At 38.9% G+C, this 121,154-nt stretch overlaps 2 protein-coding genes across 3 annotated transcripts; both read right to left on the reverse strand.

Moving 5' to 3' along the window:
* Window positions 1–12,841: 12,841 nt before the first annotated feature.
* ppp1r37 (protein phosphatase 1, regulatory subunit 37) lies at window positions 12,842–72,980 on the reverse strand. Of its 2 annotated transcripts, XM_084123627.1 has the most exons (14): window positions 71,463–72,980; window positions 52,631–52,728; window positions 52,343–52,387; window positions 42,689–42,734; window positions 41,216–41,316; window positions 32,732–32,851; window positions 31,122–31,272; window positions 27,675–27,830; window positions 27,460–27,572; window positions 23,949–24,090; window positions 22,880–23,046; window positions 20,336–21,611; window positions 14,678–14,779; window positions 12,842–14,568 (listed from the first exon to the last, which is right to left on the reverse strand). In XM_084123627.1, exons 1-13 carry the CDS (start codon window positions 72,082–72,084, stop codon window positions 14,691–14,693), a joined length of 3,126 nt encoding a protein of 1,041 aa, XP_083979753.1. In that variant the 5' UTR covers window positions 72,085–72,980; the 3' UTR covers window positions 12,842–14,568; window positions 14,678–14,690. The 2 variants fall into 2 exon arrangements, with proteins under 2 accessions (XP_083979753.1, XP_083979754.1); XM_084123628.1 differs by lacking the exon at window positions 52,343–52,387 and having other exon boundaries at window positions 71,463–72,974.
* Window positions 72,981–99,703: 26,723 nt separating this feature from the next.
* Window positions 99,704–107,537, reverse strand: bmp16 (bone morphogenetic protein 16). Its single transcript, XM_084124019.1, has 3 exons — window positions 107,067–107,537; window positions 102,254–102,585; window positions 99,704–101,879 (listed from the first exon to the last, which is right to left on the reverse strand). Exons 2-3 carry the CDS (start codon window positions 102,576–102,578, stop codon window positions 100,939–100,941), a joined length of 1,266 nt encoding a protein of 421 aa, XP_083980145.1. The 5' UTR covers window positions 102,579–102,585; window positions 107,067–107,537; the 3' UTR covers window positions 99,704–100,938.
* Window positions 107,538–121,154: the final 13,617 nt, after the last annotated feature.

Raw genomic sequence — 121,154 nt, forward strand, 5'->3', positions numbered from 1 at the left:
AACGATGCCAGTAAATACAGCAAACATCATAAAACAAAAGGACCTTACACAGTGGCCTTACCTTGAGCACATTGAAATCCCTGAAATTGATGCTAACGTGGAGTTATTAATGCTTCAAAGTTGCTGGAACCATGGGAAATTGTGAATAGCCAAGGTGAGGGTCCTTTTGCTGTTAAAACCCTGTTAGGGTGGGTGGTCAATGGCTTAGGAAAGGATTGCAAAGACAACATGAATGACAATGGCTGTCATAGTGTTGCTTTAAACAGATTATCTGTGGAATCACTTCAGCTGCTATTGGAGAAGCTGTACCAAAGTGACTTCAATGAAAAAATCGCAGACGACAAAGAAGAAATGTCAAGGCAGGAGGCAAGATTCATTGAAATAATGGATCAATCTGTAAAATTAAAGGACGGACATTACAGTTTAAAGCTGCCATTCAAAGCCCAGAAGGTAACATTGCCAAACAATCGTTGTATTGCTGAACAGCGCCTCATTGGACTAAGAAGGAAAATGGAAAGAAATGAGAAGTTCCACCAAGAATACGCAAGCTTTCTTGAGAATGTCATCAGCAGTGGCTATGCAGAAATAGTACCACAGGATGAACTGCGTTGTGGAGAAGATAACCTGTTCTATATTCCTCATCATGGAGTGTATCACCCACGCAAAGGCAAGTTGCGAGTTGTCTTCGACTGCGGAGCCAAGTTTAAAGGAACATCTTTGAACGAACAGCTTCTGCAGGGACCGAACCTCACAAGTTCCTTAATAGGAGTGTTTTTACGATTCAGTTGCTTTTATGTCTGATGTGAAGTCTATGTTCTATCAAGTCAAAGTGGCTGAGGAAGACAAAGACTTTCTAATGTTCCTGTGGTAGCCTAATGGAGATCTGTGCAAGCAAGTTGAAGAGTACAGAATGACTGTACATCTCTTTGGAGCAGTGTCGTCGCCTAGTTGTGAATGTTATGCTTTAAGGAAGACTGCAGATGACAATCGGAACAGTTATTCGGACGAAGTGATTGACAAGTAGAAATTTCTACGTGGACGACTGTCTGAAAAGCTCACCATCTGTGCAGAAAGCGGTACAGATTGTCCATGACCTGGCTGACCTTTGCCAGAAAGGAGGTTTTCATCTTACACAATGGATCAGTGACAGTCGCAAAGTCCTTCAAACAATTCCTGAGAAAGAACACTCTAAAAGTGTGTGTGAACTCAATTTGGACATAGACCAACTCCTGGGAGAAAGGGCACTGGGGCTACATTGGTGTATGGAAAATGACAAATTTAACTTCCGTATGAACTGCAAAGAACGGATGCAAACACGACGAGGGATTCTATCAGTCATTAGTTCAGTGTACGATCCCTTAGGGTACCTTGCGCCAGTCCTTCTTCCAGCCAAGCACATTTTACAAGAGTTGTGCAGAATGAACTATGGCTGGGATGAAGAAATTCCACAAGCCTTAAAACAACAATGGATAAATTGGTTGACTGACCTGAAAGACATCTCAGAGTTCAGAGTGAGTAGGTGCTTGAAACCACACGACTTTGGAACACCAGTCCATGCCCAGTTGCACCACTTTGCTGATGCCAGCGACAGGGGATATGGCACGGTAACATACCTGAGGTTACAGAACAAAGCAGGTCATGTACATGTTTCCTTTCTTCTCGGAAAGGCCAGAGTAGCACCTCTTAAACCCGTAACCATTCCTCGTTTGGAATTCACTGCTGCTGTTCGGGTGGACAAGATGGTAAAATCAGAGTTACAGCTTTCTTTGCCAGGATCCTTTTTTCTGGACTGATAGTAATACAGTCTTGAAGTACATCAGCAATGAAAACAAAAGATTTCGAACATTTGTGGCCAACAGAATAGCCATCATTAGGGAAGCTTCAGATCCAGCACAGTGGCGGTATGTTCACACAAAACAAAATCCTGCAGATGACGCATCTAGAGGACTGACAGTCCATAAGCTTCTGAACAGCAACACGTGGCTATCAGGTCCAGAATTTCTGTGGAAAGCAAGAGAAACATGGTTACAGTATGAAGTAGAGTCCACAATGGAAGAGGATGATCCAGAGGTCAAACTGGAGATCTCTATTCAACTATTCAAGAGAATAATGCAACCAATCAACTCATCACATATTTCTCTGACTGGAAAAGGTTGAAGGTTGCAATGGCATGGTTACTCAAGGTCAAAAAGACTCTATTGGAGTTGAGTCAAAGAAGGAAGCAACTTGTGAAGGTTGAAATGGCTGATCTTTGTTATGTTGACAAGAAAATGTTGGAAGCCAGAAAGTCGTTGGAACGAGACAGTGTATCAACTGAGGATCTATTAGCAGCAGAAAATGCTATCCTTCAGTTCTGTCAGAGGGAAAGATTTGACAAAGAGATTTGTGCACTAAAGACAGGAAAACCCATAAAAAGCTGTAGCCCTATCTACAAGCTGAATCCTGTTCTAGAGGATGGACTGTTAAGAGGTGGAAGGACTGCAATGCCCGAAGAGAGCAAACACCCAGTCATCCTGTGTAAAGATCAGTACATCTCCATGTTAATTCTTAAAAATGTTCATGAACAGACGAGGCATGGTGGGAGAAATTACATCCTCTCCAAATTGAGAGAAAAGTTCTGGGTCACTCATGCCAATGCAGCAGCAAGGAAAATCTTGTCAAGTTGTGCTTTTTGCAAACGTCATAAAGAAAAAAAATGTGTGATCAAAAAATGGCTGATCTCCCCAAAGAAAGGATTATTCCAGACTTACCTCCATTTACTAACGTGGGAGTGGACTATTTTGGGCCCATTGAGGTAAAACATGGACGTTCCTATGTGAAACGTTATGGGGTTATCTTTACATGCATGACCAGCAGGGCAGTTCATTTAGAAGTGGCACACTCATTAGACACAGACTCTTGCATCAGTGCTATTCGTCGATTCATATGCCGAAGACAACCCGTGGCACACTTTCGCTCAGACAATGGCACAAATTTCACAGGAGCAGAGAAGAAGCTAAAAAGAGCAATTGCAGAGTTAAACAACAAATCAATTGAGAAAGCTTTAATACATGACAACATCAAGTGGACGTTCAACCCACCTACAGCTTCACATCATGGCGGTGCGGGAAAGCATGATCAGACTGGTCAGGAAGGTCTTAGTATCTGTTTTACATCTAAAGGCTTTAACTGATGAAACCTTAGTCAGAGTCTTATGCGAAGCCGAAGCAATCTTGAATGACCGACCAATTGATGGTAATGATCTAATGATTTAGAGCCACTGACACCTAACCATCTTCTTACTTTGAAAAGGAAACCAGTTTTGCCTCCAGGTCTGTTTGATCAAAAGGACCAGTACGCAAGACGAAGGTGGAAACAGGCTCAGTATCTTTCAGATTTATTCTGGAAAAGGTGGACAAAAGAGTATCTTGTTACTCTACAGGAAAGACAAAAGTGGAACAAAACCAAACGTAATCTTACGGCAGGAGATATCGTTTTGGTTGCAGATGCTACAGCACCACAAAATTCTTGGATGATTGGAAGGATTATTAAATTATTTCCAGACAAATCAGGCATAGTCAGATCTGTGCAAATCAAAACCAAAACAAACGTAATTGAAAGACCAGTGACAAAATTAAGCCTATTGGTAGAACAGTCAATGTAAAAGTGAACAAACACACCAAAGAGGGGTTTATTTGTTTGTTTATTTATTTGTTGTTTTTATTGTAAGATGTTTTTTGTTGTATTAATGTCTCCATTCATGTATACGTTTATAATTGTTATGTCTTGTAGTGCCATGAACAATTAGGGGCCGGTTGTGTTGGAGCCATTCTGTGTATTGGGATGGGTTGGCGCTGTGTTCTGCCACAAGTCTACTTAAGACAGGGGCTAATTAGTGCAGGTGTGGCACACAGCGAGGCGCATGGTTTTTGACCGTGAGGCACGGCGTGTAATCATGGAGACTGACTTGAGTTAAGTTTTATTTAAGAAATGTTTCATTTTTCGTTATGTTAATAAATGGATTGGCATATCCGACTTTAAGTTCAGACTTTTGAAAGTTGATTATTTTTACCTTATTTAATTATTTAAGCCACAAGGAAACAGCACGTCGAAAACACGCATGCAAAACAACTTAAATGTGCGCCAACACTACGTGTGCTTTAGTATTTTAGTCAACACATCAAAATAAATGTACTTCTTTAAAACACGACAAAAGATCATTAAAACCATAACTTAAAATGTACTTTAAAGTAAAACTTTTAATTTGACATTATTGCAAAGTTCACTTTTTTTAAAGTATTTAAGTGAAAGTGTATCTCTTTAAGTGCACTTAAGTGGCCTTTAATTTCATTTATATTAGATTTTAGAGCAAATGCACAAAATAACTCGCAATTGTGAGGGAAAAAAGTCAGAATCGTGAGATGAAAATTGCCTTTATTTTTTATTCCGTGGCAGAAACAAAAAAAGTGTCTTGAGGCGCCCTGGTTAAATCAAAAGTCGACTGATATCTTGATGTTCTCCTCTTCACAGTGAGAAATGTCGAGGAGTTTGTTGTAAGAAACACCAGAGATTGGACATGAATACTAAGTCTCGAAGATGCGTCTCCGTTGCCATGACCTCTATCAGGACTTCAGTGTGTAAAAATCAATGGAATGCTCTTTCTGGACACACTCCAAACGATAATAAAACACACTAAAGCAGTGAGTGAAGGTCCAGCAGGGAAAACAGCCAATGCCACTTTAATCTGTATGTGCTTAAAGCTCAGATGGAGAGACAGTAATGCCTTTACACTGGCTTAAACATGTCTGAGTATTAACACTTATATTAACGTGCACTAATAAGCCCTTGGGGTTATACACTGCTTAAAAGATCAGGAGTTCAATATGTGTGTAAATATATATATATATATTTTCTTTTTTTATTATTATTATTATTTTTTTTATGGCAGTTAAATGCATTTGTACCCCCCACATTTGCACTTGCTTTAATTTTAATTAAAAAATATATATAGCCTATATGTAAAGATTATTCTAATTAATGCACATTTAATGAGAATCAAGAATTATAGAATAATACAAAATAAAAACGCTGAGGTTTGAACTGCACTTAAAATAATGCACAAAAAATTATCTTAAAATAAATTGTAAAAAAAAATATTTATTTTGAATATAATTCAAACCTCATTGTATGTGATTTCTGTAATGGCAAATGAATGCAATATTTTTGAACAATATTTATAACATGAATATACACACTTATACTGTACACATATAGGCCTGTGCATACATACATACACACACACACACACATACATACATACAAATATACTGTGTGTGTGTATATATATATATATATATATATATATATATATATATATACAAATATATACAAATATACTGTATATATATACTATATATATATATATATATATACTGTATATATATATATATATATATATATATATATATATATATTATCCTGAAATGGGAAATGTTACATTAACCTGTTAACTGCATTTTACTTTCACTTTTAAATTACCATCAATTCACCCTTTGCGTGGAGTTTGATTGGCAGGCGATCTGACCAATCATAATCCGCCATTTTTGTCTGACAAAGTAGTCAGTTAGAGTTAGTAGATTAAAGGTCCCGTTCTTCGTGATCCCATGTTTCAAACTTTAGTTAGTGTGTAATGTTGTTGTTAGAGTATAAATAATATCTGTAAAATTATAAAGCTCAAAGTTCAATGCCAAGCGAGATATTTTATTTAACAGAAGTCGCCTACAGCGAACGGCCCGTTTGGACTACATCCCTCTACTTCCTTCTTTAATGACGTCAGTAGAACAGTTTTTTGACTAACCTCCGCCCACAGGAATGCTCCCTCAACTCTACCGAAATTCGTTTATGTACTTGCGCACTTCTTATAACTTACTGTGTTTACTCAGCTCTTACGGTGATTTTAAAATCTGAAGTAAAACTGACGCTTCATCTTTTGTGTGATGTACAATAAACTTTATTAAACTCATCAGTATATGTTTGATCATCATTCGGACAGCAGACTTGTAGGCTATTAATAAATAATGGATACATACAAGCAGACGACAAATACGTTATAATAACCGTAAACTATACTAAACTATACCTGTTCCATCTCTATACAGCACTCTGACTCTGTAGGCATTATTGTCCGACTCGAAATGAACACCGTTACTGAGAGTTTCTGATATTATCATCATTCCATGAGATGAAATTGTCCTGAGAGACTGAGCGCGAGCTCGTGAAGCTCCGCCCCCTGGGTCGTCCAGCAGCAGCTTATTTGCATTTAAAGGGCACACACTAAACCAGCCCGTTTTTCTTCGCCCCCAAAAATTACAATTTAAACATGCTGTAAAAAATGATCTGTTGGGTATTTTGAGCTGAAACTTAACATACACACTCTGGGGACATCAGAGACTTATTTTACATCTTGTGAAAAGGGGCATAATACGGGACCTTTAATGTTGGAGGATTTAAATAACGGAGTCTCTTTTTTAAAACAACATTGATGCTATAAATTAACCAAGGAAAAGATGATCGGTTCACGAGCAGCTTTAACTGAGGAAATCTGTCAGAGCCACAAAACAGTAGGCCTATTTATGGTTTAATTTTCTTTGACTGACCAAATTTGAAAGTTAAGACTTTGTTTCATATGTTAGCTGCTCCTGTCTGTCAGCGCGTTGTCAGTGTCCTCTATGTATTTTTTTGACGAAGCATGAGAAGTTTTTCTTTTGCGCGAAGAAGCCGTTCGCCGGAGATGTGTTAAAAGATAGCGGAGTGCATTCATGACCCCTTTATGTCATTCTTAAACTGTTTTACATGTACTGTAAATCTGTTTTATTTGTTTTGTCTGTTTCTGTGATTCTGTGTAACTTGTGTAGCCTAATTGTTGCCACAGGGCTCCCTTGTAAAAGAGATTTGAATATCTCAGTGGAAACATCACCTGATAAAATAAAGGATAAATAAATAAAAATAAAATTCATGATTATCAGGCTGCCGGTACAATCCTCATCCGGGCGCCGGGTCTGAGTGATCATTACTCTCTTACCTGTGTGACTTTTTAAGACCAGCCGCTTCTGCACATGACGCGGATCTGACACGCGTCCCATTTCTCACAAATCTTTACGTTTATTTAAGACTTTATTTTACTCATTTAAGACTGCTCTTATGAGGACACTCGACAAAACGGACATTCTGGCATCATTTGTGTGTTTTATGGTTCGTTCAAGCCCGAAAGAGAACTCGATACTGTCGCGCGTCTTTCTTGGTTGGTTGGTTGTGTGTGTGTGTGTGTGTGTGTGTGTGTGTGTGTCACCTACGCAGGACTTACAGCGGGTCTCTTTTGTCTTGACGCGCTTGAATGGTTTAAAAGCATTTGCATTAATAAGAGCGATCATACAACGCTAGTCAACGGGTGACAGAAAAAAAAACAACAGAAAAAAAGAAATATATATATATAATTCCACAGTGCGCAGTGGGCAAGTGATGTTGCGACTGAACAACCTGTAACACCGACTATCGTAGCAAGCCTAATAGAAATTGAATAAAAACTTTACAGTCTTCACTGCATAAATTATAATTAAATATAGATTAATCGTTCTTACAGCTACAAACGTTATTCAGTCAAGAGCAGTGAGTGATTTCCTCTTTTTCTTTTGTTCTTTTATTATAATATCAGACAGCAGCAGGTTTATTAGGCTGCTGTCACTTTAAGACCTTCAGATTTTTTCACAACCCTCGATGAGACTCGACAAATCGGCATTGTTTTACATGTGACAGTAGTTTGTGTGCACAAATCATTCACTATTCACACAGACAGGAGATTCACAGACTGGTTTAAAAGTATTTGCATGAATAAGAGCGTGGAGATATATTGCAACTCTATAACAGGGAAAACAGATACAGTGTTAATTGAGTTAAATATTTTTAACGCATAAAACAGAAGAAAAAACAATAACCGCGTGCGTTAAGGCCTATACATATTCCTTTTGATTTTATACATATTGCACCTGAGTTTGTTTTTCATAGGCTATACGCATATGAAAAATGTAATGAAGATGAATCACTTTTCAAAACTATTTTAATATGCATTTAACCTATGTAAATGATATATTTGAAAAGTGTACATTATATATATATATATATATATATTATATAAATGCCTCATTCATTCATTCATTAAAATAATGCTTGTTAAAGTTATGCAACATTGAAATACAGATCTTATTGCTCATTTATTGAATTATTTTCACAGTTAAAATGATGGAATATTGGCAAAACACAACATTATCACTCAAATGTGATTCTGTAAAATCAATAGTACCTGTTTGAGGGAGTCCTGAGAGCTTCAGAAAGTCTTCACACCAGCATGGGATGCTGTTCCCAAGTTCCCAGAGCAGTGGAGGGAGGTTTATCCCGGGAGAGAGAGAGAGATGTGTGTGTAACTGTAAGCACTATCATGTGAGGGATCCTCAGTCTGTCCGCCTCGGAGCTGATGAACTGGAAGGAAGGAGTAAAGCACTTCTGTTCTTCTCTCTCCGCAGGATTTCACCTCATTTTCTCACGGCTTGCTTTCAGAGCTTCACGACTGATACGAGGAGGGGGGGAAAAAACGTGTACGAAGGGAGTTCACATGGAAAGGCTGTGGCTAAAAAGGCTCTTTTTAACTCTCTGAATGCCTGAGGGAATCTCCACACAGCTCTGACAGAGAACACTAGGCCGAAAACTAACACGTCACATTGAGTTTGACAACTGAGAGGCTCTTTAAAGCACTAAACCAACAGCCGGACACAGTGAAAACACGGCATGAATGCGATGGACGAAGCTCTTACCTGAGCGGAAACACTCGTTTATAATCAGAGAGCTCGTGTTTGTTCCCCATTGACACACAGCACAGTCCAAACGCTCCCGATTTAACTTTAGCCTATAACACTCGGACCAGAAAACTGTCAGGTTGATCAGTAATTGTGGAGAAAGACTCCGATACTCTGATCAGATGATAATGAGTAACGGGAACAACGTACAGTTTCCCATCAACACTTTATGCTTTATTTTTGCGCCTCCTGTTCTCTTGATGAAACATGCCACATTTTAATCACTATTTTATCCATCCATCTCACTGTTGTGACTGCATTATGGTTTATGTGTTCTGCAAGCCATCCCGAGTATTTTCATAAGGATAATGTATATTTATAATGCAATAACAGGCTCAGCCTTTATCACTGTATATAATAGCCTACTATAAAATGATTTCTTTTTGATTACTATTTTACTGATTTTTTTCAAGATTTATCCATCTATCATCTATCAATCTATCCATCATCTATCTATCCATCTATCTATCTATCCATCCATCCATCCATCCATCCATCCATCCATCCATCCATCCATCCATCCATCCATCCATCCATCGGTCCATCCATCCATCCATCCATCCATCCATCCATCATCCATCCATCCATCCATCGGTTCATCCATCCATCCATCCATCATCCATCCATCCATCCATCGGTTCATCCATCCATCCATCCATCCATCCATCCATCCATCCATCATCCATCCATCCATCCATCCATCCATCCCTTCATCCATGCACATTCTACTTTAGAATTGTCCATTAATTCCTCTCAGACCTCTGGGGTCTCCCTGTGCTTATGTAAGAATCACTGAGGATTACATGGAAATTCCTTCCAAGCAGATTTATAACAATAGACCCCAAGAGTCAAATACCTTAAAAAATCCCTCCTATATGCACAGAACATCCCGAAGTACAGCACGGCCCAACGCCGTCTAGATGACTATGGGTAAAAAACGGGCACAGAATCTCATTCTAACACACTTCTGAGGATTATATCATCAGTGCTTTGATTCCCATCTCAAGTGTTTTTGTGTGATTGTTTGAGGGTTTAGCAGAAGCTTGATAATCTCAAACATATTGCTCTCCTGCGGCAGGGCTGTTTGATGGTGTGTTTGCATACATCTCAGGGTGTGTGACATACCAGACCACCCGACGGCATGCTGGGGGGGCAAACCTGTGCAAACCAACAACAGAAGCTACACGTCTCTCCTTAACACTTCATAATCACTTTCTTTAACATTAACAGTATTATATTAAATAATTCTTAACTAAATTAAGTTCATATTTTCTGCACAGATTTGGCAGCACAGAATCCCCAAGATTACAAATATGCTTTCACTTCCTTCCCAAAATAATATTTTAAGTTAACAGATGTACTGCATTGTCTTATTGTTAGTCGTGTTCACATTTCAGCAATTTACACTCCTGCATATATAACTGCTTTTGAGACTAAAACAATCATTTTAATATAATCAAGGTATTAATCAATATTTTTCCTTCTAGATATCACATGAGTTGAATGACTTCTCTAAGCTTGTGAGATTTTTGTTTCTTTAAACGTCTGTATGTTATATCTCTGAGGTGTGTAGTAACAGTGCAGGCTACAGAAATTAATTATGGACTTGTTTAAACGTGTCAAGACATGCATCTGCTCTTCTAGGGTACCCTGACCACGAGGTCACAGGGGTCACTGAAGTCTATAGAGTGACCACTTCGTAGTTAAAGTCTTTACTTCACGGTTAGATGTAAGTGTCCTCTCCTTGAGAGAAAGAACATGTTATCTTGATGTTTTGGGAGAGTCTCTTGTTTATTGTTAGAACCAGACCAAATCCAACCTTGAAGAAGCTGTGTGTGTGTGTGTGTGTGTGTATTCTTGGTTACAGGTTAAGGAACAAGTGGCATTATTGGAGATTGAATGACTTGTTTTCTTCGGCTAGAAACACAGATCTGATACCTGGCGACGTGCCTAACTTCAGGGTCTGAGTGTCAGCTTCATAATCGATGGAGATTATGCTTCAGTCTATCTGTGTATATGTGATAAATTTACTATGTTTATCTATTTCTTAGCCAATTGGAATCATTCAACCTGAAGTAATGACGTAGCGTAGACGTTGGTGAAGGGTAAAACTGCTGTGTGTGTGTGTGTGTGTGTGTGGTGTAGGGTATAACTGCGCTGATCTTTCTAACTACTAGAAACTCCTGTGTGAGTCTTGAAGCTGAACTTCTGCTGATGAAACTGCAAACTATCTTCAATTTATTATAATTCTGACTCTTGTCTTAAATTGACTGCAGTTCTAACTTTAATCAATCATATCTGGTCCTTGGGTCTTTAAAGGGGTCATCGGATGCCCATTTTCCACAAGTTGGTATGATTGTTTAGGGTCTTCGTGTAAAGTTTGTAATATACTTTGATTAAAATTCCTCAATGGTTGTGTAAAACAACACCCTTTTACCTCCTCAAAAACAGCTCTTCACAGCGACCTGTTTCGGTGCATGCCTCTTTAAATGATAATGAGCAACTGGTCGGAAATATGCTAATACAGGATAGTACCAGAGCCCGTCTACGGAGAGCCTGGCCACTCCCTATTAACTCCTATTGTACCGAATTGTGGTTGTAGTTCCACCAGAGTTCCACTGGGGGCGATCGCCCATGAGTGCAAACTGAATGGGAGTCTATGGGGCTAGACGGCTAAATGTGTCTCTTTCACCCGATTGCCGTTGAGAAATCTCAGATATGATTGTAGGTTTTGCAAGTTCAACATGGGTTATAGGTCAAAAGTTAAATGAACGAGTACTTATGTCCTTTCGATTTCTTACAGGTTGAGTTGTTGTTGCCCATAACACGCTAGCATTCTGCTAATGAACGCTGATTGGTCAGTGAAGGACTGATTACGACCAGAGATACCGCGCTTGATGGCATCGTGGCATCTGAAGCGGGACCAGAAACAAACAAAACAAAAACTCTTCTAGCACGTGTGTTTGCCTGTGTCAGCTGTGTTGTCGATGCCTCGAGAGAAAAGAAAGTGCAGAGCGCGAAAGCACCAAAGTGACTGAAGGATTGCCGTAAAGCAGTATCTCTGGTCGTAAGATGTGCATGACGTCATTGACATTTTAAAAGACTTTTTAAAGCAAATAAGTGACTCTAACAAATCTAACACCCCGCAGTGTGTAATTTCTTTGCATCTCCTTTTGAATACAACATTCAAATTACTAGACAAAAAATTATATCCTGAGAAAAGTGGATTTTGAGGGCTGTAGCGCCATAGACCTCCATTCATCCTGCACTCGTCCTGTGAGCGCCCTCATGTGGAGCCAGAGTGGAACTGCAGCCAGTTCAGAAGCCGGAAGTTCTCCCCTTATTAGACATTCTCTGGTGTAAGTATACAAATGGTATGGCTGAGGGGGAAATATGCTAATACAGGATAGTACGTCAGCGCTCATGGGCGGAGCATGAGCATTATGACATCATAGTGCTCAGAAAATCCAAACGGCTTGATTATTGAGAGTGTTTAGGCTTTTTGAGGATAAAAAAAAAAAGGAGTGAATGGATTTTTTTAATTGTGTGGTGGTTGTGTCCACTCACATTTATATGCAAACACCATATAACAGTGAATTTAGCATCCGATGACCCCTTGAACTGTAAGTTCCCTAACAGGTAAACACCTATAAGTGCAGTAACCAGTAAAACTACTTCCACTACAAACCAGTGTGTTTATGATTATAAAATAACATAACAAACCAGTTAGCAATATCAAGCCGCATGTTTTCTACAGCTGACATAACGAAAAGCGGATGATACCAGAATTCTTGCACAATCATGATTCCACCAAAAAGTGGTGTAAATATAAGGCGGATGAATAATAAATAAATAAATAATAATAAAATAATAACTCCCCCTGAAAGCAAATGTCAAGTATAACTAAAAAAATGCAATTAGTGAAGTTACTTTATGAAAACATTCGCCACACATGCTACTTTTGTCATTACATGCATTTATTTGAGAGGGAAAAGCCATACACATCTCTTTGTGTTTACCAGTACAGTTTGATTAATTTAACAGGTAATTTTAAAAATTACTAAAAATAAAGCATTACAAACATTGGGTTGGGGGCACAGAAGTGTAGATCTCAAGGTCAAAGACAATCTGAATGTAGAGGCAAAGCTTCTCTGAAGCCTGGCAGATCGAGCTCTGCTTTCACAGTCAGAGTCAACACCAACCAGACGAGAAAGAGAAAGAGAGAAACCGAAAAGCACCAACCACAGAGCCTGGAATGGTGGCGAGTACTACATTTATCGGGTCAGGCCTCGCGTCGATGTCACAAGCTTCTCGTTTGTCCTACGTTGGTGACATCTTCTGAGGTAAAGTTTAGTCTCTAGTGTCTCCAGCGGCAGTAGCTTCACACAAGTGTAGTGTTTTCTTCATGAAGTCTTGTGGTCCGACTGCCTCTTTGTAAATGGCGGCTTTCATACCCAAACACACTCTTGATTTACATAATATACTCTCGCAGAGCTCCACCCCCATTTATATAAATCAACAGAGCCCCGCCCCCTTTCCCAAACCCCAACCAATCAAAATAGGAAAAACTTTAAACTTAATATTTGCTCTTTATAGAATCTGAAAATATACACCAAAAAGGGGGAAAATCCCACAATAACAGATAAAAAAAAAGAAGAACAAAGAGGGGGAACAGGGAGAGAGAAGAAAAAAAAGAGAGAGAGAAAAAAATAATCATCACACAACAGACTCGGGTTGTTTAAAATAAATACAAACTGATTCAGCCAAGCAGAATAAAGAGCTGAGAAAGGTTTAAAGGCAAGTCCTGTCTTCGGATGAGTACGTATGGTGACACACAGGGTTACCAATGGAAGACAGAATGAGTTTATGTGTGTGTGTGTGTGTGTGTGTGAGAGAGAGAGGGAAGAGAGAGTGAAAATTGTACAATTCATTCGCCCGTTTCTTCCTTGAATCGTCTGGATCACTCAGATGATTCGCTAAAGATCAATAATTACCCAGCCGAGGCAGAAGCCGATCGCTCCTCAGGGTTCAGACGCTGAGGCTTCAGAGGTGCTGGTTGATGGTGAGATCAGACGTGGATGTTGTGGCTGATTCCTGAGCAGCAGCAGGAACGAACGGAAAGCGGATGTGTGTGTCGCTTTGGTACGAGTCTTTTTTTTTGTTGTGTGTGTGTGTTAAGGAGACAATAATAATGACAAACGCACACATACACTCGAGTGCAACGAAGCACTCGCTAAACAACTTCCACCAGCCGGACGAGATCTGAAAGCCAAAACCAATGAAAAGTCTTTGCTCAAAGTGTTCCAGCTGGTCAGTCTTTCTAATGCATTACAACCTCCAGTCCACGAGGGGGCGACGGCGAGCAGCGACGCGCCACGATCAACAGCATGAAGTGGTTGAACAGAAGAAGGTCGCCGGTTAGCGAGAAGCGTTTCTCTGCGTGTGTCTTTGGTAACTGAACACCATCGCTGGACGAACATACTGAACAACTTTACGGCAACTCACCAATCACAGATGAGGTTTTCGTAATTTGAATATAATGCCAATTTTCACAAAAGGTCGGTCATTCGAGGGAAGACGAGTTCCCTGTGTTGTTTTGAAAGTTTATGGAAAAGACACGAGAAAGACGGAAAGAGTCCAGAGGAATATGAGCCTCTTCTGATTCTCACTACACGTGTGGACCCTGGGAAGAGACAAATGCGGGTTAGCTTGACCAGACTTCCTCTTAAAGCACGTTCATGAGTTATTATTCCATGAATTCCTTCATAAACATGGGAATTTCCTTGCATTACCTGGGGTACAGCATTATGGTGCATCTCTGCTGGTGTCCAGACTGGCATCAAGGAGAAGCTCCTCTAAATCCTGCCCGCAGCTCAGCTCTGCAGTCACGCTCACTAACACACACACACACACACACACACACACACACACACACACACACACACACATTATAAAACGGTTAGTTTTCTGTTCAGTTTCAGTCTTTTCAATATAAAGTCTTCTCTACTGACTCACTCATTAAGACAGTCTTTGCCGCCACCTACTGGTGAAATAATGTAACTTCTGTTGCTGTTCACGTCAGGGACTATTTTTTCTCGTGGAAGGAAGGCTTACAGTGATTTTACTTCATGAAAGTTGCATTGATACATATTTTTTGGCTTTCATATTTGTATTGTGTGGTAACTGTTTTATAAAAGCAATAAGGTACTCAAGGCTAGAGCTGTATCGTGAATAAGTCACGAGTGAAGGGGTTTCTCCGCTTCGGGTCGTGTCTAACAACGCCCTTCAGCCGTGACTTATTCACGATACAGCGCTAGCCTTGAGTACCTTATTGCTTATGTATCATTCCCGGCATGTTCAAAATCACTATCGAGAGGATATACTGTCTTTGTGCCTTCACTACACTCGGGTTAAGTCCAGTTCACAGCTCAGTCCAATGACTAAATGGTGCAAAAGTATCAATATTTCACCACAGTTGTGAGCTTATGAGTTGCATGCAAAAAGATGAAAAACAAATGCGGCAAAGGACCCGGTAACAAAGAAGCTGCGCTACTTCCTGTTTCTGAACATTCAGATTTCACAGGCCGTTCACATATCGCGTCTTTTGCGCGCTCAAGTTCGTTCAAATGTCGGCACGCTCATAATTGAAGCGACGCGCTCGTTTTTTTCCAGGCGCAGCGAGATGAAAAAATCTCAAATCTTCCGAATGCCGCCGCAGGTCATGTGCAGTGTTTGGTAACGACGTTATTTTTTCAGTAACGGGGTAATCTAACTAATTACTTTTCCCGTCATTACAACGCCGTTAACATTACTGGACTTTAAAGTCGTTGCGTTACTACTGTATGCATTGATTGAATAAACTGTGTAATCCGAACGCACCCCTGGCTCGCACAGCTAGTGAGGAGGTGGGTTAATAACGAGTTAAGCGATTATGATTGGCTAAGGCAGAGTCATGTGTTTCATGGTAGCCAATCAGAGCCAGTGTTTTTATGCCAGCACACGCGCCACAGAGAGAGAGAGGCGCGGGCGCGATCGAAAAGGCGCAAAGTGTTTACATTTGTGTGAGTGCGTGCTTGTGTGTGTGTGTGTGTGAGGTGCGGACGCGATCGAACAGTGGAAACATAAAAACATACTCCGTAATTTTGTTTATGGATATTCAAACTGCAAAGTGTTTAAGTTACTGCTAATTAAAATTTTAAGGAAAACAAATATAACGTTATTAATCTGAAATGTAGCAAATTAATTTTCAATTAATTCAGGTACAATTACCAAACATATCTCAAGGTCTTTTTGTCTTTTTATTAATTTAATTAATGAACTAATTATATAAAACTATTGTCAGTGCACTACAAATAAACTGGTTCTATGCCTTTACTTTAATAAAACTTTTAATAAAAAGTTGAGAGCGGTTGATTTAATTTGCTAGAGTTAAATGCACTTTATATGGTGTAACTGTTTACTTTTCTTACAAAGATAATGCTTGAAGTGCAGGATAAACCTCTTGCTGTCTGTCGACATGCAATAAATATCGAAAGTTATGTACAAACACCTGCTGTTCTACTCATTTCAACTGACTTGTGAAAACTGCTAAAAAAAAAATCCAAATTCTTTGACATATAGCAACTTTTTTTTTAATCAGTAACGCAAATAGTTACTTTCCCTGGTAATGAGTTACTTTTATTTTATAGTAATTCAGTTACTAACTCAGTTACTTTTTGGAACAAGTAGTGAGTAACTATAACTAATTACTTTTTTAAAGTAACATTCCCAACACTGGTCATGTGACAAGAACCAACCAATCAGCTTCAGGCTTTCTAACTAAAAAGGTTATTAGCCTATGCCGTGTGGTTGATGTCCAGTGTTGCTGGGCAGAAATACATAATCATGTTTGGCTTGGTCCCCTCAAAGTTGCGTTGCATTTTCTCTTCAGCATAAAGGTTTAGAGACCCATCTATCACTGTTTTCCATGTTTGTATAATTAGTTCCTGGAGTAAATATATAGGCTATAATCTGTGTGTTTACATTATAGCCGTTTTAAAAATGGCGGGTGCTGGTGTTTTGCGTGCGTTCGGTCATCAGCTGGTTTAGACCCTACTCTGAAGTAGGAGTAAATGAGTTCCTCCAAATGGAGTTCCTAGAACTAAAGTCGTTCCTAGTCGGCGTGTTCGCACCGCAGGAACATACGGGTACTTTAGCCAATAGTTCTAGGAACTGTGAAAAGGTTCCTCCGGTCGGAAAGCGGCTATTGTGGAGACTCAGGGCATGGTTGCATAGCAACGACAGACGCCACGGGAAAATCGGACCGAATTCTACTATTAATAATAAAAGATAAGCTAAAGTGCATTGTAAATCTCAGTAATTTATCTTTTTTGACTCGTTCTTTTCATAAAAAATGATTTAAAGTCTGAAATATGTGAGGCTTATCTTTTTATAAAAACCTTTTTTGTCAAAACTTTATTTGAACTTGTACATGTTAGTATATAACATGCTGCAAGACACTTTTAAATGGTATTATTTTAATGTTTATGTAAACAAAAAGTGCACATTGATGCTAATTTTATTTGTTATTTGCTGGTTTTTGACATAAAACTTGGTGAATTGATTTCAATGTGTAGTATTAGTACTTTTTGAACATGATTCTGTGATAACCGTGATAATTTTTGTCACTATAATCATGAAATGAAATGTTCATGCCATTTCATCTCTAGTTATGATCAACTATGATCAGCTAATTATGTGTTTTTTTACAGTATAATATGCAAAGTACAATTTTCTATAAAAAAATTATATCTGATTCTGTTCTTTTCTCTGACACACGTTGTTGGGTGTGGAAGGTTACTAATGTGATTGCTTTATCTGTAAATTAAATTAATGCTTTTTCAATTACTGAATTCATTGAAATAAAATGAATTCTTTGATTTGAATTATTTTTTTGGCAATGCGTCGTGTAGGTCTTAAATTTCAATCTTTATGGTCTTAAAATGTCTTAAAAAGGTCTTAAATTTGACTTACTGAAACCCTGTTATACTTTAAAACGTTTTTTACATTTTAATCTGGAACTAAAACACACCCTAGATATTGTATTGTTTTACTGTTTTAAAATGTTCAGAGTTTGATATAAGAACAAAAAGTTAAAGTTAAACCTATTACAGGGTGTCTACAGATATAAACAAGTTAAATTTAAGACTTTTTAAGATCTTTTTAATGCCACTTTGAATGAAATTTAAGACCAAACCTGTGATGGAAATACACATTATATTACATGCGTATATGTAATATTTAACCCAAGTAATTGAAATAATTTAATATTCACTACTTGTTATTTGAACTAAAATCAATGTAACATTTGCAATCGTGAGAATATTCGGCAAAATAGCTCCTGTCATGTTGTTACCACATGTTATAAATAAAAAACTCAACATTTTGAATTTTTACCTCAGTATGTTTCTTTATGTTTGCCGTTATGCTCATTTGTTTTGATTTCTTCCTATAAAATCGATCACAGACACAGAGACAAGCAGCGCGAGCCTCAACAGCGTTACCAGAAAAAGCCTACATTATCATTATCAATAGCTGTTTATGTAATAAAATCTGAATCATTCTGGCGATTCGATGCTTCACTGGTTATTTGACGGACATTAGGTCCGTCAGACTGGAGAAATTTCAGCGGTAACGTGACCAGAAATATTTAAGACCTATTGAATCTGAATTTAAGACATTTTAATACTTTTTAAGGCCTTTTATTAGGAAAACTTTATTTAAGTCATTTTAAGACTTTTTAAGGACCCGCGGCCACCCTGTATTAGGAGAACAACATTTAGGTTTTGTACCGTGATAAAAGCTTCAGCAATTGTCGTGATATGAAAATTTTATGCATCACATGCCTAATTTAGACCAATGCAATGTGTAAAAATTGTAAGATGACAAGTTTATTTATATAGCGCCATTAAAAACAATGGGCTGAATGAAAATGCAAATGCACTTGCTTAAAATAGGCGGTGCTTAAAGGACAACAGAAACACAGTGAGATTGGGAGACCAACAGGCCTGAACAGCAGATTATTCATATCCATGTATTTATTGCACCATACAGTCGCCTTGGTCTGAACAGGCCTTAATAGCAAGAAAACACTGATTTTAATAAGCTGCATGCAAAAAATATACAGCATGACCAGTGATTCACAAGAAAATTACTGCTATAAGTATTTTACGTCCCATCTTCCACTGAACGAGCAATTCTGGAAAAACATGACTCACTAAATTAAGTGCATGTTATTACTTTCAGTGATGCCAGTCTCAAAAATCAAAAGCAAGTGTAAATTTACATATTTGCATTTTGCAACAGATTTTCTTTAATATATAATAAAAGAAATGCATGAAAAAATTCATGTTTTTCGTGCATATAATTGTCTGGTAATATTTTATAATAGGGGTGAGAATCCCCACGATATGATATTATTGTGATTTTAAACATTTAAGTCATAATTATAAGGAGTCATAATCTGGCAGGGAGTCAATATTAATTAATAAATATAAAAAAAATATATTATATTGAGTTTAATCAGACTGAAAAGATCGATACTTGGTGTCTGTGTATCGAAACAATATCCCCACGCAAAATATCGCAATACTTAAATGTAACGATTTTTCTCCCTCCATCCCTATTTTATAATGTCATCTAATCAACACTGAACAACTGAATAATGACTGTTTACTAGTGTATTGTTAGAGAATTGAATTCTGTTTGCATCACTGAATCATTATGTTCCTGTTTATCTCTGTAAAGCTGTATAAAGCGCTGTATAAATAAAGGTGACGACTTCACATTGAGATTGATGTGAACAGGTCTTAGGAACCAAGGAAATGTAATTTAATCAAAATAAATAAGCTACAATATTGTGTTTTATATTCAAGTCTCCATTTACTTTGTATTGTGTGAAGCTGCCTCCTTGTCATTTCTGAATAACAAAAAACCAAACAATGTCTAAAAGCTGCTATGTGACGAGGTGTACAGCAAACAAGCTAAAAAACCCAGAAAAAACGTTTTTATAAGCTGTCGACCCCAAAATACGAGCGTTCAAGGAGACAGAATTGGGTACAGGCTGGAACGAATGGGTAAATTGTGGGATCCTGACACTAAAAATACACTATGTGTGCAGTAAACATTTTGTCACTGGTAAGTAAAATATCCAAATGTCAGTTTAATATACTATATTTCTGTAAGCTAAGCTATCCTGTCGCCGATTGCGTTCCCCTTCAGTGGGCGTCAGTTAGTTCAACAGCTTATAAAAACTTATTTCTGGTATTTTTTTTAGCTTGTTTGCTGTGCTCCTCGTCACATAGCAGCTTTTAGACGTTATTTTGTTTTTTGTTATAAGTCAGAAATGACAAGGAGGCAGCTTCAGGCAATGCCAAGTCAATGGAGTAACTGGTAATCCACTGGTAACTCACCATGCTCCATAATGCAGCTGGCTGGTTTGAGTCCCTCTGCCTCGAGCAGGTGAAAGGCAAACTCCGGCTTCAGCCCATTGGGCAACACTATTCCCGTGCTCATAACCGGACAACCTTCGGCTTCTTCTTCTTCAGGAGATTCCTCTTGTGCACGACTGCCCTCCGTTTCCAGGAGTTCATGACCTCCTGTGACCTCCAGCTCTCGCAGCTCTCCAGGGTTTCGCGTCCCGTCCGGAGACGGTCCTGACTCTGATGGCTCTCTTTGGGTGGGACTCGATTCCTGCATCTGTTCAGTGTGAGAGGAGAACATCTGGTCCTCCTCACTGGTCTCTTGTGCTGTTTTTGTCTTAGCATTTACTGGCACCTCCTGCTCTAAGTGAGTCTGATCGAGTCTAACTTGGCTTTCAAACGGCGTAGCAAGTTCCTGTTGCTGAACGTCATCAGAACGAGTTGCATTCTCTCGCTCATCTGCAAGCGAGGACGCTGACGTGTTTATTACTTCGGCGGGCGCTGGTGTCGTTTCCGCATGCGATGTTAACGTACTGAGCTCAGACTCTGCTAGCTGTGTTGATTTCTGCTCAGGCGCTTGTGAAGGTGCATCTAAAGGTGCTTTTATATGGATTTGTGTGGGTGTGTCAGATGTTTGGCTCTCTACCGCCTTCTCGAGGACACATTTTGGCAATGCAGTCGCCTGTTGCTGCTCAGGAGGGCTTTCAACACGCGTTACCATAAAGATTTTGTGTCCTCTGCCAGGACTAGACACAGAGAAAAGGCGGCCAGGAGATGATGGGGCTCCGGAGGAAACACTGGCCTCGGTCACTTTAATTCCCGAAATGAGGGCTGGAGGTCCTGGTAGAGGCGGCGCCAAGGGCACGACCTTACAGGTGTTTATTGCAGGAATCGGTACTGGAGATGTGCTCTGTGTAGACGCGTTCGACGCCACCACCATCTCCTCCTCATCCTCAGTGTCTGAGTCGGAGTCGTCTTGCACTGTCGTCTCCTGATCTTTGACTTCTTGGCTCTCGGATACGTCCTCTTCATTGCCCTCCTCGGTTGAGTCTCTCTGAACAGCAGCGTTTTCTTCCTCGCTCTTCTCAGCAGACGCATCTTCCTCATCCTCCTGAGCTTGCTCCTCTGTGGCGATTTCTGGCATTGAGGCGGACTGTCTCATTTTCTGTTCTGTTTCTTCCTTCTCTTTGGCCAAGATGAAGTTCCTCTTGCAGCCGTTCTGGATGTCGGCCAGCAGGCCGCGCTGTGTCTCAATGAAACTCTTCACCTGTACCAACAGAGAGGAAAAAGCTGTAGTGCAGTTATGCAATAACAAGAGATCAATGCCATAGTTACGTCTGCTGAACACTGTGGCAGATAATTAACTAGTTAGTGGAAAAATAAAATAAGTGGCTCCAATGTAATATATATATAAACAGCAATATTTACTCTGATCTTAAAAACGAATCCAACATGAAGACTTTAATATTTCTGATTTTCATTTAAACTCATGGAAATGAAAACTAACCATATCTAATGTCGTATCTGTCTTAACGCTCTCATGCACATTGCATGTTGTGAGATAAAGGATCATGAAACTAGTCTAATTAAACTGGAAACGTAATGCCCGAAAAAAAAAACATATTGAAACTACTGTTGCGACTTATTAGCATATTAGTAGAGATGCACCGATTACAATTTTCTAGGCCGATTCCGATTTTTCATTGAGTTTGACCTGCTGATACCGATTTCATTTTTTCTAACCACTTTACAGCACACACAAATATTTATTTTCTATCTTTTCTTTAATAGAACATATAATTCTTTTTGAACAGATAATTGCTATAAAATGGAACTACATAAATTACTCCTGGTGTGCGAAATTAAGTAAATTAAAATTAAACTAAAAGAAAGCTTATACTGTATATTCTGACTAGTTTACTCATTTTTTTTATTTTTTTATAAAACACCATATAGTACTTTTACCCAAACTGAATAATAAAAACAAGTTTAAATGGGTCAATTTTCTATAAATATTATTTTATAGAACTTTTTGTGTGAAATAATACTTATTTTGTCCATCAAAAGTGTGCTTTCACTTTAATTGAGCGTGAGCAGCAGCAAAAATAGACTCAGCGCTGAAACCCGCGCTTCACTGCTGCTCACGCGGCGCTCCTGCTCGCGGTGTGAATGCACTTATTGATTAACATGCACGCCGAAAAACATACGCGCTGCTCGTGCGCCGCTCACGCTTGCTGTGTGAAACGGCCGTAATTCACGAGGTTTCCTGTTGCGTTCCGTTTGCACGTGTGATGCTGATGTTGCGCGATGTTAATCATGCGGCGCCCGGGTGCATTTGACCGGCATAAAATCGGCATATGTCAGACTAACCGGCCGGTCGCCGATCATGGCCGATCACGTGAAAATCGGCCAATTCCGGTCACCAGCCGATCAATCGGTGCATCTCTAAATATAAGTGTTGTAAAGTTGTAAATATACTCAGTCCTACTTTATATCAAGCTAAATCTTTTCCCCTCCCCTTTAACGAACCCTCACCGTCTCTTTCTTGGGCTCTCGGTCCAGGTCGAGTCGGAGCAGAGATGTGTTGACCTTGAAGGCGAGGGAGAGAGCCATGAGGCCGCCGGTCTTGATTTCGTTCTCCCGCATGTCTAGCCGGAGGAGCCTCGGACTCTCCGCGATGAACTCCGCTATAGCGACAGCTCCTATCACATGAACAAGCACACAATCATCTTCGCGCTCACACACACTCAACACAAGCTGGCCTCTATAGGGCTGCACGATACTGGGAAAAAACGTACATTGCAATATTTAGTTTTTCGATTGATTGATTGATTGATTACTTTATTATCCCCATGGGGAAATTTTGTTGCTTGCTTGTGTTTCAACATGCGTACATACAAAGAACCAACAATATACATACATAAATATAAAAAACACGAAAACACCCCAACAATAATAATAAAAAAAATAAAAAAAAATAATCATCACTGAATAAACACCAACAAACAAAAAAAATTACAAGCATAGATAAATACAATAGAGGAATAAGCAGTGCTTTATGTTTTTTTTTTAGGTAAATCTAACAGTATTCAGGTACAAAAATTGTACCTATATAAATGAAGACCTAAAATGACACGCATCAGTTTTCTTTCTCTGTTTACGACACATAACCGACTGTTTACATGAGGATTCTCACCGAGACGGGCATTTTGACTTAATTTTGCGTGCACGAGTCCGTTTAAGCTCGAGAGAGTGAGAAAGAGAACTGAATCCGGCGTTCACGTGCTGTGCGCTCGGCTCTGTGTGTGTGTGCACAGAAAACTCAACTTAAAAACACATGCAAGTGATAAACTTTCACTCTATGATGGTTAAACTTTCCAAATAATCCGCGAATCACATGCATTCTGAACCGGGGAGCATCTGGCGCATACAGATCAACTACGATCCCTATACTTGACATCGCATGTGATTATTACGGATGCGCACATCGCGATATCGATGCTAAAACGATAATATCGTGCAGCCCTACTCAAAGTCATCCATCTTAGATGAAGCAAATTCATTGTGGTCTTATGTAAGTTCACGTTGGCACTCCAGATCTTACCTTCACAGGAGAGTTTGGTGGAGGCCAGACCCAGCCTGAGGATGGACCGGTTCGCTACGAGTCCGTCTTTCAGTTTGTGCACTCCTTCGTTCCCTACTGCGTTATGGCCCAGGTTCAGTGTTTCCAAGCTCTGAGTGTACGGCTACAGCAGCAGAGCGAGAGAGATGGATCAGGAAAAGTAAAAGAAAAAGAAAAACAATTGAAGGAACTGAAAGTGGATTAAATATTCAGTGTGAACTAGGTATGTACCGGTGAGGACATCTTTACACCGATAAATAAACTTACGACAACACCGGGGTGGGAGAGGGATATTGTGTATAATTTGCGAGAATCAGGGAGCAATCAGAGAATCAGCTGCAATCAAAATGTGCGGTATTGAAATCGATTTTAAATGCACACTCGCTTTTTACATTCTCTTTCGAAATTCTGCGTATAGGGAGCGCCGGTCTGACTGCACATTTGACAAGATAATATATGTCAATAACACTCAGGATCTGTTGCGATCTGTTACCAAATCCTCCATCGTCTCGTCAGTCATCTCTCCTTGCTCTTGTCATGTGATAAGTGAAATCTGACTCCAGTTGCTCGTGCTGTTTTGAGCAGAGCAGACGCTTTCAGTTCATAATTGTAGTGTCCGTTGTTCAACTGAACTAATGATAAATGGTTATGTGGTGGATATAAACTCCGAATTCAGAGGAAAAAGTTCAAAATTGCAAGATGTAAACTCAAAATTCAGAGAAAAAGTAAAAAAAATGCGAGATGTAAACTGAGAATTATGAGAAAAAAGTTAAAATCGCAAGATTTAATAGATATAAGATATAAACTCAGAATTCCACAAAAAGTTCAAAATTGTGAGATATAAACTCCGAATTCAGAGGAAAAGTTCAAAATTGCGAGATGTAAACTGAGAATTATGAGAAAAAAGTTAAAATTGTAATATATAAACTCAGAATTCCGAAAATGTTAAAAATTGTGAGATATAAACTCAGAATTCCGTGAAAAGGTTCAGGATTCAGAGCAAAAGTTAAAAATTGTGAGATGTAAACTCACATCTGCTAGAAAAAATTCAGAATTGTGAGAAAAAGTTTTATTGCATGGCGGAAACACGCTTCCATAGGAATCTAACAGGAACTACTGTATTCTTGCAGTAAAGCGTGTGGACGTACGCTCAGACACTGTTTATAAACCACACAGCCTGTTCAGAAGGCATGCACATACTGCAGTGCATTACACACAAGGCTGTGAGAATGTGTGTGTGTCTTTAGTCCTTAATTAACAAAAAGATGCCAGGACACACGTAAACACGAGCGCTGCACGGTCAGCATCTGCCAAACAGCCACAGCTTCCACTCAATCTCCATAATGACCATCTGACTGAATGAGGACAGACCTCATCTCACCGCCATGTGTTCGCGGTGGACATGCTGTATTGTCAGTCATTTCACAAGACGGCATAAGGGGCTTTTGTTATGTCGTATATGCAATACCGGTCAAAAGTTAGTATTTTTTAAAATGTTTTTGAAAGGGGTCTTATATTCCCACCATATTTGATCTAAAGAGTAAAAACAGTCATATTTAAAATATTTAAAAATACTGTTTTCTATTTGATTATATTTTAGTAAGAGTACTTTTATTCAGCAAGGACACATTAAATGGATCAAATGTGACAGACTTTTATAAATGTTATAAAATATTACAATTATTATTTCAAACAATTACGGTTCTTTTGACTTTCTCAAAGAATCCTGAAAAATAAAATAAAATCGAAGTACATATTTGACAGTTTAAAGACCGATTGAAGTGTGAATTTTCACAGTGAAAATATCTACATTTCACAGAATGTAAGAAGTCAAAATGATGTTTAATAAGGAACAAAAGAAAACTGAGAACGGTCCTGTTGGTTGATTTTTGTAGTTTGTTCACCCAAAACATCTGTGATTACATTGTAAGTATATCTAGCTAGTAATTTTTTTTTTTTTTTTTTCGCAAAAATATTAGACCTGAAACCATTAGTCGATATTATCATAAAAAATGGTCAGGGTTTTTGTTGATGAATAGTCAGTCAAAAAATAAATCACCCTGATAAATATAATAACGGTTAGATTAGTCGATTATTAAAAAACTATAAAAAAATTAAATTAAACTAGAGATTTTCATAGTCAATTAATTGATTAATCGTTAATACAATATTACAAGTATTTTCCTATTACTAAATAATCAGCTTTTTTCCAAGCACTTATATTTAGTAGTATTAGTATTATTATATGTAGTACACAATTATATTTCAGTAATACTTGATTTTAGTGTCTTTGTTACATGTACTTACTTTAGTAAAAATTTTGGTTACACTTTATTTTAAGGTGTCTATAGGCGCGTTTCCATTACAGATTTGCGCAAAACATTTGCGATTTTTTCTAAATGTCGACAAAAAACTATTGCGAAATGACGCCGTTTCCATTAACCGATGTTATGCGACTAAAACTTCATTTTTTCCTCTCGCGATCAGTAAAATCATTCCAAAAACCATGGCAACGGATGTTGGTAGGTTCATGTACTATATCCCATCCACTGCACTAGCCATTATTATTAATCGAAGGAGACGTATGTGTGTTTTCCAATCATTAATGGTAAGGAACGACCATTATTATACTTGTGAGCGGCACATATGAGGTGTTTCTGGGTGTTTCTCCCTCAGATCTGCTTCGAGGTCTTGATTGTGGCATTTATTTGAGGTTTAGAATCCATTATTGCTGTAATTCTTTTGTCTTTTATGAATTCTTAAGAACTCTGTCTCATATTCTGTCCAATCACACCGCATCATATACGTCAGCTGACCTGTAAATGCGCAAAAACTGTTTCCATTGCAGTTTTGCAAAATATTTATTTTTCGAATTGCCTGAAAAAACACCTCATGCGAGCGTAAAAACTTTTTTGCGATAAATGGGAGTTTTTGCGAAACTGACGTGTTTCCATTGGGCGTATTTTCAATTCGCAATTTCAAATTGCGCAATTTGAAGGGTAATGGAAACGCGGCTATAGTTACAGTGCAATTATGTTTTTAAGTAGTGAGTAATATTAATTAACTACATGTACTTACTGTAGGATTAGGGTTTGGTTGAGGGTTAGTTGCATGTAATTATGCATAATGTACTGTTATTACTACGGTAAGTACATGTAACAAAGACACTAAAAGTGTTACCAAAATTTTAAATCATGCATAATTACAAATAACTAACCCTAAACCAAACCCTTTAGTAAGTAAGTGGTTGTTAATTAAGATTGCGCAGTAGTTCATTGCATAATTACACAAAAAAGGACACATCAAAACAAAAGTGTAACCTCTATTTCTTTCAGGTTCACAAAGTTTTCTCAGAAGACAATGAAAATCTGTGTTGAGCTTGGAGTGAATTTTGTGACGAAATCCCGTTTTGCTTTGTCGTGTTGCTCTTGGTGTGAATAACCCCTGAAATTGTCCATGGAAACTTTTGAGACATAATAGTGTGGATGTTTACCAGAGCGGCGGTCAGGTAGCCCATGCCATTGTGTGTGAGCTGGTTGTTCCAGAGCACCAGAGTGACCAAACCCTTCCTCTGTTCCTTGAGACCCTCACATATATACGCCAACCCTGAGGAAATACACACAAAGAGCTAAAGTGTGCTACAATTGGCTGAATGACAAGTACACAGATTTCTGAAGGAGGAGAGCAAGCGGAGACACGAGGTCAGACCTGAGTCGAGTATGTGATTGTTTCTCAGGTCCAGAATCTGGATGTTGTAGTTGAACTTCAGCAGGTTCCCCAACTGAGCCGAATCCTGCAGACCGTTCAACTTATTGTCAGCCAAATACAGCTCTCTGAGGTTCATGTTCATCTTCAGTGCCGTGGCTGCACACACACATGAAACAAGTTGCCTTTTAGTTGCTTCATTCATTTGTGGAAAATGGTTAACCCTATAAATTAGGATCAGAATCAGAAAGAGCTTAATTGCCAAGTGTGCTTGCAATGCACACACACAAGGAATTGTTCTCGCTTACAAATACATACAACACACATAATAATGCAATTTAAAAATAAAAATATGAAAAGTATAAAAACCTAGAATAGGCATATTTACAGATGTTAACATATGTACAGTCAAAACGACAACAGAACTCGTTCAGATCCTCAGCCAGATGTTGATTCCCAGCAGACTGAGGTGGCGATGTCTTTGAGGATGATCCACACTGATGCAGGATTGTTGGATGAAAACTGTTTTCCCAGCTTTTAAGAGTAGCTTCTTTTAGCCTCTCTTTCATCTGTGTTTTTCCCCCACACTTCTGTAGGCATGTTCTTTGGCTTGGCAAAGCTGTCTGAGTTTTGCAGTAAACCATGGTTGATCATTATTATCACTATGTTAAGTAAGTTCTGGTAGGAACGCACATGTTCTCACATAAACTGATGTAGTGAGTTCATCTAGATCAGTGGCTCCAGCTTCAAAAACACTCAGTTCAGTCGAGACAGGCTTGTAGATCATGCTCTGCTTCGCTGGTCCATCTCTGTACAGTCCTTACTGTAGGCTAGGGATGCACCGAATATAGATTTTTGGGGTTCGGCCGAATCCCGAATCCACTGGTTAAGATTCTGCCGAATCCGAAACCGAATCCTACTCCCATCCTCAGTCCATTAACACAGTAAACACATTACTGAAGCAAACAACGTCCACAGTAGGGGTGGCGGTAGCACTCAATGGCAGAGGGAGGAGAGACGCGAGTGCGAGTGATTAAAAATGCTCCAACTACTTTGGCAGAGTCTGACTGCTTTAGAGTAAGTGGATGAGCTCCAACGTCACCCGAATCCGCAGCCAAAAACAAATCGTCGACCCGCCCCAATAACTTTCTCTGATTTAAGTATCCGCACCCGATGGTCAAATTACAATTATTCTGTGTTGTTACGTGTGATTATAAATGGATGATCGTCACCTTCACCAGCGGATTCGGCGACGGTTGATAATACACTGATTAATGAACGCTGCTTTTAAATGAACATTTCTTTAAAAAAAAAATTATTTGACAGATTTTCCTTTTCTTAATGGCATAAACAAGCTTTACTCCCTTGAAACTTAAACTGGAATGTCACTGTTTCTGTCACTGCGACTTCCCGAACAGGTGAGCGCACACACACACACACACACACACAGGATGCAGTGCATCGTGATATCGAATTGAACTGAATCGATGACATGATAATCATAATCAAACCGAACCGTGACACCAGTGTAGGTTCACACCCCTAGTCCACAGCAGTGTATTTTTCATTTTATTTTATTTTTTTTTAAAAAGAAGAAAAAAAAATTGGCAACATTATGCCAGGATGACAAGTGGGAAAAACTATTTTGACAATTACCATAGGCTTATGTTTACCCTCTCTCAAGATCCAATCAATATCCAAAATATTAGCCTTTTAGATGTATAAGGCCCACTGTTAGTTCGGTGTAGAGCTAGCAAAGCTGGTAATGGTCGTCTGGTTAAGTTTTTAGCTGTGACTGTCCTTCCTTTGGCGTTCCTGAAGTTGCTGTATTTCTGCTGCTGTCTGTCGATTCCTTCATGCACAACTCGTATTCTTTCGGATGTTTCATACGCAAATGTTTTAACAGCTGCGATGTTGTGTATTGTTTAGGGTCCTTGCCACCACGAGACAAATCGGCATTGCAAATTGAACATGTAGCTCGACTTGAATCGTCTTGTTTTGACTGAAAGTACTGCCAAACAACACTTTCTGCTTGTGAAGCAGAATCCTGGATTCAGTGCATTCCTACCTTAGGCTCCAATGGACCAAACAATAGTCAGAGAGTCCCGAAACTGCTCTGGGAACAGTGATATGTGTCCTTTATTGTGGAGTAGCAGTGGTCCAGTATGATTCTGCCTCTGGTTGGGCATGTACTGGGCTGATTTAGGTAGTTCACGAGGTTTGCTCTGTTAAAGTCCCAGAAAATAATAACAACAGAGTCCGGGTGATTTTGCTAGACGTCTGTAATGTGTTCAGCCAGTGTTTGCAGCGCTGTGCTCACGCTTGAGGAGGGATGTCAACATTAAAACAAACAAGAAAAACTCATGCGGAAAATAAAAAGGCATTCAAAGGCCTTTAGATTATCAATGGCCAAAACTTGTACACAATCTACTACATGCCTTCTGTCATCTGACTGATAGTTCACACTCTTTTAGAAAGTCATAATTTGTATATATCCTTGATGAAGATGAAAATTTACTCGACTAAAACAACAGGTTTACTTGATTATCCGTAATTAAATTTTTTTTTTTTTTTTGAAAAATCATGACAAAATGTGAGCATCAAATAAGATACATCAGGCTTTTTCATTAATCATTTTTATTTAGAGGAACAAACTGAGCTATGTATATGGCCAAAAAGGAGGATGACATTCTGATGTAATGCTTCTAATGCAAACCAATGAGATCTTTATGACAGCATAGCAGACTACTTACAGAACATGCATATCGTCACTCTATCTGACAATGATGTCTTAGTAAGCTGATATTTAAATGCTTAGTTTTATGATCAAAGCAATTAATGCAATGCAATACAATTATGGTTGAGAAATAAACACATAAACCTTCCTCAAAAGCCTGATGATCATATTTAAAACTCACATTTTAACAAACAATATGGATAATCACATAAACCCAGGGTTCGTACAGATACTGTAAAAAGAAATTCCAGGACTTTCAAGGACTTTTCAAGCACTACTTTTTTGGTTTTCAAGGACTACAATCCGAGATCTCACTTATCAAACACTATCTTTAGTATGTTTTAAGGATTTTTAAAACTCAAAAAGGTATCCAAAATATAACTAACAACGTATTTAATAATATTAAATACAAAGTTTATAATGGCTATTATTATTCAATAAATAATATTTTATATTATAATGTTGCTGTACTTCGTATTATCAGACAGGCTACAGTGTTAATTTTGCGTGAAAATATTATATTTTTTTGTTTTTTTTGAAAAAAAGTAAAGCACTTTTTAAGTACCTCTTCATAAATATGTCTGTTTTCAAGCGTTTTCCATGACTTAAATGTCAAAAAGTCAAATTCAAGTACTTCAAGTACTTTAAGCACCTTGTACGAAACCTAAGTTGTGTCCACAGTGTTCCCGATAATTGTTTTTTGCATGCATTACCCAGCAGCATCAGCGGCCGTCCTGAGATGCCGGCATTCTCCAGGTGCAGGACCGCCAGGCTGCCGCTGATCCGCAGCGCTCGGGCCACGAACGGGGCCGAATGGTCCAACAGAGGAGTGTTACGGGCGTCCAGGTACTGCAGAGAGCTCGTCTGGAGGAGACACACAGATGGATGAAGATGAGCACACCGGCCGGAGCGGGTTAAAGGAGTAGTTCACTTTAAAATAAAAAATTATCCCATAGCCCATCCTTAAAAATATTTTGGTTTGCAGTAACAGCAAAAAAAAAAAAAAGAAAAGAAAAGGTCGGTAGGTAGGTCTATATATTTTTAGATTCAATGTAAAAAAAAAAGTAAAAAAAAAGTAAAATTTTGTTCATGGTGATTACATTACGTAGGTATGAATTTAAACAAATTTGCATATCGTGACGTCACTAGCCGTGCTTCCATTACCCTTCAAATTGCGCAAATTGAAATTGCGAATTGAAAATACGCCCAATGGAAACACGTAATTTCCGCAAAAACTCCCATTTATCGCAAAAAAGTTTTTACGCTCGCATGAGGTGGTTTTACAGGCAATTCGAAAAAGAAATGTTTTGCAAAACTGCAATGGAAACAGTTTTTGCGCATTTACAGGTCACCTGACGTAGATGATGCGGTGTGTTTGGACAGAATACGAGACAGAGTTCTTAAGAATTCATAAAAGACAAATGAATTACAGGAATAATGGATTCTAAACCTCAAATAAATGCCACAATCAAGACCTCGAAGCAGAAATGAGGGAGAAACACCCAGAAACTCCTCATATGTGCCGCTCACAAGTATAATAAGGGTCGTTCCTTACCATTAATGCTTGGAAAACACACATACATCTCCTTCAATTAATAATAATGGCTAGTGCAGTGGCTGGAATTAGTACATAAACCTCCATTTTGGAATGATTTTACTGATCGCTAGAGGAAAAAATGAAGTTTTAGTCGCATAACATCGGTTAATGGAAACGCCGTCATTTCGCAATAGTTTTTTGTCGACATTTAGAAGAAAAAAAAGAAGAAAAAAATAAATCGCAAAAGTTTTGCGCAAATCTGTAATGGAAACGCGCCTACTGACTGGGTCTTCAACCCGTGCCTTCGGATGCACCGTTGCAAACCTCATTCTGATGCAGGTTATCTAAGACCACAAACAATCTGAAATCTTTGTCAAAAAACATGTTTATTGCATTAATTCCAGCTGCATTCATATGAAGAAAAAAAAAAATGAGGCAGAATTAAGAAAAAAAGAAGCCACTAGATTTCAATGAAAGTGGATTTTCAGAGGGAAACAAATAAATTAAAATGACTTTAGAAATCACAAAATAACAGTTAATTGCATTGACATGCAATGTAATACCTATGAGAAAACATGTTAATGTGTTACAAAACTAACTTTAGCTGGACAATAACGTTATCCTAGAGCTGCTGTAAAGCCAAATCAATCTGTTACTTTAATTTCCTACTATCACTGTAAAGCTGCTTTGATAGAATCTATATTGTTAAAAGCGCTGTATAAATGAAGCTGACTTGACATCAACTGTTCCTAACAAGTGTGAAATGAGTGTCAGTCCCGGTCTCACCTTCCTCATCATGTGTGCGGCGGCCTGCCACCCGCGGGTGCCGATGTGCTTGTTGCTGGAGATGTTGAGATGAGTGGCGGATTCATAGTACTCGATCATATCGAACAAAGCTGATGCTCCCTGAGACACAGAAGAAGACACGCTCTTATTATTTTTATTTATTCTGTACAGCATTTCAGAATAAAGAGCGAATTAATTGCAGTGTGTTTTGTTTATTCAGGAGAAGGAGAATTTGAAAGGGATGTTTGCAAAACACACACACACACACACACATTCACACAACCTGAGATACCATGAAAACCACCTGGTGCTCGTGTTCAGGGACTGATGAGGGAAACATGTCTCTCACTTATAGCTACGGCATAATTAAAAACATGATTAAAACACATATCACCATGGTACATACACAAACGGTCAAAAGTTTGGAATAATTGAGATTTGATTTGTTTTGGAAATAAGTCTCTTCTGCTCACAGAACACAGCAAAATCAGTAATATTGTGAAATATTTCTACAATTTAAAACAGCTGTTTTCTATGTGAATATATTGTAAACCGACTTATTTCTGTGATCAAAGCTGAATTTCCAGCATCATTACTCCAGTCTTCAGTGTCACATGATCCTTCAGAAATCATTCTAATGATGATTTGCTGCTCAAGAAACATTTATGATTATTATCAGTGTTGAAAACAGTTTTGCTGCTTCATATATTTTGAAAGTGATACTTTTTTTTTTTTTCAGGGTTCTTTGATGAATAGAGAGTTCGAAAGAACAGCATTTATCTATTTTATGTTTTTAAATCTTACCCCAAATGTTTGAATGGTAGTGTATCACAGTTTTGATAATATCAGAAATGTTTCTTCATTTTTTATTTTTTTTTATTTTATTTATTTATTTATTTATAAAGCACAATTAAAACGTAATGTTGACCAATGTGCTGTACAGTCACACCATAAAATTACATAAATAAAATGTACTTTCAGACAAAACAATGACTAACAAACATCTGTTAAGAGCCTCTTGCCAATAGAGAGCCTAAGTCCCTCCCCTTCCGGTGGACCACCATGGGACCTTATTTCTGAAAAATATTGTGTGGTAGTCAATGGCGAGAGACAACAAATATTTTGATCTCGTTTGAATTGTGCCCTGAATTACACATATGATGTTTGTCAATTTAAAAGATACATTTTAAAGTCAAGAAAGTCGCAGTTTGATGTAAAACTGTTGAGGTAAGACTGTGAAAATACGTAATTACAGAGACTACAAACCCAAAAGGCGCACATGCGACGTCATACCTTTTCTCTCAATGAATGAAGCTAACTTTACTGAAGCTAACGTCTGTCTGTTTCTATAGTCTTACATTATAATCGTAACGTTACGCCGTCATGCTTGAGTGTTTTGTACCAGACTGCACACATACGAGCAACGGATGGCGACGTACATAGTGCAAGACGAGAGATGTAGTTCATTAAGCGATTTTCACATAAAACTAACTGTTACTCTTCTGTTTTATGACAAACTGCGACTTTCTTGACTTTCATAATTATCTTTTAAATTGACAAACATCATATGTGTAATTCAGGGCACAGTTCAGATGGAATAAAAAGATAAGTTGTCTCTCGCCATTGACTACCATACATATTTTTTCCGAAATAAGGTCCCATGAGCCGGAAGCGGAGGGGAGGGACTTAGGCTCTCCATTGACCCTTCGCAGGGAGTTTGATTGACAGGCTATCTGACCAATCATAATCCGCCATCCGCCGAATCCGCCATTTTTGTCCGACAAAGCAGTCAGGAGAGTTAGTAGATTAACGTGGAGGTTGAAAAACAGTGTGTGACGTGTTTCCGCGGTTAAAACAACATTCCTTCTGATGTTCATGTTTATTTGATGCTATAAATTAACCAGAAGGAAGAGATGATCGGTTCACGAGCAGCTTTAACTGAGCGATCTGTCACGGCACATTAAAGAGCCACAAAACGGTATTTATTGTTTAAATTTCTTTAAAAAATGACCAAATTTGAAAGTTGAGACTTTGTTTCATATCAAAAGTACCCTGGTCTGTCCTGTCTCAGTGTGTTGTCAGTGTCCTCTCTGCTCTGCGATGCGATGTGTGTTTCACTGCGAGAGAACATGGTGTGGCGTGAAAGAGGCGTGGCTTGTCGGACATAGCAACAGTAACTAAAGGCTTTGCGAACGGTTAATTAACCTACTGAATCAAACGCTAATTCTAGCAAATGTAATTTCAGGTTTCGTTTCAAATAAGCTAAAGAGGGAGCCAGTCTAAGATGTAGATGTAGATTATTCCAGCGCTCTGGAGCTGCTACAGCAAATGCCTGATCACCACTCAATCCCAATCTAATCCTCTGATTTGCTGATCCGAGAGACCTAGAAGGTTTATGTATATGAAGGAGATGCACTAAGTATGGTGGGGCCGAATTATGCAATGCTTTATATACAAAAATCGAATCATTTTAAATCAATTCTGAACTGCACAGGCAACTAATGAAGTGAAATGTTGTTAAATGCTGCTTTTTACGAGTCCCTGTTAAAGTCTGGCAGAACCAATTGAAGACGGTGTAACAGTACTTGGCTGACACCCACATACAGCGAGTTACAATAATCTAGTCATACAGAAATAAAAGCATGAATAATCCTTTCAAAATCACTGGAGGACAAGAACAGTTTAACCTTTGCTATTGATCTTAAATGGAAGAAACAAGATTTTACCACTGAATTGAAATGTCTGTCAAATTTCAAAGAAAAAAATATAATAATTTCAAGGTAACATGTCCAAATGTAATTTTACTATATGGCAACCATGAAATACATGTGTGATGATGATTATTTTATATTACAGTTATATAGATTTTAATTTCATCCTGGATAAGAGCCCAGACTGTGTCCCACATGAGGCTGTAAGAGCTGAGCATTAGCGTGCGTGTTTGTACATGTGAAAGTGTCTGTGCGTCTCCAAAGAAAATATGGTTTTGTTTCCAACATCTTTACACTAGAGATTTACACTGTCCTATAAACAGCACGAGTCGTTCACTTTTCACACAGTGACCTCAGACAAGCCGAGACAAAACGCCTGAAATACTCGCTTGATGGACACAATGCAGAGCAGAAGGAGAGAGATGTGCCGTTTACACCTGGCATTAAGATGCGTTTCGGTCGATCGGATCACAAGTAGACGAGGGATAATATATACGCATTAGGTCAGTAGGTGGAGAGTAGACGGTCTTTTGTGGATGTTTGAACACTTTCAACCACTTGAGCTTTTACACTAAGAAAGCAGTCCGGTCGATTACCTCTGAAAGTGGCCGAAAGTGCACAAGTTCAAAAAGTTTTAGACCCCTTTTACACCAAAACGCATCTTAATACCAGTTGTAAACAGGGCCAGAGAGAGAGAGAGAGAGAGAGAGATAAAGAGAGATAGAGAGAGAGAGAGAGAGAGAGAGAGAAAGAGAGAGAGAGAGAGAGAGAGAGAGAGAAAGAGAGAGAGATAAAGAGAGAGAGAGAGAGAGAGAGATAAAGAGAGAGAGAGATAAAGAGAGAGAGAGAGAGAGAGAAAGTGAGAGAGAGAAAATGAGAGGTGTGAGAGAGAGAGAGAGAGCGAGAGAGAGAGAGAGAGAGAGAGAGAGAGAGAGAGAGAGAGAAAATGAGAGGTGTGAGAGAGAGAGAGAGCGAGCGAGCGAGAGCGCATCTAATACCTATGATTGGACAGAAGAAAGAAGAGATAATACACACTGTGATGCACTAAAATCAAACAAGCAAATAAAATGACTGACAGGTGATACCTTAATAAAGACCACATAGCTACCAGTATTTTAGCTAACTTGTTAAGAGCATGTGGTAACAAAAGTTTAAAAAGCAATTCTAGACACCATTTCCAAACTTTCAACAATATGTTCAAGTATGTGTGAATGGTCCAGCAGAAAACAGCTCTGACCACTTTAAGAGAGACATCATATATTCAAACAACATTTTACAATCCAATTATTTCTAAATAATCAAGATGGCTGCGTACGCTAGTGCACGGAGTAATATACGTGGGTGTGTTAGTCTGCTTCTGTGTGTTACAGATACACTGGAAGAACAGCCTGTCACTCTCCATGACGTCCCAGTCCACGCCACCAGTCACAGCTTAAAAAACAGTATTACCACTGTGCAAGGCTGGGAAGGAGTGACTGTCCCGCTGTATTAGACACACTAGGCTTAGGAGTGAGTGCCACCCCTGTGCATTTTGTTTGCTTGGACATTTACAGAGCGTTTACACATGCGCTTGAGCACTTCAGTTATATTTTAAAGGCTCAATGGTTTGGTATTTATCAGTATTGTAGAAAAATGAATGTGTTTACATGCACGTTCTTAACCAGATTACGCTTAATCCGACAATGCACGTGATCACGTGAACGCGTTAACCCGTTTCCTCTGTCGGCTTATTGAAGTGTGCATGTGTGATATGTAACCTTATTTGTGACCCATTTGTTTTAAATTGAGATTTATACATCATCTGGAAGCTGAATAAATAAGCTTTCCATTGATGTGTGGTTTGTTAGGATTAGGATGGGACAATATTTGGCCTGAGAAACAACTATTGAAAAAATCTAAATAATGAGAAAATCTCCTTTAAAGTTGTTCATTTATGTTGGCGATTGTGCTGCATTCACTCACACAAATACATTTTTTATATATTTAAGGTAGTAAATTTACAAAATATCTTCATGGAACATGATCTTTACTTAATATCCAAATCATTTTTGGCATAAAAGAAAAATCTATAATTTTGACCCGTACAATGTTTTGTTGGCTATTGCCACAGATAAACCCGTGCGACTGGTTTTGTGATCCAGGGTCACATATATTAATAAAGTCTTGTAAACGTGGTTTACCTGCGTTATCAGGTTTTTATGTAAACCATGCAAAACAACAGGTCATTTCAATAAGCTCTTCTGTGAGTTATCAGCGTACAGGAGTGTACATGTAAATGTAAAATGTCCAGTAAATATTTAAGTAATAAGATTAATATCATAAACGTGCGATTAGTCGACTATTGGCTTAAATGAACGACTACTAGTCAACTACATAAATATTTAGTTGGGGGAAGCACAAAATAGTACTATTTTTTTAATTATCATGTTTTTTTTTAAACAATGCTCATCATCTTGCACTTCTCTGTGAGGGGAATGTGTTTGACTGAGGCACATACACACTCTCTGAAGACTGAAGCGAAACTCAGCGGCGTTTAAAGGGTTAGTTCACCCAAAAATGAAAACTCTGTCAGTAATTACTCTCCCTCATGTTGTTCAAACTCAGTCAGACTTTCGTTCATCTTCGGGACACAAATTAAGATATTTTTGATGAAATCTGAGAGCTGATCACTCCTCTATACTGCCCTACAAAGGCAAAAGACCTTAAGTCGCTAGAGTGTGGAACTGAGAAAAATGACTTTAAAGATTTTTAGTTGTCCCGTCATATTAATTATAGGTAGGACACTGGAAATCTGGCAAATAGATGTTTTAGTAATGGACATTTTATACACAAAAAAATCTTGAGCTCAAACTTGACTTTTGACCACTATTTTTAAGTTACTGTACTCTGCCTTTGTATTGTCAGCAAAAAGTGAGAAGTCATGCCAAGGCAAAAGGCAGTAACTTCCACATTATCAATATTTGGTTGCTGATCACCATTAACAAAATCATTATAGTAACACCTGTATAAAATCTAGTGATCATGGCATTTATTTTGTATGATTTACAATTATTTATAGCCATCTACTTATTGCTATCCTGGGCTTTGGTTGCATTCTGATGGCATTATTAATACATTTGACATGACAAAATACCTCCATAGATATATTAGTCCAGCATTGGCTCGACCGTGTTTAGGGCGGGGCTGAAGGCGCCGGCGAAGTTTTGGCACTCTGCCAGCTAGATGCATGAGTGTTTCAACCAGGTCCTGTACCCGAACTGAGTGAGGCGGGGCTTTATTTCTTGGTTGTATTCATCTGATACGGTAATGTGTAACGTTTTTCTGTCAACTCTGCATAATCCTTCGCGATCGATATATCGCACGTTTGTCGACGGCGGGTTCAGACCATACTAAATGTTCTGACCGCAACTGTGCAGGACAAAGCTCTGAGGACATCAGAAGTTAGAGGGACTGATAAGCGTACTATCTGGTAGGTAGCATTATTTGATAGAACACCGGCACAGTAACTTCATATTGACGCGCAGCTAAACAAAGGCAGAGCACCGTAACTCCATTTCGAGCGTTCCAAAACAAAGCCAAAGAGCGGTAACTGGTGTTACGGTGTTCTGCCTTTGTTTCTCATGGGCTTTTGGAAGTTACTGTTAAGACAATTCATTATTTTCTTGAAAAAACAACGGAATTGATTCAAGATACTTATCCACATGATAAAGGAGGTCTTGAATGTGCCAAAAATATAAATAACTAATTTTCGACCAAAAACGAAGTTACGGTCTTTTGCCTTTGCACGGCAGTATAGGCTTCTATGTAATCGATATCTGCCATCCCAGAAAAGTTAGTAAAGACATCGTTAAAATAGTCCAGGTGACTACAGTGGCTCAACCTTAAGTTTATCAAGCGACGAGAATACTTTTTGTGCTCAAAAACAAACAAAAATAATGACTTTCTTCAACTCTTCATTTTCCTCTGTGTTTCTCTGAGTGAGTTCACGTAGTGTAACAGCGCAGCGCTTCTGGGTTGTACGTCAGAACGGAGGCTCACTATTGGCCAGCATCACACGCATCACATGACCAGCGTCGACCAATAGTGAGCCTACGTTCTGACGTACAATCCAGAAGTGCTGCTGTTACACAACATGAATAAAGTTATTTTTGTTTGTTTTGATAAAACTTTGCTTGATAAACTTAAGGTTGAGCCACTGTAGTCACCTGGACTATTTTAACGATGTCTTTACTAACTTTTCTGGGATGGCAGATATCGATTACAGAGAAGCCTATAGAGGAGTGATCAGCTCTCAGATTTCATCAAAAATATCTTAATTTGTGTCCCGAAGATGAACGAAAGTCTGACTGAGTTTGAACAACATGAGGGAGAGTAATTACTGACAGAGTTTTCATTTTTGGGTGAACTAACCCTTTAAATGGTCCGAGCTCTGATGAGAAGCAGCGTATGGTGTTGTGCTCCACCCTGAACACACACACACACACACTATAAACACAACGTCTGCATACAATACACACAGAGGAGGCGGGACAGGGCTCAATGTTTCTGGAGGACCCTGAAAACAAACACAAATGTGCAGTTCATGGCTAGGGTTTAAAGGTAAGGAAGATTAGGAGCGCAGCAAAAGCTTTTAGACACAGGAGAACAACAAACATGCTGAGAGTTCACGGAGGCGCAGCCGGGGGACACACACTTCCCATGGCCAGTCAAACGGCCAACAACACTGGACTGGAGAAGGAAAACTGATCCCAGACAAGCAGTTACGGCCAATAATAATAATAATAATAATAATGCACACAAATAATATAAATAACTAATAAAATAATGCACATTTATTTATATAGTGCTTTTGACGATACACATTGTTTCAAAGCAAATTGTAAATATCTACACACAATATTAATACACTATACTGTAGTAATATAGCAATATATATAGTATATACTGTATATATATATATATATATATATATATATATATATATATATATATATATATATATATATATATTTTATCGTGCTGATTAGAATGTGTCTATATAGTACATTTAACATCTTTTATTTCACAATAGCAAATAAACAAATGAATAAATACAACAAGTCTGTCATGGGAATAAATAAATAAATAAAACCAGTTTTCCATGACACATCTCCCTTCAGTTGTGGTGTTCAGGAGTGAGTGTGTGTTTGTATATATGGAAGATGCTGAGAGATCCACCCAGCTTATGACTTATGGGAAAATTAACTCAAAGCATTAACTCAAGTTGAGTCCAGGAGCGGCCTTAAGTAACCTTTCAGAAACAGCCTGGATTTATGTCTCCAGAGCTCCTAATATCTGTGTTTATGCTGGACAAACACAATCTGTATCACACCAGACAAACGTAGCCAACACGGAAACACAACACAACCAAACACACAACACAACACAACCAAACACACAACACAACACAACCAAACACACACACACACACAACACAACCAAACACACACACACAACACAACCAAACACACACACAACACAACCAAACACACCCAACACAACCAAACACACAACACAACCGAACACACAACTGTGGCTGCTTAGCCACTAATTAGATGTGCACTGATGTGCATAGGACATGTTGATTGTGTAACAGCGCTGATAACTGAAATCAGAGCACTGCACGCCATTACAGAAGCTCAGGCCATTTTAAAGATGGAAAGAGAACAAAATGAATGACTCTGCAGTCAGAAAGCTAATCAGCATACGGCGGAAATGAGATAAAAACACTCACGTCTTCGTCCAAGTTGGTCTGCTCCAGATCTACTACTTTAAACTGCACCCGCTTGAAGATTTCCTCCAGAGATTCACATGATTTATAGTCCAGCTTTTCTCCTGCGAGAATGACAAATGATTAAAAAAAGAGATGTTACTTTCAACTTTTGCACTGATATGGTTCTTTATATATATATTTTTATATATGAAGAGTTCAGATGCAAAAGCCTCTAAAGTGCCATCTGAAATTTTCTTCTAGAATGATCATTTTTATCAAGCTCGTATATTTAAGTTCAATAATTTTACTTAAATGGCAATGCAAATTACCTAATGATTGATTGAAATTACTTAACTTAAATATACAAGCTTTATAAAAATGATCATTCTAGAAGAAAATTTCAGATGGCACTTAAAGGCTTTTGCATCTGAACTCTTCATATATAACGACACAGATCAAAGCCAAACACACGGCTAATCTCATGATTTTTCTGTAACTTTATTATTTACAGTAAACCTGAATGATTAGAGGATGAGATCAGCTCGTCTATGGACACACACCCATTAACTACACAAACTAAACAAGCATACAAACCAGTCTTAACATGTTGAACTCAACGGAGGGTGTGTGTATGTGAATGTATGAAAACATGTGACATAAAGGGTTCCCTAATCTTTTGATCAATTCATTTCCAAGAGATTCACATGACTTTTTCTAACTGTTCATAATTCATGATCTGTAACTACAAAGTATACTGGACTGATATTTCATAGATATATCATCCAAAAGTTTGGGTCCTGAAGATTTTTTTAATGATTTTCTAAAAGAAGTCTCTTCTGCTCACCAAGTTGCATTTATTTGATTAACAATATAGCAAAAACAGTAATATTGTGAAATATTATTACAGTTTAAAACCGTTGTTTTCTATGTGAATATATTGTATATTCCTGTGATCAAAGCTGGATTTCCAGCATCATTACTCCAGTCTTCAGTGTCACATGATCCTTCAGAAATCATTCTAATGATGATTTTCTGCTCAAGAAACATTTATGATTATTATCAATGTTGAAAACAGTTTTGAAAAAAATAAATAAAATAAATCAGGATTGTTTGACGAATGCAAAGTTTAAAAGAACATCATGTAATTGAAATATCAACATTTTGGAACAAAATCCTTCCTGTCACTTTTGATCAATTTATTACATCATTGCCGAATACAGTTTTGTTATATTGCATTATATTGTATAAATGCAGTAAGATTCTGAGAAATCTTATTCTTTTGAATGGTAGTGTATACAGTATATAGAGAGACTGAACATCGTTTAGCCAATTAAATATATTAAATAGGAGACAAACAAGAAAAACTCACATTCACTAAAGACATTCTCATGATTGATTACATTTATATGACTGGAAATCACAATTTAAAATTCCCTGAACGTTCAATGACCGTCCGAACACTGAACACTATGATAAAGCCCATTTTCAGCTCACCTTTGAGGTCTAGGCACTCGTTTCGCTGTGTCAGGTCTTTTAAGTCCTATGGACAAAAAAAGAAAAAGAAAGAGATTACTATTAAGAGATGAATGTTTGATTCTTATTGAATAACCAGCCAAGATCATTAATGCAACTCTAGTCAGAAAAGTGTGTGTGCAATGACAAGTGGTTTGATTAAAAAAAAAATTTAATAAAAAAAAATCCAGATGGATAGACAAGAATCAATAAACTGACTAATACACTCGAGGTCAATTGATACAGAACAAGTTTTTTTGAAAATGTAAAAATGCAGAAGGTTGTGTGTGATAGGCACGTTTATGGTTAGATTTAGTGTAAGGGGAGAGAATATACAGTTTCTACAGTATAACAACCATAACGTCTATGGAGAGTCCCCACAAAGATAGTGAACCAGACGTGTGTGTGTGTGTGTGTTCAGTAACATGTCTCGCACTGGAACTAGGGGACTAAGAGCTGAAAGTATGCCAATATAAACGTTGAATTCATACGTTTCAAGGCTGTGTAAACACTAGGACGTCTGTGCTGTGAAACACCAGGGGCCGCTGCCCTAAACCTGTTCTGTGATCAGCAATCTCTCCAAAGCATTCAGAGTCACCACCTGACATTTAACGCTGCCATGCAAACAGCATCTGACCCGGAGCTTTCTAATGTGACTTCAATGAGCCTTGTGTTTCTGCTGTTATACAAACCACCTGCGCCTGCGGTCATCTTTTCCTCAGCAATCAGAGACTCGGGTGGTGTGCACTTGTGCTGGTGAGGAGGGAAACTGTATTAAAGAGGATCTATTATGCTTTTTTTCCCCATGTTCATCTTTCTTTATTGTGTAATGTTGCTGTTTGAGCAAAGTCCCTCCAGCGGGAGTTCTTCTCTATATCAGTGTCAGTGTTTCTGAACTCCTGAAACGCCTCCATTGTAGTCTTGAGTTTCTTCCGGGAACGAACACGTCACAATATTCCTCATTTAAATAATTAATACGCAGAATAAAGGGGCGGGGCCTGGTTGAGTTAGTTAGTAGTGTGTTAAACTGGCGGTTATGGTAAGGGGCGGGGACATTTCCCAAACACACTCAAAGCGCTTGACCAATCACAACACACTGCTCCAGCCGACCAATCAGAGCACAGTGTGCTTTTCAGAAGGAGGGGCTTCATAGAGACAGGAACTAAAGTGTTACTGACAGACTGGGAAGAGAGGAGCCGCAACAATGGAGAATACGAGGAATTTTTGTAATTTTTTTATTCAAGAATGAAAACCTACTTAATAGATCCCAAAACAGTCAAGTGCATAATATGCCTTAAAAAAGAATAAAAAAATTATATATATATATATATATATATATATATATATATATATATATATATATATATATATATATATATATATATATATATATGGCCACTTGCCATCTGTGGCAAGTAAACCGTCATAAATGGAGCATTAATCTTCTTAGTATCTCTTTCTCTCTCTCTCTCGCGCGCATTTCTTTTATAGGCCTGTTTGTGAAGTCATTTTTCCAGGGGTGACTAAGCAATGAAGAGAGAGGAACACAAGCACAGACTGAGGTGGTGGAAAAACACATACGTACACACGCACTCAGTAATGACCGGCTATTTTCTGCCCTGGGGACTCCCAGTGGAAATTTACCACGATGCCCTCGGAAGGATTTAACAGAGCGATGTCCTCGGAAGGATTTAACAGAGCGATGTCCTTCTGCACAACTACAGGTTACACGTATTGCACCAAAAATGCATTACATGAAAAAAGTACACTTGCAGAGAAAAATAAAGGAATGGACGAGAAACAGATGGGAAACACAAAAGAACGGGAACGGAGAGAAAGAGGGGAGGAGAACGACAGCATGTGCTGGTTGGTGAGTGATTGTGGGTGTTAGCTGGCATCTCTGTGCAAACATCAAGCCACGATAACATGATGGCTCTCTTTCTGTCTGTTTCAGTGACTCAGCTAGAAGCAGACGGGAGAAACTGCTCACTCTCTCTCTCTATCCATCGCTCTGGTTCAGCAGGCATGCACGTGTCCTCCTGCCTCATCAAAACACACTGCAGAGTCTCACCTGAAATCTTTCATGCATTTTTGAAGTCAGCATGAAATTAAAAATCACCCTGTCTATTTTTCTCATCATGCATTCCGGTCCTTTTTGATATGCATGCCTATCGGTGAACCATTGCAGTGTGGAAAATTTAAAGTGAAAGTTACGCAACAGTGGGTTTCATCAATTTGGACCATTTTTGGGCAACCATGAGTTATACGTTTTTCTTGTATCACAGTGGTTTTTCTGTGTAAAATTTGAAATTTCAAAAAAAAAAAAATATATATAAACAAAAGGGCTAAAGGTATTAACATGGTTTTATTATCAAGGTTTATTTTTCTCCAACAACAGCCATAATTAGTTTTTCATGACCATTCATTCATTTTTTTTTTTTTTTTTTTTTCTGCAGAGGCATTAAGACTCTTGTAGTAACGTCAAATTTGAACCTTTGAAAATCATAACATTAGTAATTTCAATGCATAATTGCTTATTGTTATAGGAAGTCTGGTAGTTAAACATTAGCTGACAGAAAACAGGCACATTCCCGTTGAGCTCTAACCAAACCATTATAACGCTACATGCAAATAACCCAGAATTTGACTGGGGGTGTGTGTGTCATCAGGACAGGGAGAAATGACCGTTTGTTGACTCGGTTTGGTACTGAAAGATTTTGTATTTTCAGTCATCAGATTGTGACTTAGATTTAATCAACTGAAAACAGTGTCTGTCATCAGATTCATCTACATTGTGACTTAGATTTAATCAACTGAAAACAGTGTCAGTATAGATCAATTTCCTGTGGGAGGTCCTAACAGTTTTCCTTTGTTTGAAGCCCTTTTGTCTTCATGCATAAAGTTCAGTCACACAGACAGAACTTTGGGTTAAGATTGTTGAAGGGCGACATGCTAACATCGCTGCTGAAGGACTGCTACACTACAAACCTTCAATAAATTCTTCTCCCCACAAGAACTGGTCAAGCTTACTTATTTTATGTATTGGAGAAATCTAATACATTGGCGAGCCACCCAAACCACTGCCATGCCAAATACACCAAAATCTAACAATTTGGCGAGCCAGCCAGGAGAGACTGACAAGAAGAGAACTCACCAGCTGCAACAAGAAGTAAACGGAATAGTTTTTGAGTATCTGAAGTTCAAAAGACTGCATCTGTGGACACAATTTATTTGAATCAACTGGATCCGGTCTCAAATATCCTAATTTGGTGAGTGAAACTTATCCGCTCTCTAAAAGAACATCTTCTGAAAAGAATAATAGTAGACCAGTAAAGATTTGTAGTGTAGTCACACATACTGTGTATTGTTGAGAATTTTAGGCTTGGGCCTTTTTCATGAGTCTGTAGGAACCTTTTAAATGATTTAGTTAATTCTCCTGAAATTGTAGGAGCTATTGAAATAAAGTATAAGTTTGGTCCTTTCTCTGGAGTCTGTAGGAATTGTTAAAGAAACAATTTAGTCCGTTCGTCCAGAAATGGCAGAAACTGTATAGGGTTTGGTCTTTTATTTGGGCCTTTTTCATGAGTCTGTAGGAACCTTTTAAATGATTTAGTTAATTCTCCTGAAACTGTAGGAGCTATAGAAATAAGTTTTATAGCTTGGCCCTGTTCTCTTGAGTCTCTAAGAATCATTTAAGAAAGAGGTTTGGTCCGTTCTCATGAGACTGTAGGAGCCATTGAAATAAAGTATAAGTTTGGTCCTTTCTCTGGAGTCTGTAGGAATTGTTAAAGAAACAATTTAGTCCGTTCGTCCAGAAATTGTAGAAACTGTATAAGGTTTGGGACTGATGTTGCTGCAAGAATTGGATTGGGAATTCTTGACTGGGTGCTAATTCAGTAGCCAATATAAGATTAAAATGTTTGGGACTGATGTTGCTGCAAAAATTGGTAATTCTTGACTGGGTGCTAATTCAGTAACCAATATTTTAGTTTTGAATTAAACATTCTAATTGTGTTAGAAACTAGAAGTTTACTTGCCTTCTGATGAAAGATGCAGAAAGATCTAAAGTATATTGTCTAAGGGACAAATTTGAACCAAGGTAATTCAGCCTTCTGAGTTAGGACTCAGAAAGAACTGAACAAGTCTTATCAGTCGGGAGTATTTCAGAAATGAAACAAGGAAACTTAGTATGAAAGTGAATGCTTTGTTTTGGATGTAGGATTGAAAACTAAGCTGAGTTAGTAAATTAATGATTTGTCTGTGTAACTGAAATGGTCAGTTCTCACACTGCCGAGAATTTAAATCCGAATAAGCACCTTAAACGGCTCTAACACCTTTTGTTTTGTTTCCACACCTCTGACAGCACTTATCCTGTACTTGCCATGGCTGAGTCTACACTAAAAAATGGTAATGGCCCTGCACTGAGGCCAACAACAGAAAGACATGGAACAGAACCTCCAAATGTTACCATTGATCAGATGATGGACAATCTGAATGCATATTTGGGCAAAAGGCTGGGACTAAGGAAGTGCCATGCTGACATGTGCCAGAGAAGCACCAAGCACTCAGAGAGTGGACTATGGGCCTTGCCGGACATTAAAAGGGCTTATGGAAAGATGCAGCGCTTAAGGACAAACACCAACAGAGATGGCTTGTTTGTGATTTTGGTAAAACAAATTCTACAGCATCGACAGAAGTGTGAGATTGACAAATCACAGCGTGAGTACAATGCAGAGAAAGCAAAGGTTCGAGCACTGGCTGAACAATTGCAGAATGAGAAGGAGGACAAAGAAAGACTCTTGAATGATAATGACAAGCTGTTAAAGTTGCTTTCTGGACAACAAAATCCCATAAAATCTAGCAGCAAGATAGAGAAAGAGTCACTCTACCCATTTAAAGACCTCAAGAAGATTGAGGATCAACAACGTCGTTATCTGCTAGGGGAAAGTGACTACAGCTCGACTGGGAGCCCTGATGACAGTGATGTTGAACCTGAGACACATGTTCATGTCCCCAAGAAGAACAAAAAGATTAGACTTGCTCCTTTAATTGTCAAGAACAGAAGGACTGAAATTGAAGTTGACAATGAGGAGGAGTATGAGGAGGAAGGCGAAAGACGAACCCGCATCGTAAAAAAAAACTATTAAGAAATATGTTCCACATAGAACATACCAAACAACTTCTCCAGAGCAAGTTGACAAATGGTCAAAAGAATTGCCAGACGTGTACAAGCAACCAAGGAAAGCTTGGCAATTTCTTCAATGCTTACAAAAAATCTACAATTTACATCCAGTAGATGGTGTGATGATTGTTAATGTGAACTTAAGGGACAATGACCAAAAGAGGCTAACTGAAAGTGTTGAAAACAAGGTAGGCGAGTCTCAAGAAAACATTGAGGCTGGATGGGAAGCTCTACGCACATTCTTGTTTGAACTGAAACCAGCAGAGGTTAATTGGGCTAGAATTACCTCATGCATGCAGAAGACTGGAGAAAGTGTTGCATAGTTTGAAGAACGCTTCACACAAATTTGGTTGGAACATGCTGGTTTAAATGACAGCGAGGATCTTGACAAGAACACTAGCATGCCTCTGAAAACTGCTTTTGTAAATGGACTGAAACCTGAAGTTTCAAAAGCCCTCAAAATCCAATAAGACGACTGGGACAGTGTTGGAACCAGGGTGGGAATTATACCGCGGCCACGGCCGCCGTTGCCCTACACTTTGGCCTTCATGCCCCGTGAAAAAAAAATCATCGTACGGCCACAGTGGCCTGTGTGCCCTGGCCCTGTCCAAGTTCCACCCAAGTAGTCTCTGAACTTCAATTAGTTTGTGGATTCGCGCAGGTGCAGTGTCATAATCACATCGATGATCTCACGCATCAAAACAGCAGTGCAAGAATCATGTAACGTCAGCACCAACAGAAGAACGACACTCTGTTGTCGACACTGGTGCATAGATATATACACTAGATTTCGCCTTGGCTACGGCTGTCGTTCATGAACTGCCGTGGCCAAGGCGAAATCTATATGTCTATCTATGCACCAGTCTGCCAAACGTCACACAGCAGGAAGCGTGTGGAAAACTATTTTTTTTAATAGTTCGAAGTTACTATAAGATTTAATGTTATTACCTTGACAAACTATAACTTGCATCATTAAAAAGATATAAGACTCACGTTTCAGTATTTGACCACTATTGTATTCTGAGAAATTTATATTGACAGTTATGTCTTAATTTGTGTCAGGAGTTATGAAATGCAAAAATGAGTCGATACCTTTAATATGAATTATGAGCGTCAGACGCTCCCATTCATAAAAAAACTCCTGTGCTGTCGTCATGAAAGCGATTCACAAAACAACGTCCCTCACGGCTTTTAGCTCAAAAGTGTGCAGATTTGGAGAAATATTGATATATTCTCAGTTTACATCAGATTTCTATTGACAGGAATAATATTTTATTGAATTTATAGCCAAATGCGTCGATGTAATCATTATGAGCGCTGTATACTGATGTGCTGTGTTTTCAATTCATACCAGCAGCCTGAGGGCGCTCTACTGAACATTATAGTCCATATTTGAAACACATGAAGAAGAGCGTTCCACAATGCAGGAAATTATTAATTTATTGGCATTTGTGTTGTTTCTGAATGCTTTTATTGGCATCTGTGTTGTTTCTGAATGCTTTTATTGGCATTTGTGGTGTTTCTGAATGCTTTTATTGGCATTTATGTTGTTTCTATTGTTGTGTGAGGGTGTATATCTTCTGGATGTAATGGCGCTCTCTCTCTCTCTCATTAAAAAATGTTTTTTTTATTGAAAAAGTCATAATCCATGTCTTATTCCAAATTAGGATGTTATGCTATCAATCTGAATGGGAAAACCATCGAATTGTATGATGGCCTTTGTGCCCTGTCATATGGCCTTGGTGCCCCTAAAAAAAAAAAAAAGGTGGAGGCCAAATGGCCTTGCCCCTAAAATTACATAATTCCCACCCTGGTTGGAACATCTTCTAATCAGATTGTTGAGTGGTCAGCAAAGATTGAAAGAACACATGAAGTCAAACTCAGAGCATTGCGATCGAAGACAATGTCATACAACAACAGCACAATGTGGAATCAGCATAAAGAAAATGAAGATAATTGACAGTCAAAAACTCAAGGAAGATGCAGGTATTGCAACGAAGAAGGACATTGGGTTCGTGATTGCAAGCTGAGTTTAAAACATCAAAGCGATGACGAGGACAACCTGTTGAGGAGGTTATACAGCGGCATTAAGACAACTTCAGCAAGTTTTGCCATGTAAACTGATTCAAAATGAAGCATCCAGAAAACAAATGCAATCAGTAACGGAAGTTAAAACAAAACTGCATAATGACAAACAATGCAGTAAGGATGACCACATGGAAATTGGACTATGCCCTTTTGAACATGTCACAGGCCGGCCCATGTCCAATGAAAACCTAACATCTGACAGCCTTGCCCAAACTGATGAAAGACTCAGCCTGGTAGGACACAATGCCAAGAATCAATTTTCACCATTAGAATCCAAGAGGGAAAGCCTTCATGATCTCATGGTAACTGATGAAGCAGTTAAGGTGCAGAGAAAAGATGAGTGGACCGACGTGAGCCAATGGGATTTGAAACATCTGCCTAGAGACGAGGGATAGACGGCAGTAGTGTTTATCAGAGCCCAGATATGGCGGGACTAGGGTTTTTAGGCTCTAGCTTGTCGCCTGAGGACGAACACATAAACCTACAGCCACTGATAAACACAGTAGTGTCCTGCCAATATTAAATAGGGACAGTTTTTCAGGCAGTTATGAACTATGTGTTTAAAATATTTTCCTTGGCAAAGATACGTTTCCCTTTTCTCTTTTGTGTGATTGCAAGTGTTCCAGCGTTCCAGAGGATGAGCAAAGACATCCAACGTTTAGACTGCACTGGCCACCTAGATGAAAACTCATGAATATACACAGAACACAACACTATCTGCCATTTCCAAAAGATCACAACTCCAAAATAAAAGCTTCCAGAGGATTCAAGCATTCAAGAGGATGCAAAGTTTCACCATGAACTCTTATACTGTAATTTTAAGAAGGAACCTGCATACAGCATGTGTACATGATATCTATTTGTTTTATGTTCTTTATTTTTCTTTTTTTATGTGATCAAATATGATCAGATGAGGGATTGAAAGATTTTGTATTTTCAGTCATCAGATTGTGACTTAGATTTAATCAACTGAAAACAGTGTCAGTATAGATCCATCTCCTGTGGGAGGTCCTAACAGTTTTCCTTTGTTTGTAGCCCTTTTGTCTTCATGTATAAAGTTCAGTCACACAGACAGAACTTTGGGTTAAGATTGTTGAAGGGCGACATGCTAACATCGCTGCTGAAGGACTGCTACACTACAAACCTTCAATAAATTCTTCTCCCCACAAGAACTGGTCAAGCTTACTTATTTTATGTATTGGAGAAATCTAATACATTGGCGAGCCACCCAAACGACTGCTCGGCCAAATACACCAAAATCTAACAGTACGTTTACAACGCTGTGCCTGTAAGAGGCTTTCAGTAAGCGAGCTGCAGCCAGAGGGAGTCAGGAGGCATGTGACTGGGCCGATGCCAGAGGTCAGTGAGGTTACATGTTTGTGATCAGAGTACAAATGTAATCCAGCGCAACGGGCCAACTTGGGAAACAACAGAGATCATTAATGTGCACGATCAAGCTTCCCTTTCTTCAGTGGTGTAATTTATGGGGAGTTTGGGCAAAAATGCAACCCAAATTCAAGATAAGGGGTCAAAAAACGCATAATAAAAATTAATGTATGAATGAATGTAAATTCATTACAAGTCATGATGTGAAAATGAAAAGTGTCAATTGCAGCATTTCATCTAAATCTGCTCACGTTGCATCAAAGACTTCTTTTAGCTATTTATTTATTTTTTGCAGTGTTGAGCATTATAACCAATCACACGTTTCTGTTCAGTGTATGAATGCAATGTCCAATCAGAGGTGTTTAGATTAGTCACCAGCAATTGAGAAATCAGCTGAAAGTTTTGTTCAGTGCACGACACACTCACTGAGTTCTGCACTCTTCGAACTCTCTCATCATAAACAACAAAGTGCAGATACGATGTAAACGAGATTAATTTTGAAGTGAAGACAGCTTCAGTGACTTTAACAGGAGCTGTTGCGAGAGTGCATAACTCTGTGACCTTGCACTAGACTAAAGTCACGGACTTTGCATGCTTTCCATGCTTTCTGTATACAAGTTATACTTTTTCTTTATGATACTATAATGTTATGTCTTGATTTTCTAATGCATTAAAAATCTATAAATTAATTCATAGTTCTAAACTTTTGTCTGAGTAGCCAACAAGAATGACAAGCCACTTCCCCACACATATTTTTTTTATGTATTCTATTAATCAACATTAACAATCATTATTACAACATCAAGAGCAATATTCTGCAATAATGATTTGTCATAATATTACAGTTCTGCCCTGTAATGAATTCGTGTTTTTTTAAAATCATTTATATACTTTATGTAGGCTATCATTGTGCAATTGTTGTGTAAATACATGTATGCCACCTTTGATCAGCATTAAACAGTCTGTGTAAATAAACATACCATGTCAGATGCAGCTTCTGTTCCACCTTTGCAGTATAAAGATGTCTTTTGTTCATGTTGATAAAATTGGTAACAATCAATAGTATTCTGACTGAGTAAAGTAACTGGTTGAATAAATTTAAGTATTTGACATAAAAACAACACAGATACAGATAATATGTTATGTTAATCAAATATTGCAAAGCAAATATTGCCTCTTAATGGAAAAAAGTTACTTTCTGACCCAGGTGTGAATACAATGCTTTATGACTTTGAAGAGGACTTGAAAGAATCTGTATCTGTATCTACCTGTATCTGTTTGAGCACTTTGGGGATTGGTTTGCAGTTGAGCTTCTGGCATGCTTGTCTGTAGGCATTCAGAATCTCCTCCACCGTCACATTCTGGGCTGCAGAGACAAAACCACACAGAGACAAGGTCAAAGGTCACGTACAGTGTATGCAACAGATCATCATTCTTATCAAATGGAAAAATAAATAAAACAGATGAAACTATTTCTTCACAGCATTAAATTAAAGCCTGAATCCAGCTCAGTAGGTCCTGTAACGGAGCACATGTGTAGCGTCTGGACGAGAAGGAGAGCGAGAGAGCAGGGCTGCTCAATTATGGCAAAAATCATAATCATGATATTTTTTGTCAATATTGAAATCACGATTATTGGTGGGTGATATGATCAAAGTCTTAATTCATTATATGAGCCATTTTAAATGTAAGTGAGTGAAATTTCAAAATTATCGATACTTCAGCAAAAACTAATACTAGGTAAATGAATGCAAGTAAAAAGTCCTCAAAGCAGTTACAGAAGACAATAGCAGTAACATAAGAACAAACTAATAAAAAAAAAGGCAAAATACAACAAAACAAAAATACTAATTAAATAAACAGTGGTTTTAGGTTTTTCAGGAAGATGTACTAACAGTGGTATTCAGATAAGTAAAAGCCTACAATAGAAATTGAATAAAGGATAACACATATTTTAGGGTTCAATTCTCACTATGAACTAGTTGCTTATTAGCTAAGGTATTGGCTGTTTATTTGTACTTATAAAGCACATATTAATGCCTTATTAATGCCTTATTAATGCCTTATTCTACCTTAATCTTAACCTTAATCCCTTAATATTATCCAATACCTAAACTTAAATTTAAAAAAAAATACCTTACTAACTATTAATAAGCAATAAATAAGGAGTTTATTGAGGCAAAAGTCATGGTTAATAGTGACTATGTATTCCCCACACTAAAGTGTTACCGAATAAGTAATCCAATGTAAAATAACACTGCTGTTCTGTATACATTAAATATAGACTAATCCTTATTTAAAACTACAAAAGATATTCATTCAAGAGCAGTGAGTGATTTTATCTTTGTCTTTTCTTGTTTGATTAACATTAATGTTGGCTGCGGTCACTTTAAGAGCTGCATGGATCCAATATACTGTTACACGCGCGTTTCAAATACACTTACTCAAATGTTTACATTTACTTAAGACATGACCGACCGTGTTGACGTCTGCTTCGGGGCTTATTGCGCTTTTAATAACACTATTTAATATCAAGCACGTCCCGCAGTTTAGCAACAGTGGACTGCATTTTAAATCACTCACTTGTTCGACTGATTTGGATGTTAAGTTTGACCTTGGGAGGAAAGAAAGCCCACCGCTGTGAAGGAAAGGAAAGTGCGCGGGATGCAATTTACCTTGATTATCTGGTTTTCATTATCGTTAGAAGCCAAGCTGAAATCAAAATACGATTAACCTAATCGCACAGTCCTACGAGAGAGCAAACGGATCTGTTCTCACTGAGTCTGGGAGGAGATCAGTGAGTGTACACTGTGATTCTTGAGCGCTCTCAGTAGGGCCTTTGTGTAACACACACACACACACACACACTCACACACTCAAAGAATCAAGCGTTCTAGACCTTCTAAGCGCTGTCTACAGTCATATGACTTCATACATTCATACTTATTGTTTTGAGGTGACACATTTGTACAGTTTGCAAGATGGTTTAAGCTCAAATATCAGGGCCCTACAGTGTGAACATGCGCTTGCATTTGCCCTGCGGTGAGACTACAGTGTTATTTGTGTTATGCAAATACATTAACCATAACATAAAAGTAGGCGACTGAAATCTTAAAGCAAAGGAAGCACCAAAACCTATTACATAACAACTGTTTTGGCACAAAAAAACTTTAACATTATAGGGAGATAATATATCAGAGAAAAGAATAAAAAAAAAAGCTTAACATAACCCACTTAATATATATAAAAAAACATATATATATTTTTTTAAAGTCATTTAAAGACAAGACTCAAAGTTTATCTATTTCGGGTCATAATTAGGAGACAATGAACGTCCATATGCTTGTGTGACGCACGAAAACAACACGAGAGTTAGTGAATGCAGAATTTACATTTTTGGATGAACTAACCGTTTACAGTTTGGGAATCGTCAATTTGACGCTTTCTTGCATTAGAACTGTGATTGACAGCACTGATCACATGCTTAAAATATCGCAATAGTATCGTATAGTGAGCTCAGTATTGCGATTTGTATCGAACAATGCAGCAGCGCATTAGTTTGCGTGTACAATAAGCTGTTTAAAGCAGAACTTTTTTAACTTAATAAAACTGTCTAGAAATCATTTGGATGGTTAAACAACCTGTTCTGGTGATATTGGTGACTTTCCCCGCTCCCCCCAGCGTTCCCAGGCGGAAAACTAACCTTGCAACTTGGGGACTGCCGTCCCGGCAAGATAGAAATTGGAAGTCTCGTGGTTGATGTATTACCAGATTACCCACCTCGGTAGACAATAAATATACAAGAAATATACGCCCCACAGCTGTAGGGGGAGCTCGTGGGGAAAACACGCGACAACAAAAGGGAAAATCAGCGAAGAAGTGACTATAGAGTTCGCTAGAGTTGCCAAGTTCTGCTTTAAAAACGTGCATTCACCCGATAAATTTTCACATTGAGATGGTATAATCAAACACACTGTATCTTGTGGAGCGCACTCAGAGTATGCATTTTCTTGCCACTTTTTGGAAACGGAGCGTAAAAGTGGACTTGATTTCTTATCCCGTTGCGCCCTCTATAGGCCATGATAAGAGACTAGTCGATGTCAAGCTTAAGCGTCATGGCAGAACATTAAAGTCGACTAGACGACTAGTCTGTGACCAAAGAGAGACAAAAGGTAAAATTCTGGTTTATTTTCACCCTGTTGATTACCACATACACATATTGACAGCATACATCTGTGTGTATAAATGAATGGTAAACATGTTTACAGTAAACACAATCACAACGCAAGCTTTGCAGGACTGAAGGTTCAAGAGGAAAAGTCAATCTTGTGTTTCTGTTCAAGCATTCTTCTGTGATTTTACTTAATTTCTTTACTACAAACGACCCCTAGATTGAGGGACAATGACCTCTATTTCATGACACAGTGTTTTCCAACCTCATTTGAAAGTTCAAACTATGGAAACTGGATCTGGAGAATGGTGGGTAGGGACGATGTCCAGAGATCAACTGTTGTGTGCTTGGATTGATCGCTCAGATTGACAGGTCTTGATTTACTATGTGACATAAAACAGGAGCGCACAGCTGAAACAGTGCTGGAAGATCAGCACTCATTAACCAGGATCTTGTTACTTATTCTATGCATTAATATTTTATGCTTTGTGGTGTTTACACATGTAAGTAGGTCTTATGTTCAGTAAAACACTCTTGACACAATTTTTGATTGCTTTGCTATAGTGTTTCTGTTGTCTTTTTGCACACACAAACGTGTAAACACCCCAGAGCACCAGTGACCATGTGATGATGTGCTGGTTGATGACTCTAATGATAATTACCCGTTTGGATGCAGTCTTTCAACGCTTGCTTTCATCCAATAAGCTGCAGACTAATCATGACCAGTCACTTTACATGGGCTATAAATAAAAATGAATACATGAACGAATGAGACGATTCAGCTAAGAGTGCATCGTGTGTCTTTCATCTTCTCCTCTAATTAAACTAAAGTCTGCTCTAAAAGATTTCCAATGGCTCATTCTCCATGAGCGGAGCTCAGGAACGTCTTCTGGAGTCTCGGCAATACTTCTGTAATCCAGTCTCTCCAGTTTTTAATAAGCAACACCAAACCAATGCTCAATAATTACAACAAAAACTGCAATGTCATCAGGACAAAACAGTTAGGCCCTATTTACACTGCATGGTTCAAGTGACCCAATTCCGATTTTTTCCTCTCACGTGGCACAGATCGGATATGACCGGTGAACGTGTAAGCAGGAAAAAAACGCATGGATTCCGATTTTCTCAGATCGGATTCAGGCCTCATTCATATGTGGTAATAAATCGGATATGAATCGGATACGTGCATTTGCGTGTGCCATGTAAGCAGACAAATCGGATATTCCCCAGTAAATGCGAGTTGTACGTCATTAAAAAAGTGACGTCAACTCAGGTGGACACCACCAACTGAGAACACATGACTTCTTATAGGCGCGATTGAGGTCGAAGGCTCAAAACAGTGGAGTATTTTTTTTCTACGCCTTACGAGAGCAATGTTTTGCTGACCTTTGAAAATAGTACGGAAAGCAAAACACTGCATAATTAGATGCGCGGATGAGCTCCAACGTCACCCGAATCCGCAGCCAAAAACAAATCATCCACCCGCACCAATAATGTTCTTTGATTTAAGTATCCGCACCCGATGGTCAAAGTTATTATTCGTATGTGTTGTTACGCGTGAGGATAAATGGATGATCATCACCTTCAACAGCGGACTCGGCGACGGTTAATCATGCGCGCATCTATACAATGAATGAGCGCTGCTTTTAAATGAACATTTCTTTAAAACAAAATTTATTTGACAGAATTTCATTTTCGTAATGGCATAAACAGGCTTTACTCCCTTGAAACTTTTATGCTCATATTTTAGAGAATGTAATATTTTCGTTAATAATTATTTATCTATCCACCCGCGACCCACCCGAAATGAATCAAGTTATTTTTATTAGCCTACTCGACCCGCCCGATCCGCGGATTGTCTGCAGAGCCCCGCGGATATAACCGCGATCTGCGCATCACTATAATCATTTTGTCTGCTTCTGCATCCATTGCATATCGAGCTGTTTTACTTCATTTTCCGGGTCAGAACATGGTAGTTTCGGCAGTGTATGTAAATGCAAATATCGGATACGGGTCATTTTTAAAAGATGATGTAAGCGGGTCGTCAAAAAAAATCGGATATAGTCAGCAAATCGGAATTGGGCATCAAGACCTGCAGTGTAAATGCAGCCTTAGTCACATTACAAACGTTTTTGGTTAATTGAAAGATTGGTAACACTTTACAATAAGGTTCATTAGTTAATGCATTAAATAACAATGAGCAAAAATGTGTTACAGTATTTATTAATCTTTGTTAATGTCAGGGGTTACACTTTATGTTAAGGTGTCTTTGTTACAGTGTAATTATATATTTAAGTACTGAGTAATATTAATTACAACTACATGTACTTACTATAGGGTTAGGGTAGGACTAGGGTTTGGTTTAGGGTTAATTGCATGTAATTATGCATAATTTACTGTTATTACTATGGTAAGTACATGTAACATATGTAACAAGGACATGATACGCAAATAAAGCTGTTCTTTGTTTGTTCATGTTAGTTCACAGTGCATTAACTAATGTTAACAAATACAACCTTTGATTTTAATAACATTAGTAAATGTTGAAATTAATATTATCTAAGATTAATAAATACTGAAGAAGTATCGTTCATTCTTTGTTCATGTTAACTAAGATAGTTAACTAATGAACCTTTATTGTAAAGTGTTACCGAAAGATTTTCATCTCAACATGGTTAGAATAGTAATTGTTAACCCACACATTTGCAGTAACAGTGTGTCATTAACAGCCGAAATCTGCCAAAGATTAGGGGCAAGTTTACCGTTACCAAACTTCTGACTTCTGCCACAAAGAAAGTCTCACTCTTAGACGTTTTGCAGATATTTGACGACAGATGGCATCTCAGGTTATTAGATTTTGAATACTGAAATTGTGCATTTCATGTAGCACTAACCACATCTGAATAATGAACACTGGATTCACCAAAATTCATGCTCACGGCCCAAGCATTCGCTCTACTCATGTCCCGCTCACGCTCACCGGAAAAGCAAAGTCTGTTAAAATAATGTGCCGACATGAAGTTTCTCTGTAGTAGACTTGTTTCTGTATGCAATAGCCTAGGGCTGCCCTCGACTAAGGATTTTTCAAGTTGACTAGTAGTCGTTCATTTCAGGCATTAGTCGACTTTGCACATTTATATTAATTTAATTACTTTAATATATACTGGGGGGCAGAATATGCCTATTCCGCGCTCATGCACACGCATAAAGCTTAACGCAAAGCACAAGCAAAAGTAGCCTAATGATTATGAACATGTCTGAAAAATTAGCAGGGAGACATTTTAGGCTAATTATTTTTTATAGTAAAGAGTTGCCATGTCGCAAGAATGAATTTCTACTCATTTCCTTGTTATTCAGAAAAAAGTACAATATATTGCACTATGGGAATTAAAAGGGCAGGCCTTAAGGTAGCCAATGATCTGCTGTTTTTAAGTCACATGACATTTGAATGTCCCTCCAGAAATCTCTTTCCCACTGTCACCCTCACGCTCTATGAACCTCATTTCTAAACATCTCTTCTCAAGGGGGATTTTTTTTGCAGCGTCTTTGGTAAGTAAATTACATATTTGTATTCACAAATCAACTTTCTCTAACATAGTTTTACTGTAAATTGAGAAAATATCAATGTTTCCATATGGCAACGCTGTACCATAATGGAATTGCAGTAATGCATTTCCCCAATACAGTTTCCCCTTTACAGTTTGGTAGATGTTACTCTTGTATGACGTAAAATCATGGAGTATTTTAAGTTTAAAACATGCAAGCGATTGTGTCTGTGCCTCCATGTCGTGCAGTAAAGCTGCCTTCCACACGCCACACCAACACTTATATGCTCCTAATAACAGCGCACATTTATCTAGGTTAACGTTAGAGCAAGCACATGTAAAGCTGCTACTAACATGTTTCAAATGATAAGCCATGTTTGAGGTTGATGGATGATAGGCGAACGTTTGGATTTCTTGCCCAACACACTGGAATTACCATCAGGACCCGCCATTAACGATCTGACCCTCATGGACTGCGTGACTTTTTCTGCGACGAACCAACTAATAAAATCTTGGTCGACTAACTTTCAGTCAACTATTAGGACTATTGTAAAGTGCAATACTGCAGGACTATACTTTGTGAAAATTGGTCAAAAAATAAATCTGTTAAATCTGATTCTGTTGCATAATATAATATATTGATTTTTTATATATTTGAATATATTTTATGGCCAAATTTAGTGTGATCCTTTAAATAAAAGTGTGGTTATTTTATTTTATTGGCCTGTATTTTTTTTAATTCATATTCAATAAAATTACTGAATTCAATTAAAAAGTCTAATATTAATACAAAAAAATAAAATAATATTCAATAAGAAATTCATTATTTAAAAAAAAGAGAAAAAAAAGAAGAAAAAGTTTCCATTTCCAGCCACGTGCAACCAGAATTTTCGGTTTCAGCCCAGAATTTTCATTTCGGTGCATCCCTATTAATAAGGATTAATCTACATTTAATTTGTAATTTATGCAGGGAAGACTGAGAAGGGCTGAGTGAGTCTGAGAAGGGCAATAAACGTGCTCCGTGTACTCTGTGAACAGCATGTCCTTGGAAAAGCATTAGCTTGGAAAGTGCGTACTAAATCTCAGCATGGGTAAATGTTCCCAGATAGAAAAAGCATTCCAACTGCACACAGATAAATGCCATTTCATTTCACGTGTTGACTACATGACAGCTGACTCCTCCAGTAGTTTCACAGAAGGCAGAGCAGCAAATGGCATTAGAGTATTAGATGAAATGACTTAGTCATCGTCATGAAGTGTCTTTAAAGAGGAGGAAAGCATGCATGTTTTTCAAGTGCAGCCTTCGTCTTTTCACCAAATTTGCACAGCTATTTGGACACGGCATCTGGGTAGATTTCATAACCTTAAAAAACATCCAAACGTGATTGTGGGTGTGTGTGTGTGTGTGTGTGTGTGTGTGTGTGTTGTTTACCACTTCCAGATTCCAAGTAACACAGACCTGCACAGTGGCAAGATTTCAACATGGCATTTGAAAATGTTGCGGTGATACAGATTAACCACAACACTAAAGCATCCCAGTATCTCCGTTCCTGATGGTACATCCACTACGTATATATAGATTATGGCATCACGAGAGTGGGGTGAATTAATGAAGAACTGTCTATCAGCAAACAGTCTTTGGGGAAACCTGTGGTTTGCATTCCTCTGAATGGCGTCTTTCCAACAGGGCCGTTGGAGAACACTTACTGGAGTGTGTTGCTGAGCAGGCCAGACGTGTAAATTAAAGACTGCTTCTTCAGATTAAAACTCATTACACTTAGATCAATGCACAGAGACTGGTACTGCAGCACACAGGCCTTACTTCAGATATTTGAAGAATGTTGGTAAATAAAGTTTGTGTGTTTTTGATGAATGATGCCAATGGCTGATACAAAGCTGATTTAATTTAAATATAGTAAATAACAAGCTGTATTGAAATTTACATCTGAAAGATACGCGTCAACTGACTTCATGCATCTACTCAAATTCATCTTGCCATGAGTCGGTTAAATAGCCCTAAAATGCAAGTAGGGCTCCACCACAGACTGTAAAAAAAGATGTGACTTCCATTGGTGAAAACTGAAGCCGCCAAAGTCCTAATATGGCGCTGACATCTTGCGCAGATTTGGGACCAGCCAACGGGGGGGACACTTTTCAGGACTTGTGCGGCACGCTCGGGCTCCACACTGCGACCAAATGGGCGACAAGAGGTCGCACTGGTGTGACCACCACGTTGTCCAACTGATAAGAGCTGCAACTTCTGTTACATATGAGAAACATCAAACGAAAGGTGAAACGAAACTGCGCTATTCGTTTGAGCTGTGGTGCGCGGACCGTTTAGCGCAGCGCGAGCTCGGAACAGGTTTACTCATGGGGAGGGTCCGAAATTAACACCCGCCAAGTGCCAAATGCGGGTAGATTTTCCGTTTGGCGAGTAAATCTCAAAAGGCTATCCGCCACACTGGTGGGTGAATGTTCATGCCAAAATATGAAATATTCTGCCTCTTAACGCTCTCATCTGTTGAAGGCGCTGAGGAAAAAGGATGTGTGAAGCTCCCGCCACTGGAAGAAGCGGTCGCCGCCCATTTGTGTCCTCCCTGCTGCTAGCAATTGGAGAGCAAAGGCCGCGCACCCATCTAAGCCGTGCAGAACGTCTTCAGCACTCGCGGATCGTGCATACTTCGCCGCTGGCCAGGCTGCTTCTGCTTTACACACCATGGCCGTTCTTTTCTCGAGAAAAGGAGTTTTCCCATAGCGTTTGCAACACAATACTCGTTCCCTTATCTCTCTCGGAACCGAGGTTACGCAAGTAACCGAGTACGCTCTGCCTTCCCTTCCACATGAGTCGGGTAACATAACTGACAAAAAAAAATTTTATTTCACCCCAATGATAGTAATATTTCATATATTTCTCTCATTTTGATCAATATATAGATTTTTTTTTATTATAGGCTACATTTCAAATTTTGCTCTGGACAATTTTTTATGTTTGTATTCAACATAACACCTTATTATCTCAATTAAATGTACTGAAATGAATGTACATGTGACAAAAAAAGGCTGTTTATTATTTTGGCCGGCTTGGCTGGTGGATTTTTTCATCTACCAGTCCCCGTGGCAGGTGAGCCAAAAAGTTAATTTCGGACCCTGCTCATGGGCCAATCTCAATCACGCGACACTGTTATTACACAGCGCTGGGAGATCCAGTGAGAAAGTGTTTGAATTCACCGCAGAATTAATAATATCTCAGCGAGATCTAATTGGAAGCATTCAAATTCGGCGCAGAATTCTGTTATAAACCACACGTGTCAGATCAAACAGCGCTGACGTCGTGGCAGAGCCTGAGAGGAGGACAGATCACTGTATTGTGCAGCCCTAACTCCTAGAGTAACTTCAGTAAACTGATGTAATGCAAAACATTACATCAAGTACACCAGTGACAGATAAAACAATATGAACTCTAAAGCAGAGTTTCCGCTAAAAAAAAATGGTGCCGGTCAAAGTGACCGGCAGAGGTTTCGTTTTCCGGACATTTTGATGATATGCCGGTCAAATATCGCCTCTTAATTAGTTAAGTTGAGGAAAACTGGAGGCAGGCTATGTAACTTAAAAAATGACAATCAGGCCGAATGCAACATGTTTATTAGCCTAACTTTCAAATAGACGGGAAAACACATTTTCTACTATGGTTCGTTTCTTCATTCGGATCTATTTGCGATCCATTCCATTCTAAATAAACAACGCACTTCGTCCTTGTTTCATTATTCATTAAGATAATAATTCATAAATGCACGCATAATTATCAGTGAACTTGATAAATGTTGCAGATATCATATGTTTTACATGCATGCACAAACAAATGCCTTTCAACTTATGTGTGCATATAATAATAATTCAGAATAAAATGAATGTGCAGCAATTTGTCCAAATAGAGAGAGTCTAGGTATCTACGTGTTGTAGCCATTAAATAAGCTTATTTAGTTTCATATTTGTTAAAATATTATAATGTTATTTTTTAATTTATGTTGATTATTAAAAGTGAACCGCACGAGTAAGATAGGATGTGCAATATCGAGAGACATGGAGCGGGTCAGCCATGATTTTGACCACTTAATTAAGTTTTGTTTTGTAGAAAGACTTTTTTGAAGTGAATTTCATTTTGTATAAATTGTATCTTAATTTGAATAATTTTTTTATCAACCAATTGCCTGGATTTAATAAATAAGAATATTTATTAATATTCAAATAATTCAAATATAGTAGACTAGAGATGCGCGGATGGGCTATTATTTCATCCGCAACCGCATCACAAAACTCATCATCTGTCCGCCATCCATCCGCACCAATGTTTTTGACCAATTTTCAAAACCGCACCCGCCCGCCATCCGCTGATTGCTGTATACATAATATTTTTCATTTGATTGGTTCAACCGCCCGCCACCCGCCCGAATTGAATTAAAATATTATTTTTCGTCACGTCATCCGCCCGATCCGCGGTTTATCTGCGGAGTCCGCGGCTGTAACCGCCAACCGCACATCTCTATAGTAGACGATAGGCCTAATCATGCAGGCGCCCGCGCGGTCACTTGCATTGCTCGTGAACTGGAGCGCATCTCATCCTAATTTAACGAAACTCAGCGTAGGCCTCACAGACATGAAATATATCTTAAGAAAGCTTGAAATGTCTTTTTAACAATTTAAAACGAAAAGAAATAGGCTACTCTCTGATTATGTAGCCTAATCCATGATGTGCATTTCTCTCTATAGGCGCGTTCACTACGGAGATGGCGATCATCAACTTCATCTTTACAGCTGTTGTTGCTGTTAATAAACTAAAAATAATAGGCCTATAATTTTATTAAACAATAAATTAAATGAAATTGTAATTGTATTAAAAAAGCAACAAAAAAATCCTGTTTAAGTTTTTATTTTTTATTTTTTTTATCTAATTACGCATTAAATTCAGGTAGGCTACTGAATCGCTGTCCTCAGTGCCCAGAAAAGCGCTGAAACGGAGATGAAGGGGAACCCGTTTTTATTTATTTTTTGGCTTATTTTAACTGCCCCATCCAGTTTTCTGGAGGCCCACCTACAATCAAAATCCTGGCGCCGCTAGTGCTTCGCAGCGTCTGATATCAAGAAATAACAGACCGCATTCCACATTGGAATTCAACCAAGCCATGTAATAATGTTTAATAACTTTCAAACAGTAGAGCCTGTTCCTTTATAACATAGCCAAAGGTCTGTGTATTTTTGCTTTATACATTTTTTTAGGCTTATTCTCAAATTCAGATTGTGTTAGGGGGGCGGGATTATTAGGCAATTTTAATCGGACAATTTGACCGGAGAGATTTAATTTTGTCGGACATTTCATTTTTTTTCCGGACAACGGAAACCCTGCTCTAAAGTTAGGGAACATTTCATAGCACAATTCAAAAAAGGCAGTAAAACTAAATTCTTTGCAAATCTCTTTAAACCCCACCACACTATCCAATCCATTCAAACGCATACTTGCACATACTTGCAAGTCCACCGTTGATGTAAAAGCAGCAAACATTAGAGAACCGGAAGAGCTTGTAAATTGTAAAGGCGTTCTGAATACACTGCGCCCCTTTTTCTTTCTGAGCTGATGTGTCGATCACTTGGAAATATGATCCGTTTCAACAATACGGTTCAACAAAATCAGTATATTTACACCAAACCCTATGGTTTTGAAGGTCATTGACAGGAATGTTAAATGAAGACAAAAAACACTCAGAACACAAAAAGCTTGTCCTGGAGCAAGCCGTTAAAGCTAACCACAGAATATCAGTTGCCAGTGTAAATGACACTTTCCTGTGAAATACATCCCTGAAATTCTCAGGAATAGTCTACTTCCCTGTCCTGAAGCTTCTGAATGTTAAAGGTACAATATGTACGAATTGTGTATCAAAATATCCAAAAACCACTTGCACATTTATTTCTAATTGATTGAATATTAAGTAAAATGAATAAATATAAATTATATATTTTGGCTTTATCTCGGCCGCCCCCGCTCTCTAATTTATCAGCAATCAAAAAAACAATATTGGTCAACCACTAATCAAGACAGCACACCACACAAGTTTATAGAAGTGAATCGTTCTGGTAGAAAGATAATTAGGTCTCAGTTTATACAGATTCTTTGAGTGCTCAAACTTCTCACTGTAAAGTACAGCAAGTGCTGGTCTTCCTCAGAGCGAAGATAATGACAGCTCCTTTAAACTCTGATAAAGATGATATGTAAACAAAAGCTAAATGTTGGCAATTAACGTGAGGTGCTGTCAGCAGACAGAATCAGGCCCCTCGGGGGATGAGACAGAAACACTCGCACACTTGAGCAAGACTGCATGCGGTCCTCCTTTCCCATCAGACAAGCCTAGACATCAGCAAGTTCACTTCCTCTGAGCAGAAGGCCTGAGGCCAAACGTAGCACAAAAGCTAGTTTTGGTAATGCATTTCTTCAACTATGGGCACTTTTGGCCCTGTAGATACACTCATTTGTAGGGCTGGGAGGAAAAAAAATGGAAAAAATGTTGTTTTTTTCGATTCTAAAATCAATTTTTTTATTCCAGAATCAATTTTAACTCAAATTCAATTGCTTTATTTTTGTCCTTGCTTGTCAATGAGGTTGACAGAAGAGGTTAACAGAAGTTAGACACTTTCGCTCCAACAGACGATGAAATGTGTCGTTTTATAAAACGGATAGTTCCGGTCCTTGATTCTGATTGGTTGAGCCGCGTTCGAAGCCGTTGTAAATTACTCAACAAACACACACACCTGTGACCGCATTACACTAGTGTTACTGAGCAACTGCGCGTTTGTGATGCTGTGTTGCCGCATGTGTTGCTTAGCAACCTCTTTGGAACTACATTGCTTGGCGGAGGAATAAATGTGTTATAACGTTATATTTTTTGTTGCTGGTGTTTATTTTATGAATAAAATAAATATTAAAATTTATATTTTTATGGAGTAACCGTTTTATAAAAGCAATAAGCCCCTTGAAGCCGTGTTTTAGGCACTCCGCTCCGAGTTGTGCCTAACAACGGCCCTCAGCTGTTCTAAGTTCACTGTAAAACACGGCTTCGCAGGGATTATTGCTTTAATCTATGAGTGTTATAGTGACGTAATATCCCAAGTGGACGCGTGGAAGAGATGTGAGACTGAAAGCACTGAAAGCCCTCGCTATTATTTTTTTTAATAAAAAATAAAAACGCAATACATATCGTATCGGCACCCGAGTATCGTGATAGTATGGAATCGGGAGATCGGTGTATCGTCCCAGCTCTACTAATTTGTCCAATAAAGTCCAACAGTGGTCGGTTTCCTCGCACATCACATGTCTCATATTTCAACTCAAGCATGCTCTCCTCTGACACACTTATGTCCTTGATAAACAAGAACAAAAACTTTTGCAAGACCTTTAATAGGAGCAAAACTGTTAATTTTGACAAATTATGGAACTGAGAGACAGCTGACACTTGCCACAATAATGAAGGCATGGGAAAAAGTTCCCAAGATCTTTATATAAAGTGACTTTAATAACAAAAAAGAACCCCTTAACATTAAAGCTGTTTCTTGAAAAGTTCTAGAACTTTAATAAAGCTCCAATGTTTCAGACTCAGCATAAAGTTGCTCCCACAGTTGAAATACCACAGACCAAATGAGATTGTGTCATAAACAACAATCTCCTCCGTAAGCCTCCCAATAACTCACAGACCAACAACGCGTACAAAATGAAAGCAATCTTCTATTCCACCTATAGCTCTTTGAACTCATTGCTATTGCCCTAAAGTTGCAGTGACAACTAAAGTCAGACTTTTATAATCAGGAAGGCCAATGGGTTGGGTTGGTAAAAGGATGTGATATTTTCATACTCATGATGAGGAAATGCTTTAATTCTTTGGCTTGATCAGCCACCTTTTCTTTGTTTGGAAAGAGCAAATTAGTCTGATTAGCCTGTTAGGTGCCCTGAAATGATAAAGCATCATACTAATAACACAATAACACCAGTAAATCTAGATAAAAGCAAAAAAAAAAAAAATAAAAAAAAAACTTTGAAATGGAGCAAACCAAGCAAAAATAAATAAAAATGGTTCATTAAAATTAAGAGGCTAAAGCTCCGGTTCAAACTTGACCAAAGTATTCTTGCAAGTAAACATCATTGAAAAACTGAGTGATATTTTATGGCATGAGTCAGAAGTGCACGAGGGCCGGAGCTGTGGCTCTCAGGGACGCCACGGGTCAGTCACATCTGAGCGATACGGTCAAAAATAGATCTTCACACCACCTCATTCCAGCGGACCTCAAAGTCATTCACACAGCAGTGCCACGGTGTGTGTGTGTGTGTGTGTGTCGAGAGAGAGAGAGAGAGAAACACACCCACGCCCGTTCCCTCTAGCTGAGATACATCAACAAGGACCTGAATGAAACCATCAGCAGCATTTAAAAGGGTCAAATCTCCCTCAGGACAAGATTAGATTCAAAAAGCTAACATCTTTAGATGTTATCTATTATTTCACATAAAATGAAATGGATTGTAATAAAATAAAATGAAGAAAGTGATAAAATAAAAATAAATTAAACAGTAGAAACTCAAAATGGGTGCAGCGGTTGCAGGTTTGTCACATGGCAAGTTTTTAGACCGGGATCCTGAATAATGATCGATCAGACGGCCAGACATGAGTGATATCCGCCCTTTAAGTTAATTATTATTACTCAGGACTTAAATATATAATTACACTGTAACAATGACACCTTAAAATAAAGTGTAACCAAACATATTGTCACATTAATTCCAACTAAATGAACGCAATGAAATCTTGTGACAATGACAAAAATAAATTTGCAATGAGCTGGAAATTATAAAACTACAACAACATAATCATCCATGAGTTCATAAACATACAGAAGTGTTGCATCTGATGCACAAAAAAATACTGAGCCGTATAGTTTAACATTCTCACGGATACTTCCAAAACTACCAATTATTTCTGCAATTTTGACAAATCCTCATCTATGTTAGGAAGGTTACAAATCAGCATAAATGCAACAATACATATTTAAGTTTGCACAACTAATCAAATGTTTGGGGTCAGTAAAATATAGATATTATTATTACAAAATATTTCCATTTCAGATGGTTTCTACAAAAAAAGTGCATTTTACTGTATTTTACTATAAGTAAATGCAGGCTTAGAAAGAACAAAAGACAAATATATATATATATATATATATATATATATATATAAATCTTACAAACCCCCAACTTTTGACCGGTAGAGTAAAAATTTTGTTATAACTGATTTTCTTTTTATCAGAAATTTTATTATAAACATGCCTAAAATTTGTTAAAGTCATCCTGTGGTCAATAATTGTATCCATTAAAACTCATCTTTGATCACCAAAATTACATATTTAAACGTTTTTTTCCTCTTTTTCCTTCATGCCTTTGAATAGCTTGAATGTAACAGTCTTGCCTCATTTATTATACGCGGTTCTATGAATATGCAAATAAGTTTGAGGTTCACTGCAGTTTTAAGGAGAAAAATACTCAGCAATGGTGTCGACTTATGAATTTACACATGATGTGTCTGAAAGCATATTAAAAACACCACATAGACATATAAACAACATTAAAAGCTTGATTTTTACCACAGGGGGACTTTAAGTCATTATTGTAAACACACAAAAAAGAGAACAAACAGCTTTGGTTTCAACTGAAGTCAATGATAGGAGACACACAAACACTAGAGTGACCAGAAAGTCTGGGTCAGAGGAAAGGGTGTAAAAAACCAAGCTACAAAAGTGGGAAGTTCAACTCAGAATATAAGGAAACTATAGAGTGTACAGTACAGTCACGTGACTTAAACTACTTCCTCATGCCTAAATAACAAAGAGAACAATGTGTGACTGTGAAATAAGACCTGCAAACACCTGTGATATAAAAGCTAGCGTAAGATCAGCTTTAATGCGATCAGGGTTCACTCACATGAGAATTAAACAAACTATAGTTACTCCACTATTTGCAAGGACAGCGACCAAGTACACTGTGCTCTGCTCAAAGTCACAATAATGGCGGAGCGGGATTGCGGGAAATCTCCACGGACAACATTACTTGGAAATTACCCAGCAACCTTTGAGCTAGCTGATCAGATACCTAAACATTACAGGCTATTACCACAAATATCCTGGGATAACTGCACCTAGATCCTTTAAAATGCACATAAAACTGTCTCTTCCAAGAATAGGTTTAAGTAATGAACACTAAGATACCAAATTACACAATGCTTTTGCTTTAAATTAGTAAACACCACTAATGATCTTTCAAACGAATGTACATTTAACACTTTGCAACAACGTTAAAGTTGTTAAACTTGGTTAATGCATTACGTATCATGGACTAACAGCAAACAATTTTTACAGAATTTATTAATAAAGGGTAACAAATGAATAGGCTACTATTGTTCATTGTTAATTCATGTTGGTTCATAATACATTGATGTTCATTTAAACGACCTGAAATGTGACCCTGGATCACAAAACCAGTCACGAGTCGCACTGGTGTATTTGTGGCAATGGCAACAAAACATTATATGGGTCAAAATTATCGATTTTCTTTTATGCCAAAAATATAGGATATTAAGTAAAGATGAAGATATTTTGTAAATTTCCTACCGTAAATATATAAAACATACATTTTTGTGAGTGAATGCAGCACAATCGCCAACATAAATGAACAACTTTAAAGGAGATTTTCTCAATGTTTCGATTGTTTGCTCCCTCAGATTCCAGATTTTACAATAGTCGTATCTCGGCCAAATATTGTCCTATCCTAACAAATATATCAATGGAAAGCTTATTTATTCAGCTTTCAGATGATGTATAAATCTCAATTTAAAGGCCCATGTGACTGGTTTTGTGGTCCAGGGTCACAAATGTCAAAAATGTGTCAGTATTTGTATAAGAAATTAGCATTAACCAATGTGATGTTATTAACCAATTTGAACATTAACCAATATGACGTTAGCATATATTATTGTTTTTGTACATTTTTGCAACATAAAGGTTCAGATTTTACGCAGCCGAGCCTATATTCAGATTTGAATGCAAACCAATTACATACACGTTCACAATTATATGTCTGTAATCAATAAATGATACCAGTTAGTTAAAGCTCAAGTCAAGTGTCTTTGACAGACTTCTAGAGATTGAGTTATAGATTAAAAGAACTATGCTAAACCAAGTACAATAACAAATATAGATATGTTGAAACTTCCTTTATACTGTGACTAAGTAAACAAACAGCGGCGGTCAGACTAAACATTGCATGTATTGTGTCTCGACGGCTTTGTTGTTTTAAGTGTTGAGTTTACACACACACACACACACACACACACACAACACCTTGACCAGTGCGATAGGCGAAGGAGATTCCCTGCAGGGTAAACAGAGACACACCTCAAAACCTTTGGCCTAGAAAGCAAAGAACGAGACTGTTAGCTATATTGGCTGGCTCAAAAACATCAGACACATTGCAGCCGATCAAACCGAACGATGCGAGGTCCCCTGGGTCATTGTGTTGGGTCAAGACTCGGTCTACGAGATGCTGAGACCTCAGAATGAGCTTTACACAACACCTCTGGAAGAGTTGGAGAGGTTTCTCCTCACGCCTGAGGCTCAGAGACGGATCGCAGAAGCTTTCTGCAGTTGTTATGGAGCCGTTGAATGACCCCGGAGGACTTGCGGATCAAATGTCACATGGATCACGATGGAGTCTTTCAGGAAAAAGCCACCGTTCTCGGAGCATGACAGGTAACAGAAGCCATGTTCAAAGCCTTGGCTTCAACTCTTCAACTTCAACAATTACGCAAACCTTTTACACAACAATGCAAGCCACAAGAGATGAACTCTTAATATTTGAAGGTTCAAAATAACCAAATAGCCCAAGAACTTCAACATTCACACTGTGTGTATCCGAGTATCTGTGTATCCGACTGGAATCAGTTCTCAAAGATCTACACTGTGTATCGCAGGTGTTTTGGTCTGATGTGTGTGACAATCTTTGCAGTGATGTTGCATTGGAAGGCCTCCAACACTTTGCAATGTTTTCTTGCATACAATATGACGACGCAGGACTACTACGTCTAATAAAGCAGAAATGTTGGCAGGCGCAGCTTTATCAGGTGTGTGGAAATGGGCGACTTGCAGCGGCTGGTGAAGACAGGCTGAAACGGATTAGATTTGAACAGGATTTCGAACCATATGTAGCTTGAAATGGACTTTTTTGCCAGTCACACTTGCTAAATACGTTCAGATTCCAATCGGATACGCAGATATTGACAGTCTGAACGAGGTCTAACTCACCATGTCTCCAAGGGTCCTTCGGCTCGACGGCACCAGAGACGATGTCCTCGTCTGATGGAAAGGTCACTCTCTTTGACCCGTGCTTAATCCCAACTCCCTCGTCCGGTGTTGTAGCCGAGACGGGCACGTCGTCGTCCCTGCGTTCCTGCGAATGCAGTTCGATGACTGATATTTGAGAGTTAACACTAGAGGCACTTTCCTCGCGTTGAGTCTGGGCCGCTGGTTCCAGCTCCAAAACCCCATTTTCATCGAGACTTAAATCGACTCCGATGTCCATCTCCCCATCATCTGCTTCATCGCCACCGTCTCCGACAGAGCAGTTGATCACTGGTGGTTCCTCAAACTTGCTCAAACTCTGTTGCAGGTCACCGGCAGAACCATTAAAGGGGTCGGCGGATACCGCAATGGATCCATTGTTTTTACTATGCGGTGCTTTGAGCTCTGTGGAAGCATCATCCTTTAAATGGAGGTCTTTTAACCTGGCCAGGACGGCAGCGTCCCGTTCCCCTTGGTCTCCATCCAGCGTGTCCCGGGGAAGGATCTCTGGCGATATAGTATTGTCAGGCACATTGCACAAATCTATAGCATTGCACAAATCTACAGCTTGATCCTCGCAATTCATCTTCTCATTTCCAGGGAGCTGGAGCACGCCACTGCCCGTCGAACACTAAAAACTATACAAGTTCCCTCAAACACCTCCAATGCAGTTCAATTCCAGGAAGAAACCGTTCAAGATCTCCTCAGTGAGTGCATCACTAACTAAAAGTTCACATCATAGAAGCGCCTGATTTTATATATGCACTTAAATGCATTCATACATTGCTGTAGTCTTGATTTTTAAGGGTTGCATCAGGAAAAGCAGTTATTATGTGCTCTAATCAAAGTTGTAAACACCTACAACATCTTTCACAGTCGAATTGAATCAGTTTTAGCCGCATTAAAAGTCTCACATGCACTTCATGTTGACATTATCAGCAATCATTGTATTTTTAATGTCCCTGTCCACCATTACGAATAGGAATACCGATGAAGAATAAGTTAAGAACTGATAGATGCATTTAAAGCAAGTATAAACAAGCCGTGGGGTGATGAAGATTATGCTGATGAAGACCAGGCTTTCTCGATTGGCCTGCTGTCCCACACCAAGACGAATAAAGTACTAAAACGGACTCCTTAGGCCAATCATCTAAATGTTTAACGCTCCAGTCGTGTTTTTAAGCTGTCAAGACGAGGAATCCTGCACTGTCACTTTCCGTGTCGCAGTGAACACGAATAAACACAGGCGTCACAGTCCGGAGCGCGCGCTCATCCCCAAAAACCGCCACGAACCGACTCGTTTTCTCCGTTTAAACACTCTATTCGGGCCGGCTTGTATGAACGATGCTTTTCACATCGCCAAAACGGCAGAAAAAAGGAAAAATATTGGCCCCGTTGAAGCTCCAGTCCGGACCGACTGTGTATGTGTGTCTGTTGACTGTTCGGAGATACGTCATCATCACCCCGGTTGGAAACGCCAGGGAAGATTTCAGCAGGCGCACTTTCGGCGCTTCTACTTGAGCGCTGTTTTATTTATTAAGGAAATGCCAGTAAAATTACAGAGTTGCTCATGTGTTGTGTTTCTATGGCAGATTTTCATTCGCAGCAATTGCGTTTGTAATTTATCTAGATTAGCATTTATAATAAATCACTATAAAAATATCTCAACGAATCAGTTGACGTTTGATTCCTTCCAAACAGCTGTCACGTTGGATGGTTTATGACGCGTGTTACAGAGAAAAATGTATAATATCTAAATATATATATAAGTATATATAAGTATATAAGTACCAAGTATTTCATATATTATAAATGACGTCGAAAATATATTAGTCTTTAAAAAAAAAAAAAAAACACACTAGAATGATTTTCTATGGCAATATTATTGGCGTATATATATATAGTCCTTTACTGTCTGGAAAACATATTTGATATGATATTATATTATGTTTATATTAAATATATTTATTTATATATATAAAATGTATAAATTCTGATGACTCATTCTGCACTACACTGATTTTCGTCCAATCACATGCTTGCTACAGTGAGTTTGCCCCTCCCCTAACTCTGCGATCATCGCGAGTAAGAGCACGGCTGCATCAGAATGAGTGTAACTCCTCTTGTGAGAAGGCTACCTGACGTTTAGGTAAATGTTGATAACTTTTGCATGTTTACCACATGGTATTTTCTGCAAAAAATGTTGTTTCTAAGGTGAAATTATTAAGTTTATGTTGAAAATGTATACAAGTCTCACACAAAACGTGTACCTCACCTGACCTGTGAGAGATGTTATTCTGTGTTTGTGTTATTGCTCTGCTATACTGTATGATGTTTTCAGCACTTGGCCCTGCTATACAGTGATGATGGTATTACCACAGGCCTACTGAACAACTGGCAGCACACAACACATTTTCATAAACCTTGATATTTATAAGAATAGCATGGTATTGCACTACATGTCCAAACATCATGATTCTACTGTGGTGCACATCTAAGGTCTGCGAATTCTCCTCATATCATTTTAGTTTTCAGGGGGAGTTTATGAAATAGTTTTATGAATTATTGCTCTCAGGTGATGAAAATATACTTTTTTTTTTTCTTTTTTTTTGGTTTACTGTACAAAGTTTTTAAATCTTTACAATACATGGAAGGTACACCTGAGTTTGTGTAATATGTATGCACTCAGTTCATCCATCTCACCACTAGAGGTCATCGACACCTCAATTCTATATTGAATCCTGATCGAATTCTGATCTCTACAAAATAGCAATACTGATGCTAAATAAACAGAATTCCAAAGTAGAAATAAGTTAGTGCTAAATGAGCTAATAGCTAAATGTATGTTTGTATAAATGTGTAAGTACTGGTCAAAAGTTTGCAAACTAATATTTGTAATGTCTTTGAAAGAAGTCTCTTATGCTCATCAAGCCTGCATTTATTTGCTCATAACAAATACAGGAAAAAGCAATATTGTGAAATATTATATATATATATATATATATATATATATATATATATATATATATATATATATATATATATATATATATAATAATCGTTTTCTATTTTAATATAGCCTTTACTTTAAAGTGTAATTTATTCCTGTGATCAAAGCTGAATTTTCAGCATCATTACTCCAGTCTTCAGTGTCACATGATCCTTCAGAAATCACTCTAATATGATGGAGAGATGATCCACACACACACACACACACACACACACACACACACACACACACACACACACACAAGCATATATACCGCTGCATTGTTCACTCCAATAATGATCCTCACATAAGAGTGTGCAGATACTATACATTTTTCATTTTTTTAATCAATATATAATATAACAATAATATGATGATTTGCTGATCAAGAAACATTTATGATTATTATCAATGTGCTGCTTCATAAAAAAAAAAAAAAAAAACTGATAATTTTTTCGGGATTGTCATGAATAAAAATTTATTTTCTAGCAATATAAATATTTACTGTCACTTCTGATCAATTTAAAGAGCCTTCTTCAGTGAATCATAGGTATGATTATGATTCAATGAGGAAGGCTGATTGTCAAAACGTTTGATTGATCTCTATGTCCTTTGTTGCATAATAAAATAAAATAAAATAATTAATTAAGAAGACACAAGCGAGTGTGGATCTTTTGTTTTGCAATTTCCACTGATCTACGCACACAAAAATCGGTTGAGTGCAGTGAATATTAAATAAATATTAAGCATCACAACTGTTTCCAACATTGATAATAAATCTGCATATTAGAATGATTTATGAAGGATCATGTGACACTGAAGACTGGAGTATATATATATAGGCCTACTAGTTTGTTGTACAATTACTGTATAATGATAGCGAGTGTAATTATTAAAAGGCTGTTGCTTGGCTGTAGTCAGACGAGTCACTTATACCTTTCCAGGCCCTTGGTGGCTTGTTCCCAATCCCAGGGCCCAATCCGAGTCGAAATATCAACAAGCCTCAACACTCAAAACTCCATTACAATCCTGAAACTACTAACCCAACCACTCAGTTCTTCATAAAACGGCTCTAATTATGCAGGCCTGTCTAATGTGTGACCTGACCCTTCATCTGCGCTGAAGACAGAAACGATTACCAGAACACTTCTGCATCCCGGGCCTCTGCAGTGCCGTGGTTTAATGCGGCGAGAGCGAGACGAGAAACAGAGACCTCCCACAGGTGGCGGAAAGTAAATATTTTAACATCAAATTGGAGGCACTCGCTTAAGCTTGTTTTTCGAAGTGATTTTTTCTTGGTTTCCTCTGGAATTATTAATGGCTACTTGCGGCCGCTGCCAAATGCCCGGTTTGAGGAAAACCAAATGCATCCTCTGCACTTTTTCTTTAACCGACCGTGAAAAGAAACGGAGAGCAAAAGTGGGAGAAAAAAAGATGTGGCATAACGGCTCTTTGGTTCATCGCTGGCGGACTCTCGTCAGGTGTGGACGAGCCGTTTCTGACACCGCAGGAAACCTCAGATCTGTCTGAACTTCCTGTAAAGTTGCCATGGTTGCACTTTTTTAAGCCTCCCTCAGAATTTGATTTACTTTGCACACTGTGCAAACTGAAAACGGATCCAACAATGATCCTTGTCATAGGTTATTACTCACATGTGCTCTTCTCCAGAGATCCATTCAGCTGACATCAGTATCAGGATTTCTGAGATTTATCTGCCTCGGGCATAAGAAAGCCATAGGTCTTTGGACTTAAAGAGTCAAAGTTCACAAAATGTGTTCAGATATCAAAAGGCGCTGATATATGTGGGGAGTATCGGGAGCATTTGAAGTGTGTTTATCCCATCCATCTTCTTGCGAACTGAAAACAGGACTCGATCACAGGAGACGACTCGATCGTGATGTTTGCGTTGGCTTTTCCTCGGGATTCGTGGCGTGTCTCGCAGTGATTCTGCTCTTCTTTCCACCTGTTTCTGCGCACCATCTATGAGGTGTGTGAGACAGGTGCAGTTCCTCCTGTCGGGAGCCTGATCTCCCCCAGCCGGCTGTAAATCCACAAATGTGGCGAGTTGGAGGATTTCACTGTTACTCAGTCTCAGGTCGTCCCCCCCCCCGCCATGTGCTTTGCTTTATGGAGATGTCAGGCAGAAGCTGGGGGAGAAGCCTTTGGGTCCCAGGGAAAGAATTCATCTTCTAAATACACCATATTCAAGAGTTAATCGCTAATGCCTTTCACACACGTATAGGGAGTGAGAATGAGGCTTCGGTCAATGAAGTTCTGAGAAACAACGACTTTCCTTGTTACATTTACATTGTAAAGCGTCCTTGAGCACTATATAAATACAACTTATCATTATTAAAGTTACAAAAAATACAATAAGCATCATGTTTACACACAGCGCCTCTGCACTTATGATTTCTCTCAGCATGGGGACAGGAGAGCTGTCAGTCAAAACATGGGGCAACAAAGTTACTTGTTTGGAAAAGTAACTCATCTTGTTGTAAATTTAAAAGTAATCGTTACTTTACTAGTTACTTCATAAGTAATCTGATACGTAACTCGTGTTACTTCTCAACTTGAATGCAAAATATACACTTACCATTCAAAAGTTTACGGTCAGTACTGTACATTTTGAATACTTTTATTCAGCAAGGATGCATTGAACTGATCAAAAGTGACACTTTTAACAAAATATTTTCTTTTTTAAATAAATGACTGTTCTTCTAAACTTTATATTGTTCACAGAAGTTAATTCTTGAATAACTGCTATACGGCTGCCTTCATCCAGTCGTACTGCATGTACTTTATTAAAAGTGTTTGAATGCTTCAGATTTAAAGTCCCCCTGTCAATCATTTGATCCCTTGAATCTCATCTTTGATCACCAAAATTACATATTTTAAAAGTTGTTTCCTTGAAAAAAAAGTGTATTTATGCCTTAAAATAGCTTGAATGTAACTCGACACCCTTGCCTCATTTAGTGTACGTGGCTCTATGAATATGCAAATGAGCCCCGCCTCCACTCACTCACTCAGCTCAGAGATCCACTGGTTGACGATCACACGTTGATCTGATTGGTTACAAGGTAGTTTGTTACGTCAGAAACACCAGCGATTTCAAAGCGTGTTTTTGAGACTGTCTTTGGTTCACTGCAGTTTTAAGGAGAAAATACTCAGCAATGGTGTCGACTTATGAATTTACACATGATTTGTCTTAAAGCGTATTAAAAACACCACATAGACACATAAACAACATTAAAAACTTGATATTCACCACAGGGGGACTTTAATATGTTGGCATGTTTCTGTGCTGCACAATTGCAGTGGTGTTTTAGGTGGTTTCTCAATGGTTTCTCACTGAAAATGTATTCCCAAGTTGCTCGGATCCTATAGTTCAATGTAAATATGTGGGATTTTTTTTCTCCCGTATTAAATCAGGCTTCCCTAGAAAAGTAATCTTGAAAAAGTGTAAACAAGCTGCATGATTTGAAGATGCCTATCATCCAGTTTCCCAGACTAGAGACTACATTATTAGTTATTTCACAGATAAGACCTCAGTTTGGACTGTGAATTTGCGAGATTACATTGAAAACCACAGGAGTTTAAACTCTATGGTACGTTTACACAACAACGATGTACTAAAAATAGAAACTTTTTTTCCGCGTATACAGAGGACAACATTGTCAACACAATCCCTGTTCACACGGATCCGCGAAAACGACTATATTCTGCTGACGGTCCAGTAAATGGCAAGAAACACTAAGCGACTATAGACTGAACACATTATATGCGCATTATGTCCCCGTTTTCACAAATTCCCATTTTTGTCATTTACACACACAAAAAAAAAAAAAAACTTTGTGCACTTTGAAACCCATTTTCAAAAGTTTATGTTTTCAGGCCCCCAATAGCCTACGCTGTTGACGTGTAAATAAACACAACAAGCTTTTAGTTTTTAGTTAAAGACCCTTAAAGTCTTTGCTTTCATAACCGTTTGTCGGCAGGAACATCAGATTCATTGCAGCATAACCCGACTGAATGCTCATCCTTACTGGCAATTGTCATTAAATCACCCCTGAAATCACGTCCATGTTTATTTCTGTTATATGCAGTTGAGTACAGGACATATTGGACTGCACACTTGGTCACAGAAAGAGAGAGAGCAATATAAAGGTTAAGTTTCTGGTTTTCCAATCCCAAAGGACACTCTATATAAACAGGCAAACATTTTGGGCTTGTGTGTAATGAATGCATATACACGTGTATTTATACAGATGGTACATATTTAGAGAACCTCACATGAACACGCACACGGGCTAAATGCAAAGTGTCAGTCTATAAATAAATTCTGAGGCTAAATTTCTGGGATTTGTTTTAGCATAAGGAGAAATATTCATAAACGCCTTCATAAGGGGTCAATCATGGGACACTCGTTGATGTAGTTATTTTTAAGGGGGAGTTATTTCTTTTTTAAAGAAATTAATACTTTTATTCAGCAAGACAATAAAGACATTTTTAATGAAACAAAGAATATATATCAAACAGCACAAAATTGATTTCAAAATTGATAAAAAATAATTTATGTTTCTTGAGTTTCTCAAATCCACTTGCTTTTTGAGGAAAATTCAGCTAAAATATAAAATGGTTTCACACTTTTACAATATTTACTGTTTTTACTGTATTTGGGGGGGGGGGGGATTTAACCCTTAAAATGTTAGAATTTTTTTTCAAAAATAATAATTAAGATATATACACCTAATGTGTATTCATGGTGTAATGAAAGCATTTGATGACTTTTGACTCGGTTACACCACTTGCCATTTTCATAACAGAACGTGGATTAAAAATGCTAAAAACGTTTTGCAATACCATATGAAATACCATTACATTTCAAGAACTAAACCAGATTTTTAAAAGACTTCTCCTCCTCATCAACTCAAGACATCCTTATATGTCACTGACCCATATATAAACATGCAAGGCAATTTGTAAAGTAATACCCACACTGCAGTGTTTATACGTCAGTGTAAATTCAGAGTTCAGTCAACACAGACATTAATCAAATCGATCTTTTGACACACACGCACGGAAACACAAACACCAGGCCTACATGCTTCCCGTCATTTATCCCATCAGTTCTGTCGTTTATTAATGAGCTAAAGGACTCAGATGGCAGACAGGGGTTAAAACGCAATCTGCTCTCCCTCGGTTTACCTCTCTATCCCTCTTTCTCTTCCTCCTCATTTCCCTCAAGCGTTTCTTGGTCCTCAGGACAGAACGGGGGTGAAGGAAGAAGGGATAGGCCATCGCCGGCTGATAACTTCCACATGTCTGTAAGGTTTTTAAATTAAAAAAGCACCTCTTCTCCTTAAACCCCGACAAAAGCAACAGAGGAGATATAAAAGCCATGGACCTATTTGATCTGCGACCGAACACCTGCGAGTGGGGACCGTTGACAAGTCAGCGCAATTTCTCTTCCTTTTCCATGTCATCAGAGAACAGGCGTCCTGATTTCCCTCCTCTTCCTTTCATACGGCCATCTGTGCGTCCATTCATTGAACTCTACCTGTGCTGTCTGACCCTCTTTCCTCTCCAAAATGTGATTAAACGCTCTTCATCTCTTCCTACGCCCCAACTCCCGACCCAAAGGACAGTCATGTATGAAAGTACGTGAATGCAAACGCTTCACACGCAAGCTTTTGTGTGTTATTAGCTACGTTAAATGTTTAATTGGATTTATGGACTGAAAACCATTCATGTAAACACTTCAATCGACCCGACTGAGCTTGATCCGAATGTACTTGAATTGAACTATTTTCTCAATCAGATTCAAAAGTACCTTGAGCACAAGTTTACATGTTTGTATGAACATGCGTATGTTTTACATCTCATTTCTTACAAACTGATCAGTGGATGAGACTGAGGGTGCGTCCCAATCAGAATTGTTATTAATATGAGCTTCCTAGTCCAAAAATTGGACATAAATGGATTCTCAAGTTTGATTTACGACTGATACCCAAGTAAACATGCCGGAAGAGAGAACTATTGATTATTATGTTTTATTCTTTTTTTTCCCCCCACAAAATCTACATTGCTTTCTCTTGCTTTTACAGTCACCATTGAATATTGATTAAATCTTTAATTCATTTTGGCTTTAATAAGATTTCCACAAGAATGAACCCAGTGTCCTTCAAGATTCTTATTCTTTCCGACAAAAATAAAGAAATAATAATAATAATGATAAAGATATGTTTTTAAAAATCGTTCTAAAAGAATAGCATAGTCCACACCACAACTGTAAGGATAACGAGACAGAGAAAGGATGTCATTGGAATAATTTTCACAACAGTTTTTTTTTTATTTTTCTGGCTGATGAAAAGATTGACAGCCAATCAAAATCCATCCTGCTTTAAGCTCGAGCATTTAAAGGTGCAGTGTGTAATTTGTAGCGGCATCTAGTGGTGAGGTTGCGAATTGCACCCAACAGAAGTTACGGTGGCCGACAGGAAGTGATGTCGTCGTCTGAGACAGCAGAGAGTAGCCAGTGAAGCAATGAGGTTTCTTTACAAAGATAAATTAAGAAATTAGGTTTACTTGATTATTCAGTAAAATGATATATTATTGCTAATGTTATTGTTACTTGTTCATCATTGTGTCAGTGTTTTATTCGCTGACTTTAGCTAGCTTCTTTACACAAAGAACAACATAGTGACGAAACGAGTTTGTCCGCTCAGGGCCACCGTAGAAACATGTCGATGTAAGCGGACCCGCGGTGTGTGTAGAGAGAAATGCCTTATTCTAAGGTAATAAAAACAGAACGCTTCATTAAGTAAGGTCTTTATACACCACTGAAAACATAGTTATGTATATGATATTGCATTTCTGTCAACAGATCCTCCTAAATATTACACAATGCACCTTTAAAGCGGCAGACAACTAAACTGCAGTGCGTGCTGATAAAACAGAACGATATTGTGCATTGGTGTGGACCCTAATATAATTATCCTGCGTTATCGTTATTCTCGATGTGACTTCTGAAGGTTTCACCTCTGACTGCTTTTCACCCCTCGTGTCCTCTCCCTACTTCTTTTAAATATTAATTTCCGCCCTGGATGTGTTTGGGAGAGCTTCCTGCACCAGTCTCACTGGTTTCCCTGGGAAAGATCTGTAGGAAGCGGAGTGGATGGAGTTGCTGTGTGTGTCCTGGCGCCTGAATGCATCCAGAGAGTCGTTTAAAAGCCGACGGAGGGGCGGGTGTCTGCATCACTCCGTTAGTTTGCCCTTCTCCGTCAGATCGCTCTCATTACCGGCAAGACTCAAGTAGTTGTGCTTGTTCAGGACCTCGTCCATGGGATCTGTTGTTTGCTTTGACATCTGGGGGAGAATGTGGGGTCCTGGAGGGAGGCTCAGTTTTGCTGTTTAAACCTCTTTCTCTCACTGGTAATATGTCAGATATGTCATCTAATAACACCTGTAATAAGTCTGAATTACTACTTGCATATGCTGCACTAGTAAAGGACCTGAAGGCCTGTTGATGAAACATAAAGAGCTTATGATTCTATAGTCTGCCTTTTTCTTTATATAAATACTGTATGCCTGAGACTAAAACATGACCACAAAATCAAAATAAATGTATTATTCATTATTTTTGCACTTCCATAGATCATCATAAAACCATTAAGATTTTTTTTTTTTTCATTGCTGCAAAATTTGTTTTGCTCTTTACTCTCATGATAATTTAAAAGGCATAAGAGAGATCTCTTCTTCAGTTATGGTGCTTCACATTATTTTACTACATTGTAAATACAGTAATATACAGTACAGTATTTGTATATGCATCAGCATAAAAATACAGTAGCCTACAACAATTAGAAATGCTTTTTTTTGCATTTAAGAAAAATTGTTAAAATGTGCTTAATTGTCATTAAAATAATAGCATTGTACTCAATAAAAAAGACTTAGTTTTCTATAGGATAATGCAGAACAGAAAATGCCAGTTTCTTTCATTTGATTACTGCTTGCATATTATGCTGCACTATTTTGTTCGAATTGTTTTTTATATGTAAGCATCAAAAGTGAATCGTCAAAATTGCAATGAATAGGCTACCACTAAAAATATAATATAGGCCTACAGGTCAAAAACGTATCAAACGTTAAGCAGCAACAGCACAAACTAAATATTTTGCTACTGAAAAAAAAAGAAAAAAAAGACTCGAATCGGTTGATCAATTTTAGAATCTGTGTGTAAGGAAGGACTGAACGAACTGATTCACTAGAGTCACCAACACTACATAAGAGAAAAATTACAATTCAGGACGAACCGATTCTCTAGTGATTCACAGATGATCGAGCATTAGGAGGAGAGCGCGCGCTTGATTATTCCCTCAGCGCACGAGCCGACGGTAAGTGCACATTTGTCCTTGTATCATAAGTAGCGAAAGTGTTCTGGTTACGTCAGAAATGGACTTCAGTTTACTGATCCAGTCAGTGTTCACAAAATCGAGTTGTATAATCCTGCAATATCAGAGGCTGCAGTTTCAGAACCGCAGTCCTAGCTTTTTTTTTTATGTAGGCCTACTAGCAGTTACACTATTTTATAGCTCTTAGGCCTACTTTGCAATTCTGTATTTGCATTATTCTTTTTCAGGAATGATTTACTGCTTTAATTATTTAAATTAAATTTCCTATTCTCTTAACCAACCCCCAACCATAAAGGCTGTCTTGAAATATTTAAACTCATTTGTTTCAATATATGAGCCCCTAATTCTGGTTTTGAATTCAGTTTTCTTGGAAAGAGCTTATTTTTCAGTGCGGATCAAAGCTATTTTCTGTGTTTGTACGAGACTTACTTTTGATTAGTGTGCAGCTTGGCGCTGAATAACAAATACCAGTTTACAAGTAGCATCATAATGAACTGTTTTTGCAAAGTACAGTAACTAGATACAACTGACACCAAAAGCCTAAAGTTTAAAGTTACGTTAAAAATAAGGTGGAAAGATAATGAAAATTGATTAATTTCCCTGAGTCTAGTCTTTTGCACCTATTTGTTTCAGGTTTGCATCAGGTTTACTCTGTTGAAGTCGAATTGGCTAGGAATTGACCGTTCGCAAAGCCCCGCCCCCTTTAGTTACTGTTGCTATGTCCGACAAGCCACGCCTCTTTCACGCCACACCATGTTCTCTCGCAGTGAAACACACATCGCAGAGCAGAGGACACTGACAACACTGAGACAGGACAGACCAGGGTACTTTTGATATGAAACAAAGTCTCAACTTTCAAATTTGGTCATTTTTTAAACAATAAATACCGTTTTGTGGCTCTTTAATGTGTCTGACAGATCGCTGTGGCGCCTCAGTTAAAGCTGCTCGTGAACCGATCATCTCTTCCTTCTAGTTAATTTACAGCATCAAATAAACATGAACATAGGAAGGAATGTTGTTTTAAATGCGGAAAGACATCACACACTGTTTTTCAAGTTCAAATCCTCCAATGTTAATCTACTAACTCTCCTGACTGCTTTGTCGGACAAAAATGGCGGATTCGGCGGATGGCGGATTATGATAGGTCAGAAAGCCTGTCAATCAAACTCCCTGCGAAGGGTCAATTGGCTCTGAAACTCCAGCCTTGTAGAATTAATACTATTAACAAAATAACTTATTATAATGTGTAATATTTGCTTTTGTCGTCCGGCGTTACTCTCCAAACGGCTCTGTGTCACATCAGACTGTGTTTATATAACCATGGCAGCAACAACGACGGTGATTCAAGACGATGACAGATTTTTGACATTGTCTGAGGCCTGAATGCAGAGCAGCTTTTTCTCATTTTGTTCCAGGTCTGCACATGTGCTGCTCAACAAAAGTCAGACTTGGACATCTCGACTGCAATTAAACTGCTACAGTTTATGAATCTGAGGGCAGTCCAGTCCAAATAAAGCACAAAATGGACTGCGTGATACATGGCTCTACCAATGTGATATTCGGAGTATAACTCAGTCCATGACAGGGGGACAGATCCAGTGTGTCTGTTTATTTGCATTTTGGACACGATGTGCACGGCAGCGTAATTGCTGAGGATCCTCTCAGAGGTGGTCCGGCACGATCTGAGATCAACAGGCTGGTTTTAGTGGTTTGCTGATATTTGCTAAACCTCTGCTGTTTACCACAGTAAATAGGCCGTTTCTGTGCAGTGGGTCTCAAAGTACAGGCCTGCGTGTCGGTTTCACAATAACATTAGCACGACCCCAGTCTGCTGATAGCGTGAGAACTTCAGATATAGTGTGTGTGTGTGTGTGTGTGAGCGATATGGATATGTGTTGTTGTGAGTGTGTTTGTGTGTGGGATGGTGAGCTGGGTTGGACCAGAACAGGAACTGTTACGACTTAGCACGTTTGGTTTTCTCATTCTGGCAATGAACAGCATGTCATTTATCTTATTGTACCATAACCATGGCCAAAAAACAGAAGGGAACTCACTGATTTCTGAATCTTGACCTTGTGAGACTTTAGGCCTTCCAGTGCAAATCTGCCAGGCTGTCTGAATCAAAAGATTATCAATCTGTGGTGGTTTGCTGACTTCAGCTATCCAGGTCATGGACTGGAGAAAGAACCACATGGTTTGATAAACTTACACTGAAAACAAAACCAACAAAAAAAAACTAAGTAACATCTACACTCAGATTTTAAGTACATTTCACACATAGAATTAAGTCAAATCCATTGTACTTAACTAAAGCTAAGTACACTTGTGTTCTTCTTTGATTTTGCTTTTTTCCACTCCACAGTTTTTACACTAATTTATCTTAATTTGGGAAACATTTTGTTTGTTACTGCATCAACATTAGCATAGCTACGTTCATTGAATTAAGCAACAAACACCATAGTCATCATATAACTATCCTACAACCAAACCACAAACTCTACTCTTCAGTACAATGGTAACCACAAAAATGTTAACAACAGAAACTCCAACATACCCATCATTAAACACTAACAGGTTTTTGCCTTACTCAAAAGCAAATCTTGATTCAAAATAACTTAATTTCATCATTTACGCTATTCAGTTCTATGCAAAGCCGTTTTAGTTAATGCAACAGACATGATTCAGGTACTCCCAACACAAACGTTTACTCATTTAAACATAATTTAACCATTTAAACACATTATCAGAGCAATGGATCAAAAGACTCACGGTTCGGATCATATCATGATTTTTGAGTCACGGATCAGATCAGCAAAAAGTTCAAGCATTAAAGAAAACTAAAAAAATAAGAACAAATATACTAATTACAAGCATAGATAAATACAATATAACAAAGTTATGAATACAGTAAGGTCTAACTGTGGTATTCAGGTACAGAAATGTAATGCATGTAAAATAACACTGTGTTCACTGTATAATTTAAATATAGATTAATCTTTGTTAAAGCTGTCTTTTGTTGTTTGATGAACATTAAAGACCCTGACAGCTGCAGGTTTATTAGGCTGCTGTCACTTTAAGACCAATATAATGATGCACATCCGACACACTTGCCGAGACGGGTATTTTGACAAAATTGTGTGTGTTCAAGCACAATAAGACGCGAAAGAGGATCAATTCAGTGTTTGTGCATCTAAAAGACAAAACACATGCAAATGATAAACTTTGCACTTAATCCGCGAAGCACATGCATGCCGAAGCGTGGGGCCTGATCCATGGATCAACTACGATCCGTTACACCCCTAGATCCAGTGTAAAATAGTCAATTGTCATAGTGTTAAAGGGACAGTTCACCCAAAAATGAAATTGCTATCATCATTTATTTTTATTCTTCTGTTGAACATTTTGAATGACCACTCTTTTCTCTATTATTAAACTGAATGGGGACCAGTGCCATCAAGCTCTAAAATGTCAACAAAATGCCATGAAAGTGGTCAAATTCAATAAAACACGTCACTTTAAGATGCATTGCAGCAGGTCTGGTCACAAAGCACATGAGATAATGACATGTGATGCCTTTGACCTCAGACCTGATGTGATGCATTTTAAGGTGACAAAATTATTTGAGCACCTGGAATATATTGTACGAGTCATATGGTCTACTGTTATGGTCTTATTTGGTGTTTTTTGTTTTTTTATTTACTTGACAGCCGGGTTCTGTTCAATTTTATTATATGATTTTTATATATGAATTACATTTGTGTTTGAACTGTCCATCATTTGCATTGGATTTGACACCAGTATTTATTTACCTTTTGCCTTTTTTAATCATTATGCAGAAGTGCAAGGTGATGTCACTTCCTTTCTGATAGAGCAAGGTAGTTCCACTTTATTATTTCGGGTATTTTGTTTTTATGCAGCTGTTAAATTTGATACACTGGCACCAGATCCCTCTCCTGTGACACAAAACACATCCACCTAGTAAAATTAAAACTCCATAATAACCTTTTATGACAGACACCGCTGACATGCTCCAATGTCAGCACAGTTAAACCATGTGATACTTATTGCTTTTTATTTTGAACCAACGCCACATCACAACCTGGGGAGGCTCTTTATAAAGTTCATTTGATGCATGGCTGGCCCATTATAGTACTTGAGTTGCACTGAATGCCTTTTTACAGCTGTGAATTAAGAAGTATCCAGAGAACGCTCCTCGGACCCATTCAGATTCAGGCCCAGTCTTGAACTCAGTTCTTGCCGTTATAAAAGTGACCTACTGTGGCGAAAGACTCAGTGAGTGTAAGTGTACACCTGCAACGTGATATATCGACAGAAGTTAAATATGCATGTAATGTTGCTATTCAACTGGATCAATTACTATTTTTGCTCATAATTTGGGTTAGGGATTATTTTCTGAACACTATTAAACTCATCCCACACTTAAGTCAGTGAGCATCATCTCAAAATCAGCGTGATGTCAGCAACTTTTGCATTGGTAAAATTTAAATCGCATTTAAAAATCTGTTTTATTCCTTGTTTGACAGTGAATACACAGTTATTATCCCATGACAATTAAATGCCAGAAGAATTGTTATATTGAGCTTGACTCTCATTACTATCATTAAACAGTGAAGTTTGATTTGACAAAGTTTGAAACCATGGGAGGTCTATGTTTGTTTGTTGGGTTGTTTTGAGTGGTTTGCATGCAGGTTTCGACCCAATCTACAATCGTAAAGAAATCAAGTGGGAGAAGAGAAGATGCTTTCCACATATGTCTTCCTCTGACAATGCAATTTTTGCTGACTTTGCATATATTCACTGTCATGTTTTGCTACCAATTTTTTTTATATATATATTATTCTATGCTATACTTTTAAATGATTCTTTGAAGCCACAGCCACATTTTTGTGAATAATTAAATAATCCAGCCGAGCTACAGTATGTGCAAACTAGAATGGGGTGTGAAAATAAGTTAGAAAGTATATTGATGTTGGCCGCCAGGAGTGGGAATAGCTGCGGAAGGAAGTGAAGGATATTACTGTACTTGCAGAATAAATCTGAATACTGTTTCTATTACGTTTTAATAGGAAGAACAATGTTAAATCAAAACATTGCTACAGATGACACATTTTCCTGTTGAGTAAAAACTATGCATTTTGTCAAATCACTTACCTTGTTAATTTTGTGATTAGTTTATTCCTGTTTGGTTGTCATGGTTAACATTGGAGAAGTATGGAGAAATACATTTGTTAACTCTTTCCCTGCCAGTTTTTTAAAAAAGAAAAGAAAAAAAGTTTCCAGCCACCGCCAGCATTTTTGATAATTTTCACAAATATTTCATGGCCCCTGAAATATATTTTGATGATCGCGTTATTTCACATATTTTCACCTTACTAAAATAATTGCCTAAGTAATTTTTTGACAATTTTTTTTTTGCATAAGTCATCTCCTCATGATGCTGGCCACCTCTGGTAAAATCGCCCACATCCTCAGATCATGCAATCATGCAGTTGAACAGATCATGCAATTCTACCCCTGTAGTATAATGGCCTATGTCAAGAGTGTGACTTAGGACATATTTATTAGTCAAAAGACAATGAGACTTAGGCAATTTTACAAACTTTTCAAGATGGCAGCAGCTGCATCAAGAAGAACGATACGAGATTATTCAATTATTGGTTCCGTTTTTTGCGTTTTCTGAGAAACCTGAAAAAATGACTTGGGCAATTATTTTAGGAAGGTGATGATATGCTTAAATATATGTTATCGCTTGTTTCTGCTTCTTCTTCGCATGTGTTTTGATCAGGAGATTCAGTAGTCTTTCAGAAGATGCGTAATAGCGCCCCCTACTGTATAACAGTGAAAACACAGATACGGAAAATTCCGTGTTTGGCGGGGAAAGAGTTAACATTCCCATGCATCTCAATGGCAGTCGTTCATTTTGTTCTGGGTGCCAACACGTTGGATCCAATCACCTGAGCTCACCGTAAATACCATATTCGTACTGAAAATGTTCGGTACGGGTCATTCGTTTTGGTACGCATGTGAACTTCTCTGTGTCCGGAATGTAAATTTGATGTTGCAAACACATCTGAAAAATAACAAAGGGTACAGAGTGAGCTCCTCCTCCTGGATATATTAGATATACATGGCTTACATGGCTTGCCCTAAAGTCAGATACATGTTGTTTAATGCGTTTAAGCGAGTTTATCCCATAGTTCTCCTCAGTGAACAACTTACATCTTACGTTCGTATACTTACCTGTAAATGTTACAAATTCACATATTTCCATGTCGCATAAGAATTATCCTGACACCAAACGAGAATACGTTTTACTTCGCAGACTTGAACAAGTGCAGGCGCGTTAAATAGATGGAGAACAATGGCAGTCCGTCTAAAACTGTAAGCTCTTCAAATCTCAAACAGCATCAAAAGACTGCAGTGTATGTTACCGCCAGTACCAAAAAACCCCAAAACATACCAAACTGTGACTTAAAAACCGAGGTAAAGTAGCAAACCACAATTTTTGTGCACCGTTACACCCCTTGTATCTGCAAGCTATGGGATAAACTCGCTCACAAAGCAATTCACTTAATGTTCCTAATCACTGAGATTTTAAATAGTTGGTCTCCAAAGGCAAAATAAGGAAGAAATATTTGGCGGTGAAAGGAGCTCTGAAATGAGATGTTAGGAGGAATTTGCTAGTGTCAGATTCTATAAACAGAGAAGCTGATTTGGTTTCGCGTGGGCTTCACAGATCAGCACCTCTCTTTGGGAAGAATAATGAAGCCTACTGGGTGTTGTGAGGATGTATATCATCCCTGTTGTGCTTTTTCTACTTGCTTCTTAGTCAATGGTCTGTTTCACACAGGAAAGGTAGGCTTAATGGTGATTATGAGAATGGACTCATAAACCCCTGTCCCAGTTGACGTCCCCCTCAGGACTGGGTGTGTGTGTTTGTGTATGTTCCAGTGTATATGCATGTGGGATAATGTTGTCTTTCACACTGCAGGAAGGGTTTTGAGCTGTGGGAGGAAAAGGCATTTAAACTAAACACTTACACACATTTCCATGTCCCTTTGCTGGATGAGCATCTTAGGACGGCACATTATCACTTCTTTAAAATCCCACTTGGATTTGGCAGCGACTCTTGGGATGACGATGGGAATGTCGACTATAACAGCTCACTGGATCAGGCGTTCAAGGTTTCTTAAACTAAAGTGCTTCTTCAAAAGGCTTAAATATATGTGTGATTTAATGTGTCATGATATTACACCTTACAGGCCTGAGAGTCATTTGATATCCAAAAGTCAAAATTGTGGTCTGCCTTCTGGTAAATCTGCGTATACGTGAGTTTAGCAGTGTGAATACAAGGTAAATAAAGTTTATATTCTTTGTCATATTTCAGATATGATGCCAAACCATCTTCTTCCTTTGAAAGCGATGCGGTCACAGACGTTAGAAAGGTCTTAATGTGTTTTACGATTCAGAGCAGTCGACAACGGATGGAGGGACTGGGGAAATAAACAGGCGCAATGAGAGGAAAACAGATCAGAGGCGGGAAAGCAGCTGAAGAATTGCGAGATGGAGGGCTAATCTGTCGGGAAGCAGGAGTTGGGCTGGACGAATTCACAGATGTTTTAAAGTGCTAATCTAATCTCTCTGCCAGGCCTCTTCTTCTTAACTCCTTCCTCCTTCTGTCTTTCTCGTGGCTTTTCTGGAAAGGATGGAATACACTTTAATGCTTCTCAGGAGCATCATGTACTGAGCAAGGTAATCGCTCGCAGTCATTCATCTGCCTGTTAGCGGCCATGTTTTCGAGGAGGGGGACATGTGCAAATGCAATGAGGACTTTTTCTCTTGGAAAGGATGGAAAATAGGAAAAAAAGCTTGTAGAAAACCTAGAGCTGACTAAAAACAAGCGGAGAACAGAGAGGAGGTGAGGGGGGAAAAGGGAAGGATGAGGTTTTTTAGATAATGTCACCCCTGGTGACCATCCATCATATTCGATGAACTCTCTATTTCTTTTCTCAAGTAGTCATTTTATTCATTGAACAGCTCTCATTTACTCACTCACTGTTTTGCTTTCTTTCACGACCGTAATTCCATAGTTATGGATGTGATAAAATACCAAGAGGATCACGCTGGGTACCTGCTTTAAAAAAATAAAACCTCCCTCATATATCCAAAATTATACTCTACTTTACTGGAAAAACTGACTCTAGTCTTGCCCTGGCCTACTGCTCTTCCTCTTCCCGTTTTCACCCCCTCTCTTTCACCGGCAGGGAATGAGGAGTCTTTGTAATACAGTAGCCACACTGAAATATTGTGACAGCTTCCCCCAGACACATACGAATTGCATGTTCAGGGAACAATTCTTACTGAACAAAGAGTTTTAGTGAAATCAAACACTGCTTGTTGTTTACCCTTAACCTGAGACCACCCAGTCAGAAGGGCCTGGGATATTATGCACATGGGTTACGTCCAATTTTAAAATTGCTTGTAGAAAGAAATCATGAAGATTTTCTGCTGATTTTCTGACTGCGAGTTTCGTTCCACACCTGTCCACTCCCACGGAGAGGGAGCAATCCCGCATTTATTTCTTTTTCTCCCATAAACCAAACAAATTGTCAAGTGTATACAAAGCTGTTTATTTGTTTCAATATAATGTCAGAAAGATCAGTGACATATATAGTGATCTTTATTGTAGGTTACTATTCTTTTTCTTAAAGAACCATAAATTAAATCTCAAATTATATGGGTGGCTGCATTGCGTGTTTAAATTAAATGCTCAAAGTCGTCATTATCATCAAAGAAGAGGGAGAGGTGGTGCTTTGAATATTTTCATGAAAAATGTGGGGCCTTGAAGTCAAAAAGGTTGAGAGGTTCGTCTGCCGCAATGATATAATGTCTTTGAATTATCTTCATTTGGGGGTTATCTCAGAACATATAGAAATGTGGTTAATTGCACATAATTCAATTAATTAATCAACATGAAATGTAATTAATTTGCTTGTCAGCCTTAGTTATGGAATGGCTTCGTTGCAGGCATTTCGGCTGGATAATTTAGTTAAAGTTGTCACCACAGCATGGGCTCATTAGTCACTTTTTATTTGGCATGTCATCAAAACTGGCTTAAAATAGACATACTATTATGCTGTTGACAGTGCTATAATGAGAAGACCTGGTGTGCTGCTTGGAGGACTCTCTGTTTCTGTTTACCAGTCTGATGTACTGGGCACTGTTGCTATTGACCCTCGCTCCGGTCTAGTCCTTGTAGCACTTCGTATGTGAAAGCCATAAAACACGTTCTATGATGATTCCATCCTGGCAACCAGCCTCCCACCTTTCCTGCCGTCTGCTCCTCTGTGGGCTTCATCTGAGGAGTAAACAGCTGAACAGCTGTCTTAACTTCTCTTCCTTCCGGGTTTTTTTTCTTCATTTCCAACTCTCTCTCTTTCTCCCTCTTCCCTTTCTTCATTCCTTGTTTGTCTTGTCTCCTCATGTTGGCCAATACACTCACAGTCATGCTGTTTTTCGGTATTCCTGCAGCTATATTAAAGCGTCCATGCATATTATCATGTCTATACTATTTTATTTCGTCCCTGAAGTCCACTTAAAATGAAAGTCAATGTTTCATTCAGTTTAACTATATTATGTAATTTTAACTTGCTTTGTTGTGCTATTAAGGCGAGACACTACAGGTGAATAGGGTAAAATTTTAAAATAATAGATATCAAACTTCCTCAGTTGATTACTTACACAAGTATATAAAAAAATTTATCACAAGTTTTAGAAATTTGTATGTTTAATTATGCAAATTAGGCATTATCTCATTAAATATGCACGATTTTGCATGTATTTTCGGTAGATAGATCTGAACATATGATAAAGCCAGGTGCAAAATTCTTTTTTCATTTTGTTTACACACAAGATGAAAAAAAAAATTCTGAGGGATTTCAGGATATATGCTTTCATTACCTAGTAAATAAAAATATACTGTCCATAGCCTTAAAAAAATCACTGTTGCGTGAACGTATGATTGGATCACGTCCAAGTTGTTGGCCTTGAGAGTGGATCCTGAATACTGAATAGCTAATATATGTGGCCAATCACAAGATGACAAGGTTGTGACATCATACCTATGCTGATGTCTGAATAAGTCATTTTTGTAGCATAGTTTCCATAAATAGTCTTGGGGAACTGTGGAGGAAGCTCTAGTATGTCTGAATTAACCTCATTTTACAAAAGGGCACATAAAGTTTTGTTTTCCACACTTTGATCCCTTTAAGGCTTACTGTTTGCTAAAAAGCAGGTGAGTAGGTACATTGTGAACCACGGTCCAATTGGGAGCACATTGAGTGACTGCAATTCATCTTGGTTGTATTTTTATTGCCTTCTCCACAGAGAGTTCCTGCGAGGCTACAGGAGCATCTGGGGCTTGCAGACAGGCACAACAACTGAGTCAACAAAGGCTGAGCCCAGGGTACCTGTAAAAGTTCTACCTGAGCCAACCTCTTACTCTAATATTTTGGTGATATATCTCCCATAGCATCCACTTAAAGCAGGGCACTGGCCGAGCTACACATAGTCTGGCAGACCTTAGAGAGAGAGAGGGGCAAGAGGGAGGAGGAGCAATGAATGTGAATTCCAGCCGAGTGGGGATAGCATCCGCATCACAAGACACCTGTAAAAACATCATTTTTCATCTGGGGCTGTGGGGGAAGGAGCAGCCTAAAAATGGGAGAGAAAAAGAGGGAAGACTTTCGGTTGGTCCGTATGTATGTGTGTGATTACCACCAAGTCCTTGTCCAGGTTCTTGCTTCAGGTTTCCACAGTCCACAAAGCCATACTGGTCCGCCAAGGAAGCAAAAATAGAGACCTAACCTGCTTGATTGGTTCTGGGCTAGCTGGTTTTCCAGCTTAACAAGCTGGTTGAGACTTCTTGTCCAAGGAATCCTAACAAGCTTGTTCAGATGCCTCGACCAGTGTCCCGAACACATTTGCGATCATTCTCCTGGACGTCCACCTTCCTGCAGACTTTAGTTCCACCTGGAAGTTCCTAGTAATACCGAAGCCCTTGATTACCTTGTTAAGGTGTGTTTCATTAGGATTGTAGCCAAACTCAATGGGGCATTGGTCCTTGAGGAGCAGGATTGGACCTCAGCTTTTGCTGGTCTTTTTAGCAGCATCATTTAAGGCAGTGTTTCCCAACCCTGCTCCTGCAGGCTCACCAACAGTACACATTTTCAAACTTTTCCTAATCATACAGACTTGATTCAACTCATCAGCTCATTCGAAACTTCAAGACCAGACATGGATGGGTCCGATAAGGGAGACATCCAGAATGTGCACTGTTGGTACGCCTCCAGGAAACAGGGTTGGGAAGCACCTTATTTAAAGTACAGCACACCACCTATGCCCACCTCCATTCTTTCTAACCTAGTGCTAGACTTCTGGAAGCTGCTCAAAGCCTCAAGAATGACTCTCTCAGTTGATATGACAGATTCTCACCTTTCTGGTAGGAATATCCTATGATCATACAAGTTAGGTTCAATTGATCATATTTGTGGCATAATATCATTACAACTGAAAATAGTTTAAACTAATCCCTTAATTTCTTCCTTTAATGTTTGCATTACCAAACACCAAGTCACCTACATTTATATAGCGCTTTTAACAATATCATTGTTTCAAAGCAGCTTTACAGTGATAATAGAAAATTAAAGTAACAGAGATTGTTTTGGCTTTACAGCAGCTCTAGAATAAAGTTATTGTCCAGCTAAAGTTAGTTTTGATTGATTTACTTCTGTTGCAAAGATTATTAGTTTTTAACTTAGGGGCCGCTAACACGACACCGTTCTAACAGAAAACCCTTAATTCACTCCGGCCAACAACAGTGCCTGGTGGATCAGGAACGTAAACCTTGAAATAGGTTCCAAGGTGCAACCGTTGAAAAATTGTAAAAAACGTTATCATCTCCGCGTAAATTTAAAAAAATGTGAATCTGAAGACGCTGACGGCATGCGTATTACGTGTTTAGTCTATAGATACAGCGGGGGAAATAAGTATTGAACACGTCATCATTTTTCTCAGTAAATATATTTCCAAAGGTGCTATTGACATGAATTTTTCACCAGATGTTGGTAACAACCCAAGTAAGCCATACATACAAAGAAACAAACAAAAATAAGTTCAGAAATTAAGTTATGTGTAATAATGTGAAATGACACAGGGAAAAAGTATTGAACACATGAAGAAAGGGAGGCGCAAAAAGGCATGGAAAGCCAAGACAACTGCTGAAAACTTACAGTAATTAAAAAGCAATCCAGCCTCCTGTCAGTGGAAATTAATAACAGCTGGTTCAGTCCCAAATGATGGCCTACAAAAAGGTCTCATTGCCAAGGTGTCACACAAGACACATCTCATGATGGGTAAAAGCAAAGAGCTGTCTCAAGACCTTCGCAACCTAATTGTTGCAAAACATAATGATGGCATTGGTTATAGGCGCCATTCTAAGCTTCTGAATGGTCCAGTTAGGACTTTTGGGGCCATAATACGGAAGTGGGAAGACAATAATTTCACCATAAATTTGCCTCGACCAGTGCTCCTCGCAAGATTTCTGATAGAGGAGTGAAAAGAATAATCAGAAGAGTTGTCCAAGAGCCAAGGATCACTTGTGGAGAGCTTCAAAAAGACCTGCAGATAGCAGGTACTGTTGTCTCAAAGAAAACAGTAAGTAATGCACTCCACCGCCATGGCCTGTATGCACGCTCACCACACAAGACTCCATTACTGAAAAAAAAGCATATTGAAGCTCATTTAAAGTTTGCTGCACAACATTTGGAAAAGCCAGTGAAATACTGGGAGAATATAGTGTGGTCACATGAGAGCAAAATTTAACTGTTTGGATGCCATAATACACACCATATTTGGAGGAGAAATGGCAGTGCACATTACCCTAAAAACACCATACAACTTGGTGTTGGCTCTTGGACAACTCTTCTGATTATTCTTTTCACTCCTCTATCAGAAATCTTGCGAGGAGCACTGGTTACTTACAAATTACTAGTCTGGTCTTAATAATGTATAATGTCTGTAGGTGAAAACACATAAGAAAAACCTCAATGTTCCCCCCAATTCTTTTCATGATTAAGAATTATTTATGAAGTCAGTATGAACCAGATGTCAGAAAGAGTAACATTACATAGTGTGCTTTTTTACATAGACCTTTGGTGTCATTTGAAATGCGGTAGTTAACTAAATTGAATTGCCAAATGACAGTGCTATGAATCCTGTCTGCTAAAATGGTTGGCAATAAATGTAGTCTGACCTATACTTGGAAAGTAAAGAGGATGGCCTTTGATGAAATAAATGGGAACGTCGCCTCTGCAAAAGGTTGAAAATGAGCACCTCACACCTATTAATTCTGTTCATAACCTTTAAATGCATATCCAGGCCAATTATGGTTTTGACACGTTGCAGACTACTTGGAACAATGTTCCTCCTGATGAGAATTAAGTGTAAGGGTGGTACTAAACGGAGGAAAAGATGTATGGGTTGTTCTTTAACCTCAAACAGAATGTCTAGGGACCGTTTCACACATCTTCAAGTCTTTAAATTAGAAAAACAATGTACCCCTCACACCTAGTGGGAAAACTCGCCCAGACCATGCAGAATAGTTTTTGCTTGCTTGGTGAAAAAAAAGAAAGAAAGAAAAAAATCACAAGAAATGAGGACCAATAAGAAATAAGCTCTGCAGTCTTATGTCTAAAATTTCCTGGGAAAACATTCTCACTTTTGGTTAGTATATTCTTGAGGAAAAAATATTTTTGTTGAGTAGCTGTTGGTGTAAAATTGTAATAGTTTTAAGGAGGCTTTCAGTAGTTCTTCAGCTAGCATTAGCATCGCTGTTCTTTGTGTATTTTAAGTACCAATACCACGATGATCGTCCGAGTTTTAGAGAGCGATCTACACAATAGTTAATTCACTTACCTGTCCAACAAAAACTGAACCAACTTGGGCATCACTACTCTGTATTTTCTCCGTCATTGTATTTGTCCATTTGTGTGTGCTCTGCCGATATTTCTGCTAGTTTTTTTCTGCTTCTTTCACCATACAGATAAAGATTCTCTAGTTGTCTCTGCTGGCAAAGCACGATAATAAGTTTGTTCTATTGTCAAATCTCTTTGGCATTTTGAAAAATATGGTGGGTCACTTCATTTCAGCTTGTTGAAATACATTGAGGGGGGTGAACTGCGCATACATACATACATAATTAAAACGCTTATTATAGAAAACTGTTTTGAGCACAGTCTTCATCTCATGAGAGTTAACATTCAGGTGACTGTTCACAAAAACAATTTATTTCTGAAAGGTGTTGTATGTTTTTTTTTTTTTTTTAAACTGTACTAAAGCATAAAAATACCATAATATGTTAGCAGATATTTAGGATAATTGCTAAGCTCACACACATTTCTCAGAAAAACAATGCTACAGCCAGTTATTCTACTTTGAAATGCGCGTTCCGCGTCAGAATGTCTGTTTTTGGTCTGTGTGATCCCGCCCACTGCCAATTTTCCCAATACTATTTCGGTTGCCAGTTGGCGAATGGAAGCCAGCAAACAAACTGGGATCGCAGATTATACCCGACTAAAAAGCCTCGCCATCCATCTAAAAAGCTCTATGACCAGAGGCATACTGAAACACAGACAAATCAATGCATCAGGCTCATCGCCTTCCATTGTCAATTGCGCTTGTTCCTGTTCTGTGTCCTCACCCGCGTGAGCGTAGAGACGCAGTACTCAGTTCAACCACTAGCTGTCAATATTACATACTGCACCTTTAATGTGTTTTTATCACCAAACTACTGAATGCAACTTTAAACTTAAATACTGAACATGGTATCACTTCAAATTTTTTTGTTCTTTTCAGACAGCATTACATTGATAGAAACCAAATCGGTGTGTTGCTTACCAACATTATGTCTAGAAGGGTGGAGATTTTAAGCACTACTGTTTGAATACTCACAGTTTCATTCTGTCTTGGCTTATGCCGGGGCCTCACTGGTTTATTTGTCCGCCTGTGGGTCTCTGAGTAATCTGCAGCTGTTGTTTACAGTAAACATGAAAAGAAAGATCACATAATCACAGAGGACTAATTTTTAAGGTGACTAATTAGCCAATTATAAATTTTGGGTGTTGACAGCTGTGTTCATCAAAGATTTTTAGGGTGGCTGAGATGAAAATTGCCTCTAGTTAGCAAGTGTAAACTGCACATAAATAGATGAACGGCACAGAAATGGCTTTTATGTGCTTTCTTGTGGGTGCTCTATTGGTGTCAATGGGCTTTGTTGATTTATGGCTGTGAGAATGTGCTATTATATACACGTATGATGTCAAGTTCATAGGTCAACCCGACCCTCATACCTGGCAAGATAAGCCCTGTTTGTGATGGCAAACAGATATGGGGATGAGAGAGAAGACATCACAAGTCAAAGGCCATTTTCCTGCTAGTATGTGGTTTTATGTTACTTGAAAATGTTTCATGTAGGCCTAGTTCTTCACAGACTCTTTATGGTGTGGAACATGTGACATCTATTAAAGAACAATATATAAGGTTGATTTGGACAGCTCCAGCTGTGTTTTTCTAATTCTGGATAGCTGGATGTTGTGACCATACATGCTGTGGTAGAAATGTGTCAACATATAGATTGTTACATTTCTAGAACAATAATTATACCATGATATATACATGATATGTACTGTTACAGTGATATAAACTCATTCAAACCGTAAAGTAAGATTTTGGTCATATTGTATTACTGAATGAATATACATCACTCTGTCTGACACACACACACACACACACACACACACACACTATAGAAATGGATGAAACACTAATGAGCTGTCTTTTCTGTAATTTTCAGTCTTTATCTTTTCAGCCTAGCCTGGTGTCCAAAGGTTTATGGAACTGAGAATACTGAAGTTCTTCTCATTTACTATGAGATTAATGAACCACAGCCGAACATAGAGACCACTGCAGATTGGGTCCAAGATCCTCTGAAGGATGAAAAACAGATGTTAAGGAAAAATAATCTATAATGAGACCTGATAAACTGACATTTTACAGTGTGAGAGGACTCGCCCTATCACTTCAGAGCCCTTCCACCAGATCGCTTTCTACAAGACCCCTGCTAAAAAAGCATCTTAGTGTGGTTTTACTGGTCTTACCTGATATAAGCTAGCCTGGGAAAACCCAGATGAACTTCTGGCAAATTTAGATTTGCTCTGCAAGTCAGTCTGGCCAAGAGCCCATTCAAGCCCATTTCCAATCTTTCTAAATCTTGGCACCAATCACAAACGTTGAGGCGGGCTTTACACAATGACGATCGCTCTGATTGGTTTTAGGTCTATCCAATTGCGCATAGAGGCATTTGAGCGATGTCCGTTGGTGACGCCCCTTTGGAAATGGGATGTGAATGAAGCTTCCCCAGACCCACTCTCAGTTACAACTGAGAAGGGTCTGGTGTCAACCAGGATAGGTATAAGCTGGTCTCCCTGCCTGACCAGATGACAAGTGCCCAAAATCAGGCTGGTTTAAGACTTATTTATTAATTATTAATTTATTTATTTGGGTATAGTATACACAATAATGTTAAGTAAAGTTTTTTATTGGAATGTTAACCACTGCATTTCATGAAAATGTATTCCTCCAAATTTTGGTTTTAGGAAAGCAATTCTGAAGAGGAGAAAAGTCAAAGACTGAGACCATTTTCTTAAAGAAAATTTGATTAGAACTGCCGGATTAGTTTGCTGTTTATTATTACACATTTCACAATGGCTCCAGACAATGTCAGACATTCTCAAGGCTTTTGTTTAAACTGCACATAAAGCATCATACTAAAATATAATCAGCTATTCATGACAGAACATCGGAATAAGCTTGGACGATTTTTTTGTTGTTGTTGTTGAACTTAATGTCTTTAAATACTGACAGTTTGGTCAACACTTGTGTGATAACTACATGATGACCGAAGACACAAAGTTATGTATAATACCATTTAGCAAGCTTGTACACCTATGGCACATAACATAACATTTGGCACCATATCTTGGAATGTTTAGGCAATTTTCTTTGTTTCACAAGGCTTCTATTGTAAGGGAAGAGCCCTCATTGTTTAGTCAATGCCAATATAAAGCTGCCATGATTCAGTGCTGTGGTTTTACAAATAATAGATGAGTAACACCAGTTTTAACTGGCTTTAAAATGGATCTATAAGGCGTTCTGGTACTTATATATCTGCGGTATTTATCAAGATTAAATATTCCATATTTTTTTGCTATTTAAATAGATATATTGACGCATTCTTAAATTAGATTTACTTACTACCACAGTATTTGTATAGCAAACTTTTCTTTGGACTGCAACATACATAAAAAGAACAGGTCACCATAAATAATATCACTAACACATTCAGACAATAACATCATAATTTCTTGGTGTCAGGATTTTTTAAATAGCTCATAAGGAGAAGTGCCCCGTACTCAGTTATAGTCTCTGTCGCAGTGCATACTTTGAAGTTTCATTTGCTACCAGAGATGAAGAGTTCAATATTCTTATTGTCTTCCCTCAGGTTTAAGTCTGTCCAGCACCAAACGCTCAATGAGAGTCCTTGGTCACTTCTTGGTCCCTTTCAGTTGTCAATGATGTGATGTTCATGAGGGAAGGACTCACAAAACAGGAGCAGGATGGACACACCTACAAGACAGAAAGCTGGAGTGGACTACATTAGACGGAGACATCACGTTTGGACTGAGTGCTTATAGTTCACACAAATACAATGCTTCATTGGACACAAGAAGTCAAAGCTGGGTTCCAGAGGATTATGAGAAGGTGCTCATGTTTTTATTATGACCGTTTTACCTCGCTTTCTTTGTCTCTTTCGGTTTCTTTCTGACTCACTTCCTGATTTTAGTCCCTTTTTAGTTCTATTTTCCAGTCCAATCTTCTCATTTATTCCATGAGTATCTTGCTATCGACAGCCGCAGCCCTCCACCACCATGTCTTGATAGTTTTTCAACACCACACGTTCCTCCTGGTCCAAGTAGAGGAGGGCGATAGGGCTAAGGGCCGTCGGCACACAGCAAGCCCGCGGCACGGCCCCGTTTACAGAGTTGACCAGCGTCTGAACCATGGCGTGGCTAGATGAATTCATATGGTCAGCCAGTGGGAAGCGGCACTCTCCAAGGCAAAAGAAAGCATCGTAACCGGATGGGGCTACGATCCATTTATTCCAGCCTACATCTTTGAAGTCCACGTACAGCGGGTGCCGACGGCAGCGAGAGCGGGAGAGTCGTTTGAGCTTGGCGGCCCTCCCACCATTTCGTTTCACTCTCCTGTCGTTCCGTCCCACCCGCCAGCCTTCGTCAGAGCCCTGACCCCTATCGCCCTTAAACCTGCCCCTGCCCTTGCCTCGCCTGCCAGCAGGGGTCCGATTTCTGAGGGGCACAAAGGGCTCGCTGCGCCCATCATGGCTGTAAGTCACCAGTAAGGGCCTCTGCCTCGCCCAACTGGGCTCATCTTGCCCTGTGTACCTGCGCACCCTCAGGTGTCTCTCTTTAGGAAGACTGCTGTTATTATCAGCAATAACATCCAGAATAAAAGACAGGCTCCCTGACTTCTTGGGTAGATTGTGAAACACTTCTCCATCCAGGGGAAAGGTTTCCCAAAGTTCTGCACCTTTTCTATCTCTAGTCAGCCGGCGTGAATGGAGCAGTGTGGGTTTTGATGCTGGGTCACCGTTGGAAAGATAAAGGCTGGCCACGTGAGAACCTCCACTAAACCCTTCATGAAGGAAACGCAGCTCTGCCGACACCACACTCTCTTCTGACGGAATGGAGGACAGATTGAAGCCAATGTGAATGCTGTCCACTGGTGTTTTCTGCTCTTCTGGAAGACTCAGCACTGTAGAATCTACACAAAAAAAAAAAGAGAAAAAAAAAGTTCTTAAGCTGTAAAATACTTTCCATCGTGATCAAACACTTGATCTCTACGTAATGGCATAATTGTCCAACTAAATAATAATTGCACATCATTTGCTACGGGCACTTATGAAAATGAGCCATGTTCTTCTTAACTTGTTCCAAGGTGTCTACGCTAATGCCAAGACATGAGTGAAAAATATCAGAACATTGAATCCACAGGTAGCTTTTTCAGTGGGCATGCTGGCACCTAAGGCAGGTTAATTGACTTACACGTCTCTGTGCTGTGTTTGCGGTAAAGTTAGCTTTTTATCACTGCCAAGGGAATTGGTGTTCTCTATGATCTAGTACAATAGCTGCTCATACCTGTGTGGTGAAAGCACCGGACTGTGTTGGCTCCTTGCACATGCTGGGAGGGGTAGTTAAACTCTGGGTCTTCAATGAGATGGTACTGTTGAGTGTGGAATCGATAGAGGTCGAGAAGATATTGGGGCACCCGTGCCTCCTCACTGGGGTTGGGGTGTGACTGAAGGCCCAGACGGGTCAGCAGGAGGTTCTGAATGGTGTGGGCCAAACTAGGCTCTAGAGGGCTGGCCAGGTTTCCATGAGTCTGACTGGGATCCTCCTGGTGTCCTGATGAGGCTTGAGGTAGCAGCAGGATCATCAGAACCAGAAGGCTAGCAGGGAACATGTTGGACCTATGAAGAGAGCAGTAAAAAGAGGAGCCATTTTGAGACTGATGAAGATATTTTGAAGATTATGTTTGTTTTTCTTTTCTGTTTTGGACCCCATTGACTTTCATTAAACAGGGAAAAATGTCAGGTTTGGAACGAAACAATGAAAATTTTTATTTTTGGGTGAACTATCCATAAAACCTGGCTTGAAAATAATAGTGGTCAGAAATGTAGTGATATAATAAACCCATTTACCATGGTAATTGACCATTTTAGCTTTAGCCCTTAAGTCTTTGATTTCCCTTATATGGCAGGTGATTTATTGCTAGTACTTTGGTTTGTAGCATGGTAAGGAACTTTCACTCTGTGTTTTTGTTGTTGATTTACTGGTATTTGTTATTTTGGAAATGGTAATCGCAGAAACAGTGCCATAAGGAACCACAGTAAAGTAGTTTTACAGAGATCATGGCCTGTGGTGTTTGATTTAGAGGTCTACAATAGGCCTGTTAGACCAATTCATTAGGCCTGTGTCTCTCAAGTTAACTTACCTGACAAATGAGAATAACCTTGGACATCCAGCATTGGTGCACTGTGTTCTTGAAAAGCACATGCCTAACTTACAGTACATTCAAATTTATAATGCGTTATGCTAGGCTGTGTTTATGCTACATTATGCTAAATTACATTACTTAATTTATAAACAGATAAAACAGGTGTGGTCATTTTAGGATGGTTGTGACTCGTGAGGCATATATTCAATCTAGAGTGATTATAACGTTCAACTTATGATGAAAGCAGATTTAAATTTTGCAGTTTGATTATGTGTCTTTGTTGACGCTGTGCCGGTGACACAAAGAGAGAGACTGGTTGTCATTTGTGTGTCTAAAACAGCTGCTTGAAAATAATCATTAGGTTAAAAGTTTACAGATTGTGTCTGCACACTGATGTTTATGGTAGTGACCAACTTAAAGTAAATCACCTTTCAAAAGTAATTTGAAACTGGGAGGTTTAGTGCTGTGATGGTTTATTGTGTTGCGGGGAGGGTGGGGGGTTCTTCATACATTTATCCCAGTCTATACATATTTGCAAATAATTTTGTGAGCTTTTGAAGAATAAAATAAAATAAAGCAACAAACTGACTTTTATTCATCAAGATATTCTCTGATATCTTGTGCAATGCAGAACTCAAAGAGGAAGCAGTCAGAAATTTTACAACTTCCATTTGGAAAGTTTAATATAACTTGCAAAGCCTGAATTCGGCTCAGCTCTCAAAAACACTCAGATCTCCTTCCTTTCAGTAGATCTAATTGTTACAAGCTGTCATCCATTAGTGGCGAAATCTTCTCAAAGTGAACTATTCTTTCCATCGGTCTCAACTCTAAACCTACTTAAGCCTTCAAAGGGTCCTTTACAAACATGGTGGAGTTTGTAGGAGGTGTCAGAGGGCTAATACGAGAGCTCTGACAGAAAAACTCTCAAATGGTTCAATTAGCCATCAACAGCTTTGACTTGAATCTAATTACATTGGAAGTCAATGGGACATCCATTGTACGCCTGGCCTGTAGTCCTTCTTTATCACTGTAAACACACATTTTGTCTGTTCTTACAAACCGAGGGATGAGTGTAAATGATTTCTGTGGTTTTAAAAGTATCTGTGGCATGTAAGGTTTGTCTCGTGTTTATCCCAGAAGACTCTTCGACAAGGTGCTGGGTGGTCTCACCGGGCCAGAAACGCTTACATCTGAGTCAAACTAAGTGTTCTTTTGATGTAGAATCTGCTCAAGTCAGGACTTGCTGAGCAGCGACTCCTTTGGGAGTCTAGGATAACCCTCAACTACAGGTGTTAAAACGCACCGGAGAAGCGGATGTATACCGTCCTCTCGCTGTCCTCTGTCCCCTCCCTCTCGCTCACACTCATTCACCAAACTCCAGCCAAATCCTCAGAGGACACACAGGATAAGACAGTCCCCCACGCCCACAGCATCCGGCAGTAAAGTAGATTAAGTGGCTTTTACCCATCCACTCGATTGTTCCGCCCAGTGGGACCTCACAGAGGTGTAGCTTCCAGACGGAGCAGCTCTCCTGAATGCCGCCTCCCCACTAAAACTTCATTAGACTCCTTTGCGTCTGGCTTCCCCGCAGTCCCTCCCCCCCATTGCTGTGTGTTCATGCTACATGTGTGTCATGGTTTCTGTTGTGATTGGATTCAACACGTAATAACTTCCTCTACAGGGAGAGCGGTAATCAGATGGAGGGGGCGGAAAGAGGCGTTTATTAGACCCCAGAACAGACGGCAAGGGGTGACCCCGGCAGAGAAAAGGTCGGCCAGACTCGTGCCATTACCAGAGCGATGTGACCTGCTGACCTCAGAAGTGGAGGGCAGGGTGTCCTTGCATCCACTTATCTCCTTCAGCTTTCTTTCCACATTTTTTCCCCTATTTTTATTCTTCTTATCAGTTCTCTTCCTGTAAAGCATGACTTCCAGAATTGATATATTGTTACATAGTTCTAGGAAAGGCCAGTTCTCTCTCTCTCTCATGTTTCCCCCCTTTGGATTTACCCAGAAGTCAGCAGTGAAGGGCCATAGGGGTCATGGTGCCTCTGCTTGTTGCTGATTTATCCTCCACCGCTGTCTTCATGTTTCACATTTCACTCCGTACCCCGATCCCTCCGCTCTCCTTTCCTGTTGTTCTTCCTTTCGTTCATTCCCTAGACTGCTTCTCCCCGGCTCGCTCCCCCCACATTTTGTCATTCTGTCCAAGAAGGAACACTCTTAAACATGCTCTACTTTTTTGGATGCAAAGGGTACCCATATTTATTTGCCCCCCGAGTTTGAGCGCCTAAGGCACGAGAGAAGTCACAAATGGCTGAGCTGTGCCTCTGTTTTGCTGAATTAAAGAGATGAAATCATTAGAATAATATTGCAGGTAGACCGCAGGGCGGTTTTATTGGGGTAAATTAGCACAGACCTGTAATTTATCCCAGCTGGACCGATTAAGAGATAATGACAGCGGCCCAGACCTCAGATTGTGCCCCATAACATTCACTGGAACAGTCCTCTGTGACAACACACACACACATGCATACACACATCCCACTGTTACAGACACACTCCAGAACTCACTGATACTGCTATAGAAACATACACAAACACACATTCTGTGCAGCTTGCCAAAGGTTCAGCTAAGAACAGACTAAAGTGGTCTCCAAGGATGAGTAGAGTAGACCAGACAAGACGAGACATTTCCTCCCAGAATCCTCCCCTAACCCCCACATAGCATTCTGTTATCAATTTGACCGTTTTGGCGGTCCTGAAACCCTCAGACAGTTTTGGATTATTATCTGGCAAACGCTGAATGATCTATTTTAGGTAATGCAACATTGTAACATCCTAAAAAACATACTTTTTAAAGCTCTGAAATGACTAATCAAAACTTCCCTTTTTGCTGCTAGATTGTGTCTTTTTGATTTATCCAGTTAGCAAATGACTTGCCTGTTTGTTTGCTATACATTTTTATCTCCCAAGCCAAGAGAATATATTCAACTCTCTGCCCGTCCTGGACAGCATCTACTCTCCAGTCTCTTCTTCTGAATGCTCCAGCAAGGAAATCTTAGCAGCTTTTGCATGCTTTTTGCTTTTCATGGAAACACTGATCTGCCTGTTTCACATGTTCTGAGGAAGCATCTCTGCTATGAATCTGTCAGTGGGTTTGGAGAGCAATGCATGTGAATTTTTAGCACAGAGCAGACAGTTTGATGAGGAACGTGAAATGAGTGGTTGGTTGACGTTTTGAATCAGATTTGAGTCACACATTGCAGAACATCGTCTTGTCCAGTATCTAAACATCCTTAAAACAAGATAAATTGACACGAGAAGAATAATTGTATATAAGATAAGACTTGTTCACAGTAAATAAGCAGTAAGTAATATTTGTATGATTTGAGCTCAAAACGGGAAAAAATAATATGCTACGCGTAAGAATATAAACTTAAAGGAACAGTTCACCCAAAAATGAAACTTCTGTCATCATTTACTCACACTCAAGTTGTTCCAAACCTGTATGAATTTCTTTCTTCTGTTGAACACAAAAGAAGATATTTTGAAGAATATGGGTAACCAAACAGTTGATGGACCCCATCGACTTCCATAGTATTTTTTTCTTCTTCTATTTACTATTGAAGTCAATGGGGCCCATCAACTGTTTGGTTACCCATATTCTTCAAAACATCTTCTTTTGTGTTCAACAGAAGAAATAAATTCATACAGGTTTAAAGCAACTTGAGGGTGACAGAATTTTCATTTTTGGGTGAACAATCCCTTTCATATTCAAGATATACATTTTTAAATGTTCTTACATAATTTTGCTGCTGAAAGTCAATTTATCTTGTATAAACCATGTTTAAACTGGAAAACAAGACAAGCACTTCATAGAGTCATAGTTTTACCCAGGATATAACAGATGTTGCAAGCATCAAGGTGTTCTGCGGTGGAGGGTAGTACTCACGTCCAGGTGAAGTGGGAGGTGTGCAGAGTCCATGGTTTGTCCTTGAGCTCCAGCGTTACAGACCCTCTCCTCTCATTCGCTCCTGAGGACGGAGTGGACGCCGTCTGCCTCTGCTGGATTAACTTATGTGTCTCTGGAATAACGTGAGCCTCTCCAGCTTGTCCTCAGGCACTCATCCTGTTGAGAGTGTTGGAGAAGTGCACTCTTTAAAAACATCCACTGGTTTTCTTGTGGCTGACTGGATGCCGTTCTTATACCAGGACTAGGATGCAAAATAGCAGCTGAGGGGAAAGAGAGAATGAAATGGAAGAGAGAGGAAGATTGGAAGTTTGTGCCGGCTAGTTTTCCTCTGTCCCTCTGGCTTTGTAGCTGACTTTCTCCCTTCCTCTCTGAATCTGTCTGTACTTCTCTTTTGTGCTCTCCTCCCCTTTTTCCTCTCTCGCTCTCGCTCTTGCTCTCTCTCTCTCTCTCTCTTTTACCAGCTGGTAAACTCAGTTAAACTCTAATTGACTTTCCTGTCCATTTGGATCCTCCCTGATAGTGATGTCACCGATGCCCCCTCCCTCCACCCACCTCTCCAAACGTGCAACACACACACACACACACACACACAAAGATAAGGTCAGGGCTGCTTCGGATACACAGTACAGGTCAGATTTCCATTTGCAACTTTACATTTGGGTCTAAATGTTTCTTTTGCAGGAAACAGGAAAAAACATGAAAGATAAAGTCGAGCACACAATGGGCGGCACAGCCAGTTGATCTGACATTATCTGAGTGAGTGTTTACTCTGGAGTGAGTCACGAAGGTGAAAGAGAACTAATGATGATACAAGATTAATTCACTGTCATTGGTGCTAATGAACAGCCAGAGGGTGCCAGGAAAACACATCTATCACCAGGAATGGAGAGAGAGAGAGACGATAATAAGTGCAAAAGGAACTTAAAAAGAAAGAGAGACGGGAGAGGGAGCAAGGTGCGCTCGTCCTTCCGGTGGGGTGGACTGCATTGGTATGCATCTGGCAGGGCAATGAGAAAATGTCTGTAACCTCACAAGCATCGTCTGACAGATTGGATTGCATCTGTTGAATCAGTTGAAACACCCCCTTCTCAACACACACACACACACACACACACTCATACAGAGAAGCCAGTTCGCCCATGCAAGGACACTGCTTTCCAGAATCTTCTGTGGCACACAGTAGGACTTTTTTGCATTGGACGTCAAGTGCAAATCAGTATGCCAGAGTAAAAATCAGACACTGAAATTCATTAACATGTATGTGGAGCTTGACACTGATTTGAATTTTACATATGACATTTGTTTGTGGTGAGAGTTTTCTGAACTTAAAAAAATCTCTAATCTGAATATTTTCAAGTTATTTCACCTCTAATGAAATTAGCCACTTTTCTTTGGTTAAATGTCATGTCTAAAGTCATAATAATAATACAAAAATTTTTACAAACATAAAACTGAAACTACAGTCTGAATTGGAAATCTGACAGATTCGTTGATGCTCTCTGCATCCAGTCTTCACTGCAGGTAAAACCACACTTGATGATGAAGTCAGGGTCATATTTAATTGTATATTGTGTAGTTATAGTTATCTGGATAATGGCATGTCATGCAACCTGTCTAACCTGTCCTAATCTAACTCCAGACTTTTCTTTTGCCCTTTCAAAACAGACATGCCACCCATTTTTGGTCAACAAGTTTGTTGTTGGAAAGACAACCGTTGGGTGAGTGAGGGAGTTTGTCTAGAAATAAAAAGGAAGGAAAGCGAGTGAGTGAGCGAGACTACTGTTGGATGATAAAAATGAGGATCTTCCTGTAGACTTGCGCTCTCGGTTGATGTTCACAGTCTCTGTTTGAAACAGAGAGAGATGTCATCGGCCTCACATTTCCTCCTCGGAGTTGGGAGAGTCTTCTGCATTCCGGCACGGGTGGGGCATCCTGAATTAATTCATTTATTTATTGGCCGTGGTGTTCCTTTACAAATCTGTGAGAATTTATTCACAAACTATTCTTCTCTGTTGTGGCGTGCTGTTTCTGGCTTGTGGCCGGCACGAAGAAATTACATATAACCGAATGCAACCCTCAAATGTCGCTGGAAATATTTCTTCATAATCTCTTGGGAATCTTTGTTGTTTGACTGTCACCATCTGCTCGCTCAATAAAAGAAAATGTAATTTTCAGTTTTAGCATATACTGGCACGCTTTTCCCATTCCATTGAATTACTTATCATAGCCATTTAGGGAAACCAGAGGAGATTTATTGTTAAACTAATCGAAAATTTGAATTTGTCCAAATATGGTTATCAATATGAGCAATCGTTCAATACGAACCGCTCTGTTATTGGGTTGACAACACTTTTAGGCTGGTCTATCTCAGCGGTCAAACAGCGCTCGTCAATTTTTCCATTTTGAATCAAAAATAGCCTTTATCATTTACTGTCAAGATTCATGTCATGTATTTTGAAATTGAACCAACAACAAAGCAACGAGACAAAAAAACACACACAAATTAAGCCCCTTTCGGCATATTAGACAGTACAATTAAGACTGAATGTGTGCACATTTTAAACTAAAAATATTTGGAAATAATTCAAATGCATTAGTTCCTTCGCTATTTTTCAGATTCATTCTATATAGGTTTTAGTAGTATTTGCAGGCCTTAATCTGAATACTGGACCATTTGAAAACAGACAAAACTGCAATTGCAATTAAATGAGCTGGTGCATGCTGGGACTTTGATGGGAGTTAATCTGAGTTATATACAGGTGATTAACTTTCTCCAATAATTCTCTCTCTCTACTTTTCTGACAAACACAGGGTGCTTTGCATTCGATAGAAATTCCAAAGTACGTTCTGAGATAAGATTCCTTTCTTTTAAGGTCATTGTTTGTAGAGAGAGAGAGAGAGAGAGAGAGAGCAAAAGCGAAGGACAGAGAAAGTGATGAAATTAGGATGGGGCGTCCCATACCTCGTTCCCGTACGCGCTCATGAGCGAGACGATGAGAGACCAGCGGCTTCCTCCGAGTGTTAATCGCTGTTCTGCCAGCATATGCTTGGCAAGCGTTGCTTCGCTGCATTACATGATAAAACACGGCTGGCCATCGCAGATATATAAAGACACACACACACTTACACACTGTATTGTCCTGATACTCCACCTCTCCCTCCTCCACAACACATTCCAATGATGTCAGCAGTGTAAATGTGTATGAAACTGTCGTCACATGTGTAAATGTGCACCAGGGTGTGTGTGTCTGTGTAAATGTGAGGCTTTTTGTGTTCTGTTTTGTTATCATTGCCCGTGATTTTGTCAATAATCAGAAGCTAGACAGAGAGAACAAAGTGCATTTGGTCAAGAGTTTGTGTTCGTGGCCCTTTGGCCTTCACCTTGACCTTTAAGGCCCTGATATACAGACGGCGAAATTCTTTTTTGGTCTTCGCTTTAGGGTGAAAAGAAGAAGAAGATTTCCACGTCAAAGAAGTCAGAGCTGTAGCAGTGTTTACCAGCTGGAGCAAACCTTTCCAGACACTAACTCTCAAACTAAATCTAAACAACGAATTGGTGTGACAATTTCGAACACAATCGCGACAAAACAAACTTAGTTTGAAGTATATCTTGGCCTTTAAGGGTCCTGGCAGCTTCCTTTAGAGACACAATGAAGTATCAGGTTGAACTCTGATTTCAAATCCCTTGATGAACTTCAGTTCTTAAAAATGTAATGTTCATGAATTGGTATTTACCTGTATTTATATTTACCTTATATATTTATACTCACCGGCCACTTTATTAGGTACACCTGTTCAACTGGTTGTTAACGCAAATGTCAAGTCGATCAAGATAATCTGCTGAAGTTCAAATTGAGCATCAGAATAGGGAAGAAATGTGATTTATGTGACTTTGAACGTGGCTGTTGCTGTTGGTGTCAGACGGGTTGGTCTGAGTGTTACAGAAACTGCTGATCTACTGGGATTTTCACACACAACCATCTCCAGGGTTTACAGAGAATGTGGTCAGAAAAATAAAAAAAACGTCCAACCTTGAAGTAGACCGATGTCCATCTCTTTATGACCACAGTGGACCATCTTCTGATGGACACTTCCAGCAGGATAACACACATGTCATGAAGCTCAAATCATCTCAGACTGGTTTCTTGATCATGACAGTGAGTTCACTAAACTCAAGCGGCCTCCACAGTCTCCAGATCTCAGTCCAGCAGAGCAGCTTTAGATGTGGAGGAACAGGAGATTCACATCATGGAAGAGCAGCTGATAAATCTGCAGCAACTGTGTGATGTTTTCATGTCAATATGGACTAGAATCTCTGAGGAATGTTTCCATTCTTAATCAATGCCATTAAGAATTAAGGCAGTTCTGAAGGCAAAAGGAGGTCCCATCCGGTACTAAGAAGGTGTACCTAATAAAGTGTCCGGTGAGTGTATTTTATATATATATATGCCTCACTATTCCCCTGTAATCATGGTCATCAAACATGATGTAACAGAGCTGAAACGAACACACGCTCGCACTGTAATCCCATATCTCTACAGCCTCTACTGATGTGATCAACATTCTCACCACTCAGATAATATGGAAATAAATCTGCTCATTTCATCATGTAGCATTGCTAAGAAAACGATTAAATTACTGTTAAACTGTCTCACTGTTTATCATTCTGATAAGAACTCCAGTCAGGTGCCTTTTCTTGTAATTACCTGTCATTATTATAGTGATATGAGCTGTCATTCTAACACTCAACATGACGATATAATCTAAAACCGTGTGCTCGGGCTGATATGCAGCCGTTTAGTCTAATCTTGTTGAGTGTACAACCTCTACTTCACGTTCTTCAGTGTTTGTACGCGTGGCACGCGGCTGCAAAAGCCTCAGCTGTCAGTTTGTGCTCATAAACGCTAATTCTGCAATTAGCCGTTATCTAGTGGCCTTGTTTATCACCGGTGGAGGCAGGAGGAGCGTAAAGCATCGGCCGGCCCCGGGGGCGAGGAGGGTCGGAAAACGAGACGGAGGGTTTTTCAGAAGAAGAGGAAGATTAGAACTAACAGGAAGAGCACTCTCCTCTGTTCATGTAAACGTGTCTGGGTGACTGGACGGCTGAAATAAATAAATCGGCCTTGTGGGAGACGTCCGTAGCAGTGGTGGAATTTTTCCCCCTAAAAAAAGAAAAAGCACCGTGACACACACGAATACACACACAAACCCCTGAGAATCCAAACAGGAACACCTGTGATTCCCTCCACCACATCCATGATCCGTCTCCATGCCGACCATCCATATTGTGTGTAAACAGTTTACAGAAGACAACAGGACTGAAGGACTGAAGGAGGGTCTGCAAAAAGGGAAGAGAAAGAGAAAGAGAGGCAACCTAATGTTATTCTACAAACCTGAAGTCTATCCATCCATCCATCCATCCATCCAAACTTATTCCATATTTGATGATCTTTACACAGTTATTGAACCGAACTGAATCAACACTGAACTGATTTCAACTGTATAATGACTGTTTACTATTGCCTTTTTAGAGTTGCTTTACAGCAGAATTGAATTCTGTTTGCATCATTGAATCATTATTTACCTGTTTAACACTGTAAAGCTGATTTGAAACAATCTGTATTGTATAAAGGGCTATATACATAAAGGTAACTTGATTATTAGTGAAGTTCACAACGTAATTTCGGGAGAAGTGAACCCATCTAATCTTTCAATTAACTGTATAATATATAAAATAAGCAGCCGCTCACCTTGCTCCAGCATCAGCTGTTCTGGTGTCCCTCCACCTCCCCAGCTCCACCTGCATTATTTAGGCATCTTGTAGCATTAGTAGTCCCACTGGGGGGTTTATCTAAGCTCGAGTTGAAGCTGCGTCCTCGAGCCCCTCCAATGCGGACAGCAAGCCAAATACGCTTAACCTTATTAGCTCAAAGAATATATGGGCAAAGGAACTCGTGAAATATTAATAATAATCAGAATGAACAATTATTCTGCCAAGAAACAGTTAATTTGTTAATTAAACAGTTAATTGAATGGCATTTTATGCTGGCAAATGCATTACTATTCTGTATAATATGTGGGTACGAGCTCATCCAATCAGAGTTTAGAGCTGTACTAATGATATTGTAAATAACACAACAGTGTGCAACAGTATCTAACATTCTTGCAGTAAGCTGTGTTATGTTATGGATAACTCTATAGAGACTTTAGACTCTTGCTGAAAATTGCAAATCATCAGTCTCTCTTTAGTCCTCATGGGTGGCCTCTGGATTTAATGCACATGGCCAGAATCTGCCATTTGATATCGGATGGATATAGATTGCACTCTAAACACATGGAAATTCAGCACAGTTTGGACATACTTGCCAAAAGAAAGCTGGGTATAACTCGTTGTAGAAGTAAGAAATACAAAAAGTCAACTGCTGATTGAAGTTTTCTTGGAAACTGTGTCCTTGTTCATGTGCAGGCATGCCAGAGAGCTGATGGAATATGAAACACTGCAGCGTTTCAGTCTCAGATCTCCAATCCTGAATCCCATTGAAAGGATGTCAGTCTAATCCAATATCACCGGGATCAGGCGGCTTGTGAAAATGTCCTTCAAAAACATCTCAAGACGAGAAGATGATGTTTCATCTTCACAGATGGGGGGGATAAAACACGAACAACCGAGATAAAAATGACAAAAGGCAGATCGAGAGGAATGACAGAGAGGGAGAGAGAGAAACAGCAGGTCGTAATTCACAGCGGAGCAGGACAGACGGGTCCACATTGCTGGATGTGTTATTTATGTCTGTTGTGGAGGCAAGGCCATGATCCGGGCCAGATGTGGATGGGTTATAGAGGAAAAGGCCTGCCGTGCAGGTGTTCAGATGCACATTCACAACACCTGTGCTCTGCCGACCTCCATGCATCCACAGGTCACTTACAGGGCCTCCGAAAGGTCAAGATGAGAGCCTGTCCCATGCAGGACACAGAGACCACAGTCCTAAAACAGGTGCCGGTGTTAAAGGCCAGTTCTTAAAGCATTCTGGAATAACAAGTTTTCTTTCGACAGATTAAACTTCCCAGCAAGCAATTTTGCGTTTAAAAGACGTCTAATAGCCGTCCAAACACAACCCTGACATCTAAGCTAAAACAAGGCAAAATCTGAGCCGTCAGTGAAAATTTAATAGACGTCTAATGCTGCGTTCCAGTCCACTTTTAGACACGCACTTGCGAACTTATATTAATATAACATATATTAATTCTAATTTTTTTAATTGAAAACAACCCAAACACCATATATACATTTGGATGCTGCATTAAACAAATTCTTAAAGGGAAAACAAATGTAAATAATAAATCAACTCCACAGCTGATTCCAAGTGATCAAGGGCTTAGGACGTTCCAATTCAGCCCATTGCAGTCTCGGCCAGTAGTGGGCACTCGCATTGACGTACATCCGAGTGAACGAGACGGAGGGAAGTTAGCAAGTGAAGGGCATGGCAATTTTGGATTGGAACGCAGCCTAAACCTGTCACGGATACACCCTTGTCAGCACCAGACATCCTCAGTCCGCCCACTCGTTCACAATCCCCTCTGATTGTCTGCACCTGCCTTCACCACCTGTTTGCACTCTGCACCCATGATCTCAAGCACTACTTCCATCAGTTCACTGTCCGGTCTCGTCGATACCACACCGCCTTACCACCCGCAAACCTGTACTGAACGCTACCAGCTTGTCTACCTACCCGTTCATCGTCTGATCCCCATCCAGTCTCTCCGGTTCCTCGTTTCGCCTGGTTGATCATCCTGTCTGGTCTTCACTCTGTCTCTCCGGTTTGCCTTCCTGTCTGGTCATCATCCTGTCTCTCCGGTTCATCATTCATTCCTGTGTTCAGATAAGAGATTTCAGATTTCCATTTACAATCAGTGTTCCACCTATCTGCAATTCAGCTATTTACCTGTCATTGTCGATCCTGTGCTCTTTAATAAACCTTTGTGTATATACTACCTGTCTGTGTTCTGCCACTTCATGACAAACCCATAGCCCAAGAATAGACTTGTCATCAATTAGATAACAAAGAAATGAAACCAAACACCTTGTAATCACTGTTTACTTTGCTTACATGATGGAATATCATACATCTCGCAAGTTATTTTGGCAAAAATGACATGTAACCAAATTCAAGGTTATTTTGGCTAGAAGTGGGTTACTCATAGCCGGACTACATCGGGTCTATAGTTAACCTAGACGGTGAAATGATGGCTATTGCTTGCTGGGTTGCATCACAGCTGCTGCACAACAGAGCAAACTCGTCATCCGTCAAAAGACAAAGGGACTTGCGTAAGTTCTTTATTTTGCATTCCATTCAACTTGGAAGAGGTCTTGCATCACTCGGGTTCATTTCGTGAAAATGATCGGCTGACTGTATTACCCCACTTAAAATGATTTTTATTTTTTTCACTTGTAGATCTAATCTGCTAAGAAAAATTGACTATTGCTTTAAAAATCCAGCCCATCTATAGGACAAACACTGCAACAATATTAGTTTTTCTCATTCACTTTGGCTCATTTGTTTTAAACGGTCTTAACATTCTCTAAATTGTGTGTGCAATTGCCTCATTTGTTACATCACAACAGTTCTGCAGAATGTAGTAACTCGCCCAAATGTTTACACCTGGTATTAAGATGCGTTTTGGTCGATCAGATCACAAGTGGATGATGCTAAATACAGGAGTAAACAGGGTCTGAGGGGCTGTTTACACTACACCGCTTTCAACTAAAGACGTAAATCTTTCTGTTTTGGCCTGAAAACACAAACTTTTGAAAACGGGAATCAAAGTGCAAGTTTTGAAAACTGTCTCTGTGTAAACAAAAAGTCGAATCTCTGAAGACGATAATGTCTACTCTCCGCCTACTGACCTGATGCGTGGACATTATGGGAAGCATTCTTAGCCAGACGGGATTTAAACTTTGTCGGCTGAAGACCAAAGTTTGGTTTGAAGATGAAAAACGTACCAATCACAATGTTCTCTCACCATTCCTGATTTCTAACACACACTCATAGCATTCGGCAGATCAGAAATGAAAGCTGCTCTTTGTGTGTTTTCTGTCATCTCCGGGCGCGTTCATAAATTGCACAAGCTTATTTCGTCCATTCGAAAGATCTGAAAGAGCCCATACATTAACCCGCCGCCCATAGACCCTCCCCTAGAAGAAATCAGGACAGAAGTGGTGTAAACGGGTATGTGTCTCCCTCGTCTACTCATGATAGTTATAGTGCAAATTATTGTACTTACTTTTGCTCTCCAAATTTGGTAAGTATGAAAAGAAAGCGACTGTGGATTGACATGGGAGACATGAAAGTAACACTGATATGTTGCCTTGGACAATGTCCAAAATATATAGCTTAGTGTTTATTATATACAAATATTTGATCGATTGACCAATCAGACTCAAGTATTCCAGAGAGCGCATGATTTACATGGAAGAAATGCAGTGTTTCTTTTTCGTCAACCACCCACAATCCAGTTCAAGTGGGCACTTTAAAAGAGCAGAAATGGCAATTCACTGGAATTTATTGGAATTAAACCGTTACCTAATTTGTGAAATTAGGTGCTAAAATAAACGCAGACAGCATGTGCAAATAAATGTGCGAATCATTCCTCCCTCCAAGTCTAGAGTCTCATTTGACTGGATGAATATGAGTGTACGTGTGTATGCGTATCTGTATATGTCTTCAGTTCCTTATCTAGACCGGGTGTTTATTCAGATTCAGACTCACTGATAGGATCAGTAAATACGCTGGTCGAGAGAGACGTGTCCTGGGACCCTGCCAGCCCATCCCTCTACCTCTCCATCTATTCCCTTTATTTTGTCTTCTTCCCATCTCCCCCTTAATCATCCAGCCCACCCGGATCCCCTCCGGAGCGCAGACAGATCCAGTCCCTAATCACGAATCCCGCCGTTCTTCCTCTTCTCCCCACCCGAGAGTGATTTGACAGCTCAGAACAGACAATGTCAGGTCGGCCCTACTTAATTTGGGTTGGAGACGGAAGCGCCGATGTCCCACGGTGACTCCACTGTGAGCCGGCCTGATCATGACTCACACGCTTTGGCTGATGAAGGTTGCTGACCCCAATTTGCGAGAGGGAGGAGAGATGGGCGGTCACGTCTACGTCAGCGGCGCGACTAACGGGTGGATGTCCTTGTCCTGACTGACGTAAATCAAGCACTGGAGAAAACCATCTCAGAGGAAGAGAACAGACGGTAAAAGGAGAGAGAGAGAGAAGGAACAGTGTGTGTTGTTTGAGTCGTATTATTACAAAGGCAGAGCTATACGAGATCTATTGTAAAAGCTTCTGAATCAAAAGTCCACCTGCATAATATGCTTGTTTTAGAAGTAGTTTTGAATGTTGGTTTCAAATAAAAGAATAATTTTTTATTTTTTTTCCCCAAAGTAACATTCCAGTATTATCATAGTTTTGCTAGTTAGTGGTTGAACATACATTCTAGTGTTGTTAAAATAGCTTATGTATTCCAGTTAAATTGTCATTTTCCCAGTATTGATACACTGATACCATTTGTGATTTCTCCCTCTCTCTTCTCTCTGAGAGCGAGTTGATACACACCGCACTGTGTGTATTTTAACGCAATAGTCTGTTGCGCTGCGTATTTCAGAGTGAAGTGCGTCATTGTGTTCATTTACACATGAACCGCTCATGATCCATGTTTTCAGCATCTCAGAGTGGCTCGCTTCACAGTAAATGCAGCAAAACTTGGTCACCATGAAATCAAAATTGCCAATTCTTGTTTTTTTTTAATAGAATATTGCAGTATGTATTATAAATGTTTTTTCCGTGCATATCATTGTTGTTCTAAAATCATGTTCCTTGTAATCTTGAATCAGATGCAATCTCTCAATCTCTTCTCTGATGATGAGGGTGGGGCAACCTGTCACTCACATGAGATCAGCCAATAGCAAACCACAACCATCCAATCAATTCCCCACAGACAAATCAAGCCCCGCCCACATTTGTTCTTGTTCTAGAAGCGTTTCACTCAGATATAAGAGTGATTAGAAGAAAGATAAGAATGACATAAACCCAGCCATAGAAATACTCACTGGAATAAAATGTGTGTAAAGGCCTCAGTCTCACTCACTGTAATCATATCTGCTAGTTGTTCCACCCAGTCAAGATGATTGTGGTCATGAAAAAAAGGATGAATGTAGGAGAAAGAGAGGGAGGGAGGGGAGGATGAGAGCAATGTAACAGGTTAGAGGACATGGGGATGGGATGATAGGAATCCGTCGTGTTTTTTTTTGTTGTTGTAATGAATGTAAAAATATGCACAGAAACTGTCAGCAAAATCTGTGCCAGAAATAAAGAAGGACTCCTATAACATTTTTTATTTCATATTTGGCAAAGGCCCACTTGTTAATTTACAGTTGTTATTTATTACACTCCCTCATGCCATTTAAAACATATATCATCACAAAACATCACGAGAGTCAATGATGACAGATTCTTTTGTTGCATCAACTATGCAGTATATCCCTTTAATCAATAAAGTCTGTTCTCTCTGCAAACATGCATTACTCTGAAATATATGATTGACCTTAGAAGCAACTAGACCCGTTTTCATAAAGAAAACACACACACACACACACACACACACACACACACACACAGTGTTCCTTTGTGTAGCCTGTCCACAACATTCCTTAAGTGATTCAATGTAACTACTTGAATAAATTGAGGGAGATTAATAACGTGTTTTGACAGAAAGCCCTTAAACTGCCTCTCACCAGAGAAGAATGCCGTTCAGCATCAAAATGAAAATAACTCTGGCATGGCAGGGTCCCAATTTTAGGACTTGGACCAACAACAAATGTACCGGCTTCCAACAGGAAACCACTCAATAGATATTGCTTGTCTACTTCCTGTTTTTGTCTAATTAGAGAATTATTATAGCAAATTCTTAACAGCTCTCATTGTCTGCCTGTCAGGCCTAATACTCTCAACATGAAACCCCCTAAAACCTGTTCAGTGAGGTCGCTGAACACAAATACTGATGCTTTTGCCTGGGTCATTCTCCATGCAATTCACACCAGACGTGTGTATCAGTAGTGATAGTATTCTTTTGGGAAAATGATTGGATGCTAGATGTAATGCAAAAGATGACTTGTGAATCGCACTTCATGACTTATAGTGATTGTGCAGTTGCATTATTTCAGATAGTATTAGTTTCTATTTTTAAATTAATTTTAGTACTTTTTTCTTAAAAAAAAAAGAAAAAAAAAAAGTCTAAATAGTTTGTATTATTATGTTTATGTGCATTTACCTTATTTTAGTATCAAGTTAAACTAAATGAATATGAGAAATGCTATCTTGGTAACTCTTTGCCACATCTTTAGTCTGTTTCGTCAGAGTTTTTACAGACTGAAGAGATACTGGCCTTTGGAAAACGACTCCATAGCCAGTTATCATGTTCCCATCGGATAGTGCGTGGGAGAATGGTCAAGTGAGCTTCCCCATCAGAGAGAGTTTAATGTCATCTAAAGCAGCGCGGTCTCTCATTAGCACAATCTTCCTGTGTTTAATCCCAGAGGGGTGTGGGGAGAGACCCTCCACTTTGATTCAGATAAAAGCAGCTATCTCTCATCTCTTTATAATTAGGATCTGCTCTCGTGTCCAGTTCTTCCTGGCTAGACAGAGGCCGTGTGTCCCACCCAATCTCCACCTGTTTGCCCAGCCGATGTGGCACAACAAGCGGCGCGTCCGAGGAAAACTCCTCAAGTTTGCTAAGAGGAGCATCACTATTGCAATTGTTCAGATGTAGGTGTTGGTAGAGTTTAGAACAAACTTCTAATAATAATATTTAGTATGCATATCACATTGTTTGTGCTACAGGCATGCCTTCATCGTTATTTTTTGCTACTTTTGCACACGTTTTTATGTGGAGATTTTATTGTTTTACCCTTGTGCCGGACACAGACTTATGAAAATTCATCCTAAAAAAAATGATTCCATTGAAAAATTAAAAAATGTATGATGATGATGAAACATGCATGACATTTTTTTTTTTTTTATGATTGCACAAAAATTATAATTACACAACCAACTATTTTGCCACCAGTGCTTTTTTGTTGTTGTTGTTGCTAGATTTAGTGTTGGCTATTAAGAAAATAATGGAAGCTTGTTTCCACCATGGAATAAAAAAAATAAAATAAATACAATTGTGAGTTTTTATCTCACAATTCTGAGACAAAAGTCAGATTTTTTTGTGAAAAAAAAAAAAAAAAAATTTTTTTTTATATATACTATATACGATATACTATCGACTATCTACATTCAAAGCAATTTCCAGCAGAAATGAACACTAGTACAACTAAAACACCAACAACTTTTATTAATGTTCACACAAATTATGATAACAGGGACAGATTATCAATTAATAAGCACTTACTTTTGCTTAGTTCCATGCACAATACTATGTTATGACCTCAAAACACTTTTACCATACATTTACCAAATACATTTTGGCGTTTGATCGCATAGCCAGCTCCATATAGCTTTTATTACGTAGTAAAATTGCTAAGTGCACTTGTGATACGGAGCGCTTGAGAACAAAAAACACGAGTGACGATAAAAGAGCTCAAAGACTTCTAGAAGCAAATGCACTTTTATTCTCATGTTTAGTTTTGTTAACACTATCGGTTAGTTTAGGGTCAGGTTTAGATTACTTTCAAATGCGATTTACCATTGAGTGCCATTCACCGGGCATTTTACTTTGAAAGTGACGTGAAACGAGCAGTAGTGTACTAGTAAGTGTTCAACTGAAACTAGTCAGAATGTGTGTTTTAGGAGAGTTTTCAGAGAGACAACATAGCTGAAGAAACATCTGATTGTGTTCTGGACTGTTTTATGGTGCGTTGAGTGCTTTCTATTAGTGTGGTCTGGCATGTCCTTGACCTTCGTGTTTCTCGTTCTTCGGGTTTCTAGAGTCCGAGTCGGTGCATTAACTCCTGCAGAGTCACAATCACTGGAGCAGATCCAAAATTCTTTGAAAGCAAGTTAAAC

Source organism: Abramis brama, assembly GCF_963993115.1.
Source record: "Abramis brama genome assembly, chromosome: 9".
NCBI lineage: Eukaryota > Metazoa > Chordata > Actinopteri > Cypriniformes > Leuciscidae > Abramis > Abramis brama.

Coding starts and splice junctions, on each gene's coding strand:
- ppp1r37 (XM_084123627.1), bottom strand. CDS start 72,084: ATGAATTGCGAGGATCAAGCTGTAGATTTGTGCAATGCTATAGATTTG. Junction 41,317..42,688: donor CGAGTGCCTAGACCTCAAAG/GTGAGCTGAAAA, acceptor TCATTCTCGCAG/GAGAAAAGCTGGACTATAAA. Junction 23,047..23,948: donor CACCAAACTCTCCTGTGAAG/GTAAGATCTGGA, acceptor TTCATGTGATAG/GAGCTGTCGCTATAGCGGAG.
- bmp16 (XM_084124019.1), bottom strand. CDS start 102,578: ATGTTCCCTGCTAGCCTTCTGGTTCTGATGATCCTGCTGCTACCTCAA. Junction 101,880..102,253: donor CCGGTGCTTTCACCACACAG/GTATGAGCAGCT, acceptor TTTTTTGTGTAG/ATTCTACAGTGCTGAGTCTT.